This window comes from Durio zibethinus, chromosome 21 (assembly GCF_047325235.1).
Source record: "Durio zibethinus cultivar Kanyao isolate XHJ-2024 chromosome 21, ASM4732523v1, whole genome shotgun sequence".
Classification (NCBI taxonomy): Eukaryota; Viridiplantae; Streptophyta; class Magnoliopsida; order Malvales; family Malvaceae; genus Durio; species Durio zibethinus.
This window is the reverse complement of record NC_143182.1, coordinates 10014682-10153100: the sequence shown is the minus strand read 5'-3', so window position 1 is coordinate 10153100 and position 138419 is coordinate 10014682. Positions and strand designations below refer to the sequence as shown.

Below are 138419 nucleotides of genomic sequence, written 5' to 3'. Positions count from 1 at the left end.
TTATAATTATGAAGAGAAAATTGCATTAATTTCATTTTTTTATTACTTATTAAATTCGACGGTTAATAATAGTAATTTTCTAATGCATTTATGATAATGTTTCTTAATATGAATATAAATATAAATGTTCTTTCAAAAAATATTAAGCAAATTGAATTTGATTATTCTTCAATTTTGTTTGACTGCAATTTTATTTCTATTATCTTATAATAAATTTATTTTGTAGTATTCTCTGCTATTCTTTTATAATTTTACTGAGGTTTTATTCATATTTTTGTTTGTGCAATTATTTGGTGTTATTTTTAGAATAGCAATATCAATTATATATTTTAATATAAATATTTTTTCTAATTTATAATTTAAAGGCGAATTTTGATATTATATATATATATGTTAAATGTCATATTGCTAAAAAATTATTTTCTTTTATGAAGTATTAATTAGTATAAACTTAATGATTTTTGTTTTATTTTAGGAGGTTGTACAATAAAATTACGTTGATTTGCAAAGTTTTACAATTAGATACCAAGGATGATTAATTAATTTGGATGTTATCATGCTTGACGGTTATGCATTGGTTGAGACCTAAATCACAAAGATTATCAGATATTGTATTGTAAGCCAAATTAATCTAAAATGAAATAGTTGATTATGACCTCTCTAAATATGTTTTGATTTTAATTGAAAATGAAAATTTTATTTTCTAAGTTCTCATTGAACAAAAGTTTAAAAGATGTCAAGGCGTTAGTTTGTAATTTTTAAAAATTTTATATAACATAAAACAAATTTCTTAATTTTATTAAATTTATCACTTACATCATTTAACAAGTCTTAAAATTTTAGAAATACTAAAACTATAATTGAAACTCTTATACCCAACTTTTTATATTATTCTATATATTTTTTTAAATAGACATTTTTAATTCAATTTCTTTGTTAGATATATACATATTTCAAGATATCATATTGATATGCTACCAATTCATAGCAAAAACACACACAATATTGAAATAAAAATGTCAATGGTTTGGTTTTAATATAAGTTCAACTCTTTTATCAATTCTAAGAAAATATACATATAATTAAGTTCTAAATTTAATATATTAATATTATGAAAATTTGCTAAAATTAATATCAAATTTTATTTTCATATTGATTTTTTTAAAAAACATGTAAAATTAGATGAATATATATGATATTAGATTTAAAATGGCAATTATATCTAGATATTCAACACAATTTTATGATCTTGAAAGGAGCATAAATTTTTTAATTATTATAAGCAAAATTGGAATTATTGATTTTGCCAATATATTTAAGGAAGCAAAGTAGCAAATTATATTGTTAATTTTTTTAACAAAGATAGAAGTGAAAAAGCCAAAATTATTTTATGCTTGTTGATAGTATACTCCAAAAGGATTAGCTTGTGTGTAATATTTTTTTGAGAAATTAGATTATGTGTATTATTAAATGTTGTTACAGTTGTTTTTCTATTTATGCATTGGAGCCTTTTTGGTGAGATTTTTAAGTTCTATAATCTTTTAGTTTTATGAATAAAATTATTTTTTTGGAATGAGAAAAAAAACTATATCACACTTTTTTGTTTTATTTTTACATAACTTTACTTTTAATAATCAAATCAAGGTTATTTATTAAATTATAAATAAAATGATGATAAAAAATTATTTAGGGTGACTTAAATTTTTTATCAACCTTTATTAATATTCTTGTAATCATGAAAATAAAATTTAAATTATTCTCTAAAATTGTAATTATATTAAATTTTCAAATAATATTATATTATAAAAATTATTATAGATACATTTGCTTGTGCGTAACACAAATATAAAACTTTAAATGTTCAAATAAATAATATTTGACAATTAACTTTTTGAATTGAAAAAAATAACAATTTTCTTGATCCTAAATTTTTGAAATTACATAACATTCTTAAATACTTAAAGGAAATCAAAACTTGACCTTTGTAAAAAAATGGGTATGTTAAATATAACCATGTATTTATTATACCAATATAAACTTTTCAATATTTTATTCATACAATTCTTTTAAAACTAATAATATTATATATAACGAAAATTATGGTAATTTATTTACCTATGCATAGTACGACTTAAAACTATTTTGTAATAAAATTCAAATTTATCATTTTATTTAAGGTGATAAATCAAATTTATCATTTATTTTTGAATTAAAAGCATAAATGCCCACAAGTCAAGTTATTTATCAAAACAGTAGGTGTTTCAGCTTGGGTGCTATATGTCTTCCAACAACTTCAAAATATCAACAAGAGGTTCATCTGATATATATAAGTTCTTGGATCAAAATTTTAAGTCAAATTAATTGAACCATTTGCACATCTATTATCTTGCCATGATTTGCATGCAATCTTGCAACTAATATGAAACAGGGATGCGAACCTTCAAACTCTTTCTTCAATAATTGAACCACCGTAGCAACACCTAATTCAACTATAAGAGATTGGATACTCAGAGATCGAGCCAGCATCAAACTTTCTCTCACTCGCAAAAGTCCTTAAATAGGTTGTTTATCATTCCAATATTAAAAACGAATCCCTTAATTCAATTCTCTATCCAATTACGGAACACACCCCCTGCTGAAGTTAAAGCATAACAACTCTTCATTGCTCCATGTATATTTCCATCCTTGCTCTAGTGGTTGCCACTTGATCCATTTCGCCGGTCACACTATTAAATTATTAATCCCAACTCTGGTCATCTCCAAATATACATTTGCAACAGTATCATGTTTATGTTGAAAAAGTAATTTATTCCTTGTCTTCCATAAACCCAAAAGAAGCCTAATAAAATACAACTTTCAGTAAATTTGTCCCACACCTATTGCATTACTAAGGCAATTACTAATTAACCAATCCTTCAAAGGGGGAGTAAAAAAAATCAGCTCTAAATGTCTCGATCATTCAAAGGCGAAGGTAAAAATTTGATAAAGGAAGAGCGGAACAATCATTTTAAAAGAAAATAAATAATCAAAATAGTGATTAGATGAGACTGATTATTGTATAATATGAGAGATAAAAAAAATTAAAGAGGACCGTGGCCTCTGCCTCCTCCTTCTAGTGTTATCCCTGCAATCATTAACCACCATTATCAAACCGCACAAGCAAAAGAACCGTGCCGAAATGCATGGAAAGCCATCTCCAACTCTAAAAAGCAGCGTCCACAAGAGCCCTCCATTGCCATTTTCTTTTTTATCCGAATCTCATTTGTATTCAGCTTATCTTTAATAAAAGCCAAACAAAGAAACAAATACATTCTAGACATTTGATTTAATTCTCCAAATCCACTGATGGTCTTCCCTTTGTAGTTCCTCGCTAGTTTGTTGAATGAGGCGATAAGCTGACCTAACGGAGAAGCAACCATTTCTCTCACCCCGCTAAATCTTTAAATCTTGTCTTTCAATAACTCGCGTTAGTGGAATTGCTCTTCTTGCAACTTTGCGATAGGAAGCAACTGATATACTGACTTTAATTCTTGTTTTCCCTTTCCTTTCATAAAACTTTCTTCTGCAAATTAAATCTAATTTCATACTTTTTCCTCTTCTTTGAATTCTCCTTCTATATTTATTTTTTTCACTAATTAGTTTTTCAATTTAACAATATGATTTTTTTTTCAAGGGAGAGCATAGCCTTTATAAGAAGGAAAGGAGCAGGAAATCTTAACTCGAAACCAAAACTTCTATATCATCATTAAATCTCCTTAGTCATTAGACCAAGAGGTGGCGGATAACAATATGATTTTAATTGTTGTTGAGATTAGGTTTTTAATTTTAGGGTTTGGGTGGATTTATTATTATGGATTTTTATTGATTTGATTTGTATTAAGTTGGAGTGAAAGGGACTCATGGTTAATTATCCCAAAAAACAAAGAAAGAAAGAGACTAGTGATCAAGGAAAAAAATAAAAAGAAAATAAAGAAAAAAATTAATGTAAAATTTTGTTGGTTTGAATTATATGCTGGGAAGGAACGATTGTTGGATTGGAATTTAGATCTTTGAAGTTGTTTAACTTAAAAGCATCTTCTAGATTTGATTTTGACTTTCACTTTTTGGAGCTAAATTATTAGCGTATAATTTGATATTGATTTGAACGTAAATGAAAATAAAAACTCAAGGACTTAGATGCAATTTTCCCTTACTATAACCATGCGAAAGAGTTGATTGTTCCATGACTAATCGAGTAATTGTTGTTCCGTGTACAATGAGGATACATTTGCGATATTTTAAAATTTGATGGACAAAATTCAAATTTTCACGATTAACTTTGGAGTTATATTTATATTTTATATTTAAATATTTTTTTTTCGGGAGAATTTTCTATCTCACCCCTAGTTATAATTCATTAATTCTCTCAAATGTACAGAGTAAAAAAATCATTGACTTGCAACTATTTATATAGGTTTGTCATTTTCAAAGTTTTTTCACTTTGGTCCTCAAAGGCTGTCGGGTTGAGATTTGAGAAATTTTTTCATATTGCCAAATTCAAAGTCAAATTTTCCTCTTCCCTCTTGGATAGTTAACATTGATAAATGCCATCACCATTGAAGTTGGCATAATCCTTTTGAAGTTTTTAATGGTCTTCCAAAATCAATTTGTGACCCGTTTTTGACTTAATAAAAGTGACAAAATGGCTCCTTTGTCAAAACCAAAAAATTATACCAAAATTAATTGGAGTTCATACGAAGCTAGATTCGTTCACGAGCCAAGTTTAAGTGACAGACCATTATATTTGATTTTAAGATCAAATGAAAAAAAAAAATTATCTTATTATATGCATTAATATATAATAATATATTAATAAAAATTAACAAGTTCACAAAATTATACTTTATTAACTCAAAATAAATGCATAGCAAAACAAAATAAAAGCAATTAAAACCCATTTGGATATTTAAAAGATCTGATGATTCATGTATTCGTATCGTATAAAATATTAAAATTCATATATTCATATCATGTTTTATACGAAAATTACATATCATAATTTGTATCGATACGAAAATATAAAATATAATTTTTTTTATTTTATTAAACTCATATATAGTTATTGATATAATTTTAAATCATATTATTTTTATATCTTATTTTTGTATCATGTTCATATCATGTCAATATATCATATTTTAAATTATCAAAACTAGTATTTAAGTTAAAGTCTTACGCAAAAAACTAAAAATTCAAATCGAAAAGCTTATTGACTTTAAGAGTTTATAAATAATGACCGGTGAGTATGATAAATACACAAATATAATAATGTAATTTTAATACTTTGTTAAATGCAAAGCATAAATTAAATTAAAATTATGAGATCACAAATATATTTTTAATCATAAAAAATAAATAAATTTAACAATTGTATTAAAAAACAGGAAATACCATATGTTAAATCATAAAAATTTTATTAAGCTTAAAATTCTATATAATTAATACTGGCAATTCCTTAAAAAGATACTTGTAAAAGCAAAACTTTCTTGCCTTTCTCAACATTGAATGGTAGTTGGTTGAGATTGCAATTTAATTTTCATTATATGTTGGACTGAATGAAACTAACTTATCAGACTTAGTTAAAGCAGCAAACTAAGTCAACAAAGGCTAACTATAAATATTTAATTTTGACTCACCAAAAAAACATAATATTAATTTTCAACAATTTTTGTATTAAATGGCAGACTTTGACAAATAGCTTTTGCAGAATTGTAGAGAATGAAAAGGAAAATGTGGGGAAAAGGGAGAAAACAAATAGATTATTATATTTTAATCCCAAACTAATGCCACAAACAAATTTTTTTGTTCAAAATGGTACAAATATTAGATACATAGAATACATCCTCTTTTCCACAATCTATATTCTATAAGAAAGGCTAGTCTTTAGTTCCTCGAGAAAATGAAAAAATAAGATTGTTAAGGAGATAAAAACCCACATCAATAACATTCAAGGATCGGACTGTATGACTTATAAGCAAATAATTTTTTTCCTTTATTGAGTGATTTTTTTAAATAATAAAATCTTGATAATAAACCTTTTAATTTTCAAAACGAATAATATCTCGTGATATATATATAATTTCAAAACTTTTGCATCAATAAAAATATACTTGCTTTAGTTTTTTATAATTAAGACATTATTAAATAAAGTTCAATTATTTTTTATGTTTTTATAAAAAATAAATAACAAAAGTATTAATCAAATGCAAACAAAACTTGATTAAGCGTAAATTCCATTAGTATTAGGGAAAATGAAATTACTATTAAATATATATCTTATAACTTTAAGTTTATTTATTTTATGTAATTCTTTTGACTAACTTGTATGCATCCAAACTCATGTTTATAACTTACCAATGTGAAACTCCTTTATATAATAAAACAAATAATATAAATTCTAGCTTACTAAATTGAAAATGATTGCATGTCTTACCTACTCAAAGGAGTTGGTGAAAATCCAATTGACAACGATTTCTGCTTGGACTCTTAGCCACATGGTGAACTCAACATCTAAAGTCAATATTGGCTAGAATACTCTTTGATTTTTATTGGAATGTCATGTTTTGATTTCTTCTCAAGTTTGTTCTTTATACATTGATAGTAATTTTTTTATTTATACATAAAATTAATAAATTATCACATTTCATATTTTTTAATTAATGTTTTAATATATCTTAAAGGTATATGTAAGTCTAGTAATTTGGTTAATATAATTTAAAAATATAATTGACAATGTACTAAATAATTCTTCTTGTTTTATTTCTCCTTTAATAAATTATTAATGTAAAAGGTCAATTTTCTCAGCTCCCAACTTCCCTCGCCAAATTTTGTGCCTACCCAAGTTATCATGTTTGATTAGACATTTAGCAACAAAAGTCCCGTATCATCAAGAGGGCAGCTACGGGAATAAAACTTTTAGCATGCAACTTCATAGATTTATAAAAAATTGGATTCATTCGGCATTTGGAGTAACTATTTACTTATCCTATAATTGGTTGTAACCACTCGAGATGCAATTAAACTTTAATCATTATTAATTAAATTTAAATATTAATTTTAATAAAATTTTTTATTAAATCATAATTATAATAATATTTGTTAATTATAATAATAATTATTATTATTATTTTATTAATTTTATCGAATTCAATTTCATCATTCATCTAAATTATTTTTTTAAAAATTATATATATTTTTAAAATTTTAATACATAAAAAAGGTACTAAAATTCTATTCATTAAATCCTGACGGTAATTTCCTTGATAATAAAAAATATATTACTCATATTATTATATTATAATTAATTTATTATAATTTAAAATTATATAAAATTTATCAAAATTTTACATGAGATTTACATTTATAAATGATAAAATTTTATATAATATTTAAATATAATTAAATATTATAAAATTATAATTAAAAATTTATAGATGAAATGTTTCATAATAATAGATGCCGAATATTGAATCTATTCTATATGGATAGTTGGTTGTCATATTAAACATCGTTAATATCGCCTCAGCCATTTGAAAACATGCGAAAGAATCTCTCCTACGTGTTTGAAGGTTGATTGATGATGCTCCCCACTGGCAGCCACTGGCCCAATCGCCATAATAATCTGGGCGCAGCCCCGAATTGACGAATAACCACTATGATAATTTATTTATTTATGTTATGTAAAATATTTTATTTTATTTTATTTTGAGTATCTTCATGTTATATATTTTTTTTACATTTAAAAGTTTTATATTTTAAAATTATGTTATATATTTTTTATTTTTTATATTAAAAATCATGAAATTTTAATTTATAAAAAAATTTAATTTTAATATTACATACATTAAAATTAAAATTTTTTTTTTAAATTTTGTAAAAATCGATGCATAACAAATAATACAAGATGAAAAAAAGTAATAATTTATATATTTATATTATGTTTTATATAAAAATTATATATCGTAATTTATATTAATATAAAAATTATAATATATTTTTTAATTTTATTAAATTTATATATAATTTTTATTAAAATTATAAATTAAATTTTTTTTATATTTTTTATTAATATCATTTTCACGATATTTTCATGTACAGTCTTTTGAGGGAGTTGAAAGTGAACTTATTGGTATTTTACAATTTTGCCCATTGACTTCACCTACCACACAAAATAATCAAATTTTCTGTCTCTTTCATTTCTGGCTAAAACGTGCCCGTGAGAGAGCAATGTTGCATACACTTTATATAATCTTATAAATCGATTAAAAAAAAAGAGAATCTTATTAAACTTATAAATCTAAACATTCAAATTAAGGATTGTCATTTATAAAATAAAAAGAAAAATTTACAAAAATAATAAATTTTTTTCTTAATTTTTGTAATTAAAATTAAAATCTTAACAACCTCAAATAAAAATAATAATTTTTTCTGATTTAAAAAACTACTTAACAATTTGAAAATTGACAAAAAAAAAAAGGCAAGTAATATCTTATTAAAGTCTTTTTATTCAATCTTATTCTCACCAATACATTGCATTAAATTACAAGAATAAGTTTGACAAATGCAACAATTTAATTTGTATTTAAAAATAAACACTAATACTAAGTCATGAATCTCGTTTAGCTTAAAAAAAAGTCAATAATTGAATAACTTGTTAATAAAATATTAATTTTTTAGCATGATATGAAAAAATAAAAATGATTAACGATGGAAAATTTTTTTAAAATTTGATGATTATAAATTTTAATTATTAAATTAATAAAGTTTTTCATCTGAACTAGAATAGGGACACCAGAGTCAATAAACCATTTGTGTAGGTTGATTCGTAAATAAACATTCTTCGTGAGGCACGTAGGAATTAGAAGGGGGACATAAGAGTCAATAAATTATTCCTAATAGGTTGATTCGTAAATAAACATTCTTCGTGAGGCACGTGCTTGGCGGTTTTGCTTCTACCTTCTATAAATTCATTACCTCGAAAATTTTTCACTTCATCATTTCTCTCATTTCTGCTTAATCTTTTGACGAAAATCTCCACAGGTATTTTTACGCACTTTAATACTTTCTCCTACATTCTTCCCCCTTTTTTCCTCTTATTTTCTTACTCCATGCGAAACTTTTCATTCCTTTGATTCTGCTGGTTTTTTTTTCTTACTCTTGAATTTGGTATTTTGTATTTCTAATTAAATTTCTTGCTCAAATTGGATCTAGTTCTATCTTTTAATTTTCTTGTTTATGCAGCGTTTTTTTCCTTTTGTTTGTAAGTTTTTCCAGTCAAGTAGTACAGGGGGTTTTTTTATATATTTTCTTTGAAATTCAACGTTTCTAAGAAGCGAAATATTTATGTATTTTGTTAATTGAAGAGTATGTATCATAGTAAGAAATATATAAATATATTTATTTATTAATTTACATTTTTTTATTAGCATGCTTTTATCAAATATTTGTTTTGGTACCGATTTCTTGAGGTGTGAATTTTTAGTAAAATACATGTTCTTTGAGATCAACTTTTTGGGTTGGTAAAAAATATGTGAGGGTTTTGTTTTTGCTTTCATTTTAATGCAAATTTTGTCTAAAGATAACAACCAAAAGCTTGTGTTTTGATTCTTAGCGATTATGAATACCCTTTTAACTATAATTATGAGTATTATGTTTTTATTAAGCAGTAGCTTAACTTAATTTGTACTCGCTGCAGATCCATTTTAGATTCATCTATGGCTCCAACAGCAGCAACAGCTTCAGATTCAATTAAGCCTAGAGGTTTTTTTTTTTTTTTTTTTTAATTAATAACGTTTTGATGCATCTAGAAACATTTTGCATAGTTGATAACTTTTATTATTTGATTGTTGCTTCATATGTTGGAAGTCTGGTTTAAAAACTACACTAGCGGATTTATACATTTGATATTCATCAACTTAACTAAATATGTTATCGTACTAATTGAATAATGATTTCCTTATTTATACGTAGAAAGATGCGTGCCAAGTGTATAAACCTGCTTGTCGACTTGCATAGATGATAATCCTTTACTATAAATGCTTAATCCTTTACTATAAATGCTTTAGCATATAAAAAAATTGACATCATTTCGGGACAATAGATTGGTTGTTTCACTTTCCTCAAGACAACTAAAACTTCAAATTTTGGCTTGCTGATGGTTTGTTCAATGTTTTTTGTATATTTTGTACAGATGTTTGTGTTGTTGGTGTTGCACGCACTCCCATGGGTGGATTTCTCGGCTTACTGTCATCTTTATCTGCTACCAAGCTTGGATCAATAGCTATAGAAGGTTTGGTTGGAAAAACCTTGGTTCACTTGTTTGATAATTGGATTAACTTTTATATATTTAGGATGCTCTTCCATTTTTCTTAATTGCTATATATGTCAACTTGCAGCTGCTCTTAAAAGGGCGAATGTTGATCCATCCCTTGTGCAAGAAGTTTTCTTTGGCAATGTACTCAGTGCAAATCTGGGGCAGGCTCCAGCTAGACAGGCTGCACTAGGTGCAGGAATTCCTAACTCAGTTGTCTGCACCACTGTGAACAAAGTTTGTGCATCTGGGATGAAAGGTGTGCACTTTACAGTTTTAAGAGTTATTGTTTTAAAAACCTTAAATGGAGTATTTTTTAAATGAATTCTTCTTTTCTTTTCTTTTTGGTTTGGGCTATTGCAGCAACAATGCTTGCCGCACAGAGCATTCAGTTGGGCATCAATGACGTTGTTGTAGCTGGTGGCATGGAGAACATGTCTAATGCACCTAAATATTTGGCAGAAGCAAGGTTAGCAACTCTCTCCCACTCACGGTTCCCTTGTTGTTGTATTCAAGTTGTGTTTCTGATTCAGTATTAACATGCAGGAAAGGATCTCGGCTTGGGCATGATACTCTTGTCGACGGAATGATGAAAGATGGACTATGGGATGTTTATAATGATTGTGGCATGGGCAGCTGTGCTGAATTATGTGCTGAGAAACATGTTATTTCAAGGGAGGACCAGGTAATATGTTCTCTGCAAGAGTTACTTGATGAAATGGACTTTCTTTTCCTGGCTAGGAATTTGGACTTATATCTTCATGGTTTCTGCAGGATAACTTCGCTATTCAGAGCTTTGAGCGTGGTATTGCTGCTCAACAGGGTGGAGCCTTTGCATGGGAAATTGTGCCGGTTAGATATAATCTTAATATTAATTTTGAGCATTGTTACGTATATACTATCATGTATAACTAAATTTGGTACTGCACAGGTTGAAGTTCCTGGGGGAAGGGGAAAGCCATCCACCATAGTTGACAAGGATGAAGGTTTAGGAAAGGTAAACATAATTTAGACCCGTTTATCACTTTTTTGCACTTTGCTGCTTCCTTTTTCTTTCTTCTTTCTTAACATCTCTTTAAATTGCCTAAATAAATTACATAGATATTAGATCACTTGAGTAATGGGTAAATTCAAATATTGCTTTCATTTCAGTTTGATGCTGCAAAATTGAGGAAGCTGCGACCAAGTTTCAAGGATAATGGAGGCACTGTTACTGCTGGCAATGCATCCAGTATAAGGTCAATTAGTTAACATCTTTATTCACTTGTATATTTTGGGCAGAATTTCGTTTATGGCAAACCATAATTAGATTAGGAATGCTTAAGTTTAAGGCTCACCTCCTGATAGAGCTCTCCAATAAACAATTTGGTCATCCTATATTCGTAGCTTATTTTTTACTTCGATGAATCATTATTATAGGCCTCTTGTTGAGGGTTGTGCAATCATACAGTTGGCTGTTCGGTTCAAAATTAAGGAATGATTTTCAGTTTGACCTCTTAAGTCTTTCAAGGACATGATCTGGAGTTTGTTATTAAAGAGAAGTTGGTCTTATTGACAGTGATGGTGCTGCTGCTTTAATCCTAGTGAGTGGAGAAAAGGCACTTAAGCTAGGACTGCAGGTGATCGCAAAGATTACAGGATATGCAGATGCTGCTCAGGTACTTTGCACAACTATGTTTAAATTTGAAGATATGTGTTAGAGAAACTGCCAAATCAGAAATCTCTAACTTTACTTTTGACATTAAGTGTCATACAAGTTGATACTTACATGAGATTGATTCCAGGCACCAGAGTTTTTCACAACAGCTCCAGCCCTTGCAATACCCAAAGCCATTTCAAATGCTGGCTTGGATGCTTCTCAAATTGATTACTATGAAATCAATGAAGCCTTTGCTGTAAGATTCCTGTACTTTTTGTAAATATATTATTTTCTTATAGATGAAGCTGGTAGTTTTGAAATAATGCACCATTCTCCGCAGGTTGTGGCTCTTGCAAACCAGAAACTGCTTGACCTTAATCCAGTGAGTTCTCTCTCTCTCAAAAGCTTCTGCATATGTATTTTCAAGGTTGAACATGTGAATTGATAGCATGAATTGCTAAAAGTGAGATACATATGTATGCCATCTTGTGAAATAGTTCTGTGTTTCCCTTTCCCTAGTCAGCTTTTGCCAGCAAGAAAGTCACATAATTCATTCTTCCTAATCTCAAGTTTTCTTCCTCTTTAAACGGTTATAGGAGAAGGTTAATGTGAATGGTGGAGCTGTATCCTTGGGACATCCTTTGGGTTGCAGTGGAGCTCGTATCTTGGTCACACTTTTGGGGGTATTGAAGCAGAGAAATGGGAAATACGGAGTTGGTGGTGTTTGCAACGGAGGTGGAGGTGCATCTGCACTTGTTGTGGAGCTTCTGTAAACGTTTTTTTATGTTTGGGTAAGTCTCATGCATTATATCAAAGTAGTTATCAACGCATAATATTTTGCTCACCTAGCTTAATTTAGGCTATGTACATAGTAAAATTACAAAACTGTAAATGAATAGTAAATAGAAATTCCTAATCTGCAAAACCTGCATAAATGAATGATCTTCCCTTCAATCCAAGGAAGTGGATACCTGAGTTTGCTTTTAGCAAGGGTAATAGGATTTTTGAACTTCTGCGAATCAAATCAAAGCATTAATTATCTTGGTCACAAGATGTGAATGTCAGTTCTTTCTTTTCAGGTTCGATATATGATGTTGCGACCATAATCGTGCATGTGGTGGAAAAATCCATGGCGACAAAACACGGTTTCTTGTAGTGCAATTTTATCTCCTTTTCCTTTGTCTCAATTTTTGGTTTATTCTCAAATAAGTTAATAGTAATCCTTAATTAAGAAGAAATGTATGTCCAATGTTGTTCACTTTTTTCACCAAGTTAAGTTGTTGAGTTGGCGTGGGGACAAGTTTGATGTGGAGTTAATGATATAGGGATAGGAATAGACGATGATGCGCAACCCTATTAGTTGGTCTATACCCATGGCCACTGTAATTGCAACATTACTGGATGCTCTTAATTGAAAATTCATGGTTATAGGTAAGTGATGACGGTCCCATCCCATTATTAAACCAAAATCTTATCAAAATTTACAGAATGGTTGGCGGACAATTGATGTTTACTCTAATAGCCCGGCTTGAAAATGCCAATAGAAAACTCAACTGGCGATGGCTGACAACAGTTACGTTGAATTTTAAGGTTGATTTAAAAAAATACTATTCTGGATATCACATCCTAAAATGGGTGCTGAGAGAGGGATTATCAACGCTTCTTGGATTATTGCTCTGATTTGCTTGTGGCATGTTGTGCACATGGTATCGTTTTTATAAATAAGAAGGTGAAGAATGAGATGGAAGAAGACCAAAGATACTAAATATACCTTAAAAAGTGAAGAATGAGATGAAATAAGCCAAAAATACTAAATTAAATTTTTTGTAATTTTATTTTTTAGATATAAATTAAATATAATATAAAATAATTATTATTTATCTTAATACATTATTTTATGTACTAAATATTACTTATACATATTATAAGTATTATGTAATTTATTATAAAATCAATATGTATTTATATGAAGAATTAATTTTATCATAAATGGATGGCGTATTTGTCAATATATAAACTAATCATTGCATATCTTACGATATATACAATATATTTTTATATGTTCATAATGAATTTCATCAAGTTTAATTAAAATTAGGTGAGATCTAATTACACAATTTTAATGATTTTTAATGTAAAAAATTTATACGTATATTCTTTAAATTGTTTAAACTTAAATGACATAAAACTCTTAGAATTTTAGTTAATAACAATAAATTAACATGAAAAATACAAAAAAATTATTTAAAAATATATTCTATTAATGTGTACGTTGAGAGTTTATAACAAACTTATTTTTATTTATGTTATATAATAACTTAATCCTATTAATAAGTATAATATATATTTTTATTTTTATTTTAGATTTATATAATTAATATTTTATTGAAGATAGAAAACTCGATTCTAAAATAATCATATTTTTGCGTGTTATTCAAGGCTATCATGGAATGTTATGCAGACGATCTCTCCCTTGTCACTTATGCAATGGGCGATGGCAAATTGGCGATGGCTTGTAGAAAGAGAATAAAATTGGGAAAAGCAACCGATCATGATTTGTGGGGTTAGATAAAAGAATACGTAGACCTTATATTAATATTATAATAAAAGGATTGTATGAGATATGGATATTTGTAATTGCGCAGCTGCAAAATAATCAATAATTTTAAAAAAAGCAAAAAAAACAAAGAAGAGGTGGGTCCCCAACCACCAATCTGCGGCCCATTTGGCCCACCTTCCTCTTCTCTCTCTGTCCCTCTCCTTTGTCTGAAAACCAAAAATAATCAAAATCATCATCATTTAAAAAAAAAAAAAAAGAAAGGAGAGGAGAGGGCACAAATACCACAGCGACTCTCTGCATTGCAATCTCATCCCTACCAAAATCATGGCGGTAACCTCCCTCTTTCCTTTTTCTCCTGTTTCCTATATTATTTATTTATTTATTTGCAAACTCCCTATCTTTTCTTTTCCTTTTAAATAATTTTTGCCTTTATTATCTTCTCTCGTTGCATCCGCTTTCTTGTTATTCATTTCGATTTCTTCATTCATTTTTTAAATGAATTTGTTTTATTTCCCTTTTTGAGATGCATGTGAATGCGATTTTAGGTTTCGATAATTCAAAAAGATTATTATTTTCTTTCTCAGCTTTTATTTTTATGGATTACGCTTCAATTTTATCTATAATTTTTTATATTTAAATGTTTTTTACCGTTTCCTTTTATGTTTTGATATTTATTTTACCTTTTTGTTTTTAATTTCTTTTTTTAATTCTCAAATCTCAAAGGAATTTGATTGATCATGTTATCGAATTTTATTCTTTGATCTTTCTTTGATATCTTTATTTAAAAGTGAAAATTTATGAATGTCCTGTATGCCTGTATTAGGAGTACAAAGAATAGTTATCTCCGTGGATTATAGAGAATAACTGCATGCGGAAAAGATTAAAGTATACCAAATAAAAAATGAAGGATATGATGTCTGTTTGTCCGAGTGTCATTTCTGCAATGCTGATTTTAGCGTAGGAATAAGTGGTATGTTCATGCAGTGTCTATGCTTTCAATTTTATCCCAGCCTTGTTTTAAGTTGTATGGTTTCTACATTTTTTTTAAATTCCCTCAATGCTTAGAAGTAATAGTTTAGTTATGTGAAATTTTCTGTCTATTTTATTACATGTCAAGTTCATCTTCATGAACCAGCCATATTTTATCATATTTCCTTTCTTGAATGGACAAACATCATGATCTGGGGTTCTAGCATTTAAGAAGGTTGAATAATTATAATGAATGTATCAATTTGTGACAAGTTTGTTTGGGATGATGGATCCCTTAAATGAGCTGTTATGGCATACAGGATAAGGGTCGACCATTGCCAAAGTTTGGTGAATGGGATGTCAATGACCCTTCATCAGCTGAGGGATTTACAGTTATCTTCAACAAGGCTAGAAATGAGAAAAAGACAGGTGGGAAGGTTGAGTCACCTGGGAGAAATGACGCCACATATAAGCAAGGGGATGTTCTTGGAAAGCCTCAATCTGTAAGTACTAAGTAGTAATCCTGCTTATGCCTTATTTTTATTTCATTTACAGGGAAATTCCTCTAGTTTTTTTTTTTTTTTTTTTTGTGGGGAGCACTTTGTTCACTCCTAGAACACAATTAAAATTTATTGTCTTGAAGCATCACTTTTCTTACTCATAAATGTCTTCTAAAGGTTGCTTATGACTTTTCTTGATTTCTTTTCTTCTGGTATTAATTGTTTCTGTGCCTTGAATTTTTTCTTTTCTACTGACCTTGTTCATTGGTCATGCCCCCATTAGAGACTTCCTTTCCCATTCATCAAAGATGAAAGGGTCCTACTGTCCTACTTGGAGTGGATTGGTACTGCTCCTATCATTTAGCACTTAAGTAGATTAGTTGCTCTTAAACTTGGATCTGCTTACTTGTTCTTGTCTGTTCTGGGATATGTCAAACACTGTAATAAAACGGAAATAGAAGGATGAAAAGCGAACATCTCCTTCAATGGTGCATTCATTTGTTCGTACCGCCATTTTTGGTTGACTGTCACTTCCTGATTCGTACAAATGCCATCATGTGACATTCCTGTTTTCTTTTTTTCTTTTTCTTTTTTTTTTATATTCATCTACATTTTCATTTAGTGAAAAGAACAGAAAAGAAAGTTGACACTTTGACAACTAACGTACTATTGATTGTTCTTTGACGTTTTCTGAGGCTGATTAAAAATATCTCGCGTGTTAGTGCAATGTATTGTTTTGGCAAGTTCTTGTTGTCAATTGCTGGGACCCTTTAAGCAAGGGCAAATATGCATATGCACTGTTTGATTTTTGTATCTTTCAGTGAGGCTGCTACTGGTTAATGATATTTGTGGATTCACAATATTAATTTTTATTGTTTTGATGGTCTGAAATACAGCAGAAAAAATGGTTTTGCTGCATACAAGCTGCTCAGGTAGATTAATGAGGTGGCTCTTACAGCATTAAGAGCTTCCAAAAGATTTATCTACAGCAAGCCCTTACGAATGATCCAGAAGACTGGAGCTGTTTCAGAAGCTATGATAGGTCCTGCTGGAATCTTTTTTGTTTGCCACTGTGAGCTTTGATGATGATCTGGGCTTGTAATGAGAGAACAATGTTGTTTTATATTATGTGCTCTGATGGCTTGTTACTTCATTTTTTGCTCCCTACTTTATTTAGGTATGTTAGGGGTTGACGCTATTGTGTGTGCCATTACATCTCTGTATTGTTTTTGAGTTGATATGATTTTCTTGTGTGTAACTTCATATTTATGCTTAATGAAGCTCACCCATTTCTCTTGTTGTGTCCCATCTTAGCTCGTAAGACCAGTTAAAAACTTCTCAAAAAATTTTATTTCTCCTGAAAGAATTGGACTCCAAATACTTCTATTCTAGCTGCTAAATTGGCATGGAGCTATACCAATGCAATTTTTGCTGCAGCATATTTCACGCATCTCAGACAGATGCCAGTAAGATCATGCATTAAAGAGATTCAAGACACTACGAATCTTAGGACAAAATTTGTTGCAAATTCCTTTTTTTTTTTTTCAAACAAAAGAGATCTGCAACTTAAAAATAATAGAAAAAATTATAGATATTAAAATTTAAATTATTTGTTAAATGTATTTTTGAAAAGTGGCTATATCGACTAGTTGAATTAAGTTTCAGATTTGACTTTGTTGCAAATTTAGTATAAAGGTAAAGCTGCCTAGCACCATGGCGGGGTAATCAGGGTGCTTAAACCAGTTTTGATTCAACAATGTTACTGATTGGCTCAAGCTAGATACAGTGAGGCACTATTTCATTCAATTTAGCAGTTACAGCCATTCTGGTTTTTATATTTCTTAGAGAAAGATGAAGAACAAATTATATGAAAGAACGAACATAACTATGCTGAAAACTCAATGGGAACTACTGACGTTAAGAACTAAAAATGAATACAATAATTTAGCAGAAAAAGGGAAAAAAAAAAAAGAAAGAAGCCATCATTCAAAAACAAATTTCACTTATCCAGTGAGGCAGAAAAGAAATCGACATCTCTCTAATGCCGGAACATCCTTGAATTGCTCTCTGTAAAACCATTTCTAGACATTGTCATAACTCAGGTGGAAATGGCAACGCCATAGTCGAAGTAAAATTAGGTATAAACAACTGCTAGTTAAACCCAGAAACCACAAACTTCGAGCTTGCCATGCCAAAATCAACAAACACCCATGGCAGTTAATAGGTGTAAGAGGTTTAGACTCTGGATGTTCCAAGTTTTCGTTCAAATAAGCGTTTCATAAGGTAAACTTGAAGGATGCTCGCCCCAATAAGTGCAGCTGATTCAAACATTGCTTTGTGAATTGCTCGACGGCCCATGCTATCATTCACTGAAGAAAAATTATAGTGAATGTTTATTTTCTCGGCTTTTCCCAGGGACAGGATAAAAAATAAATATATGACCAGGGAAAAAGAAGAGCAAATAGAATGGCCATGCAAGTTTTATATCATAATTGTCAAACTAAAATAAGTCTGGTATTCATGGCAGCATATGAGCATAACTAAGATCCATTTCCTACAGGATGACATTTTTGACAGACAAGGAAGTGAAATGGATCCAAGTATCTTAAAAATTGCCAGGGATACATTCGCTAGAGATTCGGCCATAGATTGATAACATGGCATAACCATTAGGTCCATTACCACTTTTCGAGATAAAATATTCAGGCCCCATTTGATAAGAAGGAAAGAAAGGGAAAAAGAAGCAAAAAATTTTAATCTACTGGTTGAGCTACAAAATAGCACATGTTGTTATGTCGCTCACCCATTAGATTAAAACTTTTTCTTTCCTTCCTACTGTTAGATTAAGACTTTGAGGGATTCACTAGGGCAAAAAGTTCAAAAGATGTGAAATAGAGAGAATCTTCAAAGCTACCTATTGCTTGTCTGTCAGTCTGAGCCTCTATCCAATGCTGTTCGAATTGGATGTTATAAAGAGCTTCCTCCAACTTTGATATCTGCTCCATCAATGGAGTAAAATGTTCTGCAGACCATTGAAAGGAAATAATCATCTTACCCCTTTTAAAGGGGTTAAAAGGGAACAAAAGGAAGCGGTGGAACATTTAACTCACCATCTTTTGCATGCTGGTCGTTATATGCAAAATGCCCGATTTGTACATCAAAGTCGATGGTTTCATGATAAGGAGATTTGTTATAGAAGCAGAAACGGTAAATCCCTTTCTTGTGGACAACAAACTCGTATTTTTCACTTATCTTGTCACGAAAATCATGAACCTGATCTCCGGAAGGTCCCTTTATCTGATAATCTCAGCGTAGTTGACAAAGAATAGTTAATAATTAGGAATGAAGTAAAGAGCAAGGAAAAAGAACCAATACAAGCATTAGCTTAGCATTTTTAAAACCTCTATACGTTCATTAAAAATGCTAATGAGCGCCTTAACAACACTGGTTAATATGATGATTTCCAAAGCATTGAATGAAGAAATATCTTTATGCAGTAACCTTAACAAAGATCTTACATTCATTAGTTTAACATTCCTCACAGATTTGGAGTGTTAGCCCACCCAATATTGAAAACTCTACCTGAGATAGTTAATGGAGCCCTTTAACACTTGCACATGGGTCACTATTCGATGTTTCTCTTGAAAAATTGCTTTTATTCTAAAAAAAAGAAAAAATCAATCTAAAATATCTTGAGACGATTGTAGCCATAGTAAACTAAGTAGAGGCAGCAAAAGAAAAAAAAAATGCTATTAGAACTGTGTTGGCTATATTAATGGCTCTTTGAAGTAAAACCCAAAACAATGAAAAAACTAACTAATGCATCTCCTTATATACACACTAATACACATCGTCACTACCTAGAGAGCTTCACTTACTTTCCATACTTTACCCATTTTCATGACATTTACAAGCAAATTGGAGCAAAACCATTTACTTCCTATTGTTCTTATTTAAACCCATTATCAGTAAAACAAAGTTGCCTAGAATTACCACTATATGTCGAGTTTTTTAACTTCACAAACAGGTTTATACAATAGCTCAGATGGCATGTGAATTTAATAAAAATACCTAAATGGACAAGTATCAACCATTTAAACCTTCTTATGGCGCTGGAAAAACTCCATGCCGATGTATAGGATAATAATCAATTACAAAACATCCTCTAGCATATATTCAAGTAAAAAAAAGACATAGATGTAAATGATAATATCCACATTCACACAACTCTTGTGTGAATTGGATATTTCAATACAATGAACATTGAACAACAAACAATAAAACCAATCTATCCGATGCACGAAGCCAAACTACGTAGTTTCAAAAAGAGAAAACCCCAGAATTTGAAAAGGCAAAAGGAAAGAAGAAACATTACCACAAGATCGACGCCTTCGTCGCTAAAATGCCAAGGGGAATCAGCCTTAATCACGACGAAAGAGACATGAACAGTGTCACCTTCGAACTTGACGTCATGAGATAAGCATTCTTCTCTGTCTATCACAAATCTCACCCCTTCTGCTTCTTTCAAACTCCATAGAAACAAACCCACCGCAATCCACGCAATCTCAACGCTTCTGTTCCACCCGTTTCCCGCCATCTCTAAGAAACAAGACAGAACCCACAATTTAGATCGCTGGTTGTTTTAAACAAGGCCAGATCAAGATATAAGATTAAGAAAATTGTAATAATATTAACACTACCTAGGAGTTCTTTTCTGTCAAAAATCTGATATGGGTTTAACTATTTTGAACAAAAGAAATAAAAGAAATAAAATTAGCCAAATCAAAGAGTTTTTCGCTTTTTCTTTTTTGATTCCTGTTTTAGAAACCGGAAGAACAGAACTCTCAACAACGGTGTTTTTTTAAGAAAACTCAAACTGTTGAGTTTGACCGACTTTATCTAACTTCTCGTTGGCTGAGGTTTTTTCCTTAACTCTAGCCGATGTCATTTTTAAGCTCCGTTGTCTCATTTCTAAGGCTTGCGTGTCGAGATTTGATTGGACCAGACAGCACCAAAGCCAATAGAACGTATTCACGACTTATTAATATGAGCTTGGGTCAACTTTTTTTTTTTTTATCATTTTTCATTGAACCAAAGACTTTTTCATTAAATTTTGAAAAAAGAAATCCTTATTATATTATTATTATTTTTTAAAATTCTTAATTTATCTTTAAATTTTCTTACCTAATTACATATCCAATTAAAAAAATATTATTTATTTAAATTCTTTCAAACTCATAATTTTTATGCCAATTCATTCAAAAAGATAATCCACAAAAAAAATCTTTGCCAAACTCATTGAAAACAGTCAATGTTATCATTCTATATTATTTATTTTTAAACACTGTTTTTTAGCACCATATTTTTTAATATTATGTAAAAATAATCTTTTACAATTTGAATCAAATTTAAAAGTACAATGTAAATTACAGTATTACACCATTCAAAGATAATTAATAAATTGATCCATCATTTTAACTTGAATAATAAATTTGATCTTTATCTATAAATTCATATAACGGTTTTATAATTTTTTGTCAATTACATTCGTAATTTTTAAATTTTAATTTAATTTTTAATATTTAAAAAATTTTATTTGAATCTTTAATTATTTAAAACTATCATATTTTAATCTTTTAGTTTATAAAACTATTTAAATTGTTGGGAATACCAACTAATGCCATATCTCACATGATGATTGTTAACTAACATCTCATTTGATAAAAAAAAATCAAAATAAATTTTTTTACAATTTAAGAACTAAAGATGAAATTATCTCAAAATTTAATATATCTCATTTATATTTATAAAATATTAAATTTAAAATCATATTTTTATAATTTTGTTACAATATAATTCATTAGTTAGATTTTTTGTTTCAATAAAAAATTAAAATTTTAAATTTTAAAATAATAATTTATAATTTATAATTAAATTAAAATTTTTAAATTCTTTTTTTTAAATTCAATATCATTTTAAAAATAAAAAATATTTTTATCAAAAATATTATTTTACTCATAAATCATAATAAAAATATTATTTTTTATCTAAAAAATCTATTTTTAAAATATTAAAATCATAAGATTCTGAGTAAAGATTTTTATCCCCTCAGTATCATGACTACTTTCACGATGAACTTCTCTCTCTCCTGTAACACTCACAAGCAAAACACACAATTACAACAAAGAATATTTATTGCAACATTAAACAAGGACAAACCTTCAGATGGCCACACTTTACTCAAAGACCGCCGAGCACGCTCTCCCTACAAATAGGTAGAACATAGCATCAGTTATCTCTCTACTGCTATATGCTTAGACAAAAGAAGTTACCTGTCGCAAACGCCCCGCAAAACTTGGCTTCTGCTTCACAATTGAGCTACCATTGTTTTCTTTATGTTGAGTAACAAGGTTGCAAGCAAGATTATTACTAGTGCCAGAAGTAGATTTACACAAGGCTTTCTCTATTTTCCGCATTGCTATCTTCATGAAATATGAAAATTTTGGTTGTAACTCGGAAACCTGGAGAAGGCATATATTTACAACCCCCTTGTCTGTTATGCTCCCAACATTAGGACCAATGTAGCAAAAAGAGCAGGAAGGTGCACTCACAGTCTTCTTGTCCATTTACAATAGAATGCTTCTTATGCAGCACCTGAAAAGATAGCTCACTTTCTCAATAGAAATAAGAACACAACATAGATCTTTACATAAAATAAGGTACATGAGCACGGACCTTCTCTTCAACACAATGAAAAAGGGTGTCTGCCAAATGCGCATACAAAACCAACAGTATTTCCAACTATATCTCTTTAACGAATAAAATTTAAAATTTCAAGCTCTTAAAAATAAATATTAATAAATTTATTTAGGATTAATTAATTAAAATTAAAATTTTTCACTTTTTTATCACCTCCCTCTATATTTATTGTCTCTTTCCTTTAATTTTTTAATTCTTTTTACTTGATTTTAATTCTTTTATCTTAGTATTATCAAATTTTGTTTTGTTATTTTTAGATTTGTAAAAAGATCAATGACACATTTTATATCTTTTGAGTATCTAAAATATTTTAATAATAAATATATTTAATAATCTTTTCAAGACTTTTACATATCTGTGAGCTTTTGCATCTTCCAACATCTCTTATCTTAGATATTCAACTTTTAACTGATCATTATAGTCGATGGACAGATTTATTTACCTCATTAAATTATTTCCTTGTAGCAAGACCAATTTGAATGTCTTTTGTCAACCTTCATCCAAGTGATTGATTTGACAGATCAAGAAGAATCTAAATATTGGACTGCTATGTCTGCCGTTTTTTAAGGCAAATTAGTTGAATTTATTGCATCAAGAAGACGAAAATGCTTAAAGAAGCAAAAGCTCATAGATATGCAGAAATCTTGAAAAGTATATTAAATATGTTTATTGTTAAAATATCTTAGATACTCATAAGATATGAAATATGTCATTGATCTTTTTACAAATTTAAAAATGACAAAATAAAATCTGGTGAGACAAAGGTAAGAAAATTAAAATCAAGTAAAAAAAATTAGAAAATAAAAAAAAAGAAGCGGTAAATAAAGAGGGAGGTGACAAAGAAAAGAAAAGTTTTAATTTTAATTAATTAACCTTAAATAAATTTATTAATATTTATTTTTAAGGACTTAAAATTTTAAATTTTATTCATTAATGAGATATACTTGTATTATTCACTGACAATGTATAAAAATGATACACTGTCAGTGTATGAAATATTAATCCTTATCAAAAATAAAATGCATGATTTTAATTTTTCAATATTAAATAACCGTATTTGAAGTAAAAAAAAAAAAACAACAAAATATAGCCTTTTAATAGTTTCTTTCATCATAAAGAAGTAATATCAGAGGCAAAAAAAGGCAAGGCCTTTCTTTGAAAACACAACTTAGAACAAATAAAACGTGTTAGACAACGAAAACCCATTGAATGGTTGTGAATACACCACTCAATTTTCTCTTCACACCTCTCAACATATTTATTCCAGAAATACTCATATATAAAATACCAATTTTATTCTTTAATAAATTATAATTTTATCCTTTTTACACCCCCAACGTTTAAGATTCAGGAAAACTCCATTTTTAAGAGCTTCCGAGAGCTTTTTAAAGCTTTCGTAAATTCATTTCTGAGAAATACAACTTCCATTAAAAAACCTTTACACTCCATTCAATGTTTAAGACCCTCGAAAATTTATTTCTAAAACGCACGATTTTGACGAAAAAAGTTTCGCAAAAACTTTAATTTTCGCACAATTTCAGCTAAATTAATGAATAAAAATCTCGAATTTTACCAGCATTAAATGAAATACTTTAAAAACTTTTAATTTAAGAGTTGGTTTTATGGTTTTAGGGTTAAGTTTGGAATGAATTTAGATTGAAAGTGAAAGAATGAAAAAGAGTGGAAGGGTACGACGAAAAATATTTTTGTGGATGTTAAAGTAAAAGCATGAGAAGTTTGGAAAGGACCAAGAAAAAAATTGTACGGACATTTTCGACAATGGCGTCGTAAAGCGAATGTCGTAGTTGCCAAAAGAATCGGATGGACAAAGGCTCATGCCTTTGACGACCTTAAAGCAGTCAGGATCCTGGAGCTGGGCCGAGACCTTACGAAACCTTCCTATGAAGTCGTAATGCTCATCCTCGGACTTGAGGCTTTCGGCAAGGAAAACATTGTCGTGGTCGTGGGGGAAGTTGTCGTATTTTTAAAATATATATATTTTTTTTTCTATATCATTTTCATATATTTGAAATTATCAAGTCTATTTCTAACTAAACCAACAAACATACATATATGCTGCCTCAATGTTTGGGCAAAGACCATATTTTCTAAAATTTGAGATTTTTAGAAGCAACATTCATTTCCCACATCCTGAATATCATAAGAATGGCCGGTATTATTGAGTCACGGATCAATGTAAAAGTAAAGAAACGACAGATGTTTCGATGTGCATTATGAAGCCCTTCATCATCATCATTAAGGGGTTGATTTCATCGCAACAATTGCTTTGTATTTTATAAAAAAGTGTTTTTTTGGCTTAACAAAGAATAGCTTTCGAGGGTTTAATCGCAACAAATAAACATCAAGTGAATTATTAGCTGAGTAAGAATTTTGATATATATTTAAATTTTATCAGAGAATTTTAAAGATTTTGTTTAAAAAATTTTCTGTAAGTTTTATCTTTTCCCACATATTATACCGACTGTAATATTGTTTATCATAAATATAAAATAACATAAGATTTAATTATTCATTATTATTATTTTTTTAATTAGAGATTGTTATACAAAAATCTTATATCTGAAATAAAAAATTATTCAAAAGGTTTGATTAAATATAACAATTAAGGATGATAATCAATCTTTCCATTTTAACTTGATGTAAAGATCGATTGTCATCCTTATGGCCTTTTAATTTTTGGGTCTCCAAACTACAGTTGGGATAATATATATAATCTAATGTCAAGTTGAAATTTTCGGGGAAAAAAAACCCTTGTTCACAACTACAAAAATGGTTTCTCAGGGTTTGCTGCACTTCTACAGCAGGATTTTTCAGTCTTTCCCGACCCTGTGTTAGAATTCCACACTACTTGCTCATAGGATTTCTTCGAGTATCAAAATTTCCATGGAGATCTAATCAAATCCCAACTCAGACTTAAAACTCAGCGTCTCGTGATTCGGCTGCCATCATTAGCTTTTTATTATGAAAATATTTTGGTTTAGTGTTTTCTAAGGCTTTTTTTTTTCCGTAATTAATGCAGAAAATATAAATTTCGGTGGAATTTTATTGGACGGGGACTACCAGCCCAGCACACAAAAATGCCACGCCGCTTAAAAATCCAACGGCGCATCAACACAGTCAAAGTCAAATACATATGTAACAGTTATAACTTGGACTTAACATTTAATAGTGTCACTGTGAACTTTAAATTTTATATGCGAAATTAAAATTTTAACATTTTTTATTTTTATTTTTTTAAAATATCTTAAAAAATTGACAAAAATGTCATTTTTTTAATTTCATTTGTAAAATCTAAAACGTCCCAAAAGCGAATAAAATAATTTTTCTATAACATTATTAAATCCATGTAATAAAAGGTCTCAGTTTAAAAAATTATACTGAAAAAAACTAAATCTAAAATTTTGACTGAATACAAAGATTAATCACATAATTTGATCTTAATTAAAAATAACATTTATTTTTCAGACAAGGAACATTTATTCTAGTACACTCATTCTGATGTTAAAAGGAAATACTAACAATAATCCCAGGGGCACGATACCGGAAAGTACATGATACAACAACACATGAACATGAACGCACGCATCCCAGAGTCAACTTTATCCAACTTTCTATTATGAACTCACAAAGAAATGTCTTTACCAAAAAGTCCAGTTATTCCTTTTCCAGGGTCGCTTTGCTTCACTATCGACTCCCCAACCAAAACCTGTAACCAAACAATGTTATCTATATGTATCTACCATGCATAGAGAGAAAAACCTTTTAAATACCAAACAATTAATGCAATATGCTCAGAACATATCTGACTTACAGCTCTAACACCAGCTTCTTGCACGTAAGCAACATCATCTGGAGTAAATAGCCCTGATTCTCCTACAACCTGATGTGTTTAAGTGAACAATAGATCATTCAAACAATTTATGATATATACCAGTTGCATGGACATGCACTAACTTTATCTTTTAATGCATAGGGAAATAAATATGGAGAAGCCTCGCTTACAATTATATCTTTCTGATGGATCATTTGGCCACGCTCTCCTTCAAGAAGCTTCTTTGTGTTACTGATATCTACCTCAAATGTTTCTGAACACAAGCAAAGGGAGGAATTATTGATGCCTCATACATATTGATTGCAGTCTATACGGTCAAGTTGTGATAAACTGGTCAGTACTATTACTATTGGCATGGGGAACAATATGACACTTTGATAGAGAACATTATAGTCATAGGTACACGAGATATTTCGGAAATTGATATACATGAGAAAAAAATAATCCTAACACTTATTTAATGGCAAGTATGTTGGAGGAAAGCCGACACCTAAAAGGCTAATACCAATCAAGAATGTTTATATCACCCAAATATAAGCTACGGAGGACCAATTTTTCTATTACAAGATATAATATTTTATATGCATTATAAAACTAAAAGTTAATATTTGATATACTGTCTGTGTAAATTTTAACTTCACAAGTGAGGTTATGATATTGACATATGTCTCATTTCCTTTTTTAATTAGTCTTTTTTTTAATTATACCCTAAGAAGTATTTGTCATCCTACTGACTTTTTTTAATTATACCCTAAGAAGTATATGTCATCATACTGACCTCATTTGTGAAGTCTAAAAACTATACTGACAATGGATAAAATAATTTCTCATAAAACTAAACCTATCAAAAAATAATGTCATCTGCTTCCTACAACCACATGTAGGTTATATTATCATACTATTGTTCTAAAATAAGAATCGTTCAAAAAGTTAATGTCATTCACTTCCTAAAACCATATTTAGGTTTTGTTATCATACCCTTGTTTTTGAAATATCAGAAGTCAGATAAAATTCTATCTTCAAATTTAAAAATTTCAAAGATGTTAGCTATAATTTTTATTAAAATTCATTTTGGCCTTTTAGTTGGTGGCTGCAACAATCAAGCAACTTGCAACTCTCTCTTCAACATATTCCACATTTTGGTTTTGAATATAGTACTATAGAGGGGTGAATTAATCTTAGATTTTAGATTTTGAACTTCCGCCTTCCTTCTGCTTCACATCCAAGTACTTTGCAGCATTGTCTCTGGTAAGCCAGTTTTCAAAATATTGATTGTGAATACCTGTTATTGGGATCACATGATCTAGAACAAGGTTCTTAGGGGGTAGAGCATAAAAATTAACACACTTGTACACATTGTCAAACAGGTCATAGAACTTGACAACATCAAAAAACAAGTTCGAACAACAAGGATCAGAAGTTTCATGAGGCAACTCAATTAGCAACTGCAAAAACTTGAAAAACCTTACCAAGGTTACGATTATTGATACCAATAAGTTCAATACCCTCTATACCAAGAACACGATCCATTTCCCTCTCATCATGCACCTAAAAGAAAAACAACAGAAGCAACCATAAAGCATCTTAATATTGGAAAGAAATATCCATATATGAAATTTTAATAATATCAAACGTAAGAAGCTTGTAATGAAACCATGGTTTCAATTATGTAACTCATATGAGACTCAAATATGCTTTGCCAATTGAAACACAAAAATGGTCTCAAGAAGCTCAACAATTATCGAAATTCTACTCCCAAGTGAAATAAGTTTCAAGAACCCAAAAATCACCTCAACACTTCAAAAGTAATGGAACAAATATGATAACCAAAAAAGCTCTGTCTAACCTCTACAAGAGCTGCCAAACCAAGCATCTTGCAGATTTTAATCATGTATCTGATGTCAAGATCAGGCAAAACAGCAGCAATTAAAAGTATTGCATCTGCTCCTTTGATTCGAGCATAATAGATCTGCCATGCATCTATCACAAATTCTTTGCACAGTAGAGGACACTGCATTCATTATGAGGGTAAGATTTATACCCATTTACCAAGTGTATATATCAAGATTACAGAGCTGACTAACAAATGACTTATACAGCTGACCTTTACTCCAGCATTTCTTATTGCCTCCAAATTTTCAAAGCTTCCCTTGATTGAAGAGGAGGATAAACAGCAAGCAAAGGATTAATATACAGACCAAGCAATTGAACACAAAATCTTCAAAAACAAAAAACAAAAATGACTATGTTTACCTTAAAATACTTTTCATCGGTCAAAACACTAAGACAAGCAGCTCCACCCTTCTCATATGCCCTTGCAATCTCAACCTATTACAAGAAACGTTTATATTTGTATAAGACAAGCTACTCAGTAATAAAAAAATAGAATGATAGATTCTTTTAGTTCACTCTTTCTTGAAGGTTTTACCTTGATAGAAACATACTCTAAAATTTGAAACTTTCCTCCCCACCATAATTTCAAGAAGACAACCTTAATCTTTCAGAATATATATACTTAGATTATTATTCTATAAACGGCTGTGGAGGTAGAAAGTTGACACGTGTTTATTTGATAATGGATTAATTTATTAATTTTCATAAATATACAAAATGGAACATTAATAAATCCTCTAACCTAGCTTTTGCTTGTGGATTTCATAGATGTACCTAACGGGACATTTATCATCACTCTAATCTCATTTATGGAAGAATATCAATTTTATGAGAAATCTAGTCCCACTTTCCACATCGATATTTTAGGTAAGAATTCATAAGCAAGTTTAGAGGATTGATAAATGTCCCATTAGATATATTTATAAAAATAAATAAATAAACAGGTGTCAATTTTCTAACTCTGCAGTAATAATCCAACAAGTAATTACCAAAAGGAATCTAACTTTTTAACACTTATGCTAGGAAATTTCGTTTCAATAATGAGTAAAATAATTAGAAAGGAAGAACAGTTATTATAATTAAAAGAAAAAGAAATACTTTACAGGATCAAAATTCTCTCTGAGAATTCCTCTGCTAGGAGAAGCCTTCTTAACTTCAGCAATTAAACCAGGCAATCCAGTCCGCGAATGAGCCGCCTTAAGAGCCCCAACGAAATCTCTAGTCGGAGGTGCATTCTCAATAACCTTCTTCAACGCAGCCAAAGGTTTCTTCCCTTTCATCTTTCAAAACCGAAAAATCATTATCACCGCACGATTAAAAAAAAGGCAAAAGCCAATAAATTTAAATTAAATGAACACTATAAAATTACTTCGGAAACTTCCATATCTTTGTGCCAAACGATTTCTTCGAGAATGTTACGAGGAGTGTTACCCTCGTTCTGCAAACGGAACTCGAACGGACCCACGTAATGCAACGGCGGACCTGTCGGTGGGCGTCGCCGAATTCTTATTCCTTGACTGGCTGCGACTTCGTTTTGGAACATTCCAACTTCCCACTCCTTTACTTTTAAAGCATCTTCCTCCTCTTCCTTTTTCGGAGATATCGTATCCGACTACACAAAAATTTCAAAATAATAATAATGATAAAATATAAAATTTTATGTCTATTATTTAGATGATGATTATTAGTATTTTTATTATAAAACCTGATGGGCTCGAATGGCGAAAAAATTGGAGCGACGGAGAGGAAGATCCATTGAGGAGCGTCTGAGGAAGAAATTAGGTGGGTGATTAAAGGAAGGAATCGATTGGGAGGAAATTCCAGGAGTTGTTTTCAGGGAAATCAATCCCTCCATTCTTGCAACTGAAAAACCCTAACTTCGGCTTTTTGGCCGTGTAATTAAACAGTTGTTTTGGGAAACTGAGGTCAGCTGCTGCTGAATGTAGGGTTTTTTTTTTTTTTTTAGTTGTAGCTGAGTGGATTTCTTTTATAAATAAAAAAAAAAGCGTAAATTTTTTTTTTTTGAAACTTTGGTGTTCAATAATCATTTTAAATATAAATTAATTTAAAATCGAATTAAATTTATAAATAAAATAATTTTTTTTTAATTTATTTTTTTTATTTATAATATTTGAAACTGAAATTTTATTTAAAAAAATTAAATTCAATAACATTCAAATCTAGAAGCGTTAATAAAATTTTTTTTTTATTTTATCTTTTGGATGGATTTTTTAAAATTTTAAAAACTGTTTTTTTTGGGTGACTATTTAGAAAGAATATAAGTGATAATTTGTGAAAGGTTTATTATTATTATTATTATTAGTGTCATTTACCTTTTATCTACGTGTTTTTGAGAGTGTTTGCTGTGTATTAAATATTGATAGGTCATTATACCAAAATGATTAATCTTATCTGACTAGCATTAAGTGGAAAAATTACTAATCTTAGAAAAACCTTCTATCAATTCACAATTCATCATTTTTTTACTCTTAAAATAAATTACTGTGTTATGTACAACGTGTGAAAAATAATAGTTAGTGAAAATATTAATATAATTGAGGGTAGATTTTTCAACTCCATGAAAAATGTAACAAAAAAATTACAAATCCGAATTTAATTTATTTGATGTATATAACTACTTTTAAAAAATTATATCTAATAAATTTAAAGATTAAGTCGTACTATTTACTATTTCTTTTCTTATCCCAATCTATGGCTGCTTGGTAAAAAGAAATCATAGACAAATTTAAAGTAGAAAGTGGAAATCTTTGTCATTTTGCATGTCATTCAGATTTTAGGGTAGCATTTGAAATATACAAGAGCTGATTGTTTACACATTTCCACTCCTATGGAACAATAGAAATCACAAAGGTTCTTATACTGTGGTTATAGGCTTTACCTGATCAACCTGTCAAATCGAGGACCATGCCCTGATGCACCATGGGGCTGGTGTAGTTTCATACATTTTGATCAATCAATTCCGTACATGCAACATTACAAGCAAAAATTGCTGATCATAAAATAAGTAACTCAGGAATAGTTGACTAAATAAACAGATTCATGTCTTTTTTTTTTTTTTTTTTGATAAATTTCTGCGTTTTCATGTCAGAATACTACATTGTTACATTGAACATGACAGAATTTCTTTAAGTTACCTAGGCTCATTTGAGGAAAATCTTTATGTAAAAATGTTCCGTAATCCATCAAAGATTCTTAAAGCTCTGAATTCACCACTCCTCATATCCCTCACTTTCGTCCTCAGTATCTGGAACCATTCACATAAGCAGAATGAAGCAGAAGCATAGGTCGATTAGGAAGCAACATATAATTATTTTGGAGAAGCGTATGCATGGTATTTATGTGCGTATGCTAATAGCTTCATGGTTTAAATTCCTTATAATTTTCATGAAATTATATGCCGGGTAACTAGATCGTGCAACATCTAATTAATATTTTGCATTGATAAATCCTAGGCATGCTCGACCTTAATTCAGTGAAAATAAGTGGTGGAATTTGATATACAGAATAAAGAGCACCTCAATTCTCAAGCAGCCAAAAAAATGAGTACTTAACTCTAGTAAAGGAAAAACCCTAAGCCTAAGCAGATGGCTTACAGAAAACCCTGCATTCACTCGAGGAAGTTCAAACAACAGATTATAAATGATTGGTTGTTGAACAAGCATTAACAGTGATGCACTAAACACCCTAAATTGAAATTTGAAAAGGCCAAGGATATGTAGTCTTACATATTGAGCGCGAAATAGTATTCTCTAATCACTTGTACATATATCTACTGCTACTGCTTTAGAGATGCCACATCCAACTCCATGGAGATACTTGCCCACAAAAAATTTAAACAAAATTACATACTGACTTGGAGGTATTTAAAGACCAGGTGCTATTCAGTCCTATTGAATAAAGAGTATTTTTTTGGTAATTTCAATCCATCCACGGTTTTTTGGGTTCCCAGAAAAGATGGTTCGTTCACCTGCAAGAATTTGGAGTAATTTGATATGCTTGATTCACAATTGTCAAGAATAAATTGCAGTGCTTTTTCTTCAATTTCAGGGTATCTTAAGTCCTTGGTAATAGATTTATTTGATGTTGCAGCAGCCATCCGGAGAAGCAAGCATTAAGAATTCAATAACGAAATTTTTGGTCTGTCATTTAGAAGTTAAGAGTTCTCAAACCTCTTCAAACTGCCTGCTCATGCTTGTGGGGCCGACTGCCAGGTAAGCACATGCCATTAACTCCAATGGCCAGCCAGTGATTTGTATAGGATAACACTGAGAACTGCCAGAAAGATTCATACATTGAAAATAAGAAATTAAAATGTAACAAAAAAACACATTTAGATAACGAAGGAAGCACAAATGATAAATAATGTTTGAGAATTAAGCTTCTTCAGAAGATAAAGATATGGTTGCTAAGATATTTAACAATTAGATAAGAAATGGAATAATTTTAATACCTCACTGAATAAAACCCAAAAATCTAGGACTATCAAAACAAAATTAAATATAAAAATAATGAGGAAAAAAAATATATCCAATCATCTATGATTCCTGTGATCAAAGAAAATCACCTATGATCCCTGTGATCAAAGAATCTCATATACCTGCTCACCTGGTTGATATGCCTGATCTGCTGTAAAGACACACCCTGTGATGATTTGTCATAATCCAAAAATGTTTCCACCTTAACCAGCGAAATACAAGTGAAGGGGCTTAGATTAAATTTTTTGTTTTGGTTTAAAGGTACTTAGATTGATATGCATCCTTAATAGAGAAAGACATCTCTATACCTCACAGCTATGGTTGAGCATATCTGCCCAAGGAACCAAGGCAACCTTTCCATCCATTGTAGCCTTACCTGTATTTAACAGCAAAATGAAAATTTTAACTTTTCCATACTTCTAAATTAACTATCCGCTTTCATACTTTCTGTTAAACCGCACAGAACATTATGATGCAAAATTGTATATAATAGTCACATAGATAAGTGGTATGAAAGGAAAATTGAAAAGTACAGCAATTTATTTCCCTCTTTAGTTAAATTTTGTGGCAGAGTTATATAATTTCATATAATTTATTCTATTCAAAATTCTAGGCCTCTCAAGTTTTTTAGTATCACTAATTGCATAAGTAATCGTTTTCCAAGTGACCAGGTCAAGGATTTATAAAAGTTGAGAGTGATAAGAAAACAGAACATAAACTTATGAACCTTACTTTGATAAATGACTTAATTTCTCGACAGCATTGTGGGATCAATTTATGCTTCAAAACAAATTATTGAAATTTTCACAAAATTGAAAATAAATTCTCCTAAAACCCAACTATGTTTTGAATTAATAAACACAGATGAGGTTAACATCCATTATAAAATTTCTAAATAAGCTTTACTTACGAGTCGTGAGAAAAGAATGCCAAAGGACCACCTAAATGTCTCCATGTTGAATACCTGCAAATCATTTATAGTGCAAAATAAGAAGGCACCTTCATGATCTAACAGCCACAGGATGTAAGCACAATCTTTTGGAAATTAGATGCAATGCATAGGGGTTGAATTCAAAAGGTTGGTAAAATAACGCATATCCAATAAACTTGAAATACTAAAAACATACTTTTGCCTTATTAATTTTGCTTGAGTATAAAAACTTGGATAGCACAAACTGATATTTCCTTACTGATTGAACTTAAAGCAAAAGCTATCATCTATACATATGTTCATATGCCTTATGACAAAAGCTTCATAGAGCGGTAGCGTCAGAAGCAGATCATCAGATGAGTGCTTCAAATTACACTAACATAGCAGAAAAGTAGTTTTGCATTATAGGATAAGTACCTCTTCAGGGAATAAATCAGGACACTTGGAAAATATCCTGAGTCATAAATCATTGTATCCACATGAAGACAAATGATAAAAGGCAAATTAGAACATTGTATACTTGGGAATATGACAGCAGTAACATGAAAATATAAACCAATAACCTAATATGAAACAAGAATTAAGCTTGGAAACAAGAGTAACCAGTAAAGAGCCATACGTTCCGATAACATCAGTAATTCTTTCAATAGCGCGCTGCCTTATCTGCGATGCTTCTAGATACCTGTCTACTTCTGCGCGTGTCCTGAAACAATACAGAGAGGCTGTAGAGGGGAAATCTGAGGGTAGACCCTTTCTGTAGCAAGGTAAAACTGTTAATAGCTCTGACATGTGAAAAAGTAATGAAGGAGAATCAACTCACCAGGACAAAAGTGAATAAGGCTGTTAGGGAAGGGCGGATATGTAATTGCTCCATCTGGAAGATTTCTGGAGACTTGCTTCACTAGCAAGATAGGTTGCTAGCAATGGCCAATGTGGGATAGATACTGTTTTAATACTTGACCAGCCTCAGGGGAAATCCACTCCTAGCATGCAAAAAATCACAGCCGCACGTAGCAAATAAAATTGAAGTGCTTCCATGTTTAACTTAGACCAATTAAAGAAGAATTATAATGCTCAAAGCAATTAAAGTGCTCCTATGTTTAACTTAAACCAATTGAAGATTATCACAAAGGATCCATGTTTCACACTTCAAAGCATATATCTGATTGCATTTTAACTCAAGAACTCCCAAACCCAGATATAGTAACATTAAAAATGATAAGGAAAAACAATATCAGAACTAATAACTTACTCAATCTGCAGTGATGAAACGCGAGGGAGGCACAAAGAGAAGCTTCTCAACCTTCCTTGTATTCTTCAAAGCAACCAGTCTTCTCTCCTCTACTTCCACTTTGTCTATCCTCATCTTTTGCGGAGGCTAGCCTAAATCTGACAGCCATTTTTGAAGAGCCTCAACGTTCTCCAGGGAATCAATATCGCATCCCCAAGGCACTTCCTGGGTAGCGTTGGACGATGTGGGTTTGGTTTCACTGGTGGAAACTGAGCATTGAAATGGGCGTACTTTCTTGAGACAAAAAAAAGGGTAACTGTGACAGTAACGTTGCTTGCTGAGTTGTGGGGAGGAGAGTAGGTTGTGTGGAAGATTCTAGAAGCTTCGACCATGACAGAGAAGTGGGAACTGAGAAGGATATTACCTATCTGATAAAGGGAAGGTGAAGGAAAAGAAGAGAATCCCAAGCGAGAGGCTGTGATTGGGCTTTGGTCGTTCTGACGGTTATCAATTTCTGCGCGGTTTCAACTTTGTTCAAATCACACCGTTTTGTTCTTTCTAGCTAACACCATGTTTGGTTTTATGAGGAGAGTGGGGAATCAATTTTCTCATTTCCTCCTTTTTAAAATAGGGATAATCTGATTATTACTTTTAATTTTATTTTTTAAATTTTTTAGGAAATTAATATCAAAAGTAAAAACATTGTAAGGTAAAATTATAGTTGATTAAAAATGAGTAAACAATTTATCAACAAAAATAAAGAAATATTAATTCTAATAGAAAATTCTATATAAAAATTAAATTCTAAAAAATCACATTCTTTTAATTTTAATTGCTCAAAAAAAATATTTTTCTATCATAAACTTGCTTTTTACTCTCGAAAGCAAAAGATAAATAGGAAAAGAAAACTCAAATGATACCTCAATAAAAACACAAGTATGCCCTTTTCATTTTCTTTACTAATCAAATGATTCCAAACGTGGCCTTAGTCAAAGAAGAAGCCATTCCTGACCTGTAAGGCAGTCTGCACTACTTTGCATTAACAAGCAGCCACAACATCGCTCTGAAAACCCTCTTACAAAAAGGCTTGAATACAGGACGATTTCTCTCATAATTCTTTTTACTATAATAATTTTATAATTAGTCAATCACAACAAAAATTATGTATAATCCACCCCTTAAAAGTATGATTTCCACTTAATTTTTTAGCGACACTATATAATAATATATTATAATTGAATAATTATACTGCAGTTATACAAGTGAATACATTGATTCCGTAGTTGGGAGAAAGGCATTTTAGTTTTAAGATTAACGTATTGAACTCTAAATTTTGACTACAATAACATATATGATCTCAATATAAATCTGATTTTGTCTAAAAATACACAAACTTACAGGGTAGCATTAAACAGATTTCCCATAGAACAGAGAGCATGTGATTGTGAAATACTGTTTTACTCGTACAACTTTTCGAGTGCTTCTTTGAACTTGGCCTTCAGCAGTTCCCTCTTTATTTTGAGAGCCGCAGTGACTAATCCAGACTCGGGTGTCCATGGATCTGGTAGCAACAAAATCTTTGCGGGTATTTCAAATTTGTCCAGTTTTGCATCCTTTGCCACCTGCACACGCAAAACTCTCACCGTTTTATATGGTATAGAATGGAAAAATAAAGAAATCCTCTGAGGCTCAAATAGACTTATAAGTTGGAGCAAAAAGCATCAAAGTCTCCTTTTTCCATATAACAAGTATTTCTTCATTCAGCAGTTACATCCAGCCAAAAAAAATTATAATGCCAACAACTTATGCCATAGGTAATGCAAGCATGACTGATCGCACGCATGCAACTATGTTTCAAAGTTGTGAAGAGATCATCAAACATAGGTTTTGATGTCTATATATAATGATAATGACTTATAATTGTGTTTTTTGCATTTGAAACTTATCTCCATTGTTCCGAGAAAGTTATAGTATGTAAAAAGAAATAAACCAACCTTGGAAAGAGACCTTTGGACCTCACTAACAGTTTCAGCTTTGCCACACAGCTCTGGATAATCTTTGTACTTTATGCCAGCTTCTTGGGCCCACTTCTCAAGAACCTGGTGTGATGGAACAACCAAAGCTACACAATAGCTGTGAAACGGATCTGCATATACCATCAAATTGTCAACAAAGTTGCTCAATATCAACGCTGCCTCAACCTGCAATCAGCATTTGATCCAAATGAGCATCCCATCCAGTACTTGTCAAAGTATTGGACAAAGGTTCTTTATAAACACCTTTCCAAGAGATATATACTCTCCATGTTGAAGTTTGACGATATCCTTTTTCCTATCAATAATCCCAAGGCATCCATCAGGATGAAATTGTCCAATGTCTCCAGTGTAAAACCAGCATATGCCCCTCTCATCAACCTGCAGGTGAAAACGAACAAAAGTTCATATTAGTTGCTACTCACAGGCTATGAGACCTAGCTCCAAACATGTTTCTGTCAAGCCATATCCTTGACCTATGGGAGCCCTAATGAAGAAAATTGGACATGGAAATTGAATTTATCTGAGAAAACTAACCACGAGATGATTTAAGCAATCTACAAGAGCAATGTAATTATATGCCAAAAAAGATTAATCTCAGGTAGAATTGAAGTTGAACTTCTTAGAGTGCTTCAATGTCGGACACCCTATTGATTCATATCTTTCTTAGATATACCAACACTTCACATACTTTAACTTCAATACCAACTCATAGCCAGAGTAAAACATGAAATTATCTTTCAAAGCAATTAATTATATATTACTACATGTTTCTATAGCTTCTGCAATCCAAAAATGCTTGATGCGTAACATGTCTGAAGACAAGAATGTGCCGATCCACTTATACGATTAATTATATAACTTTTCACTAGGTAAACAAATGTGAAAAAAGCGATGTCTTCTTCTTGTCCTTTCTAATTAAAAGGCTTCACTATTTTGTGGTCCTAAAGGCAAAAACACCATATACAGAGAAGGAAAGGAAGAGACATTGTTTGTCTGGTTCAAAAAGGTAAATTGCACATAACGATCATTGATCAGCAAATAACAAGGAAAAGGAAATAACATTATAAAAGCATATTTCCATGAAAACCAGAACTTTAAAACAGCATAATTCAAGATTGTCTACTCTATTGTCACCAACTCATGATAAGAACTTGACATACTCTGATCAGTAAGTATTAAATAAACTTCTCCAACCATCTGATCACCAACCAGCAAATAATTTCTCCAAAATTATAACTAACTAGAAACACTCTTATAGGCCAGTTAACAACTAGCAACAGGTCTAAAATGATATGTGGTGAATACAAGCACGGTAAAATAGATGATGTAATGATATCTGTATGGATATATCTAAGAAACAAAATGAACACTTCCAGATTGTCACTCCAGCCACTCTAAGAATCTACTATTACATAAATGATGTTTTACTATTAACTTTGAAACTGATAGTCATTAATATTTTATAAGCCAACTATTTGGCATCGGCATTGATACAAGTGAGAGAAACAAATTTTTCATCGAACTATATTGGTATCTCAGAATGAGAAAATCATTACCCCATGCAAATGTTGATAAAAGTCAGTATTTTGCCCATCAAAGAAAAACAAATAAAAACCTCAAAGAGAAAAAAAAAAAAAAAAAAAAAAAAAAAAGAAGCTCAGCTCACCAAGAGTTTTGTCCTTAGCTAAGCCTCCAATAAAGATTTTTCTGCACAAAAAATAAGCAAAAAAAAATTAAATAACAAGAAAATTTAGAAATTAAAAGACGGGACAGGTTATAAATTTCTATTACCCAGGGCTAGCACCATCATTTTCAATGCCCTTCCTGGAACCCATGAGAGCTTGGGTCTTGAGATCTATGGAGGTCAAAGAGAGAAATAAGGAGGGGGCTAGCGTTACAAGATAAGCTGCACTGGAGGTTGGGTTAGAAAAAAAAAAAAACAGAGCGTAGAAAAAATGGAAAATCAGAAAAAACTTGTGACTTCTTTTCTTTTGATTTTAATTAAAAAAAAAAAAAAAAGAGGTGAAGGTAAGTTTCTGAATGCCTTTACTTCAACCGTTCAACAATGGAAGGAGCCGAACAGGCATATCTAATGGCAAAATTATCAATTTTTTCTTTTTCTTTTTAGTTATTTTTTATTAAAATTTTTAAATTCACACTCATTGGTGAGTCTGAACAACATAACAAATTTCACACACTAAATTTGTAGTAAATTTTTTAAAAAATTTAATAATCCAATTAAAATTTGTTTTAGACAAATCTTAAAAGTAGTTTTATTATAATAATTTGATTAAAAAAACAAGCTTGATAAAATTTCTACAGAACCTACATATATATATTTCATGGTTCAAATAATTATTTACCATATTTTGTGTTATGTTTATCATTATATATTAATTTTTGAATATTTTATTTTTCATGTAAATTTTTTATCTGATGAACTGCTTTGGGTCTAATAATTATTCGAAAGGAGAGGGATGTTATATTTGGTAAGAAAGATGCAAAGCAATAATAATGAAAATTTTTTTAATTTAAGATTGATTTTTATAATAACATATTTTATTTTATAAAACTCAATTATTAGATTAAATTTTTTTTCTTTTATTTTTTTTTTTTCTTATCAAACGAACTAACAAAGAGATGAGCTGGATCTCTATCTTCTGTAATGTAGGTTTGATTCAAGATAAAATTGTTTTTTATTCTATTACTCTCCTCAGAAACATCTTTATCTTATCTACCCATTGAAAAATATCTATAAATGCATGCATTGGATTGTTGTGATAACTTTGCATATGGTATTTTTTAGGCAAAGGGGTAAAAATATTTTTGAATCGTAATTTAATAATTATTTTAATATTTAATATTTTATTATAATCAATAAAGTTTTTAATCTTTATTTTGATTCAATTGAACTTTATATATACGAAATATAATCATATGATAAAATTTAATCAATTAATTTTGAATTTTAATCTTTTAAATTTTTAAAGAGATTTTAAATAGATAAAATGAGAAAGTAAAGAAAAAAAAATTATTTTCATATATATTAATTACATAATGCGATAAATTTTAATTTATTTTATTGATGTCTTAAAAAAAATTATCTTAGTTAGCAAAAAATTAACAATGTTAAATTTTTTTATCTAAATACAACTTAATTGGATGCAAATAGATGTTACAGAAGTTAATTTATTGTAATAAAAAAATTAAAGGTTTGGATGATTTGTTAATTATAGTTCAAAAGTTTTTTCTTATCCTTTAGCTTATTTCCTATTTGTCAAAAGTTATTTTAAAGTACATATGTAATAAAAATATACAAAATTTTATTATGAACAAATAGTATATATTTCCCCAAATAGTAATTTGCAACTTTTAATGAAAATTTTGTAAAAAAAAAATTTATAAAATGGTACGTAATGTCAACTAATTCATTTAGTTCGAATTTTTTATATGTAAACTAAAAATTAATTTTTAATTTTTAATGATTCAAAACTAATCATTTTTATTTTTACAATGTACGGAAATATAAAAAAATTAAATTGAAATGGAATTTTTAAATATACATTAAGCATAATCATAATTGATATTTACTTATAAAGAGTTTAAATAATTAAATTTGACATGTACAAATTTATAATTGATTCATAAATATTTATACTACTCGGTATATATGAATTTAAACTAAAAACATTAAACTTTATTGGTGGTGTTTTTGGATTAATAACTGGAAGGAAGCAATCTCAGAGTAAAGGAGAACCTAAACCCATAGCAGGTAAGTAGAGTTAAGGAATGCTGAAGTTGATTCTCCAATATATGCTTAAACACTTAAATCAATTAGATGTTTGAAAGTTTCGTGATTAAATAATGAAGAAACTTAAGAGAGAATGAAGCTTAGTTTTTACGTATCCGGTTTCATTTTTACTTTTTATATAAGATAAATGGTGATGATATGATTGAGATAATTGATAGTTGATGATAAATTTACGTGAAGTTTTAAAAAATCATATAAATAGTTATGAATTGTATTTAATAATTTCAGATAAATATAAATTACATTTAATAATTTTAAATAAATTAAAATTAAATCTTTAATTCTGAAATAATGTTTTGATAGGATATTAATGAAGATGCAGAGCAAGCTCTTTCTTGACAAGAGACGAGTCTATTTTATAACGATAAGTTTGGATTTGAAGCTTCTAAATTTTTAGTCTCACTTGTGGCGATGTGACAATCAAGCATTAGTTGACTAAGCGGTCAAGGGAGTTAACCTTATTGATTAAGTAAATAGGTATAATAAACTTAAAATGACATTAATAAATATTAAGTATAATTATCTAATCCAACGATCATATGACTTATTAGTAGAATGTTAAACCTATAGTTTCAATAATCATGATTTAATACCTAGTATTTTCAAATATTAAAAAAAATCATCTATAATTAATTAGATTTATGAATACCATAGATTTAATAATGGTTAATTCCATGAATAATTAGATTCATATAACTTAAAATAAAGTATAATAAAATCAAATTATTCAATATTCATGACCTATCTGCGATAGTAAATGAACCCCTAGTTAGAATAATTTTAATATGATGTATAAAAATAATAATAATTGAAGATAGTTTTGAATTTAAACTAAAATCAATTTTATTGTTTTTTCCCTAAAACATTTTAAACTTAACACAATTAACTCTAATTTAAAATCTCATTAAAGTGTATCTAACTCATTTTATAATTTTATCTTATTAATAAATGACATCATCCCAATTAAATTTTTAAATTTTGAAGATTTTAGTATTTATTGAAATTTTCAACATATAATATATAATATTATATTCAAATTAATTAAATTAAATTTGAGTCTCAAATATACAATTTACATTGCAATACATAAGCTAATTTTAATGTTTCTATTATAATTACTACTATTATTATATTATATATATAGTATAAATTTAAATATGTAAATTAAAAAATAGATTAAAATTAATAACTATTATTATTATTATTATTATAAGTAACTAAAAAAAATTATTAATCCTATAATTAACATTGACCCTAATTTACTCGGCCCATTTTTTCAACACAAATGAGTAAAAGCCTTGTCATTTTTTCAGCCCATTTTACTCACTCTATTTTTATAACCTGTATAACTATTTACTCAGTCCATTTTTCTAAAAGAAATGAGCGAAGTCCATATACTTAATAATTAATTATTAATTAACAAAATCAACCAATTAAATCTTGACAAATAACAAACAATGGATTCCTAAAAATAATAGACACAAAAAAAAAAAAAAATTAAATTTTACCAAATGTCAAACAAATAACTCCTTAAGGATTGTTTTAATTATACTAGTCCGTTACTTGCACTTCAGTACATATACAAATTATAATTTTTTTAAAAAAAAATTAATTTTTGGTTATTTTATTTATTTTTGTTAGTAAATTATTTTTTTATATTTTTAATTCAAATTTTAAAACTTTTTATTGATTACCAATAATAATGTACATATCATACTGCTCATTTGTTTAAAACTTAGATAAAAATATTTTTCAAACAAACTCAAATAAACAATAAACGACAAAAATTCTATAAAATTTAATTCTATAAAATTGAATGAATATCTTTTGTTAAGCTTTAAATTGACAATAAAAAATGTCTCAAAGTGTTATAAAGTCACTTTACACTTAAGAAATGTAATGCCTATAATATTAGTACCTTTTAATTGCTAATTGGTAATTACATTTTAGCTTAAAGACAATAGAGCCATTTTCAACACGTTTTTGCAATAATTGATAGGTTGATAAGTAACCATCCCATTCTTCAAACTCTAACAAATAAGAAAATACAACAATGATTCCCCCATTAGTAGATAAGAATATATTCATTTATCAACAAAATAGAAAAGAAAAGAAAAGAATATATTTGTATAACATAGATGCATAGATACTATATTATTAGTCATAAGAAGACCAAACAACCAAAACTATAACATGCAAACTATAAATCTATTTTTGCAATGACATAACTTGTAATCCTATAAAGCAAAGAACATGTGGAGAAAATTAAAAATTGAATTGCATATCTGATATCAATACCCATAAATTGAGGATTCAGTTTTATCCCATACGATCATACATATAAAAGAATAAATATGAATATGATAACTTAGTATTAGTTCTTGTTAGTTTAAGAATGAAAAAAAAAAAAAAACAATTGACTTGGAATAAACAAAGAATAACAAAACGGAATCTATCATTTTCAAAAGCAATAACAATATGAGTAAACTTGATATTACTATAATGAAAGAAAATAATCATAAGGTTGACACTTATATTAGATCAGCAAAGCATATAATCACTTATTTGAAGTAATATGCATGTGCTTGAATAAGATAGTCATCTTTTTTGGGTAATATATAGAAAAAACAAAATAGTTATTCTTAGCTAGTTTTGTGTTATGTGTAAGACTTTTTTTACTCAAAAGATCAACTATATGATAATGAATGTCACTATTAAAATATAATCTTGGCTATGTATATGGCAATTGTTTGTATTTATCTTTATTTTTTATTGGGTTGTTCAAATATTTCAAATAACAAAGTACACTGAAAGTATTAGAACAATAATAATAATAAGGCATAAATGATATGTTGATCACTAAAATAAAAGGGTAAAGTTAGATAGCAATGAAATAATGTAAATTAATAGGTCTTTGGTTAAAGTTACTGTTTACATGTGAATGTGTTAATTTGACTTTGAATCAAAGATATAAGCTTTTTATTTATAGTGGTGGTGTCAGCTATCCACTACTTATAGGTGTTATTTGAAAAAAATTCATGAATAAAGTAGGACATGTAGCATGCAAATTAAGTATTAGCTTCAGCCATATTACAAAAAAGAAAAGAAAATTAAACCCATGAATTTAGATTTCATAAATAAAAATAATCCATGAAATAAATATTTTCATGATTCAAGGTTAGATTTTATTTCAGCATCTCTTTCATTGCTTCTACCCTCATATTTAAACAAACAAAAAATGTTCAAATTTGCTTTTTTCTTTTTTATTTTGAAAAAAAAAACTTAGGAATAATTTAAAATAAAAAAAACTTTTGTTGAAAATAAAGCCTAAAGAGAGATGCGAACATCGTTGGTCAAGCTTTTGAGATTAGAGTGACTTGAAACAGCTTAATTTGCAATCGCAATGCCATAAATCTTTTGTACTTTTTGGGATTAATTTTGAGTATTCAAATTTTAATTATTATTATTATTATTGCAAATCAAACATATGCAAACCCCGAATACACCTTTATATATCAAAGTTGACTTGACTTTAAATTGAAAGATAAAGACAACTTTTATATATTGTATAAATAGTATTAATATTGATTATATAGTATTTATAGTATTGATTACAGGCTATATACTTTAACATTTTTTTCTCACGCAAGTTTTAGTACGCTTAAAAATGAAAAGTTATTAAAAACATAAAAAATATAATATTGAAGGACACGGTGAAATAATGCATTTTAACATACTTGTTTTTTTTTTTCTTAAGTATAAAAAATCCCTAAATTAAAATTAAATAATCATTTAAACTTTTATTATTTTATTATAATTAATTAAACTTTCAAATATCTATTTTTATTAAATTGAACTATTATTGTACAAAAATTAATTAATCGTCATCACCTATTTACGTCAAATTAAAAGTTTAACTGGATAAAAATAAATATTTAAAGACTCAATTAAATAAAAATAAGTGTTCGTGAGCTCAATTGATTGTAACAAAACAATAAAGATTTTATGATTATTTCATTTTTATTCAAAATTTTTTTATATATTTAAACCTTTTTAATGGAAAAATATTTAAATATATCACTTCTTTTAGGGTGAAAGATTAAAGTTATTATAAATCTTTAATTGGGTGTAGTTTTATCACTACATTTGTTAAATTGATTAAAAATAAAAAAATAGTGTGATAAAATAAAAAAATTAATCAAAATATTTTATGAATTTTTTTCTCATTATCTTCTAATATTTTTTTAATGAAATTTAAAAGCACATTGGTACAATTATGCTTATTTAAATATATAAAAGCGATACATTTAATAAGTTTGGTTCAATGAAAAGGAAGATATTTGGCAGGAATCTTAGGTTCTATTTGGTTTAAGAAAATGTTTTTTGTTTTTATTTTTTATTTTCTGTTTTTTGTTTTTTAAAATTTTATTTGGTAAATGAAAATAAAAATTGTTTTTTAGAAATGCAAAAATAAGAAAATAAATAAAATATTTAATGATATTATTATTAATGGCATATAATTATAAATATAATATATATTAATTAATTAATAACATTAAAAAGTGTTTAAATATGGTAATTTGCAAAAAATAAGGAAAAAAGTAAAGAATATCATTTGTTTTTGTTTTTACAATTGAAAATATATATATTTTTGTTTTCATATTTCAATCCATTTTCATTTTTATTTTCTTTTACTCATATTTTTCATTTTTCAAGAAAATAAAACAAAAAATGACTATTTTTTTAAACAAATACTACTTTACTTTTTATAATTTGATTCATTAGTTTAATTTACGAAATATAATTTTTGAGATTTTTTAAAATTTTCAATAATATAAAAAAAAAGAAAAAGTAGGGATAAAAACTCTCGTCTCCTTTTTTTTTTTTTTGGATTACGGGGAGAAGTGAAAATTTTACCTTATTTATACTTACTTAATTATATTTTTAGATTATATAATATTTTATAATATCTTAAAATTACAAAGCAAATATAATTTTTATTATTTATAATTTCAACAAGTTCAATGTTTTTAAAATAAAAAACGTAATAGATATTAAAACTAAATTTTTGAAATTCTAGAATTTTAACAAATATCACATTTTTAAGATAAAAAACATAGTAGATGTTGAAATTTTATTTTGAAAATTATGAAATTTTAACAAAATTTGTGTTTTTGAGATAAAAACGTTGGTGAAATTTTACTTTCAAATTTTTAGAATTTTAATAAAAATTGCATTTTTAAGATAAAAAGTGTAATGGATGCTAAAATTATATTTTCAAAATTTAAAATTTTAACAAATACCATGTTTTAAAAATAAAAAACAAAGTGGATGTTAAAATTTTATTTTCAAAATTCTGAAATTTTAACAAATGCCGTATTTTTAAGATAAAAATGCATTATATGTTTAAACTTTATTTTCAAAATTTTGAAATTTTAACAAAAATCATGTTTTTTAAAATAAAAAATGTAGTAGATATTAAAACTATATTTTCAAAATTGTGAAATTTTAAACAAAGATCGTATTTTTTAAGATAAAAAATGTAGTAGATGTTGTCACCCATAATAAATTTAAAATAAAACGTAAAATATATTTACTTAATATTATTACATATAAAATCTAAAATATATTTACTTAATATTATTACTTATAAAATTTGTTCTAAAGGTTCTGCCCCTGAAAACCTTGAAAGGGGGTTTACCATCCATTTTCAACCTTTACTCGATCTTACCACAAAGGTAAATGTGCATATTTTCGTAATTATAATTGTAAAATTATATTTGTTAAAAATATGAAAAAAATTCAAAATTTTTTAATTTCAACAAAAAAAATGTATTATTAATGTCATGTGTTATTCATATGTCATTAAAGACAATATAATAAAACATTTTATTAGGTAATCTTATATTTTTTTAAATTAAATACAAAAATCTTATATTCCCTAAGTAAAAAAAAAAAAAAAAAAAACTAAAGGATCACATATTCCCTTTCAATATCACTTTTTTTTTTTTAAATCTAAGAATCCGTGAACCAAACATCCTTTAGAAAAAAGGTAAATTTAAACTTTGTCTTATTTTTAATTGAAAATTGATCTAATTTTATATAATGAAAATAATGGAATTCTAGCTAAATTAGCATAACTTTTTTATTTTTTATTTGTTTACAAAAGAAGTTATAATTTTGTTAGAAATACTTTCAAAATAATGAAAATATGATTAAGTAATAAACTTAATCAAAGATAAATTATGTTTAACTAAAATATAATTTTAAAAAAATTATGGTCAAATTGACATAATTTTATAATAAAAAAAGTCAAATCAAAATATTAATTTTTTATGAAGAATTGTAATTTTCAAAAAGGTAAACAGTCATTTCTTTTTGTATACAAAGTTTAATTATTCAAATTAACGAATATGTCTATAATCTTTCAATTAAACATATTTCTAAATAAAAATGAAGTGATATTTAATTGAAATAACACGATTAAGGAATTATAACCTTAGACTAAATCTATATAAATAGAGATAGATATGGGATCATTTGAAATACAATTCGATTCTAAATTACACATTTATTTCTCTTAACTTTCTTTTGAAATGCTAGTTGCTTTAGCATTATTTGTTTTAGAAAATACTGTTGAAAACAAGGTATTTTTGTTTCTCACTAAGGTAGTGTTTGATATATTTTGTAAAATCATTATGGTAATGTAATCACCAAAATAACCTTATTAATAATATGATTTTATCACTCATGATTTGTAATTACTTTGTTTGGTTAACACGCATTAATTCTTAGGAATTAAATATCATTTTGTTTGGTTATTATTAAAAAAACATTATTTTGTTTAAAAATACGAAATAACCACAGTTATAATAATATTTACACAAATTAACAATTTTAATATTGTTTAAGATAATAATTTATTAAATATTAGTAATATTCTATTTATTCTATAATAAAATATAATTAAATTATTAAATCAATAAATACATTTATTGATAAGCACATTAATTTTTATAATATAAATTATTTAAGGAATATTTAAATTAAAAAAATAAAAATAATCGAATAAATTCATAATAAAAATTTAATTAAATAAATTATTAAAAAATAAAATTATTTTTTAACTTGTTACGATGAATGTTAATTTGAAAATATAAAAAATTATAATATAAAATAAAATTTTAATTCACATATCAAATGAGTAATATTGACTATTGTTAATTTTACACATTACTTTATCTTAGTGATGAAAGTTTTTTATCATTTTGTATGTGGATTAGATCACCCTCTAAGACAATGATCTTATTGTTCTCAGTGATTCAAAATCATTGTCACATAAAATCATCGAGTGTTTACCAAACACAGTAGTATAATTACCACGTGCAGATCATTATGATTTTTTGAGTGATTATCCTAAACCAAACACTACCTAAAAAAGTGTTTAGTGGTTTGATTTTTCTAATGCAAAGTAAACCAAACTTAGGCTCCATTGTATCTTGAACACTATTCGATTCAACCTCTTTTGCATACCATAATTAGTAAGTGCAAAATAAACTTTAAGAAAAGTGACAATTGTAGTATGTCTTGAAGCCATTTCTGTTCATGACTAAATATTTCATTACACTATGAAAGGGTTACTAGAAGATTACAAGAAAATCACATCAAATTTATATTATTTGGTGTTTTTAACTTTGTGATTTTTTCTCACAAATTTAATGATAAAATAAGGGATTGTAAGTGTTCAATTTGAATTTCAAATTTATTAAACGTCACATTTTAAAAATAATTACATAAATAATCAGAACTAAATTTTGAATTATTATTTGTCTAATCTAATAATACTCTAACAAACTCAAAAGCATTAAGCCTAATATTCATTATTTCTCTAACCTAATAATACTTTAACGAACTCATCATTCATAATGAAAAGGTTAACGACCATATGAATTACAAATAATTTCTATTAACTTTTGTCCTAGGTTTAATGATTAAATATGATGCAAAAGGGGCACAAAATCACTATTTAAGTCATCAAATCATGGAAGAAGCTTTGGTCGAATCAAATACTTGTTTAACTAATCATATACTAGTGGTTCTAAAAAATGCAATCTCAAAAGGTTAGGCATTATTAGATCAATTCAATAGATTATAATCTCTTACATGTTATAAAAATAGATGCAATGATTATATTACTCAATTAATAAGCTACAAGAAAAATAAAACTAAAATGCTTTAATTTTGAAAAGTTTGAATGTTAGGGTAATTTTTTTTTTAATTTCAAATCTTTGTCTATTAGGCATGGTATTTTTTAACATATTTTTTTAATTTTCAAAGATATTGATCATTGAATTTTGTCTATAAAATTAAGAAATTTAATATTTTATGAAAAGAAATTGAATAATATTTGATTTCAAGTAAGTGCGTGATTTTTTATTTTTTAAATTATTTAATAACAAAAAAATTATGTCGGAGAATAATTGGATGATTATGTTTAAAAAAGAATTTCATAAACTCATACAAATTGAATGATAAAATAATTTGCATTGTAGATGTGTTATTGGAGGGTATGTTTTTCTCACACATTATTTGGCTAAATGATGCTTGGCTTTTTAGCATGCTTTTTTTTTTTTTTATGATAATAAATAATGAACAACAAAGAAAACATGAAGTATTTGATTGGTTTGTGATTTTTTATGGGCAAGTGACAAATAGGAATGATCAATTGAAAAATGAAAAAAAAATTAAATTACACAAAAAATTTCAGAATTAACTTCAAAATCTACACAACTTATATTATTATTATATTATTGTTATTATAAATTTATGAGTTTTACAATTATAAGTGAAAATTTCATATATAATTTAATGAAATATCAATAAAAAAATTATGATAAGTACCCAACATTAAGCTTAATGATTAATTTTTGGTGTATAATTTATTGATTAAAAAACAATGCTTGAATTTTCCCTTTTCTAAATTAAAAAAATGTAAATCACGTGCTTTCTTTTTTTTTTTTTTTGGTATATATTTTGAAGTTTTCTTTCAAAATACATTTTATTATTTTGAAATTATAAAATGAAAATTGTAAAAAAAAAAAAAAGTTCGAAAATAAAGTCATGTACTTGATTTAGAAAAGAAAATGAAACCCCAAAACACATGCACTGCACACAAAAAGATCTTGAAACAAGAACCGAGCATGAATTCCCCATGGCTTCTACTTAGCTTATATAAAATAATTGGACATTTTAAAAAACGAAAATATAGTACATTATAATTTCATTAAAAAAATCAATCAAACAAAATAAAAAAATTAATAGAAAATTACGAAATTTTACTGAATAAAAACCTGATAATTTATATATTTTATTATATTAATTTTGTTTCAAATATAAAAATTATCATAGCATAATTAGTATTATTACGTAAAAATATATGTTTTTAATTTTTATCAAAACTTTAAATTATATAATTTTTTTATCATATTATTATATGATGTATAAAATTAGGAGATTTATAAAAAATAATACATATCGCCGCCCAACCCACCAATATTAAAAAGTAAACCAAAAAACACTCTACATTTTGCTCCTTTCCTCTCTCTTTGATTTTGCTTTTGCTTTTCATAGATCAATTAAAAAAAAAAACAATAAAAACAATTCGGGATTTTTTTTTTTTCCTTTTAAGCTTTGATTTTCTCTCTTGCTTTTGCTTTGGTAGCTTCAGTCAGTCTCCAACTCTCTCTCCATTTTCTCTCCACTTTTGTATATGCTCAAAAATAACACAAAACAAATATTATTATCATTATTATTATATACTAATAATATATAAATATAGTTAAAAAATAGTTAGTAGTGGAATACAAAGGGAAAGGGGAAGGAGAGAGAGCTTTGTTTGAAGGGGGAACTGGGAGAAAAAAAGGGGAAAAATCGATTTTTGAGAGAAGATGAGTGGTGGGGGGTTTAGGGTTTCACCAATCCCAAACAGCGTGAGGAAAACGATCCAAAACATAAAAGAGATCACGGGTAATCATAGTGAAGATGAGATTTATGCAATGCTTAAAGAATGTTCTATGGATCCCAATGAAACCGCTCAGAGGCTCCTCCTTCAGGGTACTTTTTTGTCTCTTTCTCTTTTCATTTGAAGTCCCTTTCTACCCAAGTTTTCCTTTTCTTTTTGGATTTTTTCAGGGGTAGTTTTTTTTTTTTTTGGGGGGGGGGGGTTGTTGCTAAAATGGGGTTTTGATGTTTTTTGTGATCTGTGTTTTTCGAGTCTATCTTTGATCTTAATTTCATTTTTGCTGATTGGATTTTGTTGTTGGGGACTGTAGTAGGTTATTTTTTAGTTTTTAGTTTTTTTTTTTATTTTTTTTTTTGGGTGTGATGAGTTTGCACTGTTCGTGGGATTATTAGATTTTGATTTGATGTGTTTTTTTTTTTTTTTTTAAATTTTTTTCAGTCCTTTATATGTATATATATATATGTATGTATGTATGTATGTATGTATCTGTAAATGTCAAGCTTAGATTTTTTTTTCAAATTACGTGATTGTTGGTATTCAGATTCTTTTTTTTTTTAATTTTCTTTTTTTTCTGAGAGTTAGTTAACGATTTAATGTGTCTGTGTGATCTTTACAAGTAAAGGAACTTGGCTTTAGAAATGGGTTTTGATTAAATTGCATTTTAAATGGTGTGCCTGCAGCAAATTTTGTTCTCTTGAAGCTCATTGTTTAATTATTCCCGCTTTCAGTTCATTAGTCGGGACATTATGATCTGTTGGTTATTTTTATGAAGATTTCATTTTCAGTTATTAGATTACAAAATGTTTAGGGTTTCAATGTTCTCACTTTCTTGCTTTCCTACTTATTCTTAGGCACTTAGGTACTAAATGTGGTGTTTACTGTTATAACACTAATTCACATTCTAATGAATTGTGAAATGTTAAGTGAAGCTTTTGGTTAGCATTCAACGCCACATCAAGTGTTTTGAGGAAGTTTAATGTGGTGATAGGCATGTGCAAAAAGCTATGGGTTATTAACCCTGAGGAATTTTACTGTTTTGGTTGTTGGTTTGACCACTAAACTCGTTAGTTTTTCCCATGTATTTGTTATTGTCTGTCTTTATTCCAAGTTGTTTATATTTTGATGTTTTTAGTTGCTTCAGTTTGGTATCAACTTGAGGATTGATATCATATTATGGCCTTTTATGCACTATAAGTTTATCAGGTTTCTCCACTTCATATGAGTTACTGCTTGGTTTTGAGGAAACAGCTGTCAGATATATGTGGTTCTTTGCCTGTGTTACTCTCTTGTTTATACCTGGCTGCTTGCTTCTGATATGTTACCATTTTAATTGGCGCCATTCTTTGTAAACACTGTACTATCATGTGTTTATCAGGGTTTTGTTTTATTTTGCTTCCAAATAGATGATAAATTTGTATGTTGTCCCTCAGGTCCTTTCCGTGAAGTCAAAAGAAAGCGAGATAGGAAAAAAGAGGTAAGAGATACTACTGCAAATTTTGCAAGTGTTTACTCTTATTTTTTTTTTTTTTAATTTCTGTAAGTTCTGCAGTTTTCTGTTTTGGCAATGTTGAACCTTGTTATTGGTAAGATATCGCTTTAGAAAAGTTGCATTGGTATTATATAATGAGTAATAAGGCATACATTTGAGTAGGTGATGGAGGGTAGGGATTAGATATCTAGCACCTATTTTTGTTTTACCCAGAGCCAATTGCTTTTCCTTCAAGGTTGCTTCGGAGGCTTGTGAGGTTGGGGTGTGAAGTGGTGGGGTTGTATACAGTTGGTTGACAAAAGGAGGGTGAAAAGGTAAAGAGGGAGTACAAAAGGTACTAGAACCCATGTTTTGAAGAAAATTGAGCTGCCATATTATTTACATGCTTCTTTTTTTTGGGATAGGGGTGTTGGGGGCAGAGACTACTTGGAAGTAGTTTGTCAAGCATGCATTCCTTAGATTTCGCATGGAGAATATGATAAAGAATTTGTTTTCCTTTTTGCTTGCTTCAGACTTGGATTTATCTTTTGCTGTTAATGTGCGTTTATTACTCATTCTTGCAGAGTTTGAACAACAAAGAGTCTGCAGAGTCTCGGTGGAGATCTGGTTCACAGGGAAGGGGGAGTAGGGGTGTCCGGGGGAATTTCTCTCCTCGTTATGCACAACATGGTAAACAGTAATTTTAGAACAGAAATCTGATTAAGATTATTGTTTGTTGATTACTGTCAGGCTCTGAAATAATGAGTTGATTGTGCTACATGAATTTGTGTTTGTTTCGGCCATGTGACTAATTTTATACCAGGTCAATGAACAAGCTGCCAAATTTTGTTTTGAACATGTTTTCTTTTCCCCTGCTCCTGCATTTTTTTGAGTATTTTTTTTGTCAGATGTGGTTTCTGTTACAAGCCTTTGAGGTGCTGATGTGTGGTACTTGACTTGCTTTTGTCATTTATATCTTTCAGTTGATATATGAAATGGCCATGAATCTATGCTAGATTTTGATATAAATATTTAATATATCAAATTTCCATGAATCTTGTGGTAGATTTTAATATGAATGTTGAATCATTGTCAGCATTTGTGCTTACGGTAATTATCACTTGTTTATCTTATCAGAGGCTGGTGGTTCTAAGAGTTCTGGTCCTGGGAGAGATAATGGAATGAATCAAATCGCAGAGAAAGGCAGTGTTCAATCCTCGTCAACCTCTCAGGATACAAAAACGAAAGAACCTACTCTCGTAGCCAGGTGACTACAATTTACAAATCTGCTATCTGTTATAATTTTCAATTTTTTTTGTGTCTATTGATGAACATGTGGCTTTAATTCAATACAGTTTGTTTGAATTAGATTTTTATTATTGTTATGTTTTATAGCCCTGTACCTGTCATGGCCAATGGTCCTACTGGTGTAGTGGTTGAAACCTCCTCTGCACCTTCAAGAAATGCTGCCATTCAACCTCAAGAAAATTCATCTGTTGATAACAAGGAGTTTGGAAGTGCACCATCCCCTGTTGATGCAATAAACAAACCCACCATTGCATTTGGAAGTGGGGACATGAGTGGGCAGCCTGCAGCAAGCTCTAGTGACTGCTTCTTGTCGACAGCTCCAGCATCTTCATCAGCAATCTGCTTCTCGACTTCCGACCCTGTACTAGTTCCATCTAGTGATTCTCGAATCATTGGCACTTTGGGCACAATCAAACGCAAAGTGGGAAGCAACCGGGCTTCTACAGAACCAAATGCTGTTATTCCTACTGAAAACAAATTAGCTTCTGGTCTGGATTTTGAAAAACATAATCAGTTTTGGAGGGCTTTTATTCTATTTAGTGATCAATCTGATTAGTTTCTTTCTATGACTTATAGCAGCTACTGAGATCAGTAGCTCTTTCATGCAAGGAAAGATGCCAGGAAAGTCCTCTGGAGTGGTGAAAAATCCACGGAGTGAGTTTGCCCAACCTTCATCTACAGCAACCCATGGTTCCTCTATGAGTCGGCCTTCATCCAATTATAGTGGCCGCTCGCAGCAAATAATAGGCCCTCAGAAAGGTAATTGGAATACCCTATTGATTAATGCTGTTTTGGAACTTTTTTATGTATCGGTCATAGTTGATGAAGCTTGATATGGGCTTCTCTTTGGTTTTACAAAACTTAATTGGATGAAAACAGTGAAATATTGTGGATTTTGTGCTATATTTCTTCCTCCTGATACACTGATAAAGAGATAAAGAAGATATTGATGTGCTCATGCATTTGTCTTGAAGATGGCATTCATGTAGCTTTATTTATGCTAGGAAAATTTACTTGAATGTTCACACAAGTTTGCTTGAAAAATGATGTTTGGACTTTCTATATTGCCCCTATTATAGTTGGAATTTATAACTATCTTTTGTAAATGGGTATCAGTAACGTTTTTTCCTTTGAGCAAGATAGAATTCTGTAGCATGTTGTAAATTTTGAATGCAAAATGTTATAACTCGAAGGATAGGTGAAGAGTCCTTTGTAAACAAAAGTAACCCCTTAAATAACGGTGTAACTGCGAGAAAGGATAAAATGGAAAGTTTTTTAAGCTTAAGATATAGCATCTTTAACACAAGTTTGCTTGGTTTTTCATTCTTTTCATACTACTTATTAATGGCTGGATGACTTTCAATGAAAATTTTTGCTCTTGGAACATATTTTGGCTGATACTGACAAATGTTTGGATCACTTTGTGATCTTACCCAAGGATTGTTGAAAGGCTTGTTAAAATATGTATTAATTCCCTCATGTCATTAACAGTTGGGTCTAATAAGGAGTGGAAACCAAAGCCAATCAGCTCTAATGTTGGGCAAGTTTCTGGAACATCTGGTGCATCTGAAGTTCCTACTTCACTTGAAGCCAATGCTCAGTCTACTACTTCACTTGAAGCCATTTCTCAGTCACAGCCTGTTTCAAGTGATCTTGACTCAGAAGAAGCAACTTCAGAATTGCGGAAGAAGCTGGAGGACTTACATCTCCCACAACGTCAACATGTTATAATTCCAGACCATATTCATGTCCCTGAATCTGAAAGAACCAAGCTGAGTTTTGGAAGTTTCGATGCTAGTTTTGGAGTAACATTGAGCTATGTTGGCGGTCAAGAGAGTGGTAAGAGTTCCACACCATTGTCTGAGACTTCTCAGGATGTTGATGAGATCGCAGAGGAACAGGCTTCAAGGTTTGTTATAAGTTTCCAATGACTGTAACTTTTGACTTCTCTTCTAAGCAATGTTGACCTATTTGTTCTACAGAATAAGCAATGCCAACTTTTTTAGGGATCATATGCTAGCTACTATTCGGTGTGTTTTGTATGCTTGGCACTCATGTTATTTTCTTGTAACGTTGCTGATTCCAGCAATCAAAATGCATTGGCAACCGCTGAGGAAGGAGATTACACTGATCATCCACAGTCACCTGCACATGCTCCTGAAAATTTGTCTGGTGATGGTGATGTCCCCAGTTCCATTCCAGAGTATAATGAAAACAAGCAGGAGAATGCATTGCCCTCTGTAGGTCATCAATTCTCTGTGGTCCATACATCTCCTAACTACAGTTTTGGAATTATGCCTCCTATATTAGCACCATTTGAAAACGCTGAATCTCAAGCACGTGAAGTTTCCCGTCTTTCAAGCTTGGTCGTAAGCATCCACTTCCACCCGTTCTTTTTTTAATAATATATGCAGCTCTATTGATTCCTATATCTTATTCAAACTTATGTTTCTTTTAGCATGGTTTTTTATGTAAAAAGTAGTAGAAAATTTTATATGTTAAGTAGTTTATGTTATATTCTCAATTTGAGTTTGGCTTTTGGTCATTGTGCTGATTGCTATTATCTAAAGTATTGTTTCAGTAACATCAATTGCAGTTGTGCTAATTATTGGCTCTAATACTACTTACTTCTGTTATTAAATGTTCAACAGCCATTTGATCCAGCATCTTATTATGCTCAATTCTACCGTACAAGTGCTGATGATGATGGTCGTATTTCTCCCTTTCCTTCTGTTGGAGTTGCCACAAAATACAATGGGAGTGTTGCAGTACTTCCTCCACAGACTTCTCAGTCTCCTCAAGAGGTTTGCAGAGATTAAGATAAAGCACCTTGCATAATTTTAGATTGAAAAATGACCATTTTACTAGAGAAATATCTACTTGTTGAATAATTTATGGAATCTGTTATCAGTTGAATGAGCATATAACTTTTCCTTTTCTAATCTACTAATTGATTTGAGGTATGCAAAATATGTCATTCCATATACCAAAGTTCGGTTGTTGGCACTGTTCTGGTAACAGTTTTTACAACACATTTTGTTTGCTTTAGACATTTGGTCGCTTCCAATTGGGGGCATCTGGGTCTGTTGCCATAAACCTCCTGGGATACTTCTTGAACACAACATGCTTAATGGATAGGATTAGACTCTCTAGAGGGATAGTTTCGGGGGAAAACTCTTGGTAAAAGGATGAAACAACTGAACAAACACTGATTTTGAGTGGGAAAAGTAGGATTGAGTGACAAAAGCTATTGGAAACTATTCCTTTATAATGAGCATAAGTTGACCTTTTCCTTATTGTTGATTTTTATACTGAGTTGTATGGTTTATTTCCAAGCACTTAATTAGTATATAGTATGAAAACAAATCAAATATTCCATAAATTTATTTTTCATAAACCAAAATTAAAAATGTATTGAGACACATAGAAATTAAAATGCAAAAACTATTTGTTCAAGTTCAAATCCTTCTGTGATAGTTTCCATTAACCATGCGCATTTAACCACACAAACTAAGAGATTGCCTATACCTCTTGTGAGGGGAGTAAAAGTGAAAATTTTGTTACTTCGAATCCTTCTCTACTATGATTTATAAAATTTCGACTTAAAATTGATTATCTACCTCTAATTTTATTTATATTTCAATTTTTGATATAAATGATAATCTTTTTTTTTTTCCATCATTCGAACATCACAGCAATGTGTGGGGTAACACTGCTTGTGTTACATTACCGTTGCAGAAATTATGATATGGTCTAGTTGAATATTATTTGATTTTTTGGAGCTCCCCGGGGAGAGCTGAAGTGGGGGACATAGTGAAACCCGTTATTAGTGTCAAAGACATGATTGTCAGATAAGGCAGTTGACTACCTACTGTGCGGCATTACATGCTAATACTGAATTTGAAGCTGCTTTTTCCACTGGACACATCCAAATTCTTAACACATGCATATGGCATATATATGTATATTAAATACTTTTGGAATTTAGAGCTTATTTGCATCTGTTTGCAGGGTGGAAACTCTTTGGTACTGACTACAGCAAGTCCAACTCCACTAGTGACTCAAGCTGCTGGGCTGATGCAAAGTTCCATAGCTGTGACTCAGCAACCAGTCCCTGTTTACCGCTCAGCAGCTGGGGTGCATTTGCCACATTATCCTCCAAGCTACATTCAATATGCCCCCTTTTACTCTCCTTTCTATGTTCCTTCTCCTGCAATCCACCAATTTATAAACAATGGGGCATTTCCTCAACAACCTCAAGCTGGTACTGTTTATCCTTCTGCACCAGCAGCGCCTAATTCAGGAGTCAAATTTTCACTTCCTCAATTTAAACCTGGAACCAATACGGCGAATTCTACTCATATTGGAATGCCAAGTGGTTATGGGCCATATGGCTCCTCCCCAGCTGGTTATAATCCCAGTTCTTCTGCAACAACTGGGAACTCAACCACTAATGAGGATCTCGGTGCATCTCAGTTCAAGGAAAGCAATGTCTACATCACGGGGCAGCAGGTTGACAATATATTCCCATTTACTATGTTTGATTATCATTTTATTTCTTAAAGAAATATTTATGACATGAGAATGTATGAAACAGTACTTTTGTTAGTGAATTGTAGGTTCATGTCCCAATTTGTTCTAGTTTACCTTTTTTAGCAATGATTACTTTTATCTTAGAACACAATCTTTATATTATAGTATATACTGGCAAGCTAGCCATATATTTTGGACTAAAAGTATAAATAAGACAAGAATGTAAGGACGTTAACTTTGACCTTGGGTTGTAGGTTCATGTCCCAATTTGTACTATTTTTTTATTTTTTTATAGAATCTAGCTCCCTTGTCTTAGTAATGGTTACATGTATCTTAAAAAACAATCATTTATACTATGCAAGTATTTACTGGCAAACTAGCCCAGATTATGTAATGGTGTTTGTCAAAATAGAATGAGGATAGCCTTTATGTTAGTGTTAGGACTTCTAGGGGCCGGTAGTTCTTTGCAACTGGGAAATGTTGTTGGTGTTTGAATCGTGCATGTGTTGTTGGGCGTTTTTCTTCTCTTTTTGCATCTCCTTTACATATCAGTTTTGAGAAGCCTGCAAATGTCACTGGACTTCTCGTTTTTCTGTTTTTTTCCTTTTAGGATGATTGTTTCACATATTTGCTTTCCCTGCAGAGTGAAGGTTCAGCTGTATGGATTGCTCCCCCTGGTCGAGACATATCCAACCTGCCAGCAAGTTCATTCTATAACCTTCCCCCTCAGGGTCAGAACGTAACTTTTTCTCCAACACAGGTTGCTCCTGGCTCCTTTGCTGGTATCTATCATCCACAAGCAGTAACAGCAGCAGCTGTTCATCCTCTTCTACAACAGGCTCAGACTATGGCTGGAGCTGTTGATATGGGGGGACCTGCTGCCAGTGTTTATCAGCAGCCTCAACATGCACAGATGAACTGGCCTAGTAACTACTGAAACAGAGATAGATATGTTCTTTTTTTTTTTTTTTTTGTAAACCAACCAAACAAGACATTCAATGTCCAATCTTGGAGAACTCCAACAGGTTTTAATGGAGGGGAGCGTCAAGAAGATACATCATTGGCCAGAGTTGAGAATGTAAATCTGTTTGGGGAGGCCAGGAAAAAATTGCCAGTAGTTTCTTCTATTTGCTTGGGTTGAGAGCATAAAGAATCCGGTTCGACTGTAACTGATATTAACCGTTTAAAGTTAGTGAAGGTAGGCATATGGAGGTCGTTCTCTTGCTATATGGTGTTACCTATTTTCCTTCTCATAGTTTGAAGCCTTTGCCCCTCATTTTTTTCCTTTTAAAAGTTTTTGAACTCTTAGAATTTACTATTGAGTAGTAAGAATCTTTTCCATTCTTTTACCCTTTATTGAGGTTTAAGGGTCTTGGAAGGTAAGATATTGGTTGGTGGAGAGTTCTTTCCAATTCCTTTCTTCTTATCTTTCCTCTGTCTTATCTGTAAATTGAATTTTGATAGCAAGAAAAGGATGTATTGAACTGTTGTAAGTGGTATGAGCAAAGGCCAACATTTTCAATTGTTTCACTTGAGACTTGACTAATTTGTCCTTAATGCTTTTTCATTATATATATATAGGCTTTGAGTGAAAAGGCTTATGCAAGGGGATTATCTGTTTTTTTCTCTTGTACAATTCCAAACGTTTTTGTTGTCAAAAGGTGGTTGTCTCCCTGGGGAGGGAAATTGCCATCTGCAGAAAATGAATTCCTATAGATGAATGAAACCATAAGATCCCAAATACCTACAGGTACTAAGTTACAGTTTTCTTCTGGTATTGGATGATGCTACAAAGCAGATTTCATGTTTTGAGAGTAAAGCTGGCAGGATATCTCAAGCATCTTTAAAATTCTCAATGCAAGCTAAACAACAAAGATAATGGCCGGCCACGGACTCTCCAATAGTGATTTTGCATAGTTTTTATCTCTCCTACTGTTAAAATCCCCCATTTTACTTAAATCGGCACATTTAAGGTAGACATGTGAAGAAATGGAATTTTATATTCTTCTTGTACTAATCGTTGTTTCAAAGATTAAAAGCAGTGTCTAAGTAATTCTATACAAGCTATACTTGAGCAGAAATTTGCACTGTTGTTACTGGTATTGTCGCTGGCATGCTTAGCAAGTTCCTGAATGTCCATAAACTTGCCCCTTTCTTTAGCCGTGTTCGGCCTAAACCAGTGGATCAACCTCAGCAAGAGCCAGAGGAGAGTCAGGGGACCTCTTCAGCTCTGAAGATTGTCCACGCTGGTGGGAATGTTGAGTGCTACTACATGGCAATCCCTGCAGTTAATATCATGAAGAAGTCTCCCTCTTACGTATTAGCTAGGCCCGAAGTTTTCAGGAGGCCATGGGATTCATTGATCCGGTCAAATGAGATCCTCACTCCAGGTGAAAAAATCTACCTTGTCCCACGTCATACCGTAAAAAAGCTTCGGCGAAGGATTAAAAAACCCAATGAAGAAGTTTCTGTAAACTCTTTCGTATCAAAGTCTACTTCCATTGATGTCTCAAACAATGGTTTCTCAAGCAAGTCCTTTCTTCAACGAAATGAAGTTAGTGATTCCAGCGAGATAAGTGGTTCGTTTAGTAATAGCAGAAAGAAAAATGGAACAAAGAAACATGTCAGATTTGCAGGCATTGATGCCAAACCGAAGGTTGGTTTGGCTTATACTAAAATGAGCAAGGATTCAGGCATTGCCGAGAGCTCCAAGAAGAAACCTAACCTTCAGCTCCAAGGAGGAAAAAGGAAGTCGAAACATTGTGTTTTATGGCAGCCAAGTCTTACAGCAATTAGTGAACATCATGGGCCTGGTGAATGACATATGATATGTTTCTCTTTTAATAATATTTTAACAATGTTTATATGAAAATTTTGCATATGTTGTTTTAATTATTTCAAGGCAAGATTGGAGACTTCGAAATCTTGTTTTGGGGTAATTTTTATTGTTGTTTAAAAACTTTTGGTTTGCTCATCAATCTAAGCAAGGGAACCTTGTTTGTGTCAATGTCATTGGCAGCATAAATCAACTTTTATTTTTCACTAAAATTACACGCGTTTTGCTAAGAAATCATTTTTTTTTTATTTTTTAAATTATGTTTTAAAAATAAGAAAACTAAAATTTTTATGTTAAATTCTAATAGATAACAATATATAGATAGATATAAATGTATTTATTTTTTAATATATATTATAACTTAATTATATATAAATATAATTTTTTATTAAATTAAGGTATTAAATAATATTTTTATTAATAAAAAATATAAATTATAAATTAAATAAATAATTAAATATATTCTTTTATATATATTGAAGATTTTAGAGTAGAGAATTTCAAATTTAATTTTGACTTGATTTAAATTGTTTAAAGAAGTAAAATTTAATATAATTTTTATTTAAAAAACACAACGATTGAATCGTGACGATTGAAATTCATAAAATATAAGTTGTTTTGTTATTTTTATATAATTGACTTTTTTTTTTATAAAATTTATCTAATAAATAAAATTTTAAAAAATAAAAAATGTCAAAAAAATCAAATAGATGACTTGTAAATTTATTAAATTAAAGTTTTAAATAATAATTTTAATAAAAAATATATAAATAAAAAATTAAATAAATAATTAAAAATATTTTTATATTACTAAAATTAAGACGTAACACTCAAAATTAAAAAAACTTTAAAAAACAAAGAGAATGAAAAAAGAAGTGTTATTTGGACACTCTAAATGAGATAAAATATTTTAAATTTATCTCTAATTTCATTTTATTTAAAAAAATATTTCAATCCGATCTTTAATTTTTTAAAAAATGCATCTTTCTTGAATCATTACGAATTAAAATCCATTCGACACAAATTATTTTATCAATTTTATTTATATTATTTTTTTCTACAAATTTTATTTAATTAAAAAAAAAAAAATATAGGAAGTATGGGTGACGCGTGAATGTACTGTCGTTCTACAAAATTAAATAGATAGATTTAAGGAAAACAACACCTGATTCCTTGTTCAATTAAAATTTTAATATTCTTTACTTCTTTTTTGTTTATGTATATCCTATAGTTATTTTTTTTTTCTTTGCTTTTAATTAATTTTTAAATACAAGATTTTTTATTCAATAAGATTTCAAAACCCAATTGAATTTGGCTCGAACAAATCTAAATTAAACCCAAGCTTCACTTTCGGATGATATAATTACTCAGCTAAAAAAGGAGAAAAAGACATTTTTTTTTCTTTCCTTTAGAAAAAAAAAAACCACTTGAAATCTCGTTTTCTAACTTTTTTAATGCCTGCCTCCAAAGTCAACTAATTAACTAATTAAAAAGAGACCAAAAACGCAATTCGAAGATAAAAATGACCGAAATTCAAGACGTCAAACGCTGTATGCAGAACAGCAGCTGAGGCAGCTTCACTGCTTTGAGAAGAACCCAAAAGGAAGAAATGGGTCATGACCAAGAGGAGGAGGAGACACCAGCAGCTACCCCGACGATCACCGCCAGCAAAGACCAAGAGGAAGAGACTTGGAACCACCAGATACAAACCCTTATACTAGAGCTTTCTGAGAAGCTCATAACTGGAGATCTTCAGGCCAAGATTGAAGCTGCTAGAGATATAAGAAAAATTGTTAGAAAATCATCTGTTAAGAAACGTTCAAAGTTTGCTGCTGCTGCCGTTATTCAGCCTCTTGTTTTCATGCTCTTGTCTCCTAATCTTGATGCACGTGAAGCTTCTCTTCTTGCTCTCCTCAACCTCGCTGTTATAAATGAAAGGTCTCTAAATTTTTTTTATCTACTTTCTTTTAATGTTTTTTAAACACAGATCCATGATTGGGTTTCTTTTAAATTTTCAGTTTTTTTATGGGTTTTGTTTCTTTTTAGAACTTATTGGTTGAGTTGTTGTCATTGTTTGTTTGGTTGCTGGAAAAATAGGGGAGAAAGGATTGGAGGGGAAAAAGAATAAAAGTTAATGATAAGTTATAGTCTTTAGATTGTTTAGTACTTTGAGTAAATTATCAAGTCAATAAAGTCACTTTATTTTCTATCAAGGTGGGAAAATTTTCTATTTTATTTTTCTTCCTTGTCTTTATCCAAACATAGTAGTTAATTGAGGGGATTGATGCAGGTGGAGTTCAGCTCTTTGATTTTCTGATTGTTTTGATTCTAATGTCAAATTGGATATTTTGGGTGAGAAGCTCTAGGAAAGTTGGTTTGTTGATACAATTTGAATCTCTGTGTTCAGGTGCTTGAATTTAGGATAAATACATGCCCTGGCTGTTGTCTGTCCTCTCTGAACACTATATTCCTATTTAATAGCCTGCAAAAGCTCAATTAGATGTCTGATGGTCATTCTAGTTTCGGCAAGCAATTTGAATTTTCTTTCATCCTGTTAATGACTGTCCAGTCCAAGAAATTTAAGTAAATTATGTGATGGAATGATGAGAAATGTCATTTGTAGTGATACTAATTCCCAGAATGTTTTGCTTGAATCATTTTCTTTCATGTAGTTGTTATGCAATTCTGTACTTTTTACTCTTGCCACCATCCTCTTCTTTAATTGGTTAATGGTAATATACAATTGTGATATGTTGTCAATTTATCTGCTTGTCATTTTCCTTTCGTGTTGTCAGAAACAAGGTCAATATAGTTACAGCTGGGGCTGTCCCTCATCTCATAGAGCTTCTCAAATTGCAAAACAGTGGTTTGAGAGAATTAGCCACAGCTGCAATATCAGCACTCTCAACTTCTGCACCTAACAAGCCCACAATTGCAGCCTCTGGAGCTGCACCCCTTCTCGTTCAAATCCTTAGCTCTGGACGTGTTCAAGGAAAAGTTGATGCTGTCACTGCCTTCCACAACCTATCGACCTGCAAAGAGAATTCCATTCCTATTCTTGATGCTGAAGCAGTTTCTCCACTTATCAACCTCCTCAAAGACTGCAAGAAATATTCCAAGTTTGCTGAAAGGGCAACAGCCCTGCTTGAAATCCTTTCTAAATCTAAGGAAGGGAGAGATGCAATCACCAATACAGGTGATGGGATATTAACCTTGGTAGAGACTGTTGAAGATGGCTCTCTTTTCAGCATGCAGCATGCTGTTGGAGCTTTGCTTTCTTTGTGCCAGAGCTGCCGAGAAATATATAGAGAACTCATTCTTAATGAGGGTGCAATCCCAGGGCTTCTGCTACTAACTGTAGAGGGCACGAGCATAGCACGAGAAAGAGCTTGTGTTCTCTTGGATTTGCTCAGAGATAGTCCTCAGGAAAAAAAATTGGCTTCCTCAGTTCTGGAGAAAATTTGTATGATATTGCTACCTTGGAGATGGAGCAGATAAAGCTGCCGTAACCGCCAAGAGGTTACTGGAAGATATGGTTCAAAGAAGTATTTAACTCACATGAAACGCATTCAACATAGGGCTGCCTCTTGCACACCTGCCAAAGTTCCATCTGCATGATGCATTCTGCCCTGGAAGCAAGTAAACCAGTTAAAATTTGTGTCCATTCTAGATCACCATCCAAGAGAGTGGGAATCAATAAGAGTAAAATGTCATTGATTAAGTTTTACCAAGAGTTTTTACCTTTCGGAGGTGCTATTTACTACCCCAAGGGTGTGTTGTACATCTTGACGCTTCCTCGTGTGTATATAAAAAACCTCTGTCATAATACATGTAGATTTCTACTGATGAAATCATAGTAGATGCTGCATTGAATTAAGGTTGTGACCAAATGCTTTCTTTGACCAAAGTTGTCTAAAGCTCCCTTTTTTATGTACTACTTTTCATTAGAAGATTATCGCCAACAAAGTTCATGGTGGTTCAAAACCCAAGACCACTTATTGTTAACCTTAACTATTAGACAATCCCTCGTGGGCATCCTGTTTTAAGTTCTTTGGTTTGATGGATAGTTTGTGCGGTCAGGTTAACGGGTAGTATGTTTCCATTGGCAAAAAGAAGTAATTAAACCCTCAGATTCAACTGCAACAGTCAAAATTGCTCAACTTGTATTAGCAGAAGTTGCCAGATGAGCAGCAACAACAAAGATTTTGGTATGTTGATTGATCATTTGTTGAGACATCAGATCTTATGATTTTTGCAACCAAATGTTGGAAAGTGGTGTTCCTGTCAGGGGACATGATTAAATCCTCCACCCACATGCGGATCACAAATACCAGAAAATCTGGGGTCCTTTCTTCCCTATTCGTAAGATTTATAATTGAGAAATCTTGGTGGTCAAAACTGTTGATCCAAAAGGCAAAGCAATTGGTACAAAAAATTCAGTCTGCCCCAGTTGGATTATACTTTTGACATAAAGAAAAACCTTCGAACAATGGAGCTTTGAAAAGCTGCAATGGAAAAGCAGCTTCCATGTCTAATCCCATAATGGCAGAGACTTACTGGAAAAAATGAAAAAAACCCATCATGAAAAATGAGAAAAAAAATAGGCTGTTGATGTTGATGATGTGTGAGTGTGATTGTGAAGAAGAGACAATGGACAACTAACAACTAACCAATTTAATTGACAAATGACAAAAGATCAAGCAGCCGTTTGGACAGTCAAAATTAGCAACAGAGAAAAATATTTTTTTCTCTTCCTTATGGAAAATATTAAAGTTGGTTTCTTAAGGGAAGATGGCTGATGCTGTTGATATTGGTAACCGATAATCCAACTTGAATTATGTTTGGTGGATGGCAAAATTAATAATCCTCTTTGATTATGTTTCGTCGGAAATAATGAAAACGATGAAATAAGTAAAAAAAAGCAAATAAAAATTTAACTCCATTAATTTACATAATTACTTTTAAAAATATCATTTAATAAATTAAAATTTTTTATTTTTTTATCCTCGTATTACATTTTTTTTTTTATAAAAATAATGGAATACTCCTCAATCCTCACATTTTTCTCTTATGCTGAATTCCATCCCATTTACTAACATGCTGCCGACATTTTTAATAGTATACTTTTGTTTTTTATTTCTTTGTAAACTCAAGAAATATATATACTAGGTTTTTCATTTTATAATTTATTTGTAAATATTACCTTCTTTTTTTTTCTTAATTATCACATTTAATTCTTAGAGCTTATCGGAGTCAAGATTTTTTTTTATTATTTTTAAATCTATTACATAATAAAATTTTTTTATTTTTATTTACACGTGTTATAATTTATGAGTATGATGTTCTGAAGATCCAATTTAAATATAAAATTATATAAAATTAAATATTCATTAGATGTAAGATAATATTATACATATTGAATTTTTTGTTACATTTTTTTGGTGATGAAAAAAGGAATAAATGAAAAAAATTATAAAATGTGAGAAAAATAAGTGAAAGAAAGAAGCTATGTAATTATTAAAAATATTGGATAGTTTTTTTCAATTGAAAGTATGGATAATTTTAAAATAAAATGAATATTTAAAATTTTGAATTTTCATATTGTAAATAATATTTATATCCTTTATTTGATGTATTAATTGCAATTTAATAATTTGAATTGTGTATTATCTTTTCAAGTAAATCAATGTCACTTTGACTTGAAACAGTAAATTCAATCAACCATTTTATCAATAATTTATTTGTAAAAAAATTATATAAGAAATGACTCAACATTTAATTTTGAAATAGTATAAAAAGGAAAAAAAATTAAATTCCTTTATCAAAATATTGAGTATATACTATCAATTTAAAACTCTTTTAAGTATTAAAATATTTATTCACTATTCATTGCAAAAATTTTAAATTTTATTATTAAAATTAAAATAATAACACATATCTTTTTAAAATATAATATAAATATAAAAATCATTATGATAAAAAATACGTATTAATCCCTTAATTCTACTTATGAAAAACTAACTCATTTTTAAGAGTTAGGAAACCAAACATCTTTAGGTAATGATTTTCAGGAGTAAATGTTGGCACAAACTATATGTTTTGCTGTGTCGGTGTGTTTGTCACATAGCGTTAATGCAAAGTAGTCGCCTTCTTTAATTAGTACCACAGAAAAGCAATACAAAACAAAAGATCACCCGCCCCACAGATCTTATCCGTCCACGTAATCGTATCATCACGTGTAACCATCGGAAGCAATGTGCGCATTTCGCACTACGTTCACAGTACCAGATTTCCCTGTAGTTTAATGAATCATCAACTTTCCACTCTTTTGACAAAGGCAAAGAGGAAAATAAAAAATTGATAGAAAATCTTACCAAGTACCAGCTCACATTCACGAGAGAGAAAGAGAAAGGAATTTTGGGTTTTCAATTTCTCCAGTCTTTCTCTTTGCTTTAGCTTCATCTTGAGAAAGGTAAGTCAAATTCTGAAATTACTTGCCACATTTTTTAGTTTCAAGATCTATGAACCTCGATCTGTAAAACCTTAATCCTTGCATTTAGTAATCTGGGTACTTTTTTTTGGGTCTTAATAAGTAGATTTAGTTCATTGTAAGGGCTTTTAGTTCATAAAAAAATGTTGGGTCGTTCTGGGTTATCTAGAACTGGAAGCTTTAGGCCAGAGAATCTAGGACAAAATGCTTTACACATGATTGGCAATCTTTGTTTCACTATATTTGTAATAGGTGTCCTAGTTTTCACTATTATTGCTGCTACTTATGAGCCGGAGGACCCTCTGTTCCACCCTTCTACAAAGATCACGACTTTCCTCACTTCCACATCAAATGCTACATTTCAATCGGATAACACTGTTGTTAGAACTGGAGAGGATTTTATGGCTGCCAACCAAACTGCGTTTGCCACTTTTATCAATGTGACAGATGTAGCAGAAATCAAGGAGGTGAGTACGGATGAAACTAGTTCATCTGGATGTGAGGGTGATTTGAAAAGACCACTTGATTGTAAGGACCCAGAAGTGTTCCATTTGATGATGAAAGTGGCAATTGAGCGTTTCAAGGATATTCATTTTTATAGGTTTGGGAAGCCAGCTCCTGGCCCTGAGGAGAATACTTGTGATATGGCTTGGCGGTTTAGGCCTAAGGAAGGGAAGACAGCTGCATTTTATAAGGATTATAGGCGGTTTGTGATTAATAGATCAGAGAATTGTACGCTTAGCGTAGTGAGCATCGGGGATTATCATTCAGGTGTGAATGCAAGGAAAAAGAAAAATAAGAATCAAAAGCCTGGATTTGAGAAGACATCTGGTAGGCGGGAGCAAGGTGGTGTGTCTTTGCCTGTTGTTGGGGAAACAGTAAATGATTCACTTCCTGTGGTTGAGTCTGAAAATGCATTTAGACATGGGAAATACTTGATTTATGTCGGTGGTGGAGATAGGTGTAAGAGCATGAACCATTATTTGTGGAGTTTCTTGTGTGCTTTGGGTGAAGCGCAGTATTTGAATCGAACTCTGGTTATGGATTTGACACTTTGCTTGTCTTCGATTTACACTTCATCAAATCAGGATGAGGAAGGGAAGGACTTTAGGTTTTACTTTGATTTTGAGCATCTGAAGGAGGCAGCATCAGTGTTGGATCAGCAGCAGTTTTGGCAAGATTGGGATAAATGGCATAGGAAAGATGGGTTGAGTCTTTATCTTGTTGAGGATTTTAAGGTGACGCCAATGAAGCTTTCCGAGGTGAAGGATTCTTTGATTATGAGAAAGTTTGGATCTGTGGAGCCAGATAATTACTGGTACAGGGTTTGCGAAGGAGAGACAGAATCTGTTGTTCAAAGGCCATGGCATCTGGTATGGAAATCAAGAAGGTTGATGGATATAGTTTCAGCAATTGCGTCAAGGTTGAACTGGGATTATGACTCTGTTCACATTGTGAGAGGGGAGAAGGCGAGGAACAGGGACCTGTGGCCTAATCTTGCGCGAGATACCTCACCTGATGCCCTTATCTCAACCTTGCAGGATAAGATTGAAGATGGGAGGAATTTGTATATTGCTACACATGAACCTGATACAGCTTTCTTTGAACCCTTGAAAGACAAATATCCCACTCATTTTCTTAATGAATATAAGGATCTTTGGGATGAGAACAGCGAGTGGTATTCAGAGACAAAAAAGCTTAACAATGGAATACCAGTTGAATTTGACGGTTACATGAGGGTCTCTGTTGATACAGAAGTTTTCTTGAGAGGGAAGAAGCAGATTGAGACTTTCAATGATCTGACTAATGATTGCAAAGACGGTGTTAACACCTGCAATGCTGCAGCCAGTTAATCCCCTATATATGAGCTGTGAGACTTTGTCGTTACGTATATCCACATGCATTTTTAGCTATTGTCTTTGTTACCTTTAATAAACTGTATGCCCTTATCTGTTAGTTTTGTCATTGAGTGGCATTTCTTGATTTTTGTACTTATAGAATATTATTATCAATGTTTCATGACTTGGCTTCAGTCTGAGGTTCTAGACAAAGTTGTTTTGATCTACGGTGCCATGATATAGTCTTGTGATGTTTGCTTTTTGGATTACCTTTTCAAATTGATCTTGGCTTTTTCAAGAATGATTTGTGGATATTATGCTTTTGTCCATTTAGCTTAGTATGGTTAGTTTGTCATATTAGAATCAAGAAAGATCTAGAAAAACAAGAAAAGACAGATTGAAAGGAAAATAGCAATTCAACTTTGCCAACTGCTATAAAGGAATGCTGAAATATGCATTTCCTGAATCTTAAGTTAATCAATGATCATATCTCGTGATTTTTCCTATTAAAAGAATAAAGGCCCATGAAGATATATGGTAAACTGTTATTAATTCATCATCAAGTAGATCTAATGGCATTTGAATGATAAAGAGCTGGAAATCTTGGGGCTCTTATGTTTAATTAGTCTAATGTTGCCTAGCACCTAATAAAACCACTGCATTATATTTAAATTTTGACCCTGGCTCTTCTGGCTCATGCATTCTTCAAATCAGAATTGACGGCTAAGATGATTGATATTTTTAGAGGATTCTAAACTGATATAAACTCTATTTCTCAGCAAATGATAGTGGAATACCACCACCCGTACCACAGGGATCTTGCATTACATGTGGGGGTGAAAACTGAACTAGCTTCTCAAACAGATACCATCGAACATTGCTGTCAAGAAATTCTCAGGATCAAAATTGGCTTGCCAAGCAACATTAACCAAAAAACTCAAAATGAAAAAAAAAAGATGTTGTGAGCTAGCATGGTTTGACTCACATGGTACTAAAAACTAAAGCCTTTTCTAGTTGACTCCCGAATGCTTGATTTTTATAACTCCAACCCAGTAAAGCATGGTCAGCTGATTATAAGGAATCAAATGTATCAGTAGATCACAGAACATTATTATAAGAATTAACAAATGGCTTACAATCCCATCCTCACAGCTACATATAACGTAAAAAATTAAGAGCATTTGCAGAATAAAGCGATCCTCACCTTTTGCTAAGCATACTGTTGATCTCTTCCTCAATGTTGAATTCATCAAAAAGGGGAATTCTTTTATCATATAACTCTACTGGATCACAAAGATCAAGAGCTAAATCCTGAAGATAGTTGGTAACCTGACACCAAAAAGAATAGCTGATACCTTCCAATTTCATAGCAAATAATTAATAAAAAGACAGTTAGATGTACGAATAGCAATGATAAAGTAGAATCAGAAATACAGGGTAAAAAGATATAAGCCACTTTTTGCTTTATAAACAAAACCAATTCAGTATTTTTAACTATGGTTAAAATTTCATTAAAAAAAGAAAGCAAAAGTAAGGATACACCATCAACGGAAACAAAAAACCACATGCTTCATGCAGAAAGAGATGCATCCATTGCCTCGCTTCCGATAAGGCAATACCTCATGATATGTTATTGGCGAGTCAAGGGCCATTTTGTTTACCTGAAGGTATATAAAAAAGGAGGTGATATTAGGGGATGAATTATTGAGAGACTATCATAAGCTTCTGATGTAAAATAAAGCATGGGATAGGTAAAAGTGAACGGAAGAATAGGAGGAAAAAAAAAAGATAGAGACTTGCCTTATCATTAAAGTAACCCTGGACAACTGACAAGTGTTTGACCCATTGCTTTATGCATCAAAACAGGTGATGCCTCTTCTACACCTTCATCTGGTGCAAGAGCTGCAGATTTAGCATGTTCTACAATAATTTTCATGTTGAAAGCAAACCTTCCAAGTCCTTTTGCAGCTTCTTCAAAGAATGTCCAGTAGCAACAATCCTTACAGTTAGACCAAAGCCCTGAGGCTGCAAGGGTTTTGCTATGACTTTCACATGTGTACGCTCAACACCAGTGATCTTTTTTCAGACTCCAATTCTGTTGCAGTGAGTGAGTAATATCTGCAACCCAGGAGAACTAGTTCAGAAAAACAAACAACTTAATGAACCATGATTTAGAGAGAAAGGGGATTAAAGAAGGGATAACACCCAGAATCTACTTCTTAATTTTGGATAATCTGTCAATGTGGGACCCTTTGTACCCAATCCTTCTTTCACAACTTGCACAATTATTTTGGTGCCCTTTCGGACTTGGTCCCACTTGTTTTCATTGGCATCCTCTATATCTTGGGAACGTGACACTGAAAAGCCATTAGATATTTCCTAAGAAGAGGACCCAAGAAGAGTTGCTCCTACTAGGTGGAGCTCTACATCTAACAAATCCTCAAAATCAGTATCTATTTCACCATAATAAACTACACTACCATTCACACTCCTTAAGAACCTCTAAAACATCAAAATCCTCATCGACGTAATTATCCTTATAATTATTATGCATAAATTGCATCTCCTTATCGTCAAAGTCATCTTCTGCTGCATCTCCAATGAAAACAGCATGTTCTGAGGAAGGTTCAATTTCATTTGTAGCTGAAGCTCACCAGGGGTTTCGGAAACTAAACCTTTGCCTTGTTTCTTTGTCCTCTGACAAATTGAGGGAATATGATGGGTTCCCTGTTGTGCATTACGTCCATAAGAGAATGTCTGGAGCTTCCAAAACCCATATGAGGAACAAGTTTTGTAACTACTCTGAGATATATACTATCCCACTGCACATGGTTTTAACTGGTTCAAGTAACAACTCAACCAATTTACCATCTTCCAGTGCAGCAATCATTTGCATGGTACATATTGAAGAATTTATCAATATAATCATTGATACAGATTCCTGGAAATTACAGGACGGACTGCTTTCTTTGGGCAAGAATTTCTCCGTAATTCGGTCATGCTGATTATTTGCTTCCAACCTGGTTATCTCATCTTTGACACTGAGGTTAATTTTTGACATATCAGCCTCCATATCATTGCCATATGTGAGAAAGAATAGAGGTGAACGGAAAAACCAAGGTTCCTCAACAGGCTAACCACATGACTTGGTTCTATTTCATCCTTGGCAGTAAGGTAATTCAAGAATGGTTCTAACTCCTTTGGATCACTTTCACGATGTTTCATAATCTTATCTTCATCTGTCAAAGCACTGGAAGCACTTGAGTGTTCAGAAACATTTTAAAGAAGCAAGCTGCATATAAAAAAGCCCCAAAACAGAGATATTGCCTTCAGTTTGAACTGACACAGGAGGTTTTCTAGGAATATTATTTTCCTCAATCCATGACCCTCTGTATGAGGTAGGCTTTGGACCTCATCCATGAATCTCTCACCAAAAATTTTCCTTCTTGCTTCTTAGGTGTGCGGGAAATGACAAAGAAAATTGTGGTCCAGGTCTCTAAGTGATGTCACATAAAGGCTGCATTTCTCCTTTGATAAAATAATTATACTTGAAATTTCCACCACAGGCTATCTGCCAAATATAAAAGGTGACTAGATGGAATTTGTACTGAATATAAGTTACACAAACGGCCAGGTTCATTTTTGTATGAATAGGCAACAACTATTATCCAGCTACTTTTAATCAAAAGAAAGACCTAGGAATCAAAATTCCTTTGTAAACGATAGAGAAAGAGCTAAAGGATATCATATTCTTTATTTCTCAGGATAAATTTCATATTGCCAAGGCAGGAAAAGAATAAAAAGGCCTCTTATGTACAGAAATGAGTCCTCAAGACTTTAGACTAACTCAATACCCCAAAGCTTGTCTTCTCATGGTCTTTTCTCCAAAAATCTGTCTTGTTGAAGTCAACTAAGAAAGAAGCACTAGTCTCGGTAATCCTTCTATAAAAAAATGTATAATATCAGATGCAAGAACTGCAAAGAAGAAAAATTTTGGATAGAGTGCCAAATATTTAACATGTCATTAAAGATAATACAAACCATAGATATGGGATTAATTGTTGCGGTTTTGACATCGTTTTACATTTCAAAGTCTATCAGCAGTAAAATTGTGCCACTTAGTACAGTGGGATGACACTACCTTAACTTCAGACCGCCATATTAAATGATCAGTAGGAGACATTACGACTGCCATCTCTGGTTCCCAGCAGCCTAAGGCAACAGATTCCCCACGAATGTGCCAAATCTGCTTCGACGGACCAAACTACCTCATATCATCCTTCAAAGGTGGCAGTCGACAGGCCTGAAGTTTAGTCCAGTTCATCAGCCATTCTGAACTATATGAAGGTATTTCCTGAAAGGGTCTATGAGATGTCGATAACTATAAAGAAAAACATGTCAATTTTACAAATGAAGAAAAAAAAAGGAAAAAAAGTTTTGCACAGTTGTAATAATCTTTAAAGGATTTATATTTCCAGGAACAAAATAAAGAGTCTATATTTCTCTCATTCCCATCGTTATCCGTCAGCTGTTAGACCAAGATTCCAAAGTCTGCAAATAGAAAATTATAGCAAATATATGTCTCGTGTGCAAATATATCAACAGTTAGTGTTTGCCATCAGATAACGCAATCTTATCACATCTACCGCGTAATAATGGCAACCTATGCTATAAGTCAATACAAATTTGCAAAATAGGATGATAGCTTACCTTTCTTCATGGACATTATTGGGGATCTTGTCAGAGAATTATGATTTCCACACAAAGAGTAAATTTGAACACATTCCCCCCAAGGGGAATGTGATTGCCTGAAAACCTGCTTCAACAGCACAATCAATAGTAATTTGCAGAGAGTGGAAGCAAAGGTGATGAGAACCTAAATTAAAAACATCATTTCAATGCGATGACATTCATGGTTTTTAACCATGTCCAAATTGTGGTTCTCCATCTTCCTACAATAATATAAACTTAATTTTACATCACATCCAAGAGGTAAACATGTTCACTAGAGCATCATAAATATCACAAAATACAAATTGGTTGACTTTGGAATTAGTTAAGACATCATTTACAAGAACGAGGTCAATAACATGGTGATACTCAACAGAACGAGTGTAACAACAAGTACTAACTAATAACAAGACTTCATTCCTTGACAGCGAGGTATTGCCCTTACCAGTTGCATTTAGCACAATGCAAATTATCCATTAAAAACTTTCATAATCAAGGAATGCTAAAACTCCTATGAATGGATACTACTTCTTCTAACCAAGTAACCCTATTTAAAATTGTAATTCGATAAAGCTATTCAATCAATTCTGAAGACTAAAACACCATTGAAAAATTAAAAAAATCAAAAGAACCAGAGCAATTCAACAAAAGCTCCCCCCATTCACAACTTTACAAAAAAACCATTCATCTTTAATCGTTAGAGAAAGCAATAAACATGACGAAAATGGAAACCCAGTTGAAAAAAAGCGGCACTTACGGTGCTAAGAACTTAAAGGAGCGAAGCAGACAAGAGGATGTTCGTGGAGAGAAGAAACCGTAAGGCCGGGGCCAAGCTTCCAAGACATCCATGATAGTGGGATGCTGGAGCTCAGTGAAGGACGGCAAGGCGGAAGCTCCCAGGTTTGTAAATTTGGGTAGACAATAGGGGCAGTCTCGTCATTTGAGAGAATGTGGAAGTTCACTGTTTGGAGCTCCGGAAAAGCGTAAAGGGCCTTTGATTGCATGATAAATGGATCAATGGGTTTTTCTTTGGGGTTCTTTCTCTTCTGCCTTGTTACCTTCTATGGCACTTGTGTACATATACCACACGTGGTACTAGAAAATTTTTTAACATTTTGTTTTTTGTCTTTTTACTTTTTACTTTTTTATTATTATGCGACCTTTTAACATTGATTTTGTGGACCGTTGGGTCCTTCAAGTTAACCAATCAATTCAATATTCCTCTTCAAGCTCCTGGTTTTTGTCAAAAGCATGTAAAGCTAAATCCTGGGGAGATTTGCCTTCTGTCCTGAACCCAATATTTCTAGCACCTCCTTGATGTAACCGGACCTGAATCAGTTTCAGATGTTTTCGTCATAAAATTAAAACATGGCTTCATGCCAAACTGCAGGTGGTGCCCATGTAAGCTACAAACAGAGATGTTTGATAAGCCATCTGCTGAATATAGAGACAAAAGCATGGTTCAGATTTCTGTAGTACAAGCAGAGAGGTGTATGGCTGTTATTGTTGCAAATGATGTTGGAGAATATTCCCAGGTAGACTAGTGAACAAGAGGCATTGCTTCTGAGATGATGCAATTCAATTCAATTTTTGACTCATTCCAAACAACTGAGATGGTGAAGTTGTGGGCATGGGAATGAGTGTGAAGCAAACTTTATTATATTCTTTAAGATAATCTCTATTAAAAAGAGAAACTGAGTTCAGATTTCTAGTCTTATTTCCCTGTTTTGAGAAGAAGTGAAAGGGAGCAAGATAATCTCGGTACCCAATATAACACATTCATGAAATCATGCTGCTCTAAACCTGGATTGTTGAACACCCCAGCTGGATGTACTCGAAGCCAAGTCTGTCAGAAAGAAAATGAAACCTAAAACTTGAAACATGCTCTGAGATATAAGCCACTAAGCCAGATAGATACCATTTAAACATCAGAAACCTGTGACATCAATATATTGCAGCTGAACAGCTAGTGCATCACAAGGCAGTATATCCTGTCAGCAGATTTTACTTCCAATAATTACCTAGCATTTTTTTAATATTACCTATAATGAAATATTATTTTTTATTTTCATCATTTGAAATTACTTTAAAATTAATTATAATATAAATAAATATTATTTTAATTAATAAATTCATAATTTAAATATCATATTAAATTTTTTTAACAATTAAAATATTTTATTAAATATTTTATTGTAATTTAAATATCATTCACGACATTAATATTTTTTTTTAATCTTTATCGCATTGCACAAAAAAGTGAAGCAAGAAAGAAAACAAAAACTCCATGAACTATAAAAGCTCAAGACAGAAGTGAGATGCATATAACATCAGAAACCCTGACAATATGTACATTCAATAACACATCACCACATCAAGATAAACTTGCGGGTAACAACGCTCGCCTAACACTAACCCCAGGCTGATAACGTTCATTTAAATACCTGTACAATAAACACGCTGTACATGGAAATTTCCTCAACTCATCATACTTGTAATATTCTCACCAAAAGCAGGAAACCTCCTCTTCAGGCAGCAGAGGAGTCCTGCAAAGAGGGCATGTGAAGTTCCAATAATTCAACCACTTTTCCAAGCAAACCTTGTGAAAGAGATGGCCACAGGACAAGCGGTTAATCTCTGATTCAGGTTCAAACTGAGTCAGGCAAACTGGACAGTCATGCTCAGGCTGCTTGCAGCTACATAAAGCATCAAACCGGACGGCTGAGGTCCTACTCCGGAATTCCTCAATGTAACTATCGGAAGTGCTAAGGCGGAAGTCAAATGATTCTGAGGGGTTTTCAACAGAGTCCGAGGAGGATGACGATGATGAGAGATGGATACCGACAATGTGAAGGATTGATCGTATTATGCCTTTAACTATAGATATGGATAAAGCTGTGTTTACCAAGAGTACACATAGCACTCCTTCTGATGGAGCTGGGAGACTTGCGAGACCCATTTGTTGAATAAAGGTCGGAATTTATGGGGGATTCAGAATGGAAAAGAGATGTGTAATTTGAGAAATTCAAGATTAAGCTAAGTTTAGCTGAACAAATGATTATATAATGGAAAGATAGATGCAAGAAGATAATTTTAATCAGTCGCCATGGAACTAATCAAGGATAGAAACTATGCTACTCTCTTGCGGAAATATATGACCTGGAAAACATAAAACGTCCATTAGATTACCATACAAAGAATAGAAATCAATGAAATAATTATCAAATTATGCAAAAGCAAAAGCAGATTATCAAGCTTTCAATTCCAAAACTCACATGCAGATAACCATAAAGATAAACATACTACTGACCAAGACAATATCACACAAACAATCAAACACCATAGAAAAAAGGAAGGAAGATCACTATAATTGAATTTGAAACTTACCTTAAAGCAGAGGAGGTAAACCTTCACATGACAAGTGATGACCGAATAGTGCAAACCCAGATAAGCTGCAAGAGAACCAGTATTCAATTGGGAAAGTGATGTTAGTGAAACATTTGGGGAGAAATACCAAGAATTCTAATTTTGTAGATCAATAAAAAGGGTAAGTAGTAAACATTGATGAGGGTGGGTTAAAAATGGCCTCTTGTTACCGGCCTCATGGTCCAGACGGTGATCAGATGCATATATTGTGGAGAGGTTGGGCAAAGCGTATGGCCTATAGGATAGGATAGGCTTTAAAGAGTTGATTCCAACTTCATTCCATAAAGCAAAAGCTCAAAGAAATTGGAAGATGAAACATTTCCAAAGCAAATCATGTTATGTGATTTCAAATGAAAAGAACCCAACAAACTGTCCAGAGCTGGCATCCCCACAAAGATCAATGCCAAATGAAACACCTTTTACAAGCTTTTCTATTATCAAGATCTAGCCTGCTCAAACCTTGATGCTAATAAACATGGTCAACATAGAAAATCAAAGTTATAAAAAAAAAAAAAAAGGCAAAGGAAAACATACCATATTTCCAATTTGGAAAAACTAATCTAACAAACAACAAACCACACCCCAAATAATAAACAAAGAAAAATGCAGTACCAAGATAAAATGAGATCTAACATTTCATGCAAATTAAAAAATGCCACATAAAAATTAACCTTAATATCTTTCATTTGCTTCATTATTATTCCAAAAACAGAAGAGCAAACTTTAAAAAGTAAAAGATTTGAGTATGTTTAAGCAAAGAAACTTACACAAAAAGGGTCAACTTTGCTCTGTACAAGGCACCAAGAACAAGAACAAAACAAGATTTTTTTTCATGGGATCAATGAAACATAGAGAAATGAAAATGGGTTTAAACAAAAATGAAATAGTTAAGCTTTTTGAAGTCTGACAATGGCTGCCTTTGCCATCCTTCTCTCCTTATATAGCAACCCCCACCCTAACTCAAAGACAAACTATGGTTAGTCTTCCAGGTTTTCCGGGCTGTATATCCCTTTAACCATGGTTACTTTATATCATCAATCTCTCTTTTACATCAGTTTAGTCTTTTGTGTCTTCAAGTTTTAACTAAACTTAATTTTCACATTAGTAGATTAGATAAGAATCTCACTAGTTCTAGACTTATAGCAGCTAAAAGAGGAAAAGTGAATGAAACCGTCTTTCTCACTTTTAGCAACAAAAGCTGCCACTAATAGTATCGAAATTATTATCAATACTTTTTAGTTAGAAATTGCAATTCAATATTTTGAGAACCGGATAATTGCTAGTATTTTTTATTACAAAATGAAAAAAAAAAGTTAAAAATATTACAGAACTTCAAGAGAAAATCATTTTTATACATCCATTGAAAAAATACACTGATAAAATTTTTAAAAAATAAAAATTTTCATAATTTGATTTTACCAAAATCGACACAAAAATTATATAAAAAAACCAATTTATTACCATTATAAAAGTATTCTTAATAGTATTATTTGCTCTTTTGTAAGATTTTGATTCTTTTTTAAGTATTCTTAGTGGTAATTCTTCTGGTTTTTTTACTTTCTGGCCTATCATTTCTTGTATTTAATAAAAAAATTTATATTAAACACATTAGAAATTTTTAACTTTAAGAACTTTCAATGAATTATTGAAAATAAAATTTTTAGGCTTAGCATTTTGATCAATGATAAACATATGTATTGTCTTTTTAAAGAAGTAAAAACCACCCTTTCTCAAATTAAAAATAAATACATATATATATATTAACAAAAATTTTAAAAGATTCACAAGTTATTGATCAAATATAAATATTAATCAATAATAATAAATGATTGATTCAATTGATTAGGTTAATTTTTTTTGACGAAAAAGTTTTGGGTTTGAGTTTTATCGGTGGTCACTTATTGAGATCATTTCGAATGCACAATCTATAGTCATTTGTCTTAAATTATTAGATACGATATATTTTATCTTGATATAAAAAATTGAATAATTAATTTATTCTCAAATTTTAGGGAGTAAAAAAATATAAATATTTTTAATAAATTTTATTTAACATTTCATCATTTGTTAGTATAAACCTCCCCCAACATCTATTCCAACATCCTCACAACCAACACAATACTTCACTCTTCTATCAGACCAATCAGACCAACCTCCTTTCGGTACAACTAAAAAATGGATTCACAGATTTAGAGAAAAACAACCATATTTATTGCATTGCAACCTATTATTATTGTTATGACGATTTATCAAAATCATGGGATATATTTAACTGATTTTGCTAAATGATTTGAAATATAAAGATTATATATAGAAATAATGGTAAGCGTGTAAATAATACCAAGGTCTTTATTGGTTTGTTTCTCATTGACTTCCACAAAAATTTAAAAAAAAAAAGTGTTGCTTTTAGTATATATAATATTAAAATTTTATTTTTTTTATAAAATTAATGTTTCATAATTTTCAAAATTGGAGAGTAAAAAAATCTTAAAAAAGAATTTTAAGTATTAAAAAATATATAATTTTGAGAAAAAAAATTCAGCTTTTTAGGCACTAAACCATATGGCATGAGAAACTTTGCTTTGTTTCATACCAATCTATAAGAAAAAGTAGCAACCCTAAGGCATCAAGTGGAGTGAAAACTGAAAAGATTGAAAATTCACAATTGTCAAAATCCCAATTTCGTTCAACAACCTTTCTTTATTGCATTATTGGTAGTACTAAACTTTCTTTCACATCCGCCAATTAGGTTACTTAACCAAAAGTCCATCTTTAAAAACCTAAACATGGCAAGTTGGGTTATCTTGAACTTACATTAGGAGAGGACTTAGCCATTTATGCTGAGTTTTAAAGCATCAATGTCCAGCTTTGTCCCGCTCCAAGAAATACCATAAATGAGCATTTAACGAGTCGAAATTGAAAGAAAAGATGGATCCTTCAATTCTCAACCAAAAATTGACAACCAGTTTTGGTCCTGTGTGTCACAATGAAACTTTGGGTAGATGGAGCCTCTCCCCTCCTTTCCTTTCATTATATCTCACCTGCATAATGACAAGTGGCATTTATTCTCTGAATACTTTTCTCCAACTTCAGACAATTGCCTTATTTATTTTCCTTATAGTCATTTTCTCAGCACTGCCACTGTGTCTCAGTTTCTGAAATTAATGAACCATTTCACATAGAAATTCAACTTTAGGGATGGGGAACCCTGAATGTGTCTACCAGCATTGTCTTGATTGTAAAATTTTGTGTTTCTACGTGTCAAAATCTTGATGGGCATTGGAAAAATGTCAGCAGATTAATGGGGCTTGGGACAGAATCCTGATTTGTAAGTTCCCCCAGCATTGATGTCCAGGTGTCAAACAGTCAGATGAGTTTCAAATTTGTGACAATTTTATTGCATCAAAGTCTTGTCTCCATCACTTTGGATGAGACTGCTCTCACTTCAATCCTTTCCTTGGACATTCATATCTGTTGGATTCTTTTCTTTTGTAATTTTCCAATGAAAAAAAAAAAAAAAAAGAGAAGAGAAGAAAATGTCAACTTTCCTTCTTACTATGAGTCTTGGGTATGGACTATATAATAGGGATGAAGTTGTTACATGAACAATGTAAAATGGATGAAAAATGAAACATCCGACAAAGTTTTTTGTCTGAACATGGTATTGGTATTATACCGTGAACCTATGATTTGTTACAATCAATACTGTAGAGAGTGGGAAATGCATTTGGAAATGGAAAGTTCAAGATTGAAAAAGTCAAGAAGTTTGGGGTTAAAGGGGATGGAAACCGAGATTTTTTTTTAGTACTAACATTCGATTTGGTTCATATTTTATTAAAATTTATGATTTATTTATATGGGTGGTGAAATAATAAATCATAATGCTTATGGGATTAGATATTATAATAATAAAATAAGATATTATAATTGTTAAATTATGATATTAAAATTAATAATAAAAAATAAAAATATGCATTTAAATATAAATACAATAATAAAAATAAGGTTAGTTATATTAGTCAACTGTTCCATCAGTGTCATAATTAAAACTAAAATAATTTTCTTTACATATACCATCCAATTGGAAACAACTCTGAAATTGCTATACAACAAATAAATTATAAAAGAGGAAAAGAAAAATCAAGTGATCAATTGGTTCAACGATCCATTAAAGATGATTGTCAGATTCTTTAATGTTAGTAGAAGAATCCAGGAGTTTGCAGATGGAGAGTTGGCAATTAAGCTGTAAGATGATGTCATAGCTGACATAGTATGAAGAGATAGCAAGTAATGTGGATTGGATTTAGCTATGAATTATTATTAGTATACAGTAGACAATGAAGCATTCATGCACATAGAAAGAAAAACTAAGATCATTTGATGACGGTAATGGTTAAAGCGAAAGAGAGAAGATGCAGGTTCTTTGAATCGCCTGAATTTCAGGTGGGGCCACCCTTCTGTTTTTCAAAGGAAAAAAGTGCGTGTGCGTGTGCGTGTGCGTGTGCGGGTGCGTGTGCGTGTGTGCTTTTTCTTCTTAATTTGTCACTTCCCTTGTCATTGTTTGTTTTTCGTTATTTTATTTTTTATTTTAAAGTTGCTTGAAGTGCAGGATGCTCAGCTTCTCATTGCTCAGTCTCAACTAAGGCCTAGACTTGTTTAAGGACTAAAGTCCAGTTATCCGTTTAGTGCTGCCTTCAATATAATTTTTGAACCCAAGTTTGAGTTTGTCAAAGGTTTTATTTTTTAAAAATATGAAGAAGAGATTTGAATATTATTTTTTAAATAAAAAATTATACATAAAGATATCAATAGGTAAGATATAAGTAAGATAAAATATTTTTTATCTTTAAATTTTTATATTATATTTATCATCGTACCTATATTTAATGAATATTTTAAATTTATTTTTATTTTTATTTTCGTAAATATTTAATGGGTATGAATAATTTTCATAATCGTAATTTTAAAAAAATAAAAATAAAAATTTATTTTTTAAATATTTTTTATTTTTATCTTATATATTTAAGTAGTTTTTTATTAACAAATATCTTTTTTAAAAAATATATTAATTGTAATTAATTTAAAATAATAATTTATATTATTTAAAAAAAATTATTTACTGAATATATATATAAATATATATAAAATATGAATACGAAATGAATATTATATTAGTCATTTTCATCATCATAGTCAATAAAACTTTAAAATCATATTCATTTTTATACTCATAATATAATACTTATTATTATTTCTGTTTAGATTAAAAATCGGATTCTCCATTTGGTATAGCTAAAATTGACATTTCTAATTATACATCAATTATGAATTAAATGTTTAATTGAGATTAGATTTTTATAGTTTATTTGAGATTATTGTTGTGTTAAATTAATATATAATTTTATTTAAATATGATTTGTAAAATATATTAAAAAATTATTTAAACATTAATATAAAAATGATTATTTTAATAACTAAAGTTTTAACTAATGTTATCAAAATCGAACCAGTCAATCTAACAGGAAATTGGCGGCTGGTCCACCACTTTTGTTTAGCCCTAAAACCGTTGAGCAAACATGTTTTTTTTTTAAATAATCACCATATTTAATACTTATTCAATAATAAAATATATAATCAATTATAATAAATGCTTCCGATTGAACTGAAAACTGAACCTCTCGTCAATTCAACAATTGATCCAATTATTAAAATATTAATTTTAACTACCAATGAGTATGCTTAAAAAGCATATAAAAAATAAAATAAAAGGAATACGAATCATTGTCATGTTCAGATAAAATGAATTAGTAATTGCCTCAAGTAAAAAAGGGGGGGAAAAACAAAACATAATGCAGTAAATGAAAAGAAGGCATAAAAAAAAAGAAGATAAGGCCCATATAAAAGAAAAAAGAGAAGAAATTAGAGGAGCCCAAACGAAATAAAAAGGCCCAAACAAGAATTCAAAAGCAAAAAAAAAAAAAGAAGCACAAAGAAAATTAATTAAAAGAAAAACTTTTTTGAGTTCTGAATTTCCTTTGTATAATTAGGGTTTAATAAGGGTTTTGCAATCCTATTCCTCTTTTCCTTTGGCTTTCTTTTTGTTTGGGTATTTTCTATTGAAGGCAAGAAGATGGTGATGATGATGGAGGGAGGCAGCGTTGGGGCTGGGAAAAGGAAGAGAAATATGGGTAAAAAGAAAGCTAAAAAGTCCAAGAATAAGAAACTTAAGATGTTGGAGGGTAAAGGAAAAAAGTTTAGAGTAAGTAAAAAAATGAGAAATATGTTTGAGAAACGAGCCCGTGACTACAATTCCGATGATGATGAGGAGGATGAAAAGGAAAACACGGCGGAAAAGGTAGCCCCAGGTGATACCTGGATGGGTGGCGGCGGAGACGGAGATAATTCTTCTGAAGAAAGTGATGGTTCAGAAGAAGAAGAAGGTGAAATTCAACCTGGGATTATGAAGTTTACAGAAGGTGTTAGAGCATTCAGGTTGGCATTTAAGAACATTATAAAGAGGAATGTAGCTGATGATTCTTTGGTAAAGCTAGTTTCTGAACTGGGTCTTTTCAATTTTCAGAAAAAAATTGTCTTTTTTTTTTCAAAAGAGTGATTTTTAAAAATTTTTTTTATAGGGTCCAGTATTATCAGGGCATAAGCAGCTTGTTGCAAAGAAGTTAGCTGAAGAGGAAGCTGAAAGGAAAGTGAAGGGAGAAGCTAAGAAAGAAAAACATTTGGTATTTGCCTTAAAGTTATGCTAAAGTTACTGATAACTTTGCTGTTGGTTTGGTATTTTATGTATGTGTTATTAATATTACAGGTTGCTGAGAAAGGGCATTTGAGGCCTGCTAATTACTTGGATTCAAATGAAAAGTTTCTAATTGGTATTGCTACAAAAGGAGGTGATGTATCTTTTGACCATTAATTTTCCTGTAATGTAGATATAGTTTAGTTTATCGCATATTCTTTCTTATACTAATTAAGTTTTTTGGTTTATGTGTAACTGGGAATTTCAGTGGTGAAGTTATTCAATGCTGTAAGTTGTTTTATGAAAGCCCAAGCATCTGCTTTTTACTGTCAAATATTATAGTCTTTGATTTTGTTTTGTTAGATTGTTAGTTATTTATGTGTTCTGGGTGTAAACTTTGTTGTTTCATATATCATGTAGGTGAACAAAGCACAAAAGGCTCAGAAAGGATTGGACCCTTCAAGGTCTAAAGATGCAAAAGGTATGCTCATAATCTCTACAGCTATAAATTTTATATATCATTGAACATTTGGAAGCAAAATTTGCAGATTATGTGAAATGTGCAATTGTGGATTATGAGGCCGTAAATATCTTGTTCTGAATCCCAAGTATGAGGCCATGTGTTTGGCATTTGACATTTTGAATAACTGGAAATGCTTGTTCTTCGCTTCTTGCTCATCTAAAGCTTAAACTTCTTTCACAGTTGTGTCTAATATTCCTTATGACCATATCGGTGCAAAAGACATGATATGCTATTATCACTTTATCACCAGACAGTCATCTCATACTTTTGTCACCTAGTAATTCACCTTACTTAGGACTGCAACACCTATTGCACATATACATATATACAAACACTGTAGTCACTTTTCTCTGATTAAATACTTTATGCTTTCAATAGCTTAGCTTTGAAGGTTGAAGCATAACCATTACTTCTAGAAATGCATTGGAGTAAACATGCATCTTTTCCCTATATGTGCAGCAAGATCTGATCAAATGGTTTCTTAGGTGTTGATGCTTTTAGAAAATATTTTTTCTGTTTCCAATGCCATGTATGGCATACAAATGAAGAGATTAAATAGATTTTGTTATAATTGAGCCAAATATTTTATGCCTTTGAAACCCTATTGATGTAGGACAAGTAACACAAAACTCAATTTCCAGAAACTCTCAATAATTCATTCATCAAAAGCCTCCTAAAACTATTACAACTTAAGTGTTTATAACTGAACCTAAGCCCTAATAAAAAACATAAAGTACCAATTATAACTGTAAACCATTATTATGTAGAAAAGAAGCACAATGCTAATTAATATTAAATAGCCTAAATGATCTAAAATAGCTAGATAATTATAAAGATTACAATCAAACCCATAAAATATAAAGTAAAGTCCTAAATAACTTATTCTCTTAATTAGAATATCTCCTTTCTCCATCACCTAGATTTAGAGGCTAAAATATGATCTAGGATGTTATTATTATCACTATTACTTGTAGAGATGCCTCACAGAAAAAATTGACTATACATTTTCTTTCTAGGTGAATGTGAATGCTCATGGTACTTAACATTTGCTGCTTTTAAAAGATTAGTGGAAAATTTTGTTTTACCTATGGATAACCCTGATAAGGTGATTTTTACTTTACTGGTTCCAGTTTTCTGACTATGTTTTGTTCATCCTGCTAGTGATAAGGAAGCGAAGGAAAGAAGCCTTCTTTTCAGAGCTAGGCAAGACATCATTGCCAGCACGCGACTCCTCCAGTAAGGTTGGTTATTTCTTAACTATTTTACGAATTTCTTGCATCATGCTATATCATTCCATTTATCCTTCTTTTTTTCTTATTTGGGTATTATTGTTGGCAATCTACTACAATTTAGTTTATATGTCTGTCATCTTGTCTATGCTAAGCTACATAAAAACTATGTAATTGGGCTCAAATTAGCTGGAAACTTTCACATTAAATGCCTTTTTAATTATTTGTTTAGGCTCTGCAGAGATTTTTACTGTAATTGCTAACTAAATTTTATGACATGAAGGGTAATACATCATCTGATCCTAGGAATGATGAAGGACCTGCTTGGGCCCCGTTGCGTGATAATTACATGCTAACAAATCCTAAGTTGAAGGACTGGGACAAATTGGCGGTAAGAATGTTCATTCTCTTGAATGTTACACAAATCATGTTCATCTCTTTCTCTCTCTCTATCTCTCAAACAAATCATGTTCATCTCTTCCTCTCTCTCTCTCTCACACAGACATCAGATGTAAACATGCATTTAAGTGCAGGCAGAGACTGCGTGCATTTACCTTTTACTTTTTAGGTTAACAAATTTTGGTATGCTATTTGCGCAGGACCAAGCAATTGCTGATGATGTTGGAAGGATGTCTGAAGATAGTGGTTCAGATGGGGATTGATATCTCACATTGGTCATAGTGCTTTTGCGGCTGTTGTATAACAACAGAATTTTTTTTTCTAACAACTTCCCAATTCTGTGTAACGTTCTATTTATTCTTATATATATAAATGAATTCAAACCAGAGGAATGATTGCCTTTATGGATGCATGAAAAGGCAATGTTGGAGCATAATTGCCTTTATGGGTGCATAAAAAGGCAATGTTGGAGCATAGTTTGTTTGTTTGTTTATTTTTTTGGCTGATGATGTGTTCCACCGGGAAGCTAGAGCAACCAAACCAGAATTCCAATATATTATATTTTTTAATTATTAAAAATAAAAACATGAAATTTTGTTGCGTATCAATGCCATGCCCACTAATAATAACCGCTCCAAAGGTTGTTTGGCACTCAGGACGCATGAAACAACATTGTAACAGGGATGAGGTCATGCACATCTAATTCTGGTGAAGGAGGGGACACAGATGGGTCTTCTATCTCTTCATTCCTTTTTTTTTTTTTTTTCGGTTGTAGAAATCAGGCTTGTAGATACTAGACAATACAATTCCCTCCTGGAATTTTCATTTCCTCCGTTTAATGAGAATTAGAACCAGCTTTCCATTTTTCGGAATGTTGAGCTTCATACCTTCCCAATTGAATGCAAACTCCTGTTCTCCTTGAACCGTGCGAGATACTGTTAAGACGGCTCAACGGCGGGGAAAGCATGTGTTACAAAGTTGGTACTCCATGAATTCTTCTTGCTTGTGGTTGTCTGATATACTAAATTCCCAGCAAGCATTGCCGAAGTTTCAATGCCAAATGACAAATGTTTCAACTTGATGGCTGTGAGTTACTGCTAAGATCTTGGTTTTACCGGCATTCATGCTAGCCAAAATTTTACAAATGACAAATAACTCAAGGAACTCGTCCCATTGTATAGCACCTAGTGCTTAAGGCTTCAGATATTCAACAAGCTGGATTTTCTGGCAACCGATATCCTTTTGTTTCTGCTACTCTTTTTGCTAGTATAGAAACTAGAAAAACTTAAAAGCAGGCATGGAACCGACATTCCCACAGCAGGCGGCAGTCAAGAACAGTAAACACTGCCTATTTAAGTAACAAAACCCTTTCAAATTGCAGCATAGGTAGAATGAATAGCCTAAATCTTTTAAAGATGAAAAGTCATTCACATTCAATTTAGGGGAAATACAAGAATAGTAGATTTTTTTATTTTTATTTTTTGTATAAGTTATAAATAATTTCATCCTAGGTGCATTTGCTTAATCCAGTGCTGTACACGTCCACAAGAGAAGAATATTACAACTGCATGTTTCTTGTCTGACCTAGCAAAAGTTACTTGGGCAGATAATTAAAACTCTCAACTGCAAATACAAGAGATCTATGCTATACAAGTAATAAGAAGAAAGGAAGAGCAAAATTATAGCTGCACGCATTTTGCCTGTGAGTTGACATTGTAAGTTGGGCTTCTTAGCATGTCCTGGCAGCAGCAGCGGCTTTCATAAAAGCGATGAAAACAGCTGAAGGTATATATATAATCGTCAACAAAACGAACACCGAGCATAAATATGGCTTTGGACTACCCATAAGCATTTTCCTTTCCATACTAAGACAAGAATTGAGCAGTTGAACTTGCTCAAACGGTGGAAACCTGCGGCTTGGCAGCAAAGGCAATCAAGGCAGATGTCGCCAAATGATGTTGTGATCCATCAAGCTGGTAATGGAGAACCAGGCCTCCGCAATTTATTCATGGCATTTTTGTATCCAACTACTGATAAAACCTGGAGCCCTGTGATACAACCATACAGCCAGTCATTTAACTAGTTAAAAAAAGTATTAGCTTCAATTTCTCCATTTTTAGGCAAGAATAACCAATTCTTTCCAACTAACATCTTGTGTTTCTTTCCTTTTTCTAAGCATAGTTAAAAAAATTGTACTCTCAGTAGCTTCTGGTTTGGTTCAATGGATCATAATCATAGGCATCACCAGCTTTGACAAAGCGTCCCTTCACACGCTTTCTCACATCAGCCCTTGCTTTGCGAGAGGCATATCTTACTCGCTTTTCAAACCTATCATGCAACAAGGATGAAGTTAAACATACAAATTCCCCCAACAGGAGGCATAATATTTAAAAAAAAAAAAAAGAGGATTGCGAACAAGACTAACAGTCAAATAAAATGTTAAGACCCACAGCATAGATTTTATATCAACTTTCCATATGGATTGCCGATAAATATACGTAGAAGCAGACACAGGAATGCAAATCCACATTTCCTTACTAGAGAGCATCACAGTGAAACGAACTCCTTCAATGGCAAGAATAGTAACTAAAATGAACAGCTACTAACATGCACAGGTTACAGATTACAACACTGAGATAAAAGAACACAAATGTTAAAATGATACAGACACGATATATTTTTATTTGGAGGCATGCGAGTTCTGTTGCTTGGTCTAATACAGAAATGCAGACAACTAAATTGAAGCTTAAAGGCAAATAGAGAAAATCCCCAAGAAGAAAAACTAGAAAGAGCAAGAGAGGAACAATAACTCAGGGCAGGATTGTTTACTTAGTAAACCATATGCTAAATGGATCCATAGAACTAGAAATTCAAAAGCAGAAGAGGAATTAAAAGGAAGAACATCTAAATTCCAGATCTTTGTATGGCAAGAATACTAAAATCACAGTCATCAACCTAATAACTATATCTAAAGGTGGTCTAAGTCATATGTACATTTTATATGGGTTATTGGCATATACTTACTTCCGTGTCTTCTTCTTTTCCTTGTAACGCATGACAGCATTGCTTCGAGTTGCTGATGGGAAGGAGCTCTCAGTACATGGAGGACACCAAGGAGGCTCCCCCATGAGAAGCATTGATGAAGCCCCACAATCTTGGTAATCTCCTGCACTACTCTCTCCAGTAAGGCCTGAAAATGAGAGGCTTGAATGGGCCTGCCTTGCCGTAAAACACAGAATTGAATCAGTTTTATTGCTCATAATGGAATCAGCTGATGCTGCATTGCTGCATGCTGGCTGCATTGCATTGACCAGTCCAACAGATGAGCCCTGGACAAGAATATTTAGTTCCAAACATAAGAACATTTACCAAGTAGAAAATTGAAATTTTCAGGGGGGTTGAAATTATGGAATAATTCTTTACAGTATATAAGATTAAAGTGCCAATGTTCGTAATCAAACTGTTGACACATACATAATTTACAAGAAGAAAGTAGATTTATTAATAATCAAGAAGATACTGCAAAATCAAGTACTAGCATATTAGCAAACTTGAGGAATCCTTAATCTCATCACCAATAGTGATCATATAATCAAAACTGTCAAAAGAGGGATATTTTCCTGAAAAGGGAAGGACAGTAAACTTCCTTTTGGTACATTGGTCATGTCTGAAAATCAAGGTTACTGTTTTCCTATAGATACTACTGACCCAAGCAAAAAGGAATGTTTTCCTCTGATCACCATTCAAAGTGAAGACCCAGCAGATGAAAGGACAGTAAACTTCATTTCGGTACACTAATCATGACTGAAACTCAAGGTTAATGATGCTATTGATACCCCACCAAAATGAATAATTTCCTTTTGAGTAACAGAACAGAAAATTTAGTAGAAAAAAGTTACAACTATACTGAACATATAACATACCAACAACAAGAACTTACAACCCAAATGAACTTATACTTTACCAACAACTAGAACTTACAACCTGTTCATCAAATTAAAGCTTCTCACTACCGTCACTTTTTTTTTTCTCTATTTTAATTTGGCAAGAAATGCTTCCATTTTCACGTTATGGAAAAAAACTAATAGCTGAACTATTAAGAATACCAGGAAAAAAAGCGTAACATCTAGAAAAATGACAATACTATCATCAGAAAAAGATAAAGATACCAAAAAGCATTATCAAAAGAGATGAGAGAACCTTAGCAGCCACTGCAGCCTGACAGTTGGAATCAGCAGCACAGATGTCCATTCCAAATAAGCTATCGATTCCACCATTCTCAAAAAGTTCTTCTGAATGATTAAGAGTTACCCCAAAGAGTTCTTCATAGTTTTCAAGGCTCAAATCAACTTCATCCATGTTGAAGTCATCATACAGATCATCTTCACAAAGTCCAGGACACTTTGTTTGAGGGCAACAAAACTGCAAATTGATAACGTAAAAGCTATTAAAGGTTCCCAAAAAGGAACATATTATGTCTACCAATAATTAAAAGAAACGTGCAGAATTTTTCAATAGTTAAGTTTCCACAAATATGTCAAAAATGAACTTGGACCATCTAATGCTAAAATACTGTAGAATTACAAAAAGCAGAAGATTATTCTAATCACTCTTCTTATGATAAAAATAAAATTTTGATAACTTCCAACAATAACCTCAACCAACTTTCCCTGTTTCTTGTGTCCATTGCTTCACACTCCTCTTTTCCCTCTCAATAAAAATAAATATAAACTTCAATGATGTAGACAGGTGGGATTAGCCTAGGTCCAAAAAGTAATTCATGCATGTAAAATAGGAGAGATCTAGATTCCAAATTTATGAAACCATGGCAAAAATAGGCATAAGATTAAAAATATAATTGAGTACGAGGTTACTGATTTAGTAATTATACTGTGAAGGCTTAACTGAATAGTTCTCTACAATAATATCCTAAAACTTAAGTTGCTTTTGGGCCAAGAAATAGAAATATCTAAAGAGACAAATAAAAATACAAGCTGAATACAAGTTCACGGTATACTGTAGGTTTACTGACAGATTTACATCTCTTACATTTACACAAAAATCCAATCAAGTTGAAGTAAAATGATATTCTGGATGGACCTTGGATTTCCATCATAAAATGTAATCAAGAAAAGCAAGGAGTGGAGATTGGCATATTGTTCTTCCCCAAAAGAAACTAATCTGAAAAGAAAGTTGTCACTCTAACCTCAAGCTGGTTTTCTGGCCAGAAAGAGCAGTTATCACTGAAACTCACAGTTAATATGTTTTTCAGCATTAAGTGCAGACTGTTGAATGTGCTTGCAAATTTAAACCCATTTTCTCGAAATGCTTATCATAGTTATTTAGTATTGTCCCATGAAACTCCGATGGCAAGGGCCTGAAAGTAACTCAAGAACAGTTTATCTAAATTCTTTAAACATAAATATTCCAAATTCAATTTACCTTGGGCAATGATGTATCTGTTGATCCAGCTGGCTGTTCCAGAAGCCGTGGTGCAGATCTGAGTTCAGGAATTGAAGACCCACCCCAGCCACTTCCCTTATCAACATTGTGGTCATTATTAACTTCAGCAACACCAGTACTATTCTGGCTAATGGTGTTTTCTGTAGGGCCCCAAGAAGTCCTCTCTATGTTCTCAGTGATGCTCATTAGACCTAATTCCTGCTCACAAGTAGATTCACTGGCTGAAGGGGATTGCGAAAAAAATGACCATATGGAAGAAAGTTCCCCAGATGATGGGCAACCAGAGTAACAGTTAATTGTTTGTCTCTTATGTGTCGAATTTGAGGTAGAGGTACCATGACCCATCCAATCACAGTTCTGACAGAGGGAAACCCTTTCTTCTACACATCTAACAAAAGCAGGTTGTGAATTGCATCTTTCACATAACAATGTTCTCGAATGGCGTTTTGACAGTGCATTAGCAGAATGGACATTTCGATCACATGACAAACATAAACAGGCAGCATCAGACCGGCAATATACCATAGACGGTTGATCCCCACAGAAATCACAAATGTAACCCATTTTCCCAATCACACAACTCCTAATCAAAACATAAAACTTTTCTCCAAAATTTGCAGACTTCTAAGCAAACTATATATCAACCAGGGAAAGTAGCTTCTAAATGATCCCCAACTCCGCTATTTCTTCTTGCACTTCAATAGCTGTCACAAGAGAATTCAGTTCATGTTTGATGTAAAAACAAGCTAATCAATAAGAAAACTGGAATAACTATTCACTATATGGGGTAGCTTAATTACTTAAAATTTAATCATACAATAATGATACAGCAGAGGATCAAATTCTAGAAGACAATTTAATCATGGAAGAGTTCACATGATCAGCACCGTTTAAGGGTAAAAGTTTCCATTTTTTTTTTTATAAATCACAGCCAAAAAGTAAACAGTTTTAAGCACCCAGAAATAAACAGAAAACAAGAAATTATAGTCAAGAAGAGAATAGGCAAATGTGTAAAACACACATGTACTCACAACAGAGTAAGTAGAAGAGAAAAAAAATACCTCATCAATTTACAAAGTCATCCATGACGACTAAAACAGTCAAAACAAAATAAGAAGAAAAGAAAATAAACGAAAAAATGAAAAATGAAAAACTTTTTTTTTCTTTTAATAAAACGTAAAAAGCAGGGAAGTAGGCATTCCAAGAACAGAATTACAAGCAAAACTAATTCCATTTCAAAACATGCAAAATAAAAGAATCAAATATCCAAAAAAAGGTAAAAAATTTACCAGAAATCATAGAGAAAATTGGAACTTCAATCCAAAGATTTAAACTACATAATCAAAATAAAATTACAGATATAAACAGATTTAAGCAAAAGATAAGGATCAATAAACAAACCAGGAGACCCGGAAATACTAACCAAAATAAAAGTAAATCTAAAACCCAGAAATAAAATCAAAATTAAGTGAAGGAAAAGACCCAGAAAGGGAAATCAAATTAAAAACTAAAATAAACGAGAATGAGAAATTTACCGTGAAAAAAAAAAAAGAAGAGGACAAGATCGGATACTAGCTGTAATATTAAAATTTATTGAAAAAAATTTACAACGAGAAACCCTAGAACAAAGAGCTTTCCAGAATTTCTCTTCCTCTCTTTTTTTTTTTTTTTGCTCTGTTCTTTCTTTTTTTTTTTTTCTCTCTGTTTTGAGTTTATGCAAGTAAGAGATAGAAATTGGTGGGTGTATATGGGAAATGTGATGACATAAGCTGATAAAAGTGCAAAGAGAGAGAAAAATAAATATTAAAAAATTGAGAAAAATTAAAATTAAAAAACGTAGTAAGTAAATAAAGAGAAGGGCAAAATGGGAAAAAATGCAAAGTGGGCCCTGTCCTTTTCAATCGTGAAGGGAAAAAGTTAGGCCCCTCTTTGTTCTTGGTTCCTCGTATCAAATGCTTCCAATTCCATGTTTAAGAAAAATAAAATAAAACATATTTAAATATTTTCATGTTACAAAAAATTTTAAAAAATCTATAATAATAAAGCTCCAACTTTTAAAAGATATTTTATTACAAAATTTGATAATTTATATATTTATATTATATTTATTTTATTTTAAAAATATATTAAATAAAAAAATTATTATATCTAGTCATTATTTTTACTATTAAAATTTTAAAATTTATGAAATAGAAGAAAATATATCTTGATATATAATTTCAAATTATTTGTTAAAAAAAATTAACTTTAAACACCGTCCTCCTTTGGAGAGGACTTCTTCTAGTTGTGGACGAGGAAACTACTTTCTAGTGCTTCAAATCCAATAACAAAAGTACCGAAAAAAGTGAAGGCAAGGGATATGCTCCAAATAGTGTAATAGTACATTATTCTTATGCCACTTGAGAGACTTGAGGTTGAGGTACGATTTTTCTTTTAAATATAGAATTGTTTTTGTGACTTTATCCTTTCATCCCTTCTCCCTTGGTGGATAAGAAAGCATATATGAATTATTATTATTATTATTATTATTTTGTAAAAAATAAAAAAATTTAAAAATAAATAAATTATTTAATTATTTACATTAAAATAAAATATATTATATTTGATAATTTAAGATAATTAAAACATGTGATTATAAATCGTATATTCGATGATCTCAACAAATAATCACTGATAATATTCAAATTCAATATCTTTTTATAAAAAAAATTTTAATTAATTAAATCAATCATTTATTATTATTATTATTATTATTATTATTATTATTGTATAAAAGTGTCACTTACTTTCGTTACTAGGTTCTCTTTCCATGGTGCTTTAGTTTCTTGACAATTTTTTTTTATATAAAAAGATTATCGGCTCTAAGGTATTGTAAAGATTGCAAAATCGTCCAACTATGTTAGTAGCAAGATAATTTAATATTTATATGTTATTACTTATTACGAACACCATTAAAATATAATAAATATGAAAATGCAAACGATTTATTCATAAATATAAACGTGTTCTTAAATTAAGATTAAATATCAATAAATTAAAAGAAAAAAAAATTGGAAGTGTTTAATTTGAGAAAGGAAAATCGGATTCAATTATTTTAGTAAAAGAATACATGTATAGAGAAATTATCATTGAATTAAATATGTGAATGTAAAAAAATTTTGCTCGTAAAATTAAAAATAAAAGGAAAATTATAGTTAGAGGTAAGAGGCGCAAAGTAATTAAGAGAGAAAGTAGGCAAAGAAGAGGGGAGAGCAGGGAAAAAATTGTGGGGTTAACAGTAGGGGAGTAGACGGGAAGAGGGAGCAGCAGCAACAACTATTTATTCAGATAAGGCGTTTGTAAGTTGTACGTAACGAGCAACTTGCTGCACCCAGAAAATGACATGTGAGATTCAACCCCACAAAAGTGATTCACTTTTTCTTGTTTTTTAATCCTAAATACCCAAACTGCCCTTCTTCTCTATCTTTCCATGATTGATAAATCTTATTGTTATACCAACAACATCCCAGATGTCCGTCCCCACCCACTCAAAGTTTCCCTTTCTCCCTAAATTTTCTATATGCCCATAACAATAAGTGTTCACTTTTTCATCAGCAAATCAATAGGGAAATGTTGACTGAACAGCCCTCAGCAGAGCAGGAGGTTTCACACCTAGCCAAGAACAATCCTGAAAGATGAAAAGAAACCTTCCCCTTTTTTTTTTTTATGAAGAATCTAAAGTTACCCAAGAGTCAGCTTTTGATTCAAGCTGTTAAAGAATCAGAACGGAACAGTTGTTTAATTTTAACAGGATAAAGCAGCTCCAATACATGCTTAAAACAACATCAAGTACTCTCTTCCAATCCAACTTTCTGAAGATTCCAAGATAGAATTGTCAATTTCATAAGTCACAACCAGTTTCTTTAGAAGCACAAGAAAGATAAGAGAGATCTTGATCCTTACCTAATTGTCAATATGATGTTTTAAGCATAAAGTGAAGTTGACTCCTGCAACAAAAGAGTTTTTGTATGAAAGAAACGGCTTATCCTCTTTGATCAAATCTAGGACAGATCAGAAAGCCCTTTTTCAGGGGGTAGATTTCTCTCTCCTTTCCTTTTGAAAGAAAAAAAAAATCTTCTGTTAAAAGACAGGAGGAAAATGTATTTGGGAGGATCTTGTTTATCAAACTTTTTGGACACAGAAACCTGGACTGCTAAATCAATGTAACTTACGCACGTGGCAGTTGGAAAAATAATCCACGTCTATAACTCGCAAGACAGGTTTGTGCATAACTAAACAAAGTTTGACACAATACTAATTGTAGGCACCATATTTCGGTAGACTGAATTATTATTTTGGAATTGAAAAATAAAAAGATAAAAAAGGATAAATTAAGTAACAAGATTTTGTGTTTGAAATTTAGAGTTTGGATTAAATTTTTAAAATTTCAGTATCATTTTAAACTTAAAATTCAGATTGAGGGATATGATGCTTGATCTTTGAATTGGCATCCTATCTGTATAATTTTTATATAAATCATTGTTCAGAACACAAAAGGAAAACAATGAAGAAACACACAGAAGAAAATAGAGAAAAATACAAAAAAAATCATCGAGAGTTCTCCCCAGCAACCCAATTCGATCACCATCTCTTGCCAACAGCTGGAACCTGTTTCTTTTCACCACCATCACCATTAGCCCACTGTCAAGCCATGACCCTGGCCCCGTCATCAAACCCTCACTCAAACGGCCACCCGTGAGCCAATAACCCATTTCAACCCAACACCCAATTCTAGCATCCAAGTCCCAGCTACAACCGTTGATAATTTCCCTATCCACTCCAATAATCAACCTAAAACCAACACAGACCAAGCAAACCCAAAAACATTGATCCAATTTTCAGGTAATCAGCAGCTTGTTGTCGCTTGAAATCACCCAATTTCACAATCACAAAGACTACAATACAACCCAATAAAGCCGACAATACACAGAGAATCAAACAGCAATCAGGACAGAGGCAAGAGCATCTAACAGAGACCAGTCCAGTGCACCAAATTTTTTAGCCAATTTCCAGCAAGCCATCAATAACAGTTAATCCTCAATCACATGCAACCCTTACACAGAAATAAAAACCCAGCATAATTTCCATTTTTTGCCCAAGTCGATCCTGTCATTACCATCATTAGCTCCAAACCCGATTCATAGAGGTAGGAACGCTATAGTGGAAAACTGCCAGTACAACGTGAAAGAGGAGACGACGAACAACTTTCTGGCAAAATCTTCGAGTTTTTCGGTATTCGGTGAACGGCCAACGGGCGGCGGCAGACGGCGGCGTGCGGTGGCGCTAGCATCGGAATCTGGAAACCCTTGAACTTTTCGGCTGTTTTCTTCTGATTTTAGTGAGTCAGAGACAACAAAAGCTTTTAGAGAGAGCAGAAACTGAAAATCTGATGGAGAAGGCAAAATTTAGGCTTTCATGTTCGCGTGAAACGACCCCATTTCATTTGTTAAAAATTCAGCTGACCCGCGTTTTTTTGTTAACCCAGCCCGTGTTCAGTTGCCACCCAAGCCGCTGGCCCATGTCTTCAAGTCGAGCCTGAGCCGTTCTTCAAGCCGTTTCGTAAAGGAGAGTCGAGCCACAGTTAGAGCTTAAGCTAGCCGTTATTGTTTTGGTTTCTTTTTTCATCTTTTTGTTATTTTGCTTATTATTATTTTCTTATAGTGCAATTTAAAAAATAATAATAAATAAAAATATTTTCAAAAAATGATGACAATTTTCAAATACCACTAAAAATATTTCAAAAAATATTTTAAGAAAAAGCCAAAATATTAATTTTAAAAATATATATTTATGAAGAATATTTTGAAAAAAAATTAAAAATATCAATTTTTCTTAAATAACAAAAAATATTTTAAAAAATATTTTAAGAAAAAATTAAAGTATCAATTATTTTTAATAAAAATATTTTTAAAAATATTAAAAATTAAAGTATCAAATTTTTTAAATAAAAAATATTAAAAAAAAATTTTGAAAAAAAAATTAAAAATATCAATTTTTTCTTAAAATTTAATTTTTAAATATTAAATAATCCGACAACAAAATATTTGCAAAAAAATAATAATTTTCTTATATATTTTTGAGGTAAAAAATTTTTCTTTTAATTTTTTACCAAAAATATTATAATCAATTAAAAATAATTTTTAATAATTAACTCTGATAAATTTTTTTAAAAAATAATATAAAATTAAACTAATATCATCTTTTGATGACATTGTGAAAATGCTATAACTTTTTTCATACATAACCAACAATCATACTCTTAAATTTAGTTTTAGTTTCATAAACATTGAATTTATTTTCTTAAAATACCTGAATCAAATTTATTTTTTTTTTTAAAATGAAATAGATTCATTAAATAATCAATTACACTTAAAAAAAAAAATATTAGTGACATTTCTTTTAATCATATCTAACGATAAATCCAAAAATTTATACATTATGACACAGTATGACCAACCAAAGCTATATTCACATTCAACACATTGTCATTTTCTAAAAAAAAAAACACATTCAATGTCCTACGCTGGCTTAAATGGTCCACAGTACGTATAAATCAGGTGGTCCTGTATTTACAGTTTCAAACAATAATGATATAGACACGCCAACAACTAAATTTAAATTCTTACTAGGGAACTTTTCTTCTTCAGAGGAAGATAAGCTAACCTTATTAGCAGGGAAGGGCTCTCATTGCATTTCTGAAAAATACACTGTCCGAACTGTTCACAATGCTAAGCTTCAATCTACAACGCTGAGAATGAACATCACCATTTATTTCTCGAACATTAACAAGCTGATTCCTGCACTAGGCTTAGCTCTTGGATATCTGTATCTTTGTTAGTCCTCAACCATTAATAATACTACAAAAAGATGAAAAGATTAGCCTGCATTTAATGAAGGCAGCTTTTAAGTTTTTATAGAGTGCATTTCACTTCAAAGTCGTTGAATTCAAGTAAAGCGGCTACTTTAAGGTACTCTTATACAAATATTTACAGAAAAATTGTTCTACAAATTTGAGAAAGAAATCCAATCTACCATTTACTAAAGATATCAAGGCACGCCGTCACCTTTGCATAAAGAAACAGACATAATGCTCAAACAAGCAACAGAGAGAGAACTTCAACAAATTGTTGATGTTTCTTCTGTCTTCTTTTAAGAAGTTAAAAAACCTCATCCCCTTCCTGAAGATTGCACCACCTGGGAAACACACCTACAGAGCCTTATAACCCTAGAGTATCCAGCTCTAAGGTTCCCAACTGCAACCTTTATTTCAGCTGAGAGTGGCCGATGCTGTAAGTTTTCTGCCCCAACGGTGGGAGTCTGTAAATGGTAAGGTACTATCTCTGAAGGATAAACCCCGCTGTTAAGAAACCAAGAAATAAGACAACTCAGTATAATTATTTGAAAAATTATAACAAAACATATTTACCTTGATGCCAATTGATGCATAATGTAATATTTTACAATGATGCTAGCACATACAACAATGAGCAGCCACCCTACAGTGCACAGAATTAATATTTGTATATTTAGACAACAGGATCTACTTGAACTTGTAAAGAATTGTTATCTAAATTTCACTTGTGATACAATCTGAACCACAAATAAAGACTATGATGACGTAAATAGAGTTCTATACTGATGGCACTTTTATGGCAAGACCAATAATATAACATTTCAAGAAACAGTAACCAGTCAATCCAAAGTTAGGCAAGCCGAACCCATACTCTAAATATTGTCTGACTGTTTGAACTACAAATACGTTTACTGGAAAGGGAAAAAACATTAATTTGAAGTCTAAAATAATTAATGAACTGAATCAATTCATAGAAACTAATATAAAATCAAATGAACAAAGCAATTACAAACTCCTTGGAAAAGATCAATGCTCCTTGCTCTGAATATATTATATGGTTGTTATAAATTAATCCATTCCCCTTAGAGCATAAATTTATTAACCACGTGAAAAAATCATCTATCTAACCCAGGCAATTCAGCTATAAGATAAAGCATCAGATTTGCAAAATGCTTATCAGTTTAGAAGTTTAAAATACAATTTATGCAAGACTTTACCAGTTCAAACACGTCACGTCAAGAGTCATCATCACCTTTATACCACTGTCAAAATCAATGAAAGCAAGCTGCAAATCCAGCTGCTTAGCTACAAAACAACGAGGTACTATCAAGTTTCAATCTGACAAAATATGTTTTTTTCGGCAGACTTAAGGCTTAAAACTGGACAAACAAGAGAAAACAGGGGGTATAGTGAATGGAAAAATGGTAACTAAGTCAAGCCAACTGAGCATTCCAACATAGAACAGGTTCTTTGGCAAATTGATATTACAATGATTTAGGATCTAGGACAGCCAAGAAGAGCAATGAATACAATTAATAAACAAACAAACGGCATAAATTAGAAGATCACGCTGGAAATCAAGGGGCAGATGACAACTAGGAAGCCATGATAATGAAGTTACTATTGTCCCTTTGTGGACATGAGTGCAAAAATAATTCACTCAACAGAGATTTAACTTTGCCAAGCCATGTAGTGGCTATGCGCAAACATTTTTACAACCACACTATGAATACAAGTAATTGGATCAGACAGAAGCATTAAAATTTTAAGGGTCTTGCACCAGTCATCCAATAAAAGAGTTTACCTTGAGTGTGTCCAACTGACCGAAGAAAGAGCCAAGGAAATAAAAATTCTTACCATTATTATTTTCATGACTGTTATACTATCCTAACACTAGTTAATAAAAACATCTAGAAAGCCCAAATTGGTAGCTCCATTCCAATCAATAAAAACTAAACAAAAAAAAAAAAAAAAAAACAAAATGAAAGAATAAATAAGACAGTTTCAAGGCCAGATAAACATGCATAGGCTTCAAATGGCATTATATCCAACAAGAAATGTGATCTAGTCATCCATCTCTACTTTGGTTTCCTGAAGAAAAGTATCAAAATTTAAATTCTCCTAAGCCATTGATTCAAGAATTTAAACCGTGTTGTCACAATCACAAATCAGGAGAACATAATAAGGAGGAGACAAAAGAGTACCTGATGGAGAATGGAAGCTAGTTAGTGTCAGATTTCTAATCTCTAACTGTGCTATCTGTACTTCCTCAACCACATCCAGCAGATTTCTTAAAAGTGAACTGGTTCTCTGCATAATCAGAACAAAATAAAATGAAAATAGTTTCAAACATTGCATTTGTCCTGAAACACTGAAATTTGTAAAATAACAAGTATAATGCACTAGGAAAATCTCAAGTAAAGTTCAAAACACTAAGTTTGAGCAAAGATAACTGCAGGAAATCACAGAATCACTTGCTCAAAACTCGAAATATGTACTATATCTTCATTCTAGCACAACCATAAATGAAAGCACAAGTATGGCATACTTTTGTGATATAAGTTAAAACTGAAATAAGTTGTTTTACTTCAGAAGAGAAAAGCAGAAGACACAAGACATTATAAGACAGAAGTACTTACTTGTGTTTCTTGTGCCAAAGTCTTTGGCCCAACATACTTCTTAGTCGATTCATGGTTAAAGACAAAAGCAAATGCAGAGCAAGAATCCATGTTTGGGAAGTTCTAATGAACAAAATCAAAATTTAAAGATAAGAAAGACAAATGAAACAAGGAAAAAAAGAGACGACTTCATTTAAATGGTTGACTTTGTTACCTTACTGATGTTTATATCATTCAATTTGTTTGCAACAAAAATGCTTGAATTTGGACCAGCATTTAATGTGAGACTGCAGATCACCATAATGTAAGAATAAATGTAAAAATATACACAAGTCTTCGTCAAAGAAAAATACAATAAAAAAAAAACCTCTGGCAGATGAACCCATGGTAGTTGAGAATAACATTGTGATGGTCATTCCTGTTCTGCAAATTATCAACCTCCCACCACTGATGAAATAAAAGACAAATTACACCTCAGTCACATAAAATAATTTCCAATGTGTTTAGAGAAGAATAACAGTGAGAGTTAAACAGACCTGAATATCCTGGCGTATAAATCTGCAACAAGTTCTCTTCTTTAGATGATCATTGACTAATTCAATAGTATCAGAACAACTCAGTTCTCCCTTTATCTTGCAGTAAACGTGAAAAGACTTGGTTAAATTTTTTATTTTCTTCTCCAGAGCTTCATCCTCATGCTTCATTGTGGTGACTTTATCACTCACTCCCTGTCATGATTGAAGATATAAAGAAAACTTAGCATAGAAACCACAAAATTTACCAAATATAAGTTACCCATATCTTCTAAAACAATATAAGAGGCACTGAGCAATTCAACTGTTAAACACAACCATGGGAAGAGACAGTGTGAATCATAAAAATTAAGAATACTGATTTTGATTATAGCTAATGGAATGCTAATAGCATCATTCAAAGCAACAGATTTAAGAGTCCACCAAATACTGCCTGTGGTATGCTTTAAGCTGAATGATAATAGTATTTCACAATATATAGAAAACAATACCCTTAAAATATAAAGATATTGCTTTTATTATTTTGAACAATCACATGACATATAGATGTAATCATCCAAAAAACTATGATATCATACTCCAAATAAAGTCAATAAAACTTTTAAGCAAATATGAGCCAGAATCGTCCACCATAATAATTCCAACTTTCTTCAGCATTGAGATACCTTAAAAGGTTAAGAGGAAAATAAATACTATTCTGCATCCAATTTAGGTTGGTATAAGTGTAAGCTCACAAATACCGACAACTATAAAATACAATAGATACACTAAAAAAAGCAGTCAGAGAAAATTCTTAGCCACTCAAATGGCTTTGAAAGAAATTAAAACGCACTATTAAAATGAAAATTGAGAGCCATATGAACCCAAACCCAATGTGGGTTTCATTTAAAATAAATCATGGTTTAGCATTTGTATGCCATAGTGCTTATCTCTGGAGCAGTACCTTTTTCCTTTATAACCATTGGAGTATACAAATTAAAAGGATGAAATCCGTAGTAAAATAAAGCAGAAAGATGGTGCAGCAGCCTTTATAGCCCAAAGGACATACAGAAATTATCCACATCTTATAACTGATAAGCATACCTCAAGGTTGTTTCTAAATGTAACTGGAGATGAATTATCACCAAGTTGAGTGTCTTTTTCAGCAGAAACAGATGGATGCTTGACCCAATTTAACTTCAACATTTGAGACTCCCAAACTCCAGTTCTCAGTAACTGTACCTCTTTCTGCAGTGAGGAATATAGGCAGGTAACAAAGAATACACATTTGAGTGGAGTGAAAAAAAAAAAAACCGAAAGGAAAGAAAATACCAGCAATCTTTCACGCTTCACATGCATCAACTGCAATTTAGCCTTTTCATAGACTATTCTGTTGAGCAATGGTCTTGTTTCAGCTACTCTGCAAGGACATCATTTCAGCAACTTTACCACTTGTAACGCTAAACCAGTTTCCATATTAATTACAGAAACTAATACTAGTCACATTAAAGATACAGCCATGAGGATAGAAAGAAACCACCTCTTAAGCAAAATATTGCTGGATTCATGATATGCCTGCTGACAGCAACACATAAGAACAGTATCAGCAATATGATAGTCTAGGTTGTTTAGAGTAAAGGGAAGCAATGAGTGCCCTGCAAAAAGTAAGTTTGCAATTTTACTTACTGAGCGTAGCTGAGACTGGATTTCTGAGCAAAGCATCTCTAATTTATTAACCTTCTGCTGATGAAGCAATTTATCTTCCAACATGTTTATCTGCACATTCAAATTATTGAGGCAAAGCAAAAAGGAAAAAAAGGAAACTATTGCATGGGAAATTAGGTTATGAGAAGATGTTATCAATATTTATAAACTGTATTTTGAAAAATGTTGTAACTGATGCAGTAAATTACAAAAACAAGATATGTACCATTTTTACATTTAGTTTATCAAAACATGGAGACAGTAGCTGATTGGTAGCTGCCGATAGTTTGAGATAAATCTGCAATATGAGCTCTAAAAATCAAATTCAACAGTAAGAGTAACAGGAAACTTTTGCACTATACATCAGCAAACCTGGATGTTCAACAAATTAGGTACATACTACACATACATCAGTCCAATTCATCAATGTTTTGCCACCTTCAGTCCTTTCATTTTCTACGTTACTTCCATTCAAATATTCAGACATATGCTCCCTGTTATTCTCTTCAACTTTATGAAATTTTGGACTCTGCTGGATACAGTTATTTTTATCTGCACAGTGTACATCTACAATAGCTACTTCTTCACTTGTCCTTTTTCTTTTTGAAGAGTTCTGAATGTCTTGGACAGGACTTGGATTCTGTGTATATCTTTGATGACAGTCATCGATCCTTTGTACAGTTGAACTGCAGTTAATAGATACCACATCTTTTGCAACAGAGAGTTGCATATTATCACCATGTAATGCACTATGCATTTCTTTCACACAGGAGCTTAAATTTGGCTGTTTTGAAGTGGGACTCTGAATTTGCTTCTTTTTGGAGGGGCTCTGAGCAATCATGGCACCAGAGTTCAAATATCAGCCTTAATATCAATTAAGAGCTAGTATTGACATTAAAAAACAGGGAGATTTGATTGCAGTGCAACTGAGAATGAGAGAAGATATAGAGAAAGAGATATACCTTTTCAGGCAACAGCTCATTTTTACTTCCATGTGCATCTGGGGAAACAAAAGCAGAAGAAACTTTCATCTGTTCCCCAATAAAATATTTGCTGGGCCGGTTTATTTCAACTGCAGTCTGGATGTTTTTTTCTGGGCTTCCTGACTGCAATTTCAGGGCAACCCCATCGGGGAAGTTCTTTGAGGTTTCAGAAGTATTCTGCAAATTAAGTCCATTACTCTCTCCAAATCTTTTTGCTAAAGAAGAGTCTGTTAAACGGTTAACCTTAATAAGCGGTGAGCTGGACTGTGTTCTGTTTTCACATGTTGCAGTTAAATTGCTACTGCTAAGAACTGTTTCTACTGAGTTGCACTCTCGCCTGGAAACAATAATGGCGTTATTATTCTGATCATGAAGCTTTAAATTGCCCAACAGACTACCTTTATGTTCTGTTGGTGATGACAACTTCCCATTTAACCTGTTCACCAGAGGAGAAACAAGCTTATAAAGCATATCAGTATCTCCCTTATCTTGGCTAATGTCAAGAGTGATCTCCGTTGGTGAGGAATTAAATGTAGAAGCTACTAACGTCCCATCTACAGAGTCTACTGATATCAAAGAATGATGCATCACTTTCTTTCCTGAGTGAGAAAAATTAGATGGTGAGGTAAATTTGGCCAATATTTCAGTAGAATTGTCGTTATGTTCTTTATCTTTCGCATGTCCTGTGGTCCCTCCATCTTGGCTCAACCTACTGATGTTTTTTGGAGTTCCAAGACCATTGCAATCCACCTCCCCCTGCTTCAGACCAACACCAGACAACTGCTCCTCTAGATTATTAGTGGGGGCAGTTGCCTGTTGGCACTGAAGACCCTCATTCATTTCCTCCATAATTGTATTGAATGAACAAGCTCTTGAAGAAGGGGACTCTGATAATCTGCATTTTGACTTTACAGCTCCATTATTAAAAGCAGAAGCACAGGGAGAAGGCTCCAGAAATTTTAACTCGGAATTACTTTTCAGAATGGATGGCACACTCTCACCTTGTTTTATGCTTCCCTTACTCAAAACAGAACCTGATTGTTTCGTTGAAGGAGTAACAAATAGTGCACGTCTCGGTGAACTTGGAGTACCCAGAAGAATTTGTTGTCTTGTAGCAGATATTGAGTGTATGGACCCTGCTAATGGAGACCCATGTGGTTGACTAGAAGCATGACCAACATTAGAAGTATGTCTTTGATCCTGAGGAGAATTTTCTTTCAACCCATCTCTAGTTGGAGGCTGATTTCCATATTCAAACTGTTTCAACAAATTTAACTGAAAAGCTTCACTATTCTGATTCAGTGGAGTACCAGTAGCAACAACAAGGAACTCAGAATTCAACAAACTTGTTCCAGACACAACTTCAGAGATCTCCTTGTTTCCCTGAAATTGAAACAGTTAAACAAGAGTGCAAATCCATGCCTTAGTTCCTCCTGAAGAAAATGGCGATAATAACTAAACAATGAAAAAGTATATAAATATCATTCACCATCTCCAGCTAACGGTGTCTATGGAGGAAATATATGAAATTGTCTCAGTGAGAACCACTGTAGTAACCCTTCATGAGCTGACAAGGGCAATAACTGCATCTATGACATGTCATTGAATAGAAACATAAACTTCTAAATAGTATAGAATTACATCCCAAATTTCAAAATGAAAAGGAGATGACTTAGCAGATGTTAGGATAGAAAAGAACCATTGTATAAATGAAAACTCCAAGGATCCCCCCGTGTAACAACACCCCACTTGAGTGTACTTACTAAAATTACCAAATTAAAGTATTAAAAAGAAAATAACCAAAACATTGAGAAAAACAATCTTAAGTAACAATAGATTGATAGGACAATGTATTTTGTTCACTGAAATCACCAAATTAAATTATTATAAACAAAATAACCAAAACATTGAGAAAAGGAATCAAGGTAGCATCAGATTGATAGGAGAACGCACTCTGTTCAGCCGATTAGGAGTTTGGATTTGATGATCAACAAAATCCTCCACAATTGGACCATCATTTGTGTTTGACAAGCAGTCACGCATAATTTGATCAATAAGAGTGGTTGTGGAATCACCTGTTGCCTCAACCAGTTTGTTATGAGCAATAGAAATTCCCTCACCAGACATATCATGATTATTACTATTGCAGAGCTCTGGATTCCCAGAATTTGAGGGCTCCATGCAGTCATTCTCATTATCATGAAATATGGCACTCATTGTTAACTTTGGACTGGTAGAATCAGAAGCAGGGATGGCATTAAACTCCTTACTGCCTTCTGCCAAAAGTGCTTCCAACGTGGGAGAGAGCCTCCCATAATCATACCTATGCATGCTTTCTCCAACAAGACTCATGTCATTAGAATCTCTACCACCACTAAATTTATTAATAGGTGCAGGTGACGGAGACTTTAGCTTCTTCACATTTGTTAACACCATAAAGCTTTCTGGATCAGAAGGCATGGTAGCTTGGAACGGTGTCTTCTCTTCAGAAGCAAGAGGAACTCCTGTTGAAGTATTGAGATCTCCTGACTCTGATCGCACAATGCTACGAAAATGCATCGAAAATGCTGTCGAATCCATTGTGATATCATGGTTATCATCTGAAGCAGCACAATCAGATAACCTTCCAGGTCGAATAAAGTTTGCAGACACAGGTCCAAAGAAGTTGTCTTCTGCTACAAGACATTTGAACGAACACTTCAAAACATGGCAATTATTAGCATTAACCATTTTATTCATTAGATTTCTCCTAGAAGTAGAACATAAATATTTTCTATGTCACAAAATTTTAAGAAATTAAACATTACTTAGCCTCCTTTTGATTAATGCTACTTGCTTTTAGCTTTATGAAAATTGATAAAAAGTAAGAATAAAACGTAAAAAGCAACATCATAATTGATTTAAAATGAGTAGATAATTAAAATCTAACACCAATTATAACATAATTAGTCTATGTAGAAGTAACATCACCAATCAAATGGAGCCTAAAAATTGCTAAAATGTAAAAAGAAATAGTGAAAAGAAAATTTATATCTGATAAAAGATTAACAAAATATTAAAACAAGATGGCCAAAAAAACAAAACAAAAACAAAATATTAGAACATAACTCACCTTCAAACATAATTCTTATATATAAAAGTAAAATAGAGCATTTTATCGTTCACCAAAACTAAATTCTTAAGTTTTAATTATTCAAGACATTACTATGTGCTTTTATATCAAAGTCACAGTTTTTGTATTTTGCTTTCGAAAACTGAAATAATTAACGAAAATGCCAACCAAACCACGCTAAAACAATTGTAAACCCTAAATTTTATCGAACTAAAACAAATCCTTACTAATAATTAACAATGCAATCCAAACTGACCATCATTAGAAGTAGCAGATCCAACTGTGCTACTTCCACCGGGAGATGGCGACTCCATCGGCCTCAAGAACGACTTTCTCACACTCAAAACGTCGTCGTCTTCATCCTCATTGCCATCACCACTGTTAGAGTCGTCACTATCCACCAAATCACTGAAGAGACCCAGTAATTCCTTTTCACGTTCAGTGGCTGGTTTGGGAGTGGAATCCGGCGGGGTCTCGTAGTCGTCGTCGCGGTTGAAAATATGGACGGAGGTGATCTCGCGGTCGGCGAAGCTAACGCGCCGCGACCGTTTCTTCCTCAAGGCGATGGTTTCTTCGTCCGTTTCCTGCGTGTTGCAAGGTGGCTCGTCGGGAACCTCGGATGCCATTCTTGCGAGAGAGAGAGAGAGAGAGAGAGAGAGAGTGGGGAAATTTAGGAAAACAGGGAAAATAATTTGGGGATTTGCGGAATTAGGGTTCAGAAATTGAAGTGCATTTTGTTTTTCTTCTGTCTCAGTAGGGGTATGGGGACTGGAGAGTGGCTTTGTGCGGGAAATATGGCGTGAGAATTTTGAAATCGCGGAAAGCCTTTTTTGTCAGGAAAGTTTTTACTATTTTTTTTATAGATGAATATTATATTTTTAGTCAGATCTGATGGTAGACATTTAATGATTTTAAATTAAATATAAAAATAAATAAAATTTTAATAAAAAATAAAATTAATTTGAAGAATTAATTATAAAATTACTTAAAAATGCATTATTTACTTAATTATTTTTAGACGAAGTAATGAAAATCTCTATTATATTTCACGTAGTAAAGAAGATTCTCATTTTTGTTGATTAATATCATGAGAAATAGATGTTAATCAGACTTTATTTAATGATAAAAAGAAAATCTTAAAATTCTGAAATTTAAGTTTAATTTTTATTATTTAATTTTGATTGTTTAATTATATTATAATTTATTAGTTAATTATTTAATAATTACTATTTGATTTACTCTTATTTAATTAAAAAATTATCATATATTTTTATTATAATATAAATTTGTTTTAGATATATCTTAAGAAGATATGTTTCAACTTCCTAATTCCACCGTCTTGTGATAAAAATGTGAAGAGAGTTAAGTGAAAATTTTACTACTATATTTAAGTTACCATGCCATTTATTTTATTGAAAAAAAAATTAGAAGAGTTATTTTAATTTTTCTTTAAATGCAAAAAAATATTGTTAGTATATTGGTACGTCTCTTCTCTAATTATAAAAATAAATTTCTTTTAAAGAGATTAATTTCATTATAATCTAATTTTGTTGTCATTCATACAAATATTTAAAAAAAAAAATCAAAAGGCAAAAAAGGAGATTTATCAACAAAGCATTAATTCCTTTAATAATTGGCTATTTCTATCATTTTAGTCCGTAAATATTGGTACAAAATTTTGTATTTCTAATTTTCTTTTAATCTTTCATTTATTTTATTTTTAATTAAGTCCTAATGTTTTCCCTTTCATGATTATTTTTATTTTTTCATAATTTCGTCAAAAAATAATTTTTTTTTTTATTTTTTTGAGGTTTAAAATTTGTCTATATTAAATATTTATTATTTTTAAATCTACATTTGCATAGAAACATACAAATATATGTAATGATAGTGTATTTGCATGTGTATATAGTTTATAGACAAAATCTAAAACCCATACATCCCAACATCCCAAAAAAAAAAAAAAAAAAGGTCAATCGATGATTCGTTAAAACCAAAACCTCATTAATTATGCGTTTTTTTGTCACACATCTTTGATACACATTTTTAATAGGCCACTAAAAAATAGTAATATATGAATATAGATATTCTATAATTTTAAGACATGTTGGAGAAGGAGAACATTGCAACTATGATATATTGTTATGGGAATCTTTCTTTTTTAACCACTAGAATTAAGTAAAAAAAAAAAGAAGAAATAGGCTTTCGACATCTCATTGATATAGAGAGAAAAGACTTCAAGGCACGACAGTTTCTACCATGTCCAAAAAATATGGAACATGTTAGACTACCTATGTAATGTAAACAAAATTTTTAGCGCTGCACTTCCTATCATATCTAAGACAATACAAAAACATGGGCCTCAATTGTTTACTAATAGGTGCTACCATTAATATCCTACTGCAAAGTAGGAAAGAATCATAAATTTTATATCGATTGTGTATTAAAATTGATCATAAGATATAAAAATTTTATCATTTTTTTTTTACGAGACGTTTTTTGTGAGATAAAATCGTTTTGTGAGACATCTTTTGTGAGACAAAATCGTGAGATTAAAAGAATTAAAGCAGATAATAACTCATAAGTTGATATAAAACCATGACAGTTAAGTTGATATGAAACACGAAATAAGTCATCCTTGTGTCCCGAAAGTGCACAAGCTTGAAGCTTAATGACAATGTGTCACAAAAAATGGTATGCCTGGAGCTTAATAGCAATTTACCACTGAAGATGATGTGCTTCCATTGGAGTGAGAGAAGATGCTACGATCCTAAGAACGAGCTATGAATCCCACATTGATTGTGTAGTTGATCATAAGATATAAGTATTCACACCATATTTTCCTTATGAAATGTCTTATGTGAGATAAAACCATTAAGCCAAGGTGGTTGAAACAAACAATATATCACAAATTGGTATGAAAATATATATATTTTTTGTGAAATAAAACCATGAGGTCAATGGATCGAAACGGATAAAATCTTACAAATTAATATGAACCGTGACTGTTAAATTGATTTGAGACACAGAAGAAATCATCCCCATGTCGTGTGACCTGAAGCTTAAGTCTTGTCTCGTGTCATAGAAACCCGTCACAATAACTTGCATTTAACCATAGAATGCACGCCATGTCTCTCCATCACCACTAGCTGACTTGGTTGTTGGAATCCAATTAGTTTTAGTTTGTTCTCTGTGGAACTATGTGCCAGTGGTGCTTGCCACTAGCTCTCTGGTCTCGTGCAGGGTCTGAAAAATCAATTCCGAGAATTAGCTAACATATACAAGTGCCAGGAAAAAAAAACATGAAATCCATTGACGGGCAATGATTCACTCCCTTTCAGAGTATGAATCAGTATGAATCTGCTTTTACACATCATTCCTGGCTTAATCTATTTAAGTCATATCACATTTGCTTAAAATTCCCAAAGAACGAATACCTTAAGGTCCTCGCCTAAAGCTTGATTAAATGGGCTTTGGATTCTTTGCCAGACCATAATAGAAGTAGGCAAGTTTGCAGCACGGACCAGCTGAAGAAAGCAGGCTAAAGGCTCATAATTAATTTGTAAAAATGGAGCTGGTTTCTGGGTTTTGGAAGCAATGGCTCGACTTACATCGGTCTCTGGGCCTACTCGAATAACATAAAGAGGAAGCTTTCTCCTCTTTTGTTGTCAATAATCCACCTTTCAACTAAAGTTTCGATGCCGTTACAAGAAAAGGGGCCGTGATAGTGGGTACGGTAGATGATATGTTCTCTGCATCTGCAATTTTAGCCAGAACTGAATTTATAGCATGTGACAGTTCGGGTGGCTCCAAATGATGTAGCATCACCACTGTTGTCTGAAATGGAGCAAAAGGAAAGATAAAATTCCAGAAATATGCTGTTCAAAGTCATCTTTCTATTTATTGCTCATAAAACCAAGATGTTTCATGCAATTATTCAGGGTTAAAAAGAAAAGCATGCCACCTAGTGATATTTCAGGAGCAATAATTCATTGGATTGATACACCCGTACATGAAGACAAATGGTCTTATTCCTTTTCTCACAAGAACATTCTTTGTCAAGGATGATTTTTTCACCACTAAGATTGCCATATATTGGAATTCAACACCAAATTTCATAAGTATTTGACAAAAGGAAGGCTTAAAAAGAAAAGATAAGTATTGGAGAGATGGCGTCAGTTGCCTCGTGGAAAAGGGTTCCCTTCGGCTCTCTTCCTAATTAGCTTTCATATGTACCCAAAAAAAAAAAAAGAAAACCCCTTTTAAATTATGTCATGCATGAAAGATAGAGCTGAAACCCACCCTCAAAGAGCATAGCTGAAGCCTACCTTCAAAGAGCATCTCTCAGAGAGTACTTCTTTTCCTCTGATTTTACCAGGAAACAAACTCTCAAAAACCAGTAGCTTGATAGGATTCCTCATTTACGATCATATTTACAAGCAAATCCACAACATTACCTTCGCCAAGAACAAAACGTACAATTTTTTTCTTTAAAGTTGTTAAGTTAATGGCAAAAAAAGGGAACCCTTCAAAATGGTACCTTCACATTGTATTCATCTCTCAATTGAGCGACAGAGCCAGTCGAATTTAGATGCCGAGGGTTGCATTCCCGTAATCCCAGGTGGAGTAAATCTAAGCTGAGAACAAACTAACATTGAAAAGGCAGCTTTATTAATCAGGGTTTGAAATGAAGATCAGACTCACACTTTACTGTAAGGGCGGGGAGTAGGGCTGAGACCTTGGTCGATGGCGTTTCCGAGCCCATCTTAGTCGTCATAAATGAAGAATAAATTCAAAGCTACCTTCATTCTCCATAGCTTTCTATTTTGGCTTTCGTCGCTGCTCCGGAGTGAGAGTGATTCCAGATTTTCCTCTAGATCCATGGAGGCAGTAAGGCACTCCATTACGATGACGATGAGAGTGTGATTCAGTCGCCGTTTGGATTTCACCTTTCGGTGTGGTGTAATTAAATTTATTGTTAATTGAATTTAAATATAAATTTAAGTGAAATTAAATTAACTTAAAATTTTTATTAAAATTTTGTAATTATAATTATAATAAATTTTTTTAATCACAAATATAATAATAATAATAATTATTTTTAATTTTATCACAATTAATTTTAACGTCAATTCAAATAAATTTTCAAAAACTAAAATAAAATTTTAAAAAATCAAATCATCTTGGCATGAATTGCGTAGAAAAGAAATGGCATCCGAAATTTTATAGTTAAAATTTTCACCCAAAAATTAAATTTGTTTACTAGAAAATACAAAAGTAAAATTTTTTTTTAATTCTTAATTTATTATTAATCTTTTATTTTATTATATATTTAGTCAAACAATATATTACGCCATTAAATACTTTCAAACCATAATTTTTAAGTATTAATCTTAATAGCATCTTAACTAATTCAAAAAATAATGACACTAAAAAAATATTTTTAAAAAATTAGTCTTTTAGCATTTATTATCTAAAAAATATGAATAACCAAAAATATAAATTAATTCATGATTCTTCAATTTGCTTTTAAGTCTTTTGCTTCTAGCCTTATGGCTACAAAAACTTCTAAAAAAATATAAAAATTTAGTTTTGAATCAAATTTTTTTTCTTTATCTGTAATAGAGTTTATTATCAAAATATTTTATTATGTTTTTATTTTTTTATTTTAATGAAGATAAAATCCTATTACAAAAAAAAAAAAGAGTTTTAATTCGAAACTAAATTTTTATGTCTTTTTAAAAATTTTTGTGAACACTAAATCATGAAATGAAAGATTATTGTGTTCTTGTATTGAAACTACACATAAGTAAAATTTTATTAACAAAGCTTTAAAATAAAGTATTCTGCCAATAAATAAATAGAGGTGTTAAAATATTTTTTAAAAGTTTTATTTAATGTTTGATTCTCATCTAGTTAAAAAAAATATTTTTTTAAAAGTATGAAAATATTAATATTTTAATAATATTAAATATATTTTAAAATAAAATATAAGGAAAAATAAATTTAATCAATAAAATAATATATCTGAATGGCCCGCGAACAGATGGCGTTTGTATTCTTGTACATACAATGCTAAAAGAAAATTGTTGTTCAAATTTAAATTTAAGCATTTTCCTATTTTTTTAATTAAATATTTTCTTAAATAGTATGAAAATAAAAAATATTTTTTTGTAAGAAACAGGAATGAAAATTCAGAAATAAATAAATTTTTTAATTTTTTAAATTAAAATAAAATATATCTTATTTGATAATTTAAAATAAATAATTATAAATTATATATTTAAAATAACTTTAATAAATAATTATCTACAAAATGTAAATATCAGATTTATTCGAAAAAAAAAAGTTTAACCGATTTAATAGTCGGTTATGACAAACTGCACGGATTCCTCCCAAAGTAAGGAGTAAAAAATATTAAATAAATAAAAAAAAACCGTCGGTAGAGATGGTAGTAATATTAGCGACGTAAGCTGGCGCCAAAACCCACTGCAAAGATCTCAAAACCTCGAACGATCCAATCTAAACCCGCTGAATTCCAAGCTTTCTTTAGCCCAAAATAAAAAACGTCAAGAAACAAAGTTAAGTAAAAACAAAATTACGAGAAAATGAAGAAGACGGCGCATTCTTGGTTCTTAGGCGGACCCAGCAGCAGCGGTGTCGATCAACAGAAATCACCGTCTTTGCTGGCAGATTGGAATGGCTACGCCGCTTCCCAAGACTCTGATTCTGCTGCTCTTGGGTTCGATCTAGAAGCCGCCGTCCGTACCACCACCGACAAAGTGAGCGGCACATTTAACGGGTACGTATTTCGTAAGAATATGAGAAAAAAATTGTCTTTAGCGTTGATTTTGATAAATAACGTTTTGTTGTTTGAGTTTTATATTGCTTTCTTTGCTTCGTAGCAAAAGGGTATCTTTCTGTTGTTTGTTTTGTTTTCTTGGTTTAATTCGGTAGTTCTTTTTTGGGTTTGATGAACTGGATTGAATACCGGCTCATTTCGTTAGAAAAATTCTACCCTTTTGTAAAAGGAACAAAGGGTTAAACTAATGCAATATGTTCTGTTCAAGTAGTTATGAGTTAGAATTTGAGACACTACTTGAAAGTTTCAGGTAGGACTGCAATCAATCCGAGCTGAGTAGGTATAGTGACAGGCTCAATTTCAACTCGATTAGGCTCAAATATGATCATCTCAAGTAGGGAACTTGATACTCAACTAGAGTTCGAGCGGTTCTAAGATTGTTGGAGTTTGTGTTTCTAATTATATAATTAAGCTAACTAAATTAATTAAAGTTTATAGAAATTGGCTTATGTGGGATATGGTTAGCTTAATTATATAAATATAAACATAAACTCCAACAAGAATTCAATAATCATATATGTAAAACTAATAGAAAAAGATCAATATTGAACAGGTTGAGCTTGAGTTTTCGTTGAGCTGAGCTTGAATAGCTTGACCCCTTTACAGCACTATTCAGGTTTGAATATTAAGGAAGGGAGGGTAAGGTTTATCGGATGGAAGGGACGCAAGTGAGCCACTAACTTTGCAATATTGGTTTTGTTTATGGGATGGTTGATAGAGAACATTAATTATCTAAAAAGGAGGCAAAGATGGCAGATTGTGGAGCACCATTTGCTACTGTACATGGTTTAGGTGGATTAGGTTTGATAAGTAAAGATTCCTTAAGGTAGCAGTGTTTCAATTCTTTAATTTCTTTCCTATGTTTGGTCAAACCTATGGAAGATTTATTTGCTTTTCATATAGCTTGTTTAAATTTTATAACAAAGTTCAAATTTAAGATATTGTTGGATTGTAAAAAGAAGGTTTAAAAAACTTGCCAATAAAAATCTTCTTTTCTCCATTATTGTAGGATGGCAGTGGTTGTAAACTGTATCAGGATCGGATATTTCAATCTAAGTTATTGCATTTGCTAGTACTAGTGACTAATTTCATTCGGGAGCTTTTCAAGCAAAGTAGATGGGTTTTACAATTCATGCCATTAGCTGTTTTCAGTGATTGGCCCCATTTGTTCTGGCAACCTTTTCTTCTCCTCACTACCATAGTCTTTAAGGGTTCTTTCCTTGCATTCTGCCTGTGGCATTGATATTAGGTTTGGTTTTCTTCATTTTATGAGTAGCATTAGTATGGTCATGTGGGTGCAATAGGTTTCTTGTGGATGTGATGAAGGATAATGTGTGCTTTAACCTTTATGCGTGGAGCGTAGTTTTCAGCTTATGCAATTTTCTTTTTACCTTTACAATGAGAATCTCTTTTGAATTAAATTCTGGTTTCTGTCTAAGCAGAAGAAGAGGCAAAAGCCTCATTTTCAGAAAAGTCTGGCTTATTTTTGGTTTGAGCTCCACTCACTAATTTCTCAGTAGTCATTATTTCTTATATTTGAATTATCATACTGGAATAACTCTTCAGGGTCTCAAAAGGAGTCAGAGACTTACCAGGCAGCTTTCACTCTGCAACTAGCAATGTACCTTCTGGTAAATCCTTAATGTACTTCGGCATGCTCCTTGCTGCTGGAGTGTTCTTCATTTTGATTGCGTTCACCATGTTCCTTCCAGTGATAGTATTGGTGCCTCAGAAATTTGCTATCTGCTTTACAATCGGTTGTGCATTAATTGTTGGCTCATTCTTTGCTTTGAAAGGTCCTCGAAATCAGCTTGCTCACATGTCCTCCAAAGAGGTATATTAGTTCCTTGCTTTCTTTTTGCCTGGTACACATTTTTATTTACCACTAAAACTGGCCATTTAAAGACCACTCTGTATTCGAAGTAATCTTTTTTAACACTTCATACAGCCTCCTAAAATATCTCATATTTTCTGTCTTTCTTCTCTACCTTCAGAGGCTGCCTTTTTCATTGGGTTTCATAGGCAGTATGGTGGGAACCATTTATGTTTCCATGTGGCTTCATAGTTACTTTCTTTCCGTGCTGTTCTCTGTATTACAGGTATTACCACTGTATCAGTCTGTATTTTCTTTGGTTTTCTTCCTTTATGTTGGGGAAATGGGGTAGGCAAGGCAGGTTTGGTAGAGTTTCTCGACATGTATAAAGAGCCTGAAGTTTTGTTATGCATAAGTTAATGTTCTGAGTGCTGGGTGCCAGCTGTTCTGTGCAATTGTGAAAATGCCTTCTTTGAGTGCTTGCTGTTTTACTAACATTTTGGAATGCCTTATTTTTAAGTAAATTCTGTTATTCATACAATTCCTTCTAGAAATTTATTAGGGATCTTCTAACATATAGGGGGATAGTAACCTGATTCCTTTAGTATTTTGCCACCATACATTTTGAGACAGATGTTAAGACTATAATGTATTATGCTTCTTATGAGTTACGAATTAAAATAAGTAACCATTAACATTTTCTGTGTGTCATATTGCTACATTCTGCATTAAAAGTGGTGGAACACCAGTTAGTTGAATTGATGCCTCTTTGATCTTTTTTAGGTTGTTTCACTATCATACTATGCCATATCCTACTTCCCTGGAGGATCTGCTGGATTGAAATTTCTTTCTTCTGCTCTTACCTCGTCGGTATGGAGATGCTTTGGGAGGTGATAGTCCAGGCTTCTCATATGGTAATTTGGTCATTCACAACTTGCAGCCTTTTACGAGATTCAGGTTCTTCCAATATTCATTGTTGTGAAACATTAGTAGTTATGTATAATCTTTCTTGGAGTAACTTCTGATCAAATTATGAGATATAACTGAGTTGCCTTTCAGATTCAACCATATTTTAGGCACATGATAAATTCCTGTACATTTGTTCTTTTAAAATCTAAATAGTCACGATAACATAATGCATTTTTTTAAAAATTATTTCTTTATATTTTGTCATTTTGGAAGATGCTTTTGGGCCCCTGTGGAAATATTTATATTATCTGCTTGAAAGAGGACCGATAGTGAGTGAAGTTAAAACTAATGTTTGAGCACCCTTGCATCCTAGCCTAATCCTTATTGCAACTAGTACAAGCATCTCCCCCCTATGTCCCATAGTAGAACAAACTAGAATCTCATGTATTATGTTGCTTGGAGTTGAGAGCCAGCGATGGATACGGGTATGTATCAAATAGACAGATGCATGTACTTTTTTCTTTTCTAAAATTTTTCATTTATTAGGAGGGTGAGAAAGCCATACCCATGTCCATTGATTATATATGGGTCGGACACGGGTATCTCAAGAAAAATTACACATAAGAGCAACGGAGCTTATGTATGCATTCATCTCTCTAAATTGGCCAACATCTATTTTGGCCATGAGCCAACATTACATGGTGTTTCAGTCTTGCAAAATGTGATAACAGGTCAGAGAATGTAAATAACAGCGAATTCCTATTTCAATACAGAGGATGGTTGTGTACATGTTACTAATCTTATTTTTACTGTGTATCAATATGAACAAGGAGAGGCTTATATGAACAAGTACATATAAGCCTTTTCTTGTTCATATATACATATATATATATATATATTAGTTTTTGGTACGTGCATTGCGCACATGTAATTCTTATCTCTAAAAATTCATTTCAATAAATATTTTTATGCTATAATAATAATAGTAATAAATATTAATAATATGATTTTGATTTTGGTATAATATGAGTAAATTTTAATAGTTTTTTATATAATTTTGATTTTGATAACTTTAATAAAATTTTGGTAATCATTGACACGATTTTAGTAATTTTTTATAAAATTTTTGTAACCTTTTGATGTAATTTTAGTAATATTTTTGATAATTATTAATAAAATTTGTGTCATTATATGTTTAATAGTTGATTTTTATAAGAAAGCACAAGTTTAGTTCTAGTATAAGATATATATATTTTTATACAATAACATTATTATTTCATTCAAATTTAGAATTTTTTTCACTAAATTATCAATTATTTATTACTAAATTAGTATTGAGTTACTAACAATTTATGGTTGATTTACTATTAAATTGTTTATGATTTATTATTAAGTTACTAATGATTTGTTATAAAGTTATAATCAATTTATTATTAATTTATCGATAATTTACTATAAAGTTATCAGTAATTAACTAATTTGTTATTAAATTATTACTTATTTATAACTGAACTCTTAGTGATTTATTATTAAGTTATTAATAATTTATATCTTAATTATCAATGATTTATTATTGTGTTATTATACATTTATTACTATATTATTATTAATTTACTACTTAGGTTTTAATTATTTACTACAAAATCATTATAAATTTATTATAAAATGAACCATGATTTATTATCAAGTTATCATTGATTTATATTAAATCATCAATGATTTATTATTAAGTTATCATTGATTAATTATTAAGTTATTGATGATTAATTACTATTAAAGTTATATTAATTTATTTTTAAGTTTTTAATTATTAACTACTAAATTATCATTGATTTACTATTAAGTTATTTATGGCTTACTACTAAAATTATCAATTAATTACTTTTAAATTAGAATTGAATTACTATTAAATCATCATTGATTTATTATAAGTTATCAATTATTAACTACTATGTTATTACTTATTTTTATTAACTTATCATTGATTTACTAATATGTTATTATGCATTTAAAATTATGAAACACAAAATTTAAAAGTTCACTAATAATATATGAGATAATTTTCCTTGAATATAATAACATCATTGTTTTATTCAAGTTTATTTTTTCACTAATTTTTTTATTAAATATGCTCATGGTAGGTTTATCTTAATTCTTAAAATGAAAATTTTGACTTCATTTTTGCTAATACTTAAGGTTCAATATTTGGTAACTTCAAGTGTAATAAAACTTATTGATGATTGATAATTAAGTTATTAGTTATTTACTATTAAACTATCAATGATGTACTACTAATTTATGAATAATTTGTTATTAATTGATAATTGATTTGACATTAAGTTATTAATGATTTGTCCATCATTATTAGTGATTTATTATTAAGTTATTGATGATTTATTATAAAATTATAATTGATTTACTACTAATTTATTGATGATTTACTAAAAAATTATCAGTGATTAACTAATTTATTACTAAATTATTATTAATTTATAACTAAATTATTAGTAACTTACTATTACATTATTAGTGATTTACTACTAAGATATTAATTTACTAATAAATCATCAGTGATTTACTATTATATTTTTGTATATTTATTATTATGTTATCATTGATTTAATACTTAATTTTTAATTATTTATCATAAAATTATCACTGATTTATCACCAAAAAATATATTTATAATTCACTATCAAGTTATTTCTATTTTATATTAAATTATCCATTATTTATTATTAAGTTGCCAATGATTAGCTATTATGTTATCGATTATTTACTACTAAGTTATACTAATTTATGATTAAGTTTTTAATGAATAATTACTAAATTATCAATTATTTATTACAAATTTGTAATTAATTTACTACTAAATTATTTATTATTTATTACTATCAATTAATTTCTATTAATCTAAAACTAATTTACTATTAAATTATCACAAATTTAGTATAACATTATCATTGATTTATTACTAAATTATCAATAATTAACTACTAAGTTATCATTTATTTTTATTAAGTTTTTTTATTTAGTATTATGCTGTTATGTATTTATAATTATATTATAATTGATTTACCATTAAAGTAATATGCATTTATTATTGTATTATTACATATTTACTAAAAACTTATCAATTATAATAAGCATTTATTATTGCATTATTATAGATTTACTAAAAAATTATTAATTATTGATTATTAAATTACCAATCATTTATTATTAAGTTATTATTAATTTACTATAAATTTATCGATTATTATTACTAAATTATACTGTTTATGTTTAAGTTTGTAATGATTAATTACTAATTTATTAATTATCTACTACTATATTATCATTGATTTGTGTATATTCAAAAAAATAATCAAAATATATGCTAGATGATGTAATTTGTAAGGTAGAGAAAGAAAAAATAAAAAGTTCGAATATAAATGATTTGAAAATATGAGTAAATATTTTTACTTTATTATCAATAGTTTAAGAAGAAATAATAAATTAAAATCATAACTTTTTATACTAATGCAAGTATTAAAATTAAATTAAATAAATATATACAATATACATTAAGTTAAATTTTAAAGATATATTTCCAAATTTTTAGTTCATGATAAAATGGTACATATTAAGATAATTTTTATTAATGATTTAATTAAATTATTAGTGTATATATTTTCATACCTGTTAACGAAATATAATTGCATATAAAATATTAAAAATTTTGAAGTGTTCTATCACCAATAGAAGTAATAAATTTTGCTTTATATTTCTATTTTTAAATATATAATTTTTGGTAAAAAATATTATTATATATGTGATAAAAGTAATGAGAAAATTTTTACTAAATAAAATTTATAAAAATTGAACATACCATAATTTTAAAAAGTATTAAATTCACAATAACTCTTTTTTTACATTCTCCATAAAAAAAATTTTTATACTAAATAAAAAGGTGGTATATTTTTAATTATTGCTTTATTGTTATTATTATCATTTAAAATGACTTTTTTAATATTTTGATGACAATCAACTTGTCGATTGGAAATAGTAAAAAATATTTTAAGGGGTTATAACAACTCAAATAATATTTAATTATATATTGTATTTTTTAATGAGTATGAACTATAATATCTCTTTCAAAAATATTGTTTGAATTGTTTCTTTCAACCCATAAAACAATAATTTAATCAACAAACGAGCGATTATAAATTTATTGATCTAAATTAACATTTCTGCAATATTAATTTTAATATTCTCAAAAGAAGATTTATAATTTGATCTCTGCAATACTTGGATATAAAGATTTTCTTCTATAATTATTATTAGTATCTTCAGCTTTTTTGCACTTAAATTTTTATTGTGTTATATTCTCATTCTATTTTGAAATTTATTATCGGTGTTACAAAAGTATAACTAAAATAATATGGATTAATCAACTCAAACTTAAAATAATTTAAAGCTCAAATTGAGTATAAATAAAATTTTATTCATTTTAAACTTTAATTTAATTAAAAATAGTATAATACATATAATTATAAAAATAAATTAACTTGACTCGATTTTAATTGATTTTAAAAGTCAATAACTTAATAGTTATTTAAAACAAAAAATGATTGAACATAATCAAAATCCAAATTTAAATAGTAACTTAATCAAAATATAATATTTCTTATTATTCTTCCATAATAATTTAAAAGTTTATTATTTAAACTTTTTCCTTCATCTTCGATATCTTTTCTTTTCTTTGTGGTTTAATTAATTAATTAATTTTAAAAATATTTTTAAAATAAAATTATAATTATAAATAATTGAGAATACTTTTTTTATTTGGATTTGGGACGATTGGAATCTAATTTTTTTAAATAAAAAAAAATGTATCAATTATTAAGTCAAATTTACTCAATTGCATAAGTAAATAATTAAGTACATTATAAATAGAAGTAAATAAAACTTGGCACAACTTAATTGGTCGTTGATCATAAGTCTAAAATTTCACTCAAAATTTTAAAAAATCAAAATTTAAAATAATTAAAATACTAAATATATAATTAAATAAAAATTTATCGAATAAATTTTGATAATAAATGCATTTAAATCACTTTTAAGTAATTTAGTTAAATTATAATTTATAATAATATTTTTATATTAACGATAATTAATTTGATAAATTTTAATTTTTTAAACAAATATTAATTAATATGGCAACCTTAAAGATTTTGATACAATTATGAATATTCTTAAACTGATATAAAAGAAAAAAAATGAAAGAGTATACAATCCTTTTTTAAATAAAACAATTTTCATATTAATCTTAAAGAAATTTGAAACCAATACATTTGTATTTTTTCATTGAACATCATATAGTACTAAATTTTTTTGTCACATGGAAAACATGGAGTTATGCATAACCAATTAATCCTTCATCTCATTTTTTAACTTAAGATAATCTTCCATTGATATTTTCATCAATTGAATATAGTTATACGTTCTATTAATTGAAAGCTTAATTTTTTTTTTATTTACAAATTTTTATTATACATAATTTTTATTACATAAAAATAATAAAATAATTTTTATTACACACAAATAATAAAATACATAATTTTAAAATATAAAATAAAATCCTAACCTTGGTACTTATCATGTTTTGTTAAGAAAATTTCGATTCTAAGAATAACAAACTTATTATGTAATACCTATACAATTTATAATGGTTTCATTTTTAATATTAATAACATAAAATTTCATGAATGAATGTAATTTTGGTATAAATATATTTAAAAGATAATTCAAATGAATTTTGTTATACTTTAAAAGAATTCACCAAAAACAATTAATTCTACTTCACTTGATAATTTTTTACTTAAAATAATTCATGTTAGGTTGTTAAATTACTTTAATGACAAAAAAAAAAAAAGCAAGCAATTTAATATGATTGAGAAAGATTAAATAATATTGAGATATAAATTAATCATATATAAACATATTAAAATACAAATTAAAAAAAATTAAATCAATTATTATTTCAATAAAGGTAAATAATTTTTATAGCAATTTGATAAGACTCAATTTTGAGCTATTGGTAGCTCTACAATTTTTTGAATTATTGAATTCTACAGGTGAAAAGTTCAATTAAAATATTTAATGAATAACATAATGCTAATTGTTAGTGAATGGAGTGCAATTGATTTGCATTTGATCAATGTTAGTTTTTGTTCATAAGAATAACAATTCTAAAATTCTAAAAGAAAAAAAATACAAAAGATAAATTAATTATAAATGTTATACTAAAGTGAAAGAATGATATATTAAAAAAATATTTCAAGGAACTAAAAAAATTTAATTACATTATCAATTATTAAATATTCAACTCATAAAACATATAAATAATAAAATCATTATTGTACATATATATTTAATATATTAAAACAAAAAATTAAAAGGCAAAAAAAATGCTTAAATGACTTAATTATATTATTTTTAATGAATTTATTTATCAATATAAATTACTTATAAAATTGTTTTTGCAACAACTAAAGAAACAAATTTCATATAATTATTTTATTTTTATGCAAATTAAATTTTTATATAATTGTATTTGTATTTTTATTTAATGCGAAAAATCATTCTACTTATAAAAAAGGAGTTTAACAACAAAAATAAAATCATTTAAATTAAAATTTATAAAAAATTTACTAATGGTATTTTAATCAATTAGTTTTAATACTTTTGAAATTAAAATTTTATTAAGAGTTTAGTCAATAACTTTTAGTACTTTTTCAGTCTAATTATAAAAAAAAAGTCTAATAGTAAGAAAATTCATTTAAATTAAAATTTATTAAAAAAGAGTTACTAAAAATATTTTAGTTAATCACTTTTAACATTTTGAAAATTAAAATTTTAAAATTTTAAATAGTTTAATTTCTCATAATCTTTAATTTTAATTTTAGTTGATTTAATAAATTATACTTAAATAAATTAATGAAAATTATATATTTAAGTATAATTTTATTAATTTAAAAATTTATAAGAATATTTAGGTTAACACTTTTGAAATTCATGTTTTTATATATAGATAAATAGATAGATAATATATATATATATATATATATATATATATTATTGTTGCTGACTCATGTGGCCTATTTCTGACTAGGTCAAAGCAGCAAGAGTATCAGCTCCATTTACTTTCATTTTTAAAGAACTGGTAAGAGTATAATTTACAATACTAAAAGAATATACATGCATGAAAATTTTCTGTAGAAGGTTTTTTTTTTTTTTTTTTTTTTTATGGAAATTGCGGAATGCACACATCCAATCTCACTCAATCTTCCATGCACAAAGAAACAGACTGAATTCTGATGTCCTGCTGGGGCTTCTTGTAGAATAATACCTGGTTCCGGTGTTGGTATCGCTGTCTCCTCCGTGGCTACTACCCTCTTTGTCACTGTCTGCTTCGCCTGCTATCGGCTTGAATATAAACAGGCCATGGCCTGTTCCAGGGCTGCTAAACAACCAGTCATGCACATCCCACAGCACTTGCACCGGCTGCTTATCTACCAAAACAGTCTGGTTACCTCTGAATTTCCACTGCAAATTCCTAACGTGAACCAACACAACACCATCCATGCTAATCCACATTTCAGGGTCTTTTAATCCAGCTGTTGAACTCTCCACAACAATCTCATGTTCTTTTCTTCTGTCATCAAATCTAGCTCTGGTCGCAAAACTCTTCTTGGCGAACACATTTTCCTTCTTGTAAATTAGGAGAGGTTCTATAAAGGCTGGTCTTGATTTCGTTCTCTTGTATGCTTTTTTCTTGTAATCTCCCAACAACAACACCACCTCTTCATCAGCAACTAGAGCAACAAAATAATCTGCTACTGGTTCAGAGGCAGTAGTAAATTTAGCCGAACGAAGATCCCAGTAGACATCTACTTGGCTTCCTTCAACCTCAAAGGATTTGTACCCTTTTTTGCTCCAGAAATGCCAAGGCTTAATATCAATCTTGCATGAATATTGAAAATCTCCTTCCGTACTATTGCTCATAATGTTGAGACAATGATTCATGAGGTTCTTGCACCACAAAATCGTAACGCAACGCCAATAGCCTACTATATTGGTTTGGTACACCAACGTGACGGTGGTCTGATCATTTTTGTTGTTTATGTGGGGCTGACGTTCTTTGGTTATTCTCCCAGCATCAAATGCTGAACTTCGAACTGACTGAGCTCTCACGGGGAAACTAAATGCCATTGTGATGCAATTTTATGGTTACCCTTGATTTGCATGCAAATGGTAATATCCAATCTCTTATTACTTCTCAAGATGCAGCAGAGAAAAACCTATAACTATGCAATTCTACTGCATCTGATCTGATCTTGAAATGGTTTGTCAGGATTGCTCATTTATATAACCATTGATTACCTTGGCTTGGAAAGTTCGAGCAGGAGATGAGAGTAACCTGAGATCTTAGCTGATGACAGATAGGATGCAAAAATCCAGTCCCAAGAAAAAAATTGCAAATGAAACTGAGCATGCTGGTTTGCCAGAAGTTGTGATTTCTGGGAAAGAGACAAAATGAAGGAACAGACGGGAAACTTTGTCCCTCCATGGACGAAAAATCTCCATCCAGAGGTTGTAAGCAAAAAAGGTGTCCGAAAGAAGGGGTCAGGAAAATGTCCTCAAACCTCTTTGCTATATATAGTCTAGTTTGCTTACTCATCAACAACATACAGTTTTTAAAGGAAATTGTACTTCGACCATTATATCTTAACCGACATATAAATTTTTTAACCACCCTGAAATATTAGATACTAGCTCAAATGTCTCTCTTGTACACATACAGACACAAAAATGGAACCAAAAAAAAAAAAAAAAAAGAGGAAAAATTAAGGACTTTCAGGCATAGATGAAATGAATTGTGATGGATGGCTTATAATCTTGTCATGTCATACTGTTTTAAAAGGAAGGATGGTTCATTTTTCTTTTATAGTATCAGGAATTAAGCTTCCATTAATTGATATTATTAATCGAAACTTTCACTAAGCTGTCACCAGCAGTATAAAGGCTATATATGTTGTTTCATCTGCCAGTCCAAATTCCAATCAAATTCTCAGCAAGAATATGACTGCAATTTGACCCACTAGGAGAATAAATGTCTGGTTTTTTCTGTAACACAAGTAACTCATAAAGTCATGTTTTCAACCACAGAAAATGTATAATTCAGAACTAATTCTGACATCTCATACCTAAATATTTCTGGCCAAATTCTACAATAAATTTAACCGTACAAAGGTCATTTACACTACATCCTCATTTTCATATGCTCTAGTCCCTACGTTTTCAAATCTATCTTTTTTATTCCCCCTTCCAGATGATTTCTTGCCACTATATCTGGCTTGTAGGATTCTTTCAATATGATTGGAAGAAGCATCAGCCTGAATGGCCTCTATGTATAACAACTTCACTGAATTCCTAATCCGACGCCTGAAGGTTGGTAGTCAGGACATGGAAGCTACAATTCCCTGCAACCTGCCATGAAATGAAAAGGGCATGATGAGTTCTAAGTTTAATCAAGTTTTGCAGTAGATTAGAAAACTTTAAACAAGGTAATGTCTCCAAGTAGCATGCTAGATAAGGATTAATAATGCACAACCAGATCGTAGTACAGAGATCAAGCCATGAGTTCAAAATATTGTTTAGTTTTCAAATCTAGCTTTTACACACCTTCTGATTATGGCTTGAAGCTGTGCTCTTCTGACACTATCACTGGAAGGATAACCAGAATCATTCCAGTCCTCATGTTTTTCATTTTTGCACCCCATAACCAGCTTCCTCAGGCAAGTTTCTTCACTTTCATCTAATTGGAGTTTCTTTAATTGCTCTTTCATGATCAAGAGTGGTCCAATGAACCATTCAAGGACCTTGTCCCTTGGCATATTACTTCTTGTCAATTCCTCATTGTTAACTGGGAAATTCAACCACATAATCATGATTGTAAACCTAACATCCTCCACAAAGATAATAGAAAAAAAGAGAGAGAAGAGACATACTGATCACTAAGCCAGATGAGTCACACTTAGCTGACGCCAGCAGACACTGCAATATGGAACAAGCAGGTAGTTTTATACCCAACTTTCTACAATTGCCTTTCACAATGGATTCCTCGATGTCCTTGATAGTTATTAGGCCATCACGGAGGAGTATCCTACCATTCACCTCACAGGATTTAAAAAGCCAGTCCCATGCCTGTAAAATTTGGAACATAATTGAGTTCTTGTAAATTAGACATTAACTTTGATGTTATAGATCAAAGAGCAGACCTGCATAGGTCTGTATTGATGGATTGCCCACTTCAATGTTCTTGAGTTTTCTGAAATGAGTTTTTTGCTGGATGAACCCTCTCCTCTATTCTCCAGTTCATTGTAACAATTGTTATCAACCTTTTCCATCTCAGGGCAATGGACAATGTTTCTACGATATCTGGGCCTGGCTGTCAAAAGTATGTCTCAGAATCACAATCAAGGGATATGTGTAACATAAAAGAATAAAATCTTAAAAGCAATGACAAAGAGGTTTCCAAAGCTTCACCTTAGAAAAAGAGCAAATTTGACTTGTACACATGCTTTTTCCTGTAAGTAAATTAAAGAAATTTTAACGCATGATGTACCTGGGCAGGCAGGACCCTTCCCTCAAGTAGAGTAAATCATTTACATATTCATCAAACAGTGAAATCACAGATATAATATAGCAAAATCCCATATGCGGTGAATCTTCCTGGATTTTAACAAATATATGTCAGACAAAATATGAAACCGATTGAACAAAAGACATGTATAGAGTGCTATCATTGAGAAAGGAACCTTTTTCCAGACCTGATGCACAATAACTCCACCATAGAGTCCCAGAAAGAAGCTTGCAATGACAGCTCCCACTACAGCTCCCGCAACAGCCAAAGGCCATAAAAGAATTCCTAAACCAGCAAAAGGAACACACACTGTCTCCAAGAATGGTCCTTCCCTGCCAACTAAATCTTCTAACAGCCTTTTCCAACCTTTGAACAGCATATATGGGCTTTTCCACAATGTAATAGCTGTAATCAAAGGCACATCAACTAACATGCCAATCAGGCCAACCAACAAACAGCCTGGCAATTTTGATAACCTTGCAAGGACAAAATGGAATAAATCTGAAGAGTTTACTCATATGCATTGACTAGTATGCAGCAAAGATTAAAAAGGGAAGCCTCTTACTTTACATTCATCGGCTTCTCATCAGGGGGCATTTTTTCGCTTAGCTCATCCATGTAGGAGAAGTATGAATGGAAGCAAAAATCTACAAAGTCCTCCACCATCATGCAGCTTCTTCTAATACTGGACAAACAACCATCCTGGTCTACAATGAGCTAGTTTTCCATTTGAATTGATTAAAATGGAAATCGACGAAGCCATTATGTATAAAGGTATTCTTCATGCAAGAAAGGAAGATAGACGCAAAGCTCTACAATAATATTGTATATCAATTCTCAATCCGAACAAAATTTCTTACTGACTCAGACAATACCAACAAGAACTTCTGTCAGATAGCTTGTAGTAAAAGAAGCAAACAGAGATGAAGGCAGAGAAAGGAACTCACAGCAAAGCAGTGGTAGCACTTGTCAACTGCATTCTGCCCAACGGCCTCAAAAGTCGCAATAAGGGGAGCAAAAAAACCATACCCTATTCCACCTAAAAGGCTTCCAACAACTGCTACGACTGGCCAGAGAACCAGTGGCACAACCAACGACACCAAAACCACAATCTTTAGAACCAGCCCCAGCCTCTTTGTTCTAAAATCAAAAGTCCAAAAAAAAACCAGAAATAAGAACACAACACAACACAACATTCTCTACTTCCTGAAAAGTTTAATGGGACTACGATTGCAAGTATAACAGTACATGTAAGACAATTCAAGTGCAAGGGAAGCAAACCTTGCCACACAGAAGTAGGTCCATAGGAAATGTGCAGGCCAAAGCCCAATCACCACTGCCGAATTCCCAGTCACAGTAATTCCCACCACAACAGGACCAATGATTGCAGCTGTTACGAAAAAAACAGACCCAAAAACTAAATAAAACATCTTTTTTTGCACTGATCACTAATCTAACCATCCATTCCAGTCATGTGCACAAGCATTAGCATATGACATCCAGCAAAGCTCTCAAACATCATGAACTAAATTCACATGCTCATAAAGGTAAAAATTTAAACATGGGTAGTTTTTAATTTGTAAACTAATACCAAAAGAAGCAATTTTAATGCGGTTCCAATAAAAAATTTACAGTAATTTGTTTTTTTTTTTTCACTACTTTTCTTGTTTCTACCTCATTTTGTAAGTACCTTTGAGAAGGCCAAGGATAAAGAGCAAGAAGAAGAAGGGAAGAAATGAGAAAAAACTCCAGAGTTTAGCCAAGAACCCCGCGGGAACCTCCATGTTTGTTTCAAGTGAGCTTTTGGGAGAGGATAATTTTGGAGATGTATGGAGGGCAATAAAGGAAAAGTGTTGCTTTGAGTTCTTCCTTTCTGTTTCCCTTAAAAATCAGATTAAAGGAGAAAAAGAATGAGAAGTGTAAGAGACTACGTGGCCGGAGAAGGTTGTCAAGGGACACGTGGCGAGACGAGGAGGTGTTCAAGCAGTGAAACTTCGTGGAAAAGTGTGCATGGAGATGGTGACACCTCACCGGAGGTTTTCATCACGTTTTCGCCGGGAACCAACCGACTTTAAGGTTTTCTGACGTCGCAAAATTAAGGGCGTTATTGTATTTTCACATTTTCTCCGTTGTTTATTCTCACCAACCGAGTTAACGATTTTTGCTTCGATACGTAATTGATTGTATTCGAGTTAATATAATATTAAATTTAAATTTAAATTTGATTTAAAATTTAAAATTTTATTTAAATTTAATTAAATTTGATTTTTTTAATTTAAATTTAATTTAAGATAAAAATTAAAGTATTTAAATTTATTTGATTAGATTTTATTAATATATAAAAATAAATTCAATTTTTATATATAATAAAAATTTAATTATTTATGTTTGAACTCGAGTTCAAATTTAAAATATTTTATTAATTAAAATAATAAAAATATATTTAAATATAAAAATTAAATTAAACTTATGAGTTATTCGAATCAAATACAAAAATATTTGAATTCGATACAATTAATAAATTGAACAACTTAAGCTTAAACTCAACTCAATAATAATCGAACCGAATTAAATTATTTATATCTTTAATCACGTTAATTGTTTCACCAATTTTATTTCAAATTTTTATATTCTTATCACGAGTAAATCAATTAATTTATGAATAAAATATTATGATTATATCAATATATATAATGTATTTAAAATAAAAGTGAAAAATTGATAATATAATATATATAAATACAAAATTTAAGACAACTGATAGGATGATAGTATTTTGTCTTACTACTAATTTTACATATGCAAATTCACTGTATAAATGAAATAAATAAAAACTTTAATTATTTAGATAAAATTTAAAAAATAAAAAACTTTATAACAACCTTAAAATCTTAAAAGAGATGCAAATTTTTAAAATGAAAAAAAAAGTATAGGTAAAGTGTCTCGAAATACATATTACCACTCTATTCTTAAGGGAAAATAAATAATATCTATAACTAAATTAATATATATCTATATTATTATATAAATTTTTAATTGATCTTCAGCTGTTTGATATAATGACTAAATAAGCCTTAAAAGAAGACTAGGGTTGGGATTCGATCCCAACCTTTTCCCCTCCCCTTTGACGTAAGGCTCTGCCTTCCTTGAAAAAAAAAAAAAATCCTAACTGAATTTGGTTTCACTCAATCAAGTGACACCAACTCAACCAATGAATTGGCACAAAACCCAAATTATATCATAGTAAGTATGTATATAATATATGATATAAATATCATTTAACACAATCACTTAAATTGTAAAATGTGATTAAAAATATATTGAAAAATAATAAATAAAGAGTAATAAAAAAGAACCAGGTGCAATTGTTATGCTTTAACCCTTAAAAATGTTAAAATTTTGGATAACTAATTTATGACCTTGTGATGCATATATTAATTTTATTTATTTAAATATGTATGTATAAATATAATTTAGATTTACACTTATTATTATTATTATTATTATAAATATCACAGTAAATAAGTAAAATAAAAAGATGATGAATTGAATTGAATATGATTTGTATTTTACGATGGAATGTGTTTACTGGTAGACCATATCACTATTGGAGTCTTGTGGTAACTTTTTTTCTAAAAAAATTGAATAAAAAGATTATTAAATTATAAAAAAAATTATTTGACATATTAATCAAAATGCTAAAAAAATTAAAAAAAAAGATGTATAAAAAATTAATATACATAAAATTATATTTTAAGAAAAACAAAATATATTATTTAAAAAACAACAAAATATATTTATGAAAAATATTTACATACCTTCGTGATTTCGATTAAATTATTAAATAAAACATTTAAATAATTAGCTTAACCATTCACAAGCTTATATTAATAAAGATCTTACTTAAAGAAATGCAAAATTTAGGAACATGAGGAGATACTGAACAAAATCACCAAAGTAATATATCTTTAAAAGAAAAGCTGTAAATTTTAAAAATGACGAAGGATGCACGATTTATATATAAGAATTTTGCATGACAAATAGGAGATATAGATGATTTTAGAATTGCTAACTATATTTTGAATTTTAAAGTAGTATAATAAGTGATATGTGTATTTTTGAATTAAAAAAAAAAGATAATTATAAGGAAATTTATGAAGACAAAAATTATATTAGAGATTTTTAAATTTAAAAAAGAGTTATTTGCATATTGATATGTGATTGTAATGTGCATTAGATTGTATGTCTAGTTTAGATATTATTAAAATTTAAAAATAAATATTATATTTTTATTTGAATTTAAAATATATCTTACATGTCATAAAAATAAATTATCCACATATATATATATATATGATTATTAAGAAATCTGTTTTAAAAGATAATATATCATTACATTTGAAAATTTTAAATTTAAAAATTTATATATAAATTATTATGAAATTTATTTAAAAAGATAATACATTTCAATTAAATTTTGTTGTCAACAATTTAAAGTTATAAACGTAGATATACAAATAAGCAAGTAGACATACAAATAAGCAAATTCATTGAGCAATTTCTTATATCTCAAAAAAAAAAGAAAAAGCTTTAACGATAATGTATTATTACATTTGAAAATCTTAAATTTAAAAAATATATTTCTAGATTATTAAAAAATTCATTCAATTTAAAAAAAATAATATATCTAAATTGGATTTTATTGTCAATAATTTAAAAGTTTTTAAAATAAATATTTACGTAAGCAAATTTTTCGAATAATTTTTTATGTGTCAAATAATAAAACTGTCCACGTAAACATTCATGTAAGCAACATTTATTAAATATTTTGTATTTTGTAATATAATATTATATTAGTTTTTTTAACCCATACAATGCATGTGATTTTTTATTAAATTTTTCATAATTTTAATCTTATCTTTTAACTAACTTTAATTTTTTATATTATCTTAATAAAAAATATAAATTCTTATTGATCTAATAAATAATCATATATTCATGAATGCTAAGCTACAATTAAATGACAATCTGCACATAATATATTATAAAATGATACTGTTCATCTAAAAGAACTCTAAGCTTTTGTAAATTTTAAAGAACTATAAAAAATTTTTTTATATAAAAAAAAATTTTCTTCAATTGATTTGCTAAATACTACAAATTTTATTATCGCTTCTTTGTTGTTTGATAAAAAATCAAGAATCAATCTTTAAATAGTTAAAATTAAGAATTATTTTTGTGGTAATGTTGATGGATTATATATAATTTGATTAAATTGTGAAAGACATTTTATGTTAGTAGAATATTCTTAAACTATTGAATCATAATATTTTTTAATTTCTTATATATAATTTAATTGAACAACAAATCACAATTATTAATTTGGTCATAACCATTTGTTTTTTATTTGTTCTTATTTTTTACGTACTTTAAGTAATTATTACACAAATATATTGGCCTAACAATTATTTCTATGTCAACAAAATAAAGTTATTTTTCTAGATAAAAGGAAAATAATGATTCTTTATGTTATGTGAAAAACATATATAACATGAAAACTTATCAAATATTTGTTTGAAATATTATTTATTTTTAATCATTTTTAACATAATTGATAAGGTATTTTTGATAGATCAAATATGGTAGTGATCATCATTATTCTCATACCATTCATTGTAGACAAAGAAAATCAATAATAAAAAAGTGATGTAAAAAGAAACGGAGAATATAAGTTTATATATTAATTTGTTAAAATTAAAATATACAATAATAAAGGCAAATATGTTAATAAATTAGCAGAGAATAAAAACATTAAAGAAATGAATAAAACAAAAATATATATAATATAAAAAGTTAATGATAATCAATAATATTTTTTACAATAGCTTCTGGATTTTTTTTCTTCCTCCAATATTATTTATCATATATTTTAAAGTTTATTAATTTGTTAATTAATTTTTTTTATGATTTGATATTTTAATTATAATATTTATATTATATATATTTTGAACATGTTAATAATTTAATAATATTAATTTTTATTTTTATTTAAATTTAAATAAAATAAAAATAATCCGTGCATCTCACGAGTAGTAAGCTAGTATGTTAATAAATTAGCAGAGAATAAAAACATTGAAGAAATGAATAAAACAAAAAAAATATAGTATGAAAAGTTAATTATAATCAATCTAAACAAAATTTTAAAAAATAATGGACTGAGAAACAAATAAATTAACCAAATATATAATATAAAAATATTTGAATTAAAACATAAATAAAACATTATATTTGTTCCTAAAAATAAAAACATACATTTATTTAACTTCTTTAGCAATGTTCAAATGCCTCTTCTTTTTATATAAAGATGTAAGCTCTTATTACTTTAGTAATACATGCTTTATAGTCAATAATTCATAAACTTAGAGTCAACCACTGTATAAATTCTAAATAAATCCTAAAATTTGGCCAATTTAACTTCTAGTTTATTTTATTTTGCTTAATTATTAATTTCAATATAAATCATATTTTGAGGAGTAATACAGGTAGCAAATGGACTTACTTGGTCATGAGTATAATGCGGCTTTCACTTCTTTCTAACCATAATCGTCAAATAAAAAAAATTATCTTATTCAATTTCTAATTCTAATAATAACAAATAAAATAATTTTGACTTGAATGGGACAGTCTCCCTTATACTCTTTATTTTTGTTATTAAATTCTAATTTTAGTAGTTAAGCATATATATATATATATTTGGAACAATGATTAAATTAATGATAAATTAGGATTTAATATATTTGAATTTAAAATTTATGCTAAATTTTCAATTTTTGATATAATTTTGACTTGAATTTAAATAATTATCCAAAAATATTAAATTTAAATAATTTATTAAATATAATTATTGGCAAAAAATAAAATTTTAGTAAGTGTATATATTTGGAACTGTGATTAAATTTAAAAAGAAAAAATAAATTGTGATTTAATGTATTTGAATTCAAAATTTATGTAAAATTTTCAATCTTAGATAGATTTTGATTTGAATTTAAATAATTAATCAAAATATTAAATTTAAATAACTTATTAAAAAAATTTATTTGATAAATAAAATAGTATAAGCATTATCCTATGTGTCATTAAAAGAAACTATCTACTTAGACATTCGTATAAGTATTTTTATCATGTAACTTTATATATTGTAATATAATAATATATTAGAATTAGATATGGATGTCTAATAATGAAGTGTGTCTTAAGAAAATAGTAGTGAGGCTCGAAATCTAAGCATGCTGACTTGCTCATTCCGTTGATTTGCCGACAGGCAAGTTACTTGAGTTGGGGGCCTTAATTATTGATTTAACCAATAGAAAAAAAACATTTCCCTATACTTCTGGCTCTGCCATGCACCTTCATTCAGTTTAATTACTGTAACACTTGAATACAAAGTCACAGAAAAAGAGAGATGAGATATATCAAAAAACACTCGAACTTGATTCCTTTGGCTTTCGTAGCCATTGCTGTAGCTCTCGCCATTTTCCTTTCCAAGGTTTCTAAGGGACTGTCATGGTTTTATTTGGCATCTCCATGAACTTGAACCTCTAGCCTTGGGACCTTTTCTTCTTTACCCTATTCTTCTCGTCTCGTCATGCCATTGTATATATAGATATATTCATCGTCCTCTCCCTTTCTCTTCAATAATATTTATTATTGGCTTATCCCTGATTCATTCATTTCCTTGTTCATTTTGTCCTACAGGACAAAGACAGCGGATGGCAAAAGAATTTATAAATCTAGAAAGGACTTTGGACGATGAATCTGCTATGAAAAGAGGTAAGCCCGGAGATGAAAGGTTGGAGAAGGTTGAAGCGAGTCTTGCTAGAGCTAGAGCTTTGATAAGAGAAGCTATATTAAACCCCAACAGCACATTAGATCTTCAGCATTTGGATTATGTTCCGGAAGGCAACATTTACAGGAATGTTCATGCATTTCACCGGTACTCAACCATTCAATCCACAGTCAATATTTTAATTTCTTGTTAATTTTACATGCAAGAGTCCCATAAAAGCCCTCAAATGCATTGGAATTATCAAGGTTATAAGATATGCCCTTGTTTTTCATTTTTGATTGCAACATGAATTTTATCAAACACATGCAAACCCAGCGTTTGTTGTTTGGTTTCTATGTGTCTCAAACATTTTAGGTATTAATTAATGTACAAAACATACAAGAGCCATCAACACCATTAATGTTACCTGGGAGAAATGAAAGGGTTTGGAATCTTGTCCCATTGAGTACGATCATTTGTTAACACCGACAAAAAATATTCATTTTTTTGGGAGTGGGGGAGGTTAGCAAACAAGAGCAGCTAGAATGAATCTAGGATTGAAATGCACATGGATGTTTTTCTTGTCACTCCTCAGTTTTTTTTTTCTCTGTCTCAGGAGTTTCCTGTTAATGGAAAATATGTTCAAGATTTTGTTTATGAAGAGGGGGAGCCACCTTTATTTCATTATGGTCCATGCAAGAACATATACTCCATGGAAGGGCTGTTTTTTAGCTTGATAGAACAGGATAAAAAATATCGAACTTGCGATCCTAATAAAGCTCATGTTTATTCCCTTCCCTTCAGTGTTGTGATGATACTTGAGCATCTGTTCAATCCAATCATCCGTGATAAAGCTGTGATGGAACAGAAGCAATGGAGTTGAGAATGTCATGCTTTCCTGCCATGACTGGGTAAATATGAATACCAATCCACTAATTGATACCCCTACTGGAACAGAAGCAATGGAGTTGATAATGTCATGCCTTCCTGCCATGACTGGGTAAATATGAATACCAATCCACTAATTGATTCTTCCTCTGACTTTAACTTGGAAGTGAATTAATGTTTTCTTGATGGTCGCAGGGGCCACGGGCAACCTGGTACGTGAAAGAACTCTACTACAATGCCATCCGAGTACCATGCAATGCAAATACTTCTAAGTATTTTAATCCAAAGAAAGATGCATCATTTCCTGAAATTAATCTGATAACCGGAGAAATTGTGAATCTTACTGCTGGTTTGCCTCCATCAAATCGGTCTGTCTTAGCATTCTTTGCAGGAAACTTGTACCATGATAAAATCAGGACGGTACTGTTCAAGCATTGGAAGCGAAGGGATAAAGATGTACAAATCTAGGAAGCACTTCCAGAAGGACTTTCCTATGATGAAATGATGAAGCAGAGAAAGTATTGCTCATGTCCAAGTGGGCATGAAGTTGCCAGTCCAAGAATCGCAGAGGCAATTTATGCTGAATGTGTTCCGGTGTTAATATCAGAGCACTATGTTCTTCCTTTTAATGATGTTCTTAATTGGCACTCGTTTACAGTCCGAGTTCCAGTGAGTGAATTACCAAACCTCAGAAAAATTCTTATGGGGATTTCTAAAGATCAATATCATAGAATGCTAAAGAATATGAAGCAAGTGCAACAGCATTTTTTGGTGAAGGACCCTCCCAAGAGATATGATGTCTTTAACTTGATAATTCACTCGATATGGCTTCGTAGATTGAATGTACGAACTTATAGTTGATCCAATTCCACAGCCTATTGAAGCTGCACTCTATACAATCACTTAATGATCAGTGTCAGGTTAATTTCTTGTCTGTGTACAAGAGATTTAGCCATGTCAAGCATGACATGCATTGCATTGTCTGGAAAGAGTTGCTTTTGCCATTTTGCGCCTCACTGTCTTTATTTGATTAAAGCAGCTTATTGCTTGATCAGGTTCAGGTTCCATGTCTTCATTCAAGAAACTCGGCCAACCAACCCAAAGAGAAGATCAGTTCTATGTCTTCGTTCAAGAAACTTTGCCAACAAAGACTAAGAGCAGATGGGATTTTTTGATGAAAATTAATGAATAACAAATAACATTAGTACGTTTTTTTTCAACTTTACCATCAAAAGTTGTATAGTACGTAGCATTTATTTGACTTATAAACAGGCAACAATTGTGAAATAGCAAACTACATGAATTTGAATGATTATTTAATTTCCACTTGATGATTGATTCTAATCTATTGTCCACAAAATTTACTTACTTTCAGGGGCCGCTTGCATCTTCCTATGTTCCTATCATTTGTTCCACAAGTCCATTAGAGTTTTACGTAATGCAAATACTTCTGAAGGTTTTAATCCAGTTAAAGATGCCTCATTTCCGGAAATTAATCTTTTAACAGGTGAAGTGGAAGGGCTATTAGGTGGTACTTCTCCCTCTCGTCGGTCCATTCTTGCCTTTTCCGCT

At 30.5% G+C, this 138419-nt stretch overlaps 14 protein-coding genes and 7 pseudogenes across 40 annotated transcripts; 9 read left to right on the top strand and 12 right to left on the bottom strand.

Moving 5' to 3' along the window:
• The first annotated feature begins 9031 nt into the window (after window positions 1–9031).
• Window positions 9032–13422, top strand: LOC111305536 (acetyl-CoA acetyltransferase 2). The gene is made up of 14 exons (XM_022903174.2): window positions 9032–9078; window positions 9734–9798; window positions 10229–10327; window positions 10434–10607; window positions 10712–10817; window positions 10895–11033; window positions 11123–11200; window positions 11280–11345; window positions 11501–11586; window positions 11907–12006; window positions 12133–12243; window positions 12328–12369; window positions 12584–12778; window positions 13067–13422. Exons 2-13 carry the CDS (start codon window positions 9753–9755, stop codon window positions 12758–12760), a joined length of 1224 nt encoding a protein of 407 aa, XP_022758909.2. The 5' UTR covers window positions 9032–9078; window positions 9734–9752; the 3' UTR covers window positions 12761–12778; window positions 13067–13422.
• A 1317-nt stretch (window positions 13423–14739) lies between these two features.
• On the top strand, window positions 14740–17322 carry LOC111305535 (protein NOI4-like). Of its 2 annotated transcripts, none has more exons than XM_022903173.2 (3): window positions 14740–14877; window positions 15837–16019; window positions 16916–17322. In XM_022903173.2, the coding sequence occupies exons 1-3, from the start codon at window positions 14872–14874 to the stop codon at window positions 16955–16957; spliced, it is 231 nt and encodes a 76-aa protein (XP_022758908.1). In that variant the 5' UTR covers window positions 14740–14871; the 3' UTR covers window positions 16958–17322. The 2 variants fall into 2 exon arrangements, with proteins under 2 accessions (XP_022758908.1, XP_022758907.1); XM_022903172.2 differs by having other exon boundaries at window positions 16913–17322.
• Window positions 17323–17907: 585 nt separating this feature from the next.
• On the bottom strand, window positions 17908–20858 carry LOC111305534 (transmembrane emp24 domain-containing protein p24beta2-like). The gene is made up of 5 exons (XM_022903170.2): window positions 20717–20858; window positions 20392–20615; window positions 19127–19313; window positions 18931–19038; window positions 17908–18385 (listed from the first exon to the last, which is right to left on the bottom strand). The coding sequence occupies exons 2-5, from the start codon at window positions 20611–20613 to the stop codon at window positions 18252–18254; spliced, it is 651 nt and encodes a 216-aa protein (XP_022758905.1). The 5' UTR covers window positions 20614–20615; window positions 20717–20858; the 3' UTR covers window positions 17908–18251.
• Window positions 20859–22173: 1315 nt separating this feature from the next.
• On the bottom strand, window positions 22174–25929 carry LOC149512876 (uncharacterized; annotated as a pseudogene).
• Window positions 25930–26214: 285 nt separating this feature from the next.
• Window positions 26215–30488, bottom strand: LOC111305533 (indole-3-glycerol phosphate synthase, chloroplastic-like). The gene is made up of 10 exons (XM_022903169.2): window positions 30227–30488; window positions 29891–30133; window positions 29625–29801; window positions 28882–28956; window positions 28733–28777; window positions 28475–28639; window positions 28098–28176; window positions 26799–26881; window positions 26608–26676; window positions 26215–26502 (listed from the first exon to the last, which is right to left on the bottom strand). The coding sequence occupies exons 1-10, from the start codon at window positions 30374–30376 to the stop codon at window positions 26419–26421; spliced, it is 1170 nt and encodes a 389-aa protein (XP_022758904.2). The 5' UTR covers window positions 30377–30488; the 3' UTR covers window positions 26215–26418.
• A 1070-nt stretch (window positions 30489–31558) lies between these two features.
• LOC111306472 (uncharacterized) lies at window positions 31559–36058 on the bottom strand (annotated as a pseudogene). Its single transcript, XR_016331413.1, has 10 exons — window positions 35201–36058; window positions 34769–34931; window positions 34568–34651; window positions 34366–34423; window positions 33928–33981; window positions 33326–33393; window positions 33148–33219; window positions 32712–32814; window positions 32510–32602; window positions 31559–31786 (listed from the first exon to the last, which is right to left on the bottom strand). The product of XR_016331413.1 is annotated as an uncharacterized LOC111306472 (transcript).
• Window positions 36059–36396: 338 nt separating this feature from the next.
• Window positions 36397–39218, bottom strand: LOC111305532 (long chain acyl-CoA synthetase 8-like). Its single transcript, XM_089750593.1, has 5 exons — window positions 39007–39218; window positions 38882–38922; window positions 37459–37593; window positions 37174–37380; window positions 36397–36801 (listed from the first exon to the last, which is right to left on the bottom strand). Exons 4-5 carry the CDS (start codon window positions 37336–37338, stop codon window positions 36637–36639), a joined length of 330 nt encoding a protein of 109 aa, XP_089606719.1. The 5' UTR covers window positions 37339–37380; window positions 37459–37593; window positions 38882–38922; window positions 39007–39218; the 3' UTR covers window positions 36397–36636.
• An 11665-nt stretch (window positions 39219–50883) lies between these two features.
• Window positions 50884–59886, top strand: LOC111305531 (uncharacterized). Of its 4 annotated transcripts, none has more exons than XM_089750076.1 (11): window positions 50884–51139; window positions 52478–52521; window positions 53100–53205; window positions 53653–53782; window positions 53911–54311; window positions 54403–54582; window positions 55315–55732; window positions 55910–56189; window positions 56475–56627; window positions 57835–58335; window positions 59000–59886. In XM_089750076.1, the coding sequence occupies exons 1-11, from the start codon at window positions 50974–50976 to the stop codon at window positions 59291–59293; spliced, it is 2673 nt and encodes an 890-aa protein (XP_089606202.1). In that variant the 5' UTR covers window positions 50884–50973; the 3' UTR covers window positions 59294–59886. The 4 variants fall into 4 exon arrangements, with proteins under 4 accessions (XP_089606202.1, XP_089606200.1, XP_089606201.1 ...); XM_089750074.1 differs by having other exon boundaries at window positions 55910–56192; XM_089750075.1 differs by having other exon boundaries at window positions 54400–54582.
• A 2769-nt stretch (window positions 59887–62655) lies between these two features.
• On the top strand, window positions 62656–65022 carry LOC111305530 (U-box domain-containing protein 1-like; annotated as a pseudogene). Its single transcript, XR_016331528.1, has 2 exons — window positions 62656–63130; window positions 63988–65022. The product of XR_016331528.1 is annotated as a U-box domain-containing protein 1-like (transcript).
• Window positions 65023–67516: 2494 nt separating this feature from the next.
• On the top strand, window positions 67517–69743 carry LOC111305528 (uncharacterized). Its single transcript, XM_022903161.2, has one exon. It carries the CDS (start codon window positions 67826–67828, stop codon window positions 69533–69535), a length of 1710 nt encoding a protein of 569 aa, XP_022758896.2. The 5' UTR covers window positions 67517–67825; the 3' UTR covers window positions 69536–69743.
• A 545-nt stretch (window positions 69744–70288) lies between these two features.
• On the bottom strand, window positions 70289–75331 carry LOC111306471 (ribonuclease E/G-like protein, chloroplastic; annotated as a pseudogene). Its single transcript, XR_016331739.1, has 11 exons — window positions 75310–75331; window positions 75009–75183; window positions 74231–74336; window positions 73662–73823; window positions 72848–73091; window positions 71726–72759; window positions 71321–71638; window positions 71083–71181; window positions 70741–70849; window positions 70506–70587; window positions 70289–70400 (listed from the first exon to the last, which is right to left on the bottom strand). The product of XR_016331739.1 is annotated as a ribonuclease E/G-like protein, chloroplastic (transcript).
• Window positions 75332–76544: 1213 nt separating this feature from the next.
• On the bottom strand, window positions 76545–78588 carry LOC111305529 (putative E3 ubiquitin-protein ligase XERICO). Its single transcript, XM_022903162.2, has 3 exons — window positions 78445–78588; window positions 77639–77703; window positions 76545–77410 (listed from the first exon to the last, which is right to left on the bottom strand). The coding sequence occupies exon 3, from the start codon at window positions 77208–77210 to the stop codon at window positions 76755–76757; it is 456 nt and encodes a 151-aa protein (XP_022758897.2). The 5' UTR covers window positions 77211–77410; window positions 77639–77703; window positions 78445–78588; the 3' UTR covers window positions 76545–76754.
• Window positions 78589–83661: 5073 nt separating this feature from the next.
• LOC111305526 (uncharacterized) lies at window positions 83662–86962 on the top strand. The gene is made up of 8 exons (XM_022903160.2): window positions 83662–84218; window positions 84313–84414; window positions 84498–84579; window positions 84694–84713; window positions 84846–84906; window positions 86110–86189; window positions 86461–86568; window positions 86777–86962. Exons 1-8 carry the CDS (start codon window positions 83808–83810, stop codon window positions 86837–86839), a joined length of 927 nt encoding a protein of 308 aa, XP_022758895.1. The 5' UTR covers window positions 83662–83807; the 3' UTR covers window positions 86840–86962.
• A 1051-nt stretch (window positions 86963–88013) lies between these two features.
• LOC111305525 (zinc finger protein CONSTANS-LIKE 9-like) lies at window positions 88014–93757 on the bottom strand. Of its 3 annotated transcripts, none has more exons than XM_089749939.1 (6): window positions 93575–93757; window positions 92019–92743; window positions 90777–90998; window positions 89601–89905; window positions 88726–88904; window positions 88014–88624 (listed from the first exon to the last, which is right to left on the bottom strand). In XM_089749939.1, exons 2-5 carry the CDS (start codon window positions 92601–92603, stop codon window positions 88775–88777), a joined length of 1242 nt encoding a protein of 413 aa, XP_089606065.1. In that variant the 5' UTR covers window positions 92604–92743; window positions 93575–93757; the 3' UTR covers window positions 88014–88624; window positions 88726–88774. The 3 variants fall into 3 exon arrangements, with proteins under 3 accessions (XP_089606065.1, XP_089606066.1, XP_022758888.1); XM_089749940.1 differs by having other exon boundaries at window positions 88773–88904; XM_022903153.2 differs by having other exon boundaries at window positions 88014–88904.
• Window positions 93758–98573: 4816 nt separating this feature from the next.
• On the bottom strand, window positions 98574–108734 carry LOC111305523 (uncharacterized). 12 transcript variants are annotated; one of them, XM_089750188.1, is made up of 16 exons: window positions 108117–108734; window positions 106702–107420; window positions 104728–106131; window positions 104175–104594; window positions 104001–104063; window positions 103748–103837; window positions 103602–103639; window positions 103394–103481; window positions 103166–103309; window positions 102086–102277; window positions 101917–101996; window positions 101764–101836; window positions 101571–101672; window positions 101136–101241; window positions 100149–100236; window positions 98574–99435 (listed from the first exon to the last, which is right to left on the bottom strand). In XM_089750188.1, the coding sequence occupies exons 1-16, from the start codon at window positions 108484–108486 to the stop codon at window positions 99246–99248; spliced, it is 4167 nt and encodes a 1388-aa protein (XP_089606314.1). In that variant the 5' UTR covers window positions 108487–108734; the 3' UTR covers window positions 98574–99245. The 12 variants fall into 12 exon arrangements, with proteins under 12 accessions (XP_089606314.1, XP_022758880.2, XP_022758879.2 ...); XM_022903145.2 differs by having other exon boundaries at window positions 103602–103636; window positions 103992–104063; window positions 108117–108707; XM_022903144.2 differs by having other exon boundaries at window positions 103992–104063; window positions 108117–108670.
• Window positions 108735–110765: 2031 nt separating this feature from the next.
• Window positions 110766–112809, bottom strand: LOC149512875 (uncharacterized; annotated as a pseudogene). Its single transcript, XR_016331374.1, has 4 exons — window positions 112565–112809; window positions 112401–112497; window positions 111298–111697; window positions 110766–111106 (listed from the first exon to the last, which is right to left on the bottom strand). The product of XR_016331374.1 is annotated as an uncharacterized LOC149512875 (transcript).
• A 1460-nt stretch (window positions 112810–114269) lies between these two features.
• LOC111305522 (protein transport protein SFT2-like) lies at window positions 114270–125111 on the top strand. 5 transcript variants are annotated; one of them, XM_089750245.1, is made up of 5 exons: window positions 114280–114662; window positions 116289–116353; window positions 116435–116556; window positions 116717–116821; window positions 117319–117708. In XM_089750245.1, the coding sequence occupies exons 1-5, from the start codon at window positions 114469–114471 to the stop codon at window positions 117427–117429; spliced, it is 597 nt and encodes a 198-aa protein (XP_089606371.1). In that variant the 5' UTR covers window positions 114280–114468; the 3' UTR covers window positions 117430–117708. The 5 variants fall into 5 exon arrangements, 4 of the variants coding, with proteins under 4 accessions (XP_089606372.1, XP_089606371.1, XP_089606373.1 ...); XR_016331198.1 differs by adding an exon at window positions 124830–125111 and having other exon boundaries at window positions 114281–114662; window positions 116289–116556; window positions 117319–117492; XM_089750247.1 differs by having other exon boundaries at window positions 114281–114662; window positions 116519–116556.
• Window positions 124765–126501, bottom strand: LOC111306470 (uncharacterized). The gene has a single exon (XM_022904322.2). It carries the CDS (start codon window positions 125698–125700, stop codon window positions 124765–124767), a length of 936 nt encoding a protein of 311 aa, XP_022760057.2. The 5' UTR covers window positions 125701–126501.
• Window positions 126502–126627: 126 nt separating this feature from the next.
• Window positions 126628–130161, bottom strand: LOC111305521 (putative membrane protein At3g27390). 2 transcript variants are annotated; one of them, XM_089750243.1, is made up of 10 exons: window positions 129825–130161; window positions 129383–129524; window positions 129082–129274; window positions 128700–128851; window positions 128322–128610; window positions 128117–128223; window positions 127770–127935; window positions 127500–127695; window positions 127174–127414; window positions 126628–126978 (listed from the first exon to the last, which is right to left on the bottom strand). In XM_089750243.1, the coding sequence occupies exons 1-10, from the start codon at window positions 129916–129918 to the stop codon at window positions 126948–126950; spliced, it is 1611 nt and encodes a 536-aa protein (XP_089606369.1). In that variant the 5' UTR covers window positions 129919–130161; the 3' UTR covers window positions 126628–126947. The 2 variants fall into 2 exon arrangements, with proteins under 2 accessions (XP_089606369.1, XP_089606370.1); XM_089750244.1 differs by having other exon boundaries at window positions 129416–129524; window positions 129825–130159.
• A 5742-nt stretch (window positions 130162–135903) lies between these two features.
• Window positions 135904–137708, top strand: LOC111306469 (putative glycosyltransferase At3g07620; annotated as a pseudogene).
• Window positions 137709–138177: 469 nt separating this feature from the next.
• Window positions 138178–138419, top strand: part of LOC149512874 (putative glycosyltransferase At5g03795 pseudogene) — an 816-nt pseudogene continuing 574 nt past the window's right edge.

Bases quoted from the DNA above. Each gene is read 5' to 3' on its own strand.
- LOC111305531 (XM_022903168.2), top strand. From the start codon at position 50,974: ATGAGTGGTGGGGGGTTTAGGGTTTCACCAATCCCAAACAGCGTGAGG. The intron at 51,140-52,477 runs GTACTTTTTTGT...GTTGTCCCTCAG, and splicing joins TCAGAGGCTCCTCCTTCAGG to GTCCTTTCCGTGAAGTCAAA. The intron at 55,733-55,909 runs GTTTGTTATAAG...TGCTGATTCCAG, and splicing joins GCAGAGGAACAGGCTTCAAG to CAATCAAAATGCATTGGCAA.
- LOC111305529 (XM_022903162.2), bottom strand. From the start codon at position 77,210: ATGGGTCTCGCAAGTCTCCCAGCTCCATCAGAAGGAGTGCTATGTGTA.
- LOC111305525 (XM_022903153.2), bottom strand. From the start codon at position 92,603: ATGGGTTACATTTGTGATTTCTGTGGGGATCAACCGTCTATGGTATAT. The intron at 90,999-92,018 runs GTAAATTGAATT...ATCAATTTGCAG, and splicing joins CAGATACATCATTGCCCAAG to TTTTGTTGCCCTCAAACAAA. The intron at 89,906-90,776 runs GTTCTCTCATCT...ATTCTTGTCCAG, and splicing joins AGGCTGCAGTGGCTGCTAAG to GGCTCATCTGTTGGACTGGT.
- LOC111305528 (XM_022903161.2), top strand. From the start codon at position 67,826: ATGTTGGGTCGTTCTGGGTTATCTAGAACTGGAAGCTTTAGGCCAGAG.
- LOC111305533 (XM_022903169.2), bottom strand. From the start codon at position 30,376: ATGGAGGGATTGATTTCCCTGAAAACAACTCCTGGAATTTCCTCCCAA. The intron at 26,677-26,798 runs GTAAGCGAGGCT...TAAACACATCAG, and splicing joins TCCATCAGAAAGATATAATT to GTTGTAGGAGAATCAGGGCT. The intron at 26,503-26,607 runs GTAAGTCAGATA...GTTTGGTTACAG, and splicing joins AAGAAGCTGGTGTTAGAGCT to GTTTTGGTTGGGGAGTCGAT.
- LOC111305522 (XM_022903143.2), top strand. From the start codon at position 114,469: ATGAAGAAGACGGCGCATTCTTGGTTCTTAGGCGGACCCAGCAGCAGC. The intron at 116,557-116,716 runs GTATATTAGTTC...CTCTACCTTCAG, and splicing joins CTCACATGTCCTCCAAAGAG to AGGCTGCCTTTTTCATTGGG. The intron at 116,822-117,318 runs GTATTACCACTG...GATCTTTTTTAG, and splicing joins TGCTGTTCTCTGTATTACAG to GTTGTTTCACTATCATACTA.
- LOC111305521 (XM_089750243.1), bottom strand. From the start codon at position 129,918: ATGGAGGTTCCCGCGGGGTTCTTGGCTAAACTCTGGAGTTTTTTCTCA. The intron at 127,936-128,116 runs GTACATCATGCG...TTTGACAGCCAG, and splicing joins GAAGGGTCCTGCCTGCCCAG to GCCCAGATATCGTAGAAACA. The intron at 127,415-127,499 runs GTATGTCTCTTC...TGAATTTCCCAG, and splicing joins CTCATCTGGCTTAGTGATCA to TTAACAATGAGGAATTGACA.
- LOC111305536 (XM_022903174.2), top strand. From the start codon at position 9,753: ATGGCTCCAACAGCAGCAACAGCTTCAGATTCAATTAAGCCTAGAG. The intron at 10,328-10,433 runs GTTTGGTTGGAA...GTCAACTTGCAG, and splicing joins TGGATCAATAGCTATAGAAG to CTGCTCTTAAAAGGGCGAAT. The intron at 11,587-11,906 runs GTCAATTAGTTA...TCTTATTGACAG, and splicing joins GGCAATGCATCCAGTATAAG to TGATGGTGCTGCTGCTTTAA.
- LOC111305532 (XM_089750593.1), bottom strand. From the start codon at position 37,338: ATGGTATATGCAGATCCGTTTCACAGCTATTGTGTAGCTTTGGTTGTT. The intron at 36,802-37,173 runs GTTGGTTTATTT...TTGCGTGTGCAG, and splicing joins TCCAAAGGTCTCTTTCCAAG to GTGGCAAAGGATGCAAAACT.
- LOC111305523 (XM_089750179.1), bottom strand. From the start codon at position 108,486: ATGGCATCCGAGGTTCCCGACGAGCCACCTTGCAACACGCAGGAAACG. The intron at 102,278-103,165 runs GTATGCTTATCA...CAATCATGACAG, and splicing joins CATTTAGAAACAACCTTGAG to GGAGTGAGTGATAAAGTCAC. The intron at 99,436-100,148 runs GTAAAGTCTTGC...GTTTCTTAACAG, and splicing joins GACGTGACGTGTTTGAACTG to CGGGGTTTATCCTTCAGAGA.
- LOC111305534 (XM_022903170.2), bottom strand. From the start codon at position 20,613: ATGGCGGGAAACGGGTGGAACAGAAGCGTTGAGATTGCGTGGATTGCG. The intron at 19,314-20,391 runs GTAATGTTTCTT...TGAGATTATCAG, and splicing joins ACGAAGGCGTCGATCTTGTG to ATAAAGGGACCTTCCGGAGA. The intron at 18,386-18,930 runs GTAGCTTTGAAG...ATTTTTCTTCAG, and splicing joins GACTGACAGACAAGCAATAG to TGAATGATAGCATGGGCCGT.
- LOC111305526 (XM_022903160.2), top strand. From the start codon at position 83,808: ATGGTGATGATGATGGAGGGAGGCAGCGTTGGGGCTGGGAAAAGGAAG. The intron at 84,219-84,312 runs GTAAAGCTAGTT...TTTTTTTTATAG, and splicing joins ATGTAGCTGATGATTCTTTG to GGTCCAGTATTATCAGGGCA. The intron at 84,907-86,109 runs GTATGCTCATAA...TCATCCTGCTAG, and splicing joins AAGGTCTAAAGATGCAAAAG to TGATAAGGAAGCGAAGGAAA.
- LOC111305535 (XM_022903172.2), top strand. The intron at 16,020-16,912 runs GTAAGTACTAAG...TCTGAAATACAG, and splicing joins TTCTTGGAAAGCCTCAATCT to CAGAAAAAATGGTTTTGCTG.
- LOC111306470 (XM_022904322.2), bottom strand. From the start codon at position 125,700: ATGGCATTTAGTTTCCCCGTGAGAGCTCAGTCAGTTCGAAGTTCAGCA.